The 143,290-nt window shown below is 40.5% G+C and overlaps 8 protein-coding genes across 11 annotated transcripts in view; 4 read left to right on the top strand and 4 right to left on the bottom strand.

Annotated features, from left to right (window-relative positions):
* The window catches only part of mmp16a (matrix metallopeptidase 16a (membrane-inserted)), a 42,639-nt gene extending 37,051 nt beyond the window's left edge, over positions 1-5,588 (top strand). The window contains exons 8-10 of the mRNA XM_030768510.1: positions 3,411-3,561; positions 3,742-3,857; positions 5,260-5,588. Of these exons, the coding sequence (XP_030624370.1) occupies positions 3,411-3,561; positions 3,742-3,857; positions 5,260-5,588 (596 nt within the window). The remainder of the gene's footprint in view (positions 1-3,410; positions 3,562-3,741; positions 3,858-5,259) is intronic.
* Positions 5,589-32,284: 26,696 nt separating this feature from the next.
* cnbd1 (cyclic nucleotide binding domain containing 1) lies at positions 32,285-56,205 on the bottom strand. The gene is made up of 11 exons (XM_030767598.1): positions 56,171-56,205; positions 55,585-55,713; positions 46,393-46,538; positions 43,426-43,514; positions 43,157-43,294; positions 42,838-42,970; positions 36,715-36,821; positions 36,259-36,409; positions 35,977-36,044; positions 35,758-35,817; positions 32,285-32,410 (listed from the first exon to the last, which is right to left on the bottom strand). Exons 1-11 carry the CDS (start codon positions 56,203-56,205, stop codon positions 32,285-32,287), a joined length of 1,182 nt encoding a protein of 393 aa, XP_030623458.1.
* Positions 56,206-58,586: 2,381 nt separating this feature from the next.
* On the top strand, positions 58,587-66,409 carry LOC115806732 (cyclic nucleotide-gated cation channel beta-3-like). Its single transcript, XM_030767597.1, has 18 exons — positions 58,587-58,754; positions 59,617-59,671; positions 60,016-60,139; positions 61,377-61,537; positions 61,893-62,225; positions 62,425-62,633; positions 62,926-62,976; positions 63,093-63,179; positions 63,384-63,448; positions 63,575-63,697; positions 63,956-64,097; positions 64,827-64,986; positions 65,147-65,244; positions 65,353-65,436; positions 65,594-65,712; positions 65,800-65,952; positions 66,095-66,248; positions 66,383-66,409. The coding sequence occupies exons 1-18, from the start codon at positions 58,587-58,589 to the stop codon at positions 66,407-66,409; spliced, it is 2,313 nt and encodes a 770-aa protein (XP_030623457.1).
* A 1,279-nt stretch (positions 66,410-67,688) lies between these two features.
* cngb3.1 (cyclic nucleotide gated channel subunit beta 3, tandem duplicate 1) lies at positions 67,689-75,901 on the top strand. Its single transcript, XM_030767596.1, has 18 exons — positions 67,689-67,913; positions 68,662-68,701; positions 69,806-69,905; positions 71,184-71,338; positions 71,647-71,943; positions 72,034-72,242; positions 72,357-72,407; positions 72,556-72,642; positions 72,857-72,921; positions 73,108-73,230; positions 73,357-73,498; positions 73,585-73,744; positions 74,138-74,235; positions 74,588-74,671; positions 74,778-74,896; positions 74,981-75,133; positions 75,272-75,422; positions 75,875-75,901. Exons 1-18 carry the CDS (start codon positions 67,689-67,691, stop codon positions 75,899-75,901), a joined length of 2,286 nt encoding a protein of 761 aa, XP_030623456.1.
* A 487-nt stretch (positions 75,902-76,388) lies between these two features.
* Positions 76,389-85,093, bottom strand: cpne3 (copine III). Of its 2 annotated transcripts, XM_030768176.1 has the most exons (18): positions 85,044-85,093; positions 84,590-84,720; positions 83,690-83,826; positions 82,986-83,165; positions 82,556-82,630; positions 82,246-82,317; positions 82,055-82,135; positions 81,606-81,695; positions 80,600-80,698; positions 80,393-80,479; positions 80,113-80,172; positions 79,880-80,013; positions 79,698-79,752; positions 79,506-79,557; positions 79,194-79,327; positions 78,790-79,026; positions 77,930-78,044; positions 77,309-77,433 (listed from the first exon to the last, which is right to left on the bottom strand). In XM_030768176.1, exons 3-17 carry the CDS (start codon positions 83,819-83,821, stop codon positions 77,934-77,936), a joined length of 1,599 nt encoding a protein of 532 aa, XP_030624036.1. In that variant the 5' UTR covers positions 83,822-83,826; positions 84,590-84,720; positions 85,044-85,093; the 3' UTR covers positions 77,309-77,433; positions 77,930-77,933. The 2 variants fall into 2 exon arrangements, with proteins under 2 accessions (XP_030624035.1, XP_030624036.1); XM_030768175.1 differs by lacking the exon at positions 77,930-78,044 and having other exon boundaries at positions 76,389-77,433.
* Positions 85,094-85,134: 41 nt separating this feature from the next.
* Positions 85,135-89,045, top strand: rmdn1 (regulator of microtubule dynamics 1). Its single transcript, XM_030768177.1, has 10 exons — positions 85,135-85,965; positions 86,457-86,562; positions 86,697-86,784; positions 87,213-87,372; positions 87,510-87,599; positions 87,682-87,737; positions 88,003-88,090; positions 88,277-88,307; positions 88,400-88,533; positions 88,700-89,045. The coding sequence occupies exons 1-10, from the start codon at positions 85,852-85,854 to the stop codon at positions 88,742-88,744; spliced, it is 912 nt and encodes a 303-aa protein (XP_030624037.1). The 5' UTR covers positions 85,135-85,851; the 3' UTR covers positions 88,745-89,045.
* Positions 89,046-89,896: 851 nt separating this feature from the next.
* wwp1 (WW domain containing E3 ubiquitin protein ligase 1) lies at positions 89,897-114,256 on the bottom strand. 3 transcript variants are annotated; one of them, XM_030768174.1, is made up of 26 exons: positions 114,151-114,256; positions 111,628-111,719; positions 107,047-107,106; positions 106,366-106,456; positions 106,020-106,158; positions 103,455-103,579; positions 102,868-103,008; positions 102,711-102,777; positions 100,731-100,912; positions 97,461-97,953; positions 97,135-97,230; positions 96,803-96,977; positions 96,159-96,213; positions 95,861-95,945; positions 95,564-95,692; positions 95,226-95,298; positions 95,018-95,089; positions 94,644-94,732; positions 94,204-94,363; positions 93,950-94,083; positions 93,665-93,805; positions 93,452-93,572; positions 93,246-93,350; positions 92,862-92,958; positions 92,613-92,685; positions 89,897-92,506 (listed from the first exon to the last, which is right to left on the bottom strand). In XM_030768174.1, the coding sequence occupies exons 4-26, from the start codon at positions 106,433-106,435 to the stop codon at positions 92,407-92,409; spliced, it is 2,922 nt and encodes a 973-aa protein (XP_030624034.1). In that variant the 5' UTR covers positions 106,436-106,456; positions 107,047-107,106; positions 111,628-111,719; positions 114,151-114,256; the 3' UTR covers positions 89,897-92,406. The 3 variants fall into 3 exon arrangements, with proteins under 3 accessions (XP_030624034.1, XP_030624032.1, XP_030624033.1); XM_030768172.1 differs by having other exon boundaries at positions 102,711-103,008; XM_030768173.1 differs by lacking the exon at positions 111,628-111,719 and having other exon boundaries at positions 102,711-103,008; positions 114,151-114,253.
* Positions 114,257-126,813: 12,557 nt separating this feature from the next.
* On the bottom strand, positions 126,814-141,066 carry snx16 (sorting nexin 16). Its single transcript, XM_030769783.1, has 8 exons — positions 140,957-141,066; positions 137,768-138,312; positions 134,899-134,985; positions 133,177-133,325; positions 132,374-132,443; positions 131,810-131,946; positions 131,352-131,480; positions 126,814-129,735 (listed from the first exon to the last, which is right to left on the bottom strand). Exons 2-8 carry the CDS (start codon positions 138,149-138,151, stop codon positions 129,642-129,644), a joined length of 1,050 nt encoding a protein of 349 aa, XP_030625643.1. The 5' UTR covers positions 138,152-138,312; positions 140,957-141,066; the 3' UTR covers positions 126,814-129,641.
* Positions 141,067-143,290: the final 2,224 nt, after the last annotated feature.

Genomic DNA, 143,290 nt, shown 5'->3' with positions numbered 1-143,290 from the left:
GAGAGAGAGAGAGAGAGTGAGAGAGAGAGAGAGAGAGAGAGAGAGAGAGGGAGCAAGAGAGGGATTAATACAGAAGAGCTTATCTATTGAGAATGTGTCTGACAGTAACTAAAGCAATTTGACGCTTAATCTGTGATGGTAAAGGGTCTCATCTACTCTGTGTGAGTGTGTGAGAGAGAGAGAGGGAGAGCGTGTTTGCTCAAAAGGCAAAACATCTAAGGCCACACATTTCATGGTATGTTCTCCTTTGTATGTTTATTTTGAGTCAGTCTCATCCTACAGAAGTATGTCTTAAATAGTCATATCGCTTGTGTGTTCATCTTTGATCTTTACCTTGGAGGTAGGAAAAGGTAACCCTGTATGTGTTTGCAAGAGAATACGGCAAATAAACAGTTTGCATTATTCATTTGTTTGTAGTGTATATCGGATGTGAATATATAGAGTTATTTCTTATTCATACTGTCCCTAGAGAGAGAGAGAGAGAGAGAGAGAGAGAGACAGAGAGAGACAAAGAGAGAGGGTAGGAGAGGGAGAGTATTCAGGGTAGAGGGAAAAAGAGAAAACAGTTAAGGTGGAGATACTCTGGGTCTTTTGAGATAATGACTACAAATAACACACACACACACTCAAATATACAAATACACACACATACCCACACACAAACACACACACACACACACACACAACAAATACCACACATGCACACGCATTCACACACGTGCACACTCACACACACACATAACTATTGTCTTCAGAGCAGCTCAGTTCCTAGAAAAGAGACTAATGGTCCCAAGTGAACGTAGAGCTTACAGAGTCCATTCTTTTTTCTCCCTCCATCATTTTCCTCTCCTCCTCTCCTCCTCTCCTCACATGTATTACATTTGACTGAGATGTCCTTGCCAGAACAAGGCTTGAAGATGCTCCAACATCAGATAGCGAGGAGAGCTCACTGAAACTGTGCAAATCTATCTTTTTTTTTTTTTAGTATCTGTATCTATATCTATCTATGTTTGTCTTAATGCACACCTTTCATCTTCAGCTCAGGACCCTCAATCCTGTCACCCATTCTGTGCTCTGTGTGTGCGTGTTTGTGTGTGTGTGTGTTCAGTTCCTGAACACACACAAAACCTGCACAGTGCATAATGAAGTACTCATGTGAATGCCTGAATGTACACACCTCCTACGAGGCTTGTTTGGATGCACGATGCATTTAGCAAAATAAATAGGTTTTTGGAAAGCGAGAGCGAAGAATTGAGTGTAGACTTAAATCACCCGTCTTCTCGGCACCAACACAGATGTTCTTTTTCATTCTGTCGATTTAATCTCTCTAATTTCTTAACAAGTAATTATTTCTCAAATGTCTTAAAGTTGCCTTAGTGACCTTAGATGAGAAAAATGTATGTTTCGAGAATAACACATATTCTCCGTAGAATGGTTTTAAGGCAGTTTTAGTTAGTGTTTTTGATAACATTCAACTCAGACAACACCCAGATCTATCAAGCATCAGCAAGTGAACCACTAATGATTCGTATCTCAGTAAAAATGAGCCTCACACTCTGTTTTGATTTACTCTGAACTAAAGTTTTCGCTTTTTATTCTGAGCTTTTTTTTTTTCATAGATTTTTTTTATTCATGTTTTATGAATGTGTATGTGCATACAGATGTTCTTATACTAAAATATGTATGTAAATGCACAGTCTTACAGTATGTGTGGTCCACATGGAAGATCTATGGATGGAAATGGTTGTTCTAGGCTCATTGCCCAAAGTAAAGAAGAGACATTGTATTTACAGTACAAAACGGTGAATACATTTTTATGGAGATAGCAACAGATTATCAACTCGCAGTGGGTGTTTCTCTCAGCTCTTTTACAGAATTCTTAAGTATGAGTAAAATTAATGCCTCTATGGATCTAGGACAAGTCTAGGCTGTATCAAAAACAGAAAAGAGAAAAAATATCCCTGTATCCCTCAGGGGTCCTAAAATGAAAACCCACACATATACACACGCATGCACACACACACACACACACACACACACACAAACACGCATACACACACACAAATACACACACTAACGCCCTCATGTAGATACACACAGAGAGAGAGCAAGAGAGAGCTCTCCATCAGCCCACATTCCTCTGAGCTCTCTCTCTCTCTTTGGGTGTGTGTGTGTGTGCATGAGCGTATGCGTGTGTGTGCGCGCGCAAGTGCGTGCGTGCGCATGTGCCAGGGTTCCTTGGCAGCAGTGAGCCTGACCCTGTAGAGTGGGTCATGAGAAAGAGGCAGGTGAAATGACAGGCATTTCCTGTCCTAGAGACACAGGGTAGACCCCATTCCCCACTTCCCCCAAATGTTTTCCCATAACAAAAACCTACATCACTCACAAAATAACATACTTACACCTCTACAGCATCCACATGCCAATCAAAACAGTCTCCTCATGCCACTGGGTCAATGCAATGACCTTCAGACTTTTAATGAGAAAAGCCCTTCAGCACTCTGCGAGAGGCCTGAGGCATTCTTGCATGCTTACTCTTTAATCAGTGTCTAACAAGGAACATTTAACACACAGCCTGCATAAGTACAGCTGACATTTACAAGTGAACACTGAGTTCTGATTGACTAGTCTGGTTAAGGCTCTGTCTGGTGTGGAAGTGCATCCTATACCTGGGCTTCATGATTTTCAGTCTAGAAATGCTGGATTTGAACTGCAGCTGAGAGGTCAAAGGAAAACAATTGGCCGTGTTCCTTTTGGGCAGCTGTGTGACCAGGGTGACTTGTACCCCCACTGTACAGTCAAGCTCATCTATGGTTGCAGGTGGAGCTAAGGGAATTGCTCTCTCTCTCCTCAAAGTAAAAGGAAATTTTTCCTACCCTTACACACTTCCACCAGAGGTATCCGCAGTGTGACAGGTAGATCTGTTAGATAATGAGTAATTGGCCATTCCAAATTGAGAGAAAAGGAGACAGAGTTGGAAGAAGCAAATATATTAACATGTCTGGACGCGCAGGCTCCATGAGGGGAAGCCGGCTAGGGCCCATTCAAATGATTAAACGCAAACAGAGAACCCAAGTGTGAAATTGAATGTTTGTTCTGCTGAAACAGAAATTTATCACTAAAAAATGTTAATATAAGAGATTTCATATCAATAACTATAACACTGGTCAGAGTGTCAGCAGCTTCAGAAAATTGCTTTTAATGCCATCTGACCTTACGAAACGGTTACTTTTTCTTTTTTCCGGTCTGAAATAGCACAAGTTTTGAGAACCAATGACTGTCATTAGTTCTCATTCATCCTGTATGGTCCTGATTGCCTCTCATGACCAATCATATGTATTCCCAGGGTTAAATACTGTACCGCTAGTGTTCTAAAAACCCCACTGAGCCTGTCCTTCTGCCGTTACCAGGGAAACAGTTCTGGGTGTTCAAGGACACCATGTTGCAGCCTGGATACCCACAGGACATTTCCATGTTTGGAAACGGCATGCCAGCACAGAGCATAGAGACCGCCGTCTGGTGGGAGGACGTGGCCAAGACCTACTTCTTCAAAGGGGACAGGTCTGTATACAGTATCTGTGTGTGTATGTTTGTGTGTATGCGTGTGTGTGTGTGTGTATGTGTGTGTGTGTGTGTGTGTGTGTGTGTGTGAGAGAGTGAGAGAAAGGGGAGGCAATAACTACAGAGGAATATTACACAAGCATGACTGTTGTTGTTTTTGTCTCTCTCCACCATGTTCAGGTATTGGAGGTATAATGAAGATATCCGTGCTATGGATCCTGGCTACCCAAAACCCATCACTGTATGGAAAGGCATTCCAGACTCTCCTCAGGGAGCCTTCGTTGACAAAGCCAATGGTACAGTGGCATCCCTACCATTTCTTCCCATCATAAAAATAAATACTGCATGACACACATTCGCTGAACAACAACCAGTCCTCTGTAGGCTCCAGCATTGGAATTTGGTGAGATTCTGAATTTTATTTACAAGCCAGTGAGAGAAACGTGAAGAATCCACTGGGCAAAAGCAACGCAGATTTAGCTCGTCCAATCAGAAGGCCAGGAGAATGTTTGCCAGATCTAAGACTTGTTCTGGTTGGTTAACCCAGACTAGTTTTGAGTGTCGTTCTCATTGGCTGAGGCCCCATAAGGTGGGTCTGCGCTGCACGGGCACAGACTGCACCTCGAGGCGTGCAGGTGGGGAGGAACGCGCGTGCCATCTGTTCCCCTCCGCCCGCCCGCCCGCCTGCCTGACTGCCAGGTCCACGCTCAGGCACGGGCGTTCATCAAAGCGTGAAGGGTGGATCGATATTCCGGGGGGAATCATTTGGCTGACCGCACTCTGAAAGCGATCGCTGGCTTTGATTCGCCCGCTGTCCTGCGTGTCACCCCGGATACCAGCGCGGGCAGAGGGAGAGGACAGAAAAATTGACCCCTAATTATAAGCCATTACTGCAAGTCAGTAATGGTCAAAGTAATAGGACCTTTTTTTTTTTTGTGCACGTCTGTTACCACAGTAACGTATGAATCAACATGACGCAGGTGCCAGGTTATGTATTGGACCATCCTATGCACTTTATGAATGTGTTGTTGACATTTAAGATCGAATATGATCCACGGTGCACTGAGCAGTTAAACCTTTTCATTTAGCCTGCAAAGTGGACACAGGCACATCCCTCCGCCGCTTATTTCTCACTCATGTTCATGGCCCAGCTCCAAACCAAGTTTCTCCTACCCAAGATGAATCTTTCTGGGCCCTTTCCTCCCTTCGCCTTTGACTGTAAACTGCTCCAATGCTCCAGTGATTTAGACTCTTCCCACAGCGAAAGCAAACTGAAGGGCTTCTCCACTCCAGCTTTGAAAACAGAGAGAGTGTCTCATCTATTTTTCTCTCTCTATTCCCCTGAAAAAAAAATTATGCATGAATAATGCACACAGAGAGAGAGGGAGAGGGAGAGAGAGAGAGAGAGGGGGGGGGGTTCAGCTGGATTGTCATGCTGAACATGTCACTCTTTCATGTTTGTTTTATTCACCAGGAAGCTGGAGCAGCATCTTTATATCTCTCTCTTAAACAAAGCAAAACAATACAAAAAAAAAAAAAAAAAACAGCAGCTGAAATGTAGGCCAGTGGAACAAGGATGTTTGTACCACTTTCAATCTAGAACAGAACTGAAAACAACGGGTGTTTTTGAGAGACTTATAAGAGAAAAGATTGTGACTGGATTTTCTTGAGTGTCTGAATGGTTTTTTTTTTCTGCAGGTTTCACATATTTCTACAAAGATAAAGAGTATTGGAAGTTTAACAACCTTCGGTTGCGGGTGGAGCCGGGCTACCCACGCTCCATCCTGAAGGACTTTATGGGCTGCGACATCATCCCGATCGACCCCGACAGGCAGCCGAATGAGGACGTGGACATAGTCATCAAGCTGGACAACGAGGCCAGCACCGTCAAAGCCATCGCCATTGTCATCCCGTGCATCCTGGCCCTGTGTCTGCTAGTGCTGATTTATACCGTCTTTCAGTTCAAGAGGAAGGGAACACCACGCCACATACTGTACTGCAAGCGCTCCATGCAGGAGTGGGTGTGAGCTAGAGCCTCTCTCCTAGGCTTTTCTCTCTTACTCTACCCCCCCCCCCCCCCCCCCCCCCCCCGCCAGACGCTATGGTGGTGTAGTCCACCTTTACTCGCAGACTATGGCCCCCCCGACCTCACTTTGGCTCCTCCTGTTTTTATGGGGAGCAAAGAGGGCCTTTGCCTAAATATTACCCTCCAGGAGAGGAGGGGTGCATCCCTCTTTCCCCCCCCTACCCTAAATCCCTTCCGTGGAGCCCAAACACACCCACTCTGAGCTTGGGGAGTTTTCGGATTGGACCCTTCCCACGGTGCACTGCATCGTCCCCGTTACATCAGGTCTTAACTGCATCAAGAGGAAAAAACGATGATCGTTACATTGAAGGTTTCAATCCCAACTGCACGCTCTAAAGAGAACAAAACAAAAAAAGCCCGTTTTTTTTAAACTTGCTGGAATTCAACAAGGTAACAGTTTGAAAGTTCACTTGGATTTTTTTTTGTTTGTTTGTTTTTTTTAACTTCAGTGCATTTTGGGGGTTTTTGTTTTGTTTTGTTTTTTTTCTTTTCTTTTTTTAATGGAGTTGTTCACTGTTCCCTTTAAGCACTCCTGAAAAAGAAAGCCCAAACCAAATAAAAGACACTCTCTCCAAAGAGGATCCTTTTTCTTTTTTTCTTTTTTTGATACTTTTGACTTTTTTTACATATAATTTTCTTTTTCTTTTTTCTTTTTTTTTTTCTATTTTCCTACTCTTAATCTTTTGCAATGATATAGAGTGGGGAATTCTGACTGTTGTGGCAGTCTGTCTCAAAAACAGGGGCCAAAATCTTTTGCAATATTTTTGACAGCCTTAATTACAGATCATATTCTTGTTTCTTTTTTTTTTCTCTCTCTCTCTCTCTTTCTCTCTCACTTTTTTTTTGAGCACTGCTTTGTTTGTTTGTCAGAGAACCAACGGGCCACGTTCCTTACTTTGCTCCTTTTGGCGTACCTTTGAGTGACAGGCCATGGTTAACCAAGTTTGCCAAGGGCAGCGTTACAGGTCTGCCAAGCTAGCAGAGCCGGGCCGAAAGGTCAGCCTACACTTAGGGAGAAATATATCGGCGGGAGCAGGGACAGAGAATGAGGTCCAAGCCACTATGTCCACCAGTATGTTATTGTGACTGTCTGACTCGCTATATTAGTTTTGTTGGTAGGAATGCAAAGTTCAGCAGAGTGCTTGAAATACTATAGTGCTTTAGAAAACGCTCATTATCCTGTTTACTAGCCCCTCCGCTAGAGGATCAAGATTTCTTTTTTTTTTGTTGTTTTTTTGTCTCTCTCTCTCTATCTCTCTCTTTTTTACCCTCCGAAAAGGGGCTCTCAAGGCTCATCTTCAAAACGGACCATGTCATTCTCTCCTGGACTGCCTTGTTTTGAGGGTTTCGTTAAAAAAAAAAAAAGAAAAAAAAAAAAAAACCGAGCCTTGACACACGTTGCACACAGACTAGAGCCCAAAACCCGGTAGAGTGACATCTCAGGACAGCGATCGCGTGGAAGCGCATGCAAGCCTCCACGTTCGCCCATGTGTCCTCCTCGGAGAGGGGAAAAAAAAGAGAACTCAATTTGCCCAGTGACTACTTGAACTGTGGCTCTGCCTATAGCATTGGAGGGACTATGTTCTCAAAGTCTTGAAAATGTCTTGCTTGCATTTCTATTTTTTGTGTTTGTTTTTTTTTTTTTTTTTGGTTTGTTTGTTTGTTTTATGTTTTTTTTTTATGTTTAAGGTGTTATTTTCCTGGTACAATGAACAAAAAAAATATATATACAAAAACTGCTATTTGAACCTCAAGATTCAAGTGGTACTCAAATGAGCTGAGCTGTAAACCCAGACATTGTTTTCTTGATATTTGACCAGTATTGATTGTGGTCAAGGAGGATCTTGTTTTGGGCAGTAATAATGTCTAATGAATAGGAATTGGCGAAATGTGTTGTTGCTGTATGGCGAGCATCGTTTGAATGTGTGTCTGTACTATGATGAGAATTTTTTCATTACTTCTGAGAGTAAATGGGATATCTCCAAAATTCCTTCATGTAAAATTCAGACTGGGACAATGGACGGTCCCTACATAATAAATTTATCACTATATGATTCATTTGCCTTGAAACTCTTTGCTCATATTTATAGATATACTGTAATGTCCGTGCTTAAATCCTGCCTCTCTCTCTCTCTCTCTCTCTCTCTCTCTCTCTCCCCCTCTCTCTCTCTCTCTTCCTCTACCTCTGTCTTTGTCTCTATTTCTCTGCAAGATATGTATGCAAACTCAGCACACTTAGGAGTTTGTTTCTAGCTCATTAGACCGATAAATAATTTCCCATAATCCACCCCCCCCCCCAAAAAAAACAAAAAATTAAACATTTAATTCAAGAAAGACCGTAATCATGTTTGTCTGGGAAATACCCAGACCAAAAACTCATTGTATTAAAGGTATTGTATGTCGTCGGGTTATTTTTAGGCTGCGTGATAAGAATCGGAGCATGAAATATGAGATATAGTGCAGCGCTGGCATTGAGATCAGTCCAAATCAAAATGTAAACACAGGCTGACAGGGTAATGTGGCGTCTGCTCGGGATGTCTTTAACCACTAATGCCATACGCAAAGAGGTCACTTGAGTTTAACGGAGTCAAACTGAGTTCAGTGGTTTTGATATGTAAAGAGGTGATAATATACTGTTAGTGGTTTCCAGTTCTCATTAACATGGTGACTAGAGTGAAACAAGAAAAAAAAGAAACAGAAACCTGTAAATATGTTATTCTTTACTGTATCCAAGGGCTTTATGTCAAAGGACTAAATTTCTTATCTCACCTAAAGCAGCAGAGTCGACAAGCATTGAAGGTTTAAGGTTTGTCACTGTGTGTGCGTGTGTGTGTTCTCTCAGAGGCGTTGCGTTGTTATTTTATGTGTGTGGCGTGCTGAGTTGGCCTAAATTGCCTGATGCTGTGTCTGTGTCTCGTATCCCAGAGACAGGTCTCTCTAGCAGTCAGAATCAGTGGTGCTAAACTGACCTACACTGGCAAGAGTAATCCTTTGGTGCTGTTTTTTTGTTTTTTTTTTCCCATCCCATTACGGATTTACACTTGAGTGATTATGGCCTGAACAGTAATAATATGTTTTCATTTATTATGCTGTATTGTTAAATGGCTTTCTGAAAATGAATATCATATATTTTCATCAGGTTTTTTTTTTTTGTGGTAATGGTAATCTAATGGCTTCAGTTCCATGTGTTAGCTTGTTTGCTGCATGTTTGAACAAAGCATCGGTGGTGAGGAGAATTTGTGTTTACAGTGAATTTGTGTTGTGATATGGGAACACAGAAGGCTGAGATATGTAAGTTTCATTTTGACTGTGGCATAGTCTCCTTCATTTTTCTTTTTTCTCAAAACAAAGTCACTACAGTCTTTGTCACTCGTTTTGTCTTTATTATGCTCATCTTTCCATAATCGACATCTTTTTAATGTCTTAATATCCATGTTTGCCTTGGTATACTGTACCATCGTGAGGAATTGTCCTGTTAAATGGATGAAACATTTTTACATTTTTCAAACATTTTTGTGTTCTTGGCATCACTGTGTCATTGTGCTGTATCTATAAAGGGTCCATCTTGTTGTTTAATAAACTCATTTTGAACATGTTCTCCTGACCCCTGTCCATGCCCACACATGTGTTACTCTTTTTATTCATCATCACACATTTTTTAACATCTCTTTTCCTTGAATTTTTCATCATCTGTGGTTTACTCATCTGTTGCCAAAAAACATTAGACATAAACTGATAGACTGACAGTCAGTCAACCCACCAAAATGTGTGTTTCTGTATGTGTTCGTGTGTGTGTGTGTGTGTGTGTGTTTGCGTGTGTGTGTGTTTTCATAAGATATAGTTATTTTTAATGTCAGTGTTTCTGCAAGAATGAGTTTAAACTGTCAAACTCAAAACTGTCACCTGTCACTGAAACCTTTACCACTGACAGCCTTTCTTAAGGGTAGAAGAGTGTGTTCAGCTTCTCATTACTTTTTTATGCACAGAATTTACTTTTTTTTTTTTCTTAATTATTCTTGAATTTGGATTTGCAGCAGTGCTCTAATGAGGAGACCTGTTAGAAACTGGCATTTGGAGGGAAGTTCTAATTAGGAGAACAGTGGGAATAACTGCATGGTCTGTCATTTCCATATTCAATGTCAGTGTGTAATCGTACGATATCGTCATAACGCGCAGTCCTAAAGCCCTAAAGCTGTGTAATAGTCTTCAGAGAGGCGGGTGAATGCTCTCTCTCTCTCAGCTGTGTGTGTGTGTGTGTGTGTGTGTGTGTGTATGTGTGTGTTTTCCACCAATGGATATGACATATCCCACTGCACCTTTGGGATTGGCAGGGCTTACGGTGATGAAATTATGCTTTTGAACAAATTCTGCCTACTCCCACAAGAGCGTGGTTCAAAATGCCTCAGTAAATATGTTTTCAACACCGCTGCTGAAGGGGTTTTTTTTCCCCTCTTTTCTTCTTCTTCTTTTTTTTTTCAACAAAGATTTGTTGGGTATTAAAACAATATAAAGGCAGTGAGTACAAAAGGTCATGCCCACAGACTATAGCATTGGATTTTTACTCTTAATTAGTGTCATGTCCATTCACCAATGCCCAGGCTGGGGTGAGTATGGTGGTAAGACATGCTAAAGCAGCATGGTGAACCTCATTAAATCAGGACTGACCGTCTCCTTATGGTTCTGGGGGAAAGGGGAGTGGACAGAAACCGAGTGGAATGATTTTACCTGCTTGGGGAAATTAGCTCCATTAATCACAGTATTGATTCAGCAGTACAATTCAGTAGTCACATACACTGACCATGGCTTTACTCACGACCTCTTAAGTCCAGCCATACATTTGCAACGCAGTTTATCTGAGCTAACCAGGTCAAGCAGAAAAACTGTTTATTCACAAAAACTTACTTCCAAATCTGAACATAATGAAAACAATTCACTAATTTTCACACCTTACCACAGTGGTTATCTTTGTTAAATTTACTTTTTATGGATACAAAATATAAATGTTTATATGAATAGGAGGCACCCAGGTATATGTGTGTGTGTGTGTGTGTCTGTGTGTGTGTAGGAATGGTAAGAAACTGAACATTGAATATTTCAGGTTTATTTGAGAACCTGAGTGCTTTTCGTAGCTGTGAGGAGCTAAGTGGGATCTTTTAGACATGTACTCTTTTGACTTGAGAGGAGTCACAGACATGGACCTCAGCCTGTGTTCCACTTAATGGAATTTTTCCTCAACCTTCTGCTTTACACACCACATTCTTCCCTGCCTGCTCCCCTGCGTAATTAAATCATTTCTGCTTAATTAAACCTGCCACTGAGAAAGGGGAAGCTGCTGACACAACTTATCCACACAGAATGGAGAGAGGAGAAAAAGAACGAGACCATGCGGGTCTCTTCTCTGAGGTTCTCTCCCTGCAGTAGAGGGAGGGAATGTGTATGGGGAATTTGAGAATGCCGCTGCTATAAACCGACAAACAACAAACTACACATTTTCAGCTAAAAAAAGAAGAAACGTGTTGGTGTTTGCTTGTTGGTTTGTCTGATCTGCTCTTTACCATATCAAAAACGATATGTAAAATTCATCAAAGCCTTTACTAGCTTGAAACATCTGACTGGTTTATCACCTTTCTGTTGTAAAAATCAAGTATTTTTATATATAAAACCAAGTATTACTGAATATAAATGACATAGATGAACCATTTGCACATGAAAATAGAAGCAAAAAAAAAAAGGACTTGATTTACATATAGTTTGAAATGTCTAAGGATCGCATACTGTATATGACCATTAACATTAAAAAATTTAAAACATAGATTACTGAATGGCACATAAAAAAGTCAACTCTAGCCTCCAGCCTGTTTCATTAAGACTGGGAACAACCAAGAGAAAGTCCATAACCCCATGAAAAGAAAACCAATCCTTATCATCGGAAATTACTGGAACTGATAAGACAACATTGCCAGACATGTGCCACACCATAAAAAGTTCTTATTTTAGAGAGGTCTACCAGAAATAAACGTTCATGTTTGTGAAATGATTTCATACTGATTCAATGTGGATATGGTTGTGCTACCAAAGGATTAACAACACCGTGCCTGAAATACAAAGATTTGAGCTACTGTATGACAAATATTTCACATTTTAACCTGTTAATGAAGTCATTTTAGAATGTGTTCAGACAAAAAGAACGAAAAATTGTTTTCTCAGCTGCAATGGCTGTCATAAGAATGTTAATTAAGAGAGCAATTTCATCAAGACTTTTTTTTTTTGTGACAAAGAGCTACAATACAATCTTTTGTGACCGCTGTGCTGAGTCAAAAGTAATTAATAGAACTAAATTAAGTCCGATTTTTCTTTTGTTCGTGGTCAAGTTAAATTAGGATGTGTTAAAATGAAGCACCGGTCATATCATTTGGAGACAGCTAAGTGACAAAATTGCTTTTCCCTTCAGCTGACAATGTCACCAGTGACTGTTGGTCTTCTCCCACAGATACCCTGTGTGAAGACAGTAGATCTTAAAGGTACATATGTATATTGAAAAGACCAAAATGATTTAAAATTACACATGGCTGAAAACGTTCTAAGTGGATGTTATCTGTCTCTATCTGGTTACCAACAGAGTTGCGTGATACATTCCTCTCAGGATCCTAAAATTCAACTGGGATGTCCATGTCTCCTTCAGACTCAGACAAAAACAAGTTATGGTGCATGTCACCTTCTGAGATCTCCAGCTGTCTGTCACCACCACTGACTTCATACTGGGACATATTGGACTGTCAGGGACCAGTGATGACAACCTCACGTCAGCTAAGTCACGTCAAGTCAAATTTTATTATCCCACTAGGGGGAAATTTGGTTGCAGCAAGGTAAAACCTCCATCATCCACATAACAGAGAGGTCTTCTGAGGACAGTACAGGGCTACAGAGATATTTAAAAAAAAAAAAAAAAGACTTTTTCTTTTAGTTATTCATTCATTTATTTGTTTGCTTCACTCTCTCTCTATATATATATGTGTGTGTGTGTGTGTGTGTATATATATATTAGCATTGGGCGGTATCAAGGTATTATAGTATACCGAGCTATTCAGAAATCCTGAAGCTAAGATTTTCAATACCGTCAAAAATACAGATGCTCCTCTTTCTATTAAATTGATATGGAGATGTTGTATTGAGGCAGGGTGACCAGGCGTCCCGCTTTTTACGTTGTACTGCACAGCATTTCGACCCTTTGTCCCGTATCCCACATACTGAGATAATGTCCCGCATTTTCATTGGTCATTTGGTTTTTAATCGTCAAAAATAAGAGCACATAGACGCGTGAACTCCTCTGCTATGTCACAAAAACCAAACTTAGACAAACTTTGCAGATTTTAAGGTAAAAGCCACCAGGTGACATCATGGCCACAAAGAAAGGAAAACGTTCTTTTAGTAAAGAATGGGCTGCAACATATTCCTGGGTGTCCCTACTTAACTTTTTCCAGTTAACGAATAGTAAAGTTATATTAGCCTACTCATCTTCACTTTTTATACGATATAACATATCATTGGTCGAACATTGCGCATTACTTAGGCTCACTGACAGTATGTAATATGCAATTAGCCTACTTACAATAAACACCTGTTCTTTGTGCCTCACTCAATTCCACAGCACACCAGTTAGGCCATCAACATTTCCTCCCTCATCCACAATTATATAGATCAATAGAAAACAAAAGTAACCTATACAACATGAAAAAACAAATGCGCATATGGAATGGATATTTATCAAGTAGTCATAAAATAACTAGGGCTTTTAGATAACCACTGACCGATTAAGCAACGGCTGATTTTCCTGACTTTTTTTTTTTTAACACAAATACTCTCATATACCACATACCATATACTCTCATATACCATGTATGTATGTATGTATGTATGTGTGTGTGTGTGCAGGGCTGGATTAACATGGTCAGGGGCCCCTAGGCTACAAGCTGCTGTGGGCCCCCAACCCCCCCCAACACCCCCGTTCCCGGTCCCCCGTCTGCCCGTCCCTCGTCCGCCCACCTTAGGCTACATCTATTTCATCTAGCTAGATAGATAGATAGATAGATAGATAGATAGATAGCCCTAGATAGATAGATAGGCCTAGATAGATAGATAGATAGATAGATAGATAGATAGATAGATAGATAGATAGATAGATATTTTTTGTTTTGTTTTTTGTTGTTTTTGTGTGTTTTTTTGTTGTTTTTATTTTATTTTATTTTTTTTTATATTATTATTTTTTTTTTTTCAAACTATTTTAAACTATTAAACTCTGGTCTTTTGGGCCAGTGAAACAGAACAGCTAAAACTCAAGGAACTGACAACTTATCACAACTAATGCAACTGAATATTTGAATGTACATGTATGATATATGTAGGCCAGATATAATGAAAGATATTGAAGACAGGGTAAAGAAAACTAATGATCAACAACAACCAGCTAAAGATGAGCATGGCTCCAGTGCATCCACGCTAGCTAGCGTGGATGCACTGGAGCCATGCTCTCTTGCCGACTGGCATTCACTCGGTTTAAAAAATCCGGTCAGTTTCGGCATATTGCTCAAGAGAGCTTGGCCTCGTTGGGCTTTTTGCCGCTGCGCTTTGCGCTTTTGGGCACCGCTTTCGTATTTTCTTTCGCTCATAAGTACTATCGCTGTTCAACTACAGACTGACACAGTACGTGACGCCTAACGTTTATATATGAAAGGCGGATTCCCCATAACCAATCAGTGTCCGGTTATTTAAATATTCATTTTGCGTCAATGAATAATACGTTTTTGTTTCTTTTGACCAATTGGGGGCCCCCTGTGCGGCGGGGGCGTGATTTTGAGCTAATGAATATGATATATATTTTTTTCTTTTGACCAATCGGGGGCCCCCTTCGAGGCGTGGGGGCGTGGGGGCCCCTAGGCTTAAGCCATATGAAGCCTGTGCGGTGATCCGGGCGTGTGTGTGTGTGTGTGTGTGTATATATATATATATATATGTGTGTGTGTGTGTGTGTGTGTGTGTATATATAAATATATATATATATATATATATATATATATATATACACACACATATGTTTTTTTTTTGTTTTTTTTTTACAAAAGTATCTATCTAAAATTTCTAAGCTTTTTTTTTTTTTTTTACATAATTATGGGCCAGTTTCAAAAGTTAAGGTGACGGTGTGATCTTTGTGTGATCCAAATTGCCAATGTGCAGTTCTCTGCTCTGCTGAAAACAGTATATGCTTTCCAGGAGTAGAGACAAATTGTGGTGCTGTACTTGAGGCTTAAATGGTAACACGTTACAGAAATAGCAGCTTAGAAGATTAATGATGCTCAGATGGTCAAGGACAGATTGCTTAAAGTAATTCCTAACAAATTCAAGAAGCCATTTTACAAATTTAGGAAATATCTTAGCAAATATCAGTTTTTATGTTTCCAAATTTGCTGACAAGATTTTGTTTTTCGTGGTAAACTGAGGATGACCCGTATTCACTTCAAAAACTGGCCTCCGGACATTCATTATCACTTGACCAACACTTTCTGACCGAGCTTTAATCCCCAGCCTCTCTCTGAGTTCACAGCCACTGCTAGACTTCCCAGCGACACGGCCCGCCTAACAGTAGCCACGACTTTCTACTTAAATGCTCCAGCCTACACCCCAAGGGTCAACAATAATCTAAATTTCAATTAAAGTGGGAAAAGGGGGGTTTAAAAACGTCAAATGAATGTTGATAATGTTCTGTCCTTGAGAGAAGTTTCAACAGTGCCGGAAAAGAGGGCTGCATTTACAGCAATTATTTCATTATCTGAAATCCGTTAACACTGGCCAAGGGTCGCAACAGAGTTAGAGATTATACCAAACCACAATTATTCTTACAAATAGAGCTGAGGAAACACATCTAGAAATTTGGCCTTGGGAGAGAGTCAATGTCAGGAATGCAATTAAACCAAAGGGAGGAAAAAGGAAATGTGAGAAGAGAAGAGAAGAGAAGAGAAGAGAAGAGAAGAGAAGAGAAGAGAAGAGAAGAGAATAAAGAGAGAGAGATTTGGGGTCTCTGACAGATGTTTTGACCGGAAAGCTATTGCTCCTGTGTCGGACATAAACATCAGAGCTTGTCAGATTAATTAGTAAACAACACAAGTCCGGCCATCTCTAAGTACTGTCAAATGCAGATGTAGACAGTAGATGGTGGCCAACAACAGGCAAACAAAACTATTAAAAATGAACAGGATAAAACATATCCGAACAAGGTAAAGAGCGATATTGAGTGTGACCATATCAGAGAATAGCATGCGGTTCTTTAAAGCCCCAGTTTTCAATACTACCGTGTTCCATCTGCTTGCATGCCATGCTGAGAACTGTAGCTGTGGAATTCTGAAGGTGGACATGTGACATAGATTTCAGGATCAGCAGTCTATCAGATCTTAATGGTTTTATATAAATCAAACATTATGGTGAAAGCCATTAAAAAGTGAAGAGAACAACATATCTTATTTAGAACTACTTTCAGCATCTCGTTTAAGAGTCTGTATTATACCCTTAAAAAGTACTATTCAAAAATCAGCGAGGATATATCATTAAGTGAATTGGTTTTAAAACAGGAGGAAATCAGAGGCAGATTGTGTCTTTAATGCTTTTACTGTTTGTGACATTTAAATTTAATGACTATGACAGCAACAGTGCTATGGCAACAGTGGTACAGTAATGAGTCTCTCTCTCTCCCTCTCTCTCTCTCACTCCTCACTCACTCACTCACTCTCTCTCTCTCTCTTTCTCTCTCTCTCAAGATAATTACTTCCAGCTAAGCTGGGGGCATGACCACATTGTGAGAGACTTCATGAAATGGAAACAAAATACATTTTAAAATATTTAACTCACATTGACTGTGTTTTAGTGAACACACTCCGAGTCTATATATGATATAGCAGTATGCTATGTTGACCTTGTCTTCTTCAGTTTCTTGGTAAAAATTAATTAAAAGTTATAAATAAATTTTATAAACATTTAATAATGCTTTTGTTTCTTGAAGTTGGCTATTTCACAAACAAAAATTCGACCTCAATTCCCTGCATTTGCCATATTTCATGAGATAACTCAAATGCAATTACAGTAGGTTGGTGGCTAAGTTCAACCAGCTTGGCAACAGTGGTGGAAATAATTGGAAATTTGAATAGGTCATTATCTGTCTAAATGACAGGTTCCTAGTTAGTGAGGACCAGAAATGTGGATTTCAGATACACAGTTAATGCATCAACATGAGCTGAGGCAGACATTCAGGCCGAGTAGGTTAATTCATTTCTGATTTGTTTCACACTGGGAAGAAAATGGACCACATCTTAGCCATTACACCTTTGACTGCAAATGCAAATCATACTGTAATCACAACATTTGCGAATGTATTACGGCTTTCAGAGCAGGGAAGTCGTTAATGTGAAGAAAATGAAGGCTAGTGGGTGGGGAAAAAGTTAGCAGAACAGAAAGTGTTATTTCGCACTCTCCACAGCTTGTGTCCTGAGTACGTGTATTTGGAAAGCAAATGAGATTTGACAGCTGCAGGAATATGGGGACTGCTAGGTGTGGGCCTTGGCTCAGTGGTCCTCCTTCATAACAGATCAATATAAATGTCCATTGCCAATTCAAGTCAGGCCTGACCTCTTTATCCAAATATTTTTGTTGTGAATAAAGATTAAATTGGTCTCCATGGACTATGTTCTCATTTTTATGTACTAACCCACTTTAGTTGCATTTGGTATTAATTTATACGCTAACATGTTGAAAGTGAACTGTGTCCATTGTTCAACTTCAGTCAGGCGTTTTTCTCCACACTCCACACGCGTTTCGTGCACATTTACCCTGTCATTGGACTCAACGCTGCAAGCACATGGCTAATGCTTCAGGGTGCATTGTGTGGCATTTGAAACTTTTACCACTGTAAAGGATATCGGTGGGTGTAGTATCAGCGGGGACACTGAAAAGAAGGGAGAGAATGATTGGTGGGTGGAGAGAAATAGGGTGTGAAGGACAAGTGAGCGTCATTTTAATAATCTAATCAGCTGCCTGAGACAATTACTCCATCGTGACTATGCTCGGATTCCGACTTTTTCTTTCTCTCTTCGCCTCCTCTTTCCGCCTTGAAAGCATGCAGTAAATGAAGCTGTTAACAGAAGGCCTTCATTAGATATGACAGACACAGGCTGCGCCCTGACGGAAATCAGCGCTAAGATAATCAAGCCACACGGGTCGGGAAGCGGTGTTTATCGGCCACAGAGGAGAGCCGCTCTGATTGGCTTCTGTCTCTTCGGACGCGTTCATCAGTGAGATTTATGCAGAAATAATTCTCCGAGTTGCCTCGTTAATCGGAAACCCGCTAATTGCAAATTTCAAAAGGGAAAAGGGATGATGAATGGAAGGTGTTGAAGAAGTTTCTTATCTTCCCATCCTTGGAATCATATGCAGCACATCTCACCATCTCAAAAGTGAGAGAAAAAAAAAGCGGGGGGGGGGGGGGGGGGGGTCCTTCTCAGAAAAGTAAAAAAAAAAAAAAAAAAAGTTTTCTTCATTTTGTGCAAACTGACCTTAAATTAACTTTTAACAAAAGCCTATGTTGACAAATGTTGGAAGACCGTGTGGGAGGGTTGATGTTTGTCATGCTCTCTGGACACGTCATTGATAAGTCAGAAATCACTCAGCATTGGTGAGTCATCGATAGAATTCATTAACACTGTAGCCTATTAATCATGCTTTGTTGTTTTGGGTTTTTTTTTTTTTTTCATGTTATCTAATACACCAACTTCTAAAATTACTCATTTAGGGTCATTAAAACTATAAACAGAGAACAAGCAAAACAAGCGAGATTTATAGCAGACAGAAGCAAAGAACCGGCAAAAGTCGTCATGGTAGACGAAAGCAAAAGACCATAAAAGCTTGTGGCAGACAGGTACATGTTAATGCCACAGGCTCTCAGATTTAGATTTTACATCTGGAAATTAGAGACATTCACAAAAATGAGTAAAATCAAACATCCAATCAAAAGGGGCATTTCTCTCAGAGAGTAGACTGAGCAGCTGTGTCTTTATATTAGCTATGTTGATATTACTGGCTCAGTGAGTACGCTTGAAAATACTGAACTTACATCAGTGTAATGTAAACAGCTAGCACTCGTCTTTGGATGGGCGTTTATGACAATTACAGTCACTCATTTTAATTGACACTTGTTGCCTCTATAGAAAGCATAAATTGCTTCCCCTGAGACGCTGATGCAAATGAAGGAAATCACTCTTCCCCGTTATTAATTTGGTTCGGTGGTTTTCCCCTGTTGCCTGTGCTGCAAGGTAATTAGCTTTAAGTCCTGGAGATGTGGATTTTAAATTGCAAATCCGACAGGATTTATTTATTTATTTAGCATAGTTTGTTAAACTGGTATTCTGTGGAATGGCAGGTCATCAAAATGCACAGTTGCCACCAATGAACTGAAAATCATCAACATGCTAGGAAGCATTTCTCACAACCCCTTACCGATTTTTTTTTTTTCTTGATTGTTCTACCATACCCAAGAATGGTCCATAAAGCCTGAGTATTTACTGGTACAATGATGAGGGGTATTTCCATGGAAGAGACACACACCAGCCCCTCCCTCCTCAGTGGAACATCGGTCCATTACAGGACTGTTGCCCTGGCTCATCACGCAATGTGCCATGAGCAGGAGATGAATGTGACTTTGTGGGCAGTCATGGGTGCCCAAGGCCATTACCAGAAAAATTTGTGATGACAGTAATGCACTGACTCAGCGCACACAAACACACACACATACACACTGTGTGCGGCACAGACACACGCGTATATACACACACACGCACAGACACATGTGCACACACACACGCGCGCACACACACAGACACACTTGTTGAATGTTTGACAACAGACCATTTCCGACCGATGATGTGTGGAATGTGAAGAGTTTGCTGTTCCACCAGCAAGTCACCCATTTCAGCGGAACAGTCCCTAAAAAGCCCACTTCCATCTGTCCAACATCTCCTCCCCTCCCAGTCCAAAGAAAATGTATTTTATAATGGGGTACAATCTGCTCTGCTAAAAGGTTTTACCTTTTACCTTGTTTTATGTTATATTGATTCTAAAGTTTTATTGTCTGTTACTTAGGGATACAAAATGTCCACAACCAGACATTTTTACAACAAAAATCTTCAAGTGAAGTTTAGCATTGTTGGGAGAAAAGCTCTCTTAACAACGCTAAAGTAACACATGGTAGACCTGCCAAAAATATGCCCAAACAAAGCCAGTTCTGATTCTAAGTGCAAGGGGATGTATCAACTTGACTGTAGTGAAAAGGTGCGCGAGCACAATTATAAAGTGCATTTCACAATATCATGCACTTCAGATATATACATGATGAGGCTTTTTGCTAGCTATGACGCTGAGTACTCTGACTCACCGCAAAATGTTCAGCTCATGCACACTTGAGCAACTGTAAAAAAATAAATAAATACAAAAAAAAAAGGGGAAAAAACTTTCTTATGAATCCAAAATTTAACAAACTGATATTACAAAAGAACATTAATATGCAAATATATCTCTAAAGGCATAATTATAAAACTCGACTTGATTTTGAACTAGGCTGAGGATGTTGAAACTCAGTACTTGAAATGCTCACCATGACTACTCCAATTCTCAACTCCATTACCAGTGAAAGCCAAATCAGCTTAAAACTAAATAACACATACCATGGGCTACAGGCACTCTGGGCTTATCAACTGCACTTCAGCTAACTAATAAATCATATTAAAGTAGTCTAGAGCAGTGTTCCTTTTAAACTGGGATGGATACTGGATGTAATGGAAGAGATAAATGGTCAGTAAAACTCCAGTGAACTTATGAGGGACGTCAAAGAAGTAGCACTGCTACATCTACCGTATGTCTCGCTAATGAAAACCAGAGTGAAGACAGACAGCGACCGTGTTTGCTTTTGTCATTGTGGGGCCTGCCACATCAACAATAATTGCCCCCAAGAGTGTCATAATGAGGAATCCTTTAATGACTCAATCTCAATCAACTTCACGACTAACTCCCCTTCTGGAGGGCGACTTCCCTCACCGCAAATCTCTCAGCTTTCCTTTTCCAAAATCCTCCTGATGTCATCTTCATTACTCTAACCCTCGCAACTTTTTTTTTTTTTTATGAGCTCTTCCACACAGTTATTTGATGTCAGCCGTCTGTGAACCAAACCCACGCCACTCCCCATCCCTCCCCTCCTTTTCAACCGTGGAAAACAGATGTCATAATTCAGACTACTGACACAGGAGAGGAGACAGTCCCAAATGACCCCTCTCTCTCTCTCTCTCTCTCTCTCTCTCTCCTTTTTGTGGGCCAGCGAGACAGTAAAAAGTCATCTGTGTTTGTGTATACTGCACAAGACAGCCCATGTGTACACATCAGCAGAGGCCCAATAATATTTTCCAAAGGAGACGAATCTGTTTTTTCTTCTGTGGTCCCCAAGCCTTTCGCTGAGCCAACAGAATGGGAGGATGTGCATTGTTGCTGCTGGCTTTGAAGGTCACTCCCAGTTTGGAAAGTGGAGATAGAGATAGAGCGAGGGGGAGAGAGAGAGAGAGAGAGAGAGAGAGAGAGAGAGAGAGAGAGAGAGCGCGGAACCTGAAGAGCCAGGCAAGGATGAGTCAGACTATGAAATGGGTTAGATTTCCATCCATTCTAAACCAAGAGCCTCTTCACAGGCTTATTCTCAGAAAACCATGCATGTCATGTGAGGTTAAGGTTCTCTGTCCTCATGGACTTGAGTTCTCTGCTTGCACGTTCACCTGTGTCTTTCTCTAATCTGTATTGATTTAAAAAAAGACTCCTGTCAAAGATCCAACCATGTTAATGTTACTCTCTGAAAGTGAAGCGAAGTGTAGTGACTGAAAAACCCACCCATCTTTAAAAAAAAAAAAAAAAAAAATCTAATTGATCAATTTTCCAACATAAAAAAGAATCCCTTTGAGTTCACAAACATGTTTAGGTGAATATCCAGCTCCTTGAATGGAAGTCTGGGTCAGCAAAGAAATTTGGTTTAGAGAGTCTTGAGCAGTCCATGCTTAATTAGTCTAACTGTTAGAGAGACATTACATATTAAATGGAGCCACTGAATGCCCAGAACGCTGACTGCATCATTTCTGATATAGCTGGAACAATATTAACTCAGAGAATAACAATCCTACGACCCACTAATACAGCTCAATGCTACTCCTGCATGCTTATAGTGTCCCCAAATGACTTACGAAATCTTCACACACTACAATTTCGAAAAAAAAAAAAAAAAACAGAAGGAGCAAGACGTCATGAGAAGCATGCAGGAGAATAAAACAATTGCTCTACCAAACAGCAGTACGATGATGCCACTCAACATTTGGAAGAACAATAGATTCTGATATCATTACCAGAGTTGTTTTCAGCCAGGTTTCCAGATTGTCACCATAGTAACAACACAGGCTTTAGCAAAATATAGGAAAGGAGTCGTGGACAATCACAAGACAATAACAGTAAATGGGCTTGAACCAAATAGCTTTAAATCAGACATCTGTCAGAGAACATTCTTAAGATTCCATAGAAGACGACGGAATACATTGCAGAGATATAACTGGAAGAACAGAACAGGTTTATTGTTCATAGTGTCCTTAGAGTGAGTTGAGAGATTGGATTCTGGGAGTTTGTTTCATTACTGTTAAAGTGAGAGATGTGTGATGATTCAGCAGTCAGAGTTTGAACAGGGCTGACTTATCCCATCACTTCCTCATGAATGGATTCTATTATAACGTTAATGTTTTTAAATGAGCAGGTGCTGAAGGGACTGGTGATTAGTGGATTATGCTGGTGAGAGAAAAATGAGCATTAAAAACAAAGTGTTTCATTACTTTAGTTCTTTAAAGCCAGCAAGACCAAGATCACCAAGCTCAGTCAGGCAAAGGCTGTCTGAGTGAAACAAAAGTGTCTATAAACTACAGAACAAGGGTGACATTTTGAGATATCCTGTTTAAAAGTGTTTAATTTTTGGTTTGCAAAAGAAAATTCAACACTCCAAATGGGACTGTCAAGCCCAGGGAGAATATGTGCTCTCTTTTTTTTTTTTGCCATTCTTCTCAGACTATGACATTTAGTTTTAGACAGAGGTGAAAACTATACATTCTATTTGTTTTTTTTTTCACCTTCTTCTTTACTGGTCAGCACATCTGGCTGGGGAGGGCTCCATCCCAGCAAAACCAGAGATTCAGAAGACACTGAGAAACCGGGCCAGATGTATCCCTTTATATGAACACGCTTCCAGAAGAATTGGCTTTCAACGCAGCCGTGGTCACACGACGCGCCTGCCGTGGTGGAGCACAAACACCAGCTGGTGCACATTTACCAATCCACTGCACCGCGATTCCGCGCTGCATTTCTCTCGCTGTTGGCCACCATGATGGAGCAATCGCCCTCAAAGTGGGAAATAACTTGCATCTCTGTCTGTCTGTTTGCATTAGAAAGCACAAAGGAGTGAGGTGCCTTGACCGTCTCCTGTTTATAGTCTGTGAAAAACTGATCCCTCTGTCTGCTGTCTATGAGAGTCATTTCTCATGTGTGAGGATGAAACAAAACCATTATTACATGGTTGTTATTTTGTTACAAACAGGTTGTAATACCTGTCATAAGTTGTCTTGGTTTTCCATGTCTCTTAGAACTACAATGTGATGCATGATGGGAGAAATAACACCAAGACCATCACAAAGGAATCTATGTCATTATGTTATAGTGACATGATCCTTAAAGATCCATCACTAATCCTAAAGCTGCTGTCGGTAACTTCACATATGAACAGCGTCAGATGAAAGCATAACTAATGAGACAACTGTAAACTCCCAAATGCACAGGATCTGAAGTATCATGGATTTCTTGGTAGTCTGTCATCTGTGAGGCTGATCTAAACTGCAGACTCCACACTGAGATGTCTCCATTAAAGCACTGCTGTGCTCATCAGATGAACAGAGTGACGGAGGGAGCTCAGGAGGACGAGACAGATGTGAATGATAAGCACCGCAGGGCAGAGTACACACCATTGTGCATTTCATCACAAATTTACCCTGTTTTGATAAATGTCCTACTTTCCTAGATGAATTTCCTTAAGCAACGGTGTAATGTTGTGGAACAAATCCCTCACACACAAACACACACACACACACACACACACACACACTGAGCCATATTGTCTGTTCAATCTAGCAGTTCAGAATGGCAGATGGATTGATGGCCAAAATAAAGCTGGCTATAGTTCCAAGATAATAAGGCGAAGTAAACAGAGCTGTGTCAGTTTTTTAGACTCCATTTAGCCGTTCAAACTTTCTTGCGCAAAGCTAACTAAGCAAACGGCTTGCAATGGATCTGCTTTGGGGTACACACCTGTTTTGCATCCAGAAAAAAACCGTAATGCGATAAGGCTGGGGCTGCAGATGCGTCGCATGAGTCCTGATACAGCACAGCGGCTCATAAAGAACTAGAAAAAGTTCTTCTTTTTTTTTGTGGTCTCATTTAAACTGATACAGTGTCTTATAAAAACCATTCTTTTCTTCCTGCGAGAGTGATAAAAGGAGGGTTTTATTTCTTGCCAGATGTGCATGGCTGTAGTGTAGTGGCCAGCACTCTATTGGGGCCAAACATGAGATCACTGACAGACACTCTGCAGAAAGCTGGGGCCAGGCAAGGATGTTCTGGCCCTCAGTAACCCACAGGGGAGATGAAGCTGGATCGGTAACAGGTGTTTAATGTTGTTTTATTTCACTGAGAAACAACAGGGTTTCCATCGGCACTCCCCTAGCATACTCAGAGTTTTCCTTTTTACTGAAAACCACATTGCCTTAATCTTAGCACGGTGAAAACTCTGAATCTTACAAATCTTGCTATTTTGCATTAATTACAAAGTTTTGGATTACTCTGTTGGCTGGGCTAGAAGATGAAAAACATTTCTGTCACTTCTGCATTTCTTTTGTTGTGACTCTGTACCTCTGTACATTGGAGAGTGTGTGTGTGTGTGTGTGTGTTCAGGCACTACTATTTATCTCACACTGATGGTTAACAGAGGGCCCTGGGAGTTGTAGTCTTGTCTGCCAGCTGTCAAACCAGCTGTGATGAGATTAAACAGGTGCCTAGACACATTTTGGAATTAAAGAGAGCTCTCCTGCACCTCACTGTGTCTCGAATGACTGCTGCCCAGGGAACAGAGGATGAGGGTAGAGAAAAATGAAACAGAAAAGTGAATGAAGTAAGATAGAAAAAAGAACATTTGAGGCTGACAGACAAGGATGCCCACAGCCTAAGGAAAAGTTATTGGTTCTAAGCTGTCAAATAAGAACAAAATAAGTCAGGAGGAGTAGCAGCTTGAATGTGTAAAAATGTTGCTGTCCTAAATTCAGCTGCAGTAAGGGAGATGCATCTAACCCCCCGCAGGTTCCACCTGCCACCTCAAATAACGCTGCCTCACAGTTTCTCATCATTGGGCAAACTTACAACTGGAGACAATTTGAAACAAATACATTTGCATAATGAAGCTATTTGTACCTGGTTGCCATGGGGACAGTGAATCGCTCCAGCTCTCGAGCAGCTTACTGCTCCTGGTGGAGAAGCAGAAATAGGTCAGGACAACTGAAAACACACTCTCGACTTGACAGAGTGTTTAAAGTTATCGAGGATCTAAGTCGAGGTCCTTTGATGTAATTCCCTCTAGGCTAATTACATCATGTATAATTAGAAGACAGACACATCATTTCAAATATCATTCATGACCGTCTGCAGAAAAGAAATAAGAAAGAGAAAAAAGGCCCATCATTCTGACAGGAAACAGTACCAGGGCGTCAGTATAAAAGATTCCATGTCAAAGCCACGGGGGAAGAGGGCATATAAATTGCTCAATTTCCTACATATTCGGAGAAGATAATTGTAAAGATGACAACGTACACAGTACTATGGCCTTTGTAAATTTAAGCTCTTCTGGCCATTAAGAATCTGACACTCCTCAATCCTTTCCCATAATCAGCTTATCTGTGCTGGTCTGACTACAAACTGAGTTTTCATTTGATCAGAATAGTGAAAAAAGCCATTAAGGAAGGGCTAGGTTAAGTCTGCAGCATGGCCTCTCAGAAAAGAACTTAAACAGAGTAAACACAACACTTCCTCAGTTGGTATGCACAGCAAAATGGCTTAAGATATCTTAACACGTGTAAATAGCTTGCATCTAATGTTCTTTCCCAATGAGATTAATTATCTTACCTAGCACTACACAGATAACAAAATTCAAGACTACTTTAAGATAATTGGTGTTGAGCTATATCATGTCGATGTTATGCTGTAATGGTACGAAAATTTCAGAGAAATTATATATATATATATATATACACACACACACCACGCACAAACAGTTTTTTTTTCTTCCTCACCTCCATGGCAGCTACTTTCATGTTTTATTTAGCATTTATTTCTTTGAAATACCCCCCCCCCCCCCCCCATTTTATGAGTGGTCCCTTCAGCCTCTCTCTGATAGTGTGGTTCCTGGTCCTTCTGTAAAAAGTGGCATGATAGCGACCCTTATAGACAGAGTGCCCCTCTATAATACAGCTTGCCTTTTCAAATCACCCCTTCACATTCTGGGAAGAGCAGATAACATCATCCCCCTGTCTATTCTTCAATAACTGAGATGGGCATTAGAAGAGGACTTGGAAGTATCCAACTATATCTCTCCACTCTAACAATGTTATCCAGCAGTTGTATTCCTGCTTGTGACTCTAATCAGAAACTGATTCACTTTGCAGGGCACCGGGGAGAAAAACAAAGGCGAGGTGCAGTCAGCTAGCGCATGCTCTCCACACCGTTGACAGAATGTAATTTGTTTTATTGCACTTTCATTTTGTCACCTAATCAAGGCACTCGCAAATGGGTTTTCTTTGTACTCTGACATTCAATCTGCAATGAATGCTTCTTGAAAATGAAGTGAAGAGATGTGCAGTATGGTATGAATTAAAAGGACAGCCCGAGTAACCACTTCATAACATCGAGGCAAAGTGACAAGACACTATAACAGAGCACACAATGGCTAGATTGTCTGATGAAAGTACCATAGTGAGACGGCATTTCTATTAAAGAAAATGAGTTTACAGCGCCCCCTGACTGGAATCTTCTCCTCTATTGGATCCTGCCTTCTCGAGCCAAACTGCTATTGAGGTGGCTGATGTCAACTTATGTCGACTTAAATCAACAGAATATGTTAAGTGCCTGGCAGTAGGAATTTGAAGGAGCCTATAAACAGTGTATGTGATACCGTGCAATCCATCATACAGAGCACCAGTTTTAATCACATTCCACTTGTGTTAATGGCAAAAGGTTGGCTATGGTGATGCCTTTCACTCTGCCCCACTCACTTCTCTCCGGTTTCAATCACTGCCAGCATTGACCTTTCTGCACCCAAATGGAGATTTATGTTGGAAGTGAGGCTGGGATGCAGATGAGGTTTTCCCTCTCCGACTCCATCTCTCATGTGCTTTGCTTGCTTACCCCAAAAGACTTCCATGCATCGCTCATCAACAGCAAGGAGGCAAAAACTAACCACAAAAGTGCCTGTCAACCAACTCTATCTAAAGTAAAAGTAAAGGGGTAAAAAAGGAAACTCTGGGAGAACTCTCGGCAGAAAGGTGATTGGGGATCCTTGCTGGCCTGAAGCCAACAGACTCTCTTGCCCAGATGAGGCCAATCATCAGGCCGCCACACTAAGAACCATGGTTAATGATGTTGCCTGGGCAAGTCTACAGACCACAATCATAACACCAACACTGGCAGAAACTTCAGAGTGAAAAAGGGCTGCAGTAACTACTTCATTATCACGCTTCTCTCATGAGAAATGGGTTCTAGAGAAATACTGATAAAGACAAACAATAGAATTCTGGCACCAAAAAAAGGACAATTAAAGAGGTAGCTAAGTCATATTTTAATCTCTTCTTTCATAAGTTCCAACGAGTTTTCCAGGCCCTTGACAAATCCAATCTGGTTGGACAAATATATTGACCTAAAACGAGAGGATGCATGCACCTCTGTCTCTCACTCATTCTGTGTGATTCTCCATTTTCCCTTTATTGGCTTTAGATAAACAAATAAATGTGTACGGAGGAAATTAACGAACAGGCTTGTTATTAAAATCTTTCTCTCTTTGTTTCTTCAACTTTTTAATTGTTTTCCCAAGGAGTTATTCAGAGTGACTGTTGGTAACTCAATAGTTTCTTTTCAGTCTCCCCTGCTCACCCCCAAAACCATTTGCAGATCTTAGTGGATTAAATCTACAAACAATTGCCTGGTCTAGGATTTTAATGAAGTCCCTCAATGTAGCATTGCATGTTGGAAGAACATTGGTTAATTGATGTGTTATTCACTACTGAACAATCTGAGAAGTACTATGAGTCAAAATAAGAAAAAAAAAGAAGTAAATGAAACATCAGTCTGCCCAAAAGGTTGCGCCAACTTTATCCTTTGCAAAGTGAAAAACAGAATTGCTGGGTAAACACATAAGCCAATAACACTGATCCCTTCAAATGCCATAACCATCAAGTTTTTTAAAATACTCTAAAACAGGAAAAGCACCGAAGCATTCAACCTCTGTCTGAAAAGAGCCTCCTAACCAAACAGTTGGACTTTCTCCGTTTGGACCACTGAACGGGAAGTTGCATGATTTGTTTGGGTCTCGCTTACACTGCAGATGGTTCCACTTTCCTGGAAAGCCAATGGCCTGAAGGCTGGTGACTTTTTCTGTTTCTGTTCTCCATTTAGAATAATAGTGACCAGACTTACATGACCTTACATCTGGTATGCACAAAGGCTAGACCTGTCATTGTTGACATGTCTGCATTGGTGTGTGTTTCTTTCTTTACTTAAAATAGGTTTCAATCTGCTGGGCTCCAAGCATGCTTTATTGACCAAGTACAATGAAATCTCTAACAAAGAATTTTTCAGTCTGCGTCTGCCCAAAATAAGACAAGCTTTAGCCTTGGTAAAGAGACAGGATTTCTGTCAATTCAAATCCATTTCACACAGGTCAGTAAAAAAAAAAACAAAAACTGAAAACTTTCAATAATCTAATAATGGAGAGCTACAGGTCAGTTAGGGCTTTTTAAAGTTAAAATGTGTTGGGTGACAAAAAACATTCATTAGACGGTTTCATTGTTTTCCATTCTCTCCAAATGCCATGCAACCGCATTTCTAACTACGATGCACAAGTGCTTTAGCATAGTCTCTTACATTCATAAGCACTGAACCATCAAATCATTTTTTTTCCCTTCTTAAATTTACATTTGTGGCCAGTGGAACCTTGCCGAGATGTATGCGGTATGTGCAATAAAGCAGATGTAACATTTGACATGGGCTGCGTGCTGTATCACAACTGCCAGTCTGGGCTGTGTGCAGGAAATGAGATTGGGATGTTTGAGAGAGACGGAGAGAGAGACAGAGAGAGGGAGAGAGAGAGAGAAACATGTCTCCCATATGGCACCCTATGCTATGCTGTAGGAACAAGAGACACATCTCCTTATTTCCCCAGAGAACAGCCATCAAGAGATAGCACTGTATGTAATCAATGCTTCACACAGGTCCACAGATGAGATACAGACATGTTCAAGATTCCACAGAAACGTGTCAGACACTCGATAATCAAAGCGGCCAAAAATTGGGAGCAGGCATATGGCCTCAGTATGACCCAGTTCTCCTAAAGTTACCTCCTGTCACGCAAGCCTCAGGCTATTTTTGAAAGCATAAGAAAGGAACAAGGCAAGTCACTTAAGGCTGGTTCTGGTCCTATGGTAACATTAAGAAGTCTGAGCTGTATGGAACATTGTAAACAAAAAAAAAAAAATGAAACAGAGAACGTCTAAGAAATGAAAACCCAGGCCCATGGCAAGTGGCAAATGACTGGAGACAATACTTTAAGTATTATTTTCTTGTCCTGGTTTACTTTAAATATATACATCCAGTGAACTTCTCCATATATGACAATGAACTCAAACATATGAGGCCACATTTTACAGCACAGAGAAGTGACATCAGAAAGGAAACACAGCATAGTCTAAACAATAGCTGACAATTCTTCGTGTAAATATTATGAAATGACTAAAATACTGCTGCTTTCTGATACAGGGGAATGAGAATAGGTCAAGTTTTTCTGTGTATTTAAACTCGGATGGAGGAGGGAAAAAAAGACTAGAAAATGATTCCCATATTCCGAATAACATGAAGATTTGTAGACATACTGTCTGATAACAATCTAATGGTAGAGACTGTGGGGCTTTAAAGTGTGAGCCAGCAGCTCAGTCAGGGACAAGTAAATTTGTTCTCTCTTTCCCATATATTAATGTGAAAGATTTGTCATACTCACAGGGGCATGTGGCAGGGAGAATATGATAGATGAAGTGCAGACTATAGAGGTTGCCGTTCATTGGGGAAGAAGACAGACACTGTAGCCAGCTAATTGCCCTGTTTATTCGTTACCGTTTCCGTTCACATCGCCTGCGCACAGAAACAATAGCCCATGTCAATGAGTGCGTGACGCAGACACGAAGGCCTCATACATCTTCAGTATTTCTGAACTTGCTCGTTGCCTTCTCCACTGTTTGCCTAACATCAATTATGAGGTCAGATACGGCAATGATAAACAAATCCAAACGCCAAAACACCCACACTGATTCCTGTTCCAATACATACAGTATTCATTATTAGACATGTAACCATTTGTCAAGTCCAGACATGACATGCTCCAAGCAACAACACAACATATTAGACAAATACAGGGGGAAGAAGATGACATTGTCCATAGCGTTTGATTTCATGGTCATATTGTTGATTAATAGAGGTGAGGCAGAGGAGTCAGCTGGAGCGCATGTTTTATTTCCAGCCTCATCGTCTATTTCCTTTCAAAACCTCCCCTGGTGATGGTGTCACCACACCTAATGACATCTCCAACCACACAGCAAACCTTCACAAGCCCTTCTCTAAACACAGGAAATGACTTTGGCTGTCTCCTTTGCACCTCTCTCTCATACACACAGACGTGCACAAACACCTCTTTTGTCACAAAATCAATGAGAAGAGCTCTCACTTGATAGAGGACATTTAAAAAGGCAGATCCATACATGAGTTACAATGAGACAATATCACTTTGATATAAACAGTTAAAGGGTGCGGATGTTACAATAATATGTACACAGCAAAGGACAAGCAAGGTAACATAAAACTCCAAAAAACCTAATGTATACAATCTGAATTTCAAATTAATTTCAGTTTAAATGAGTAAAACTGACCAAAAGCCACGTAGGTCATTTTAGCTTGAAACACACGTTTTACAACCAGGTTTTAGACAAAGAAAAGAATAGAGCCATTTCACTGACAGATTTCAAATGAGCCTCTCAGGAGGTCACTTAAGTTTTTCAGACCTAATGTATTTTTAAGTTCTGTCTTTTCATTCAGATTTGTTAATGCAAAACCTGTGAGTAACACCACATGTGGAAACAGAAGGAGGTCAAAAGGAAGTGACAGCTTGACAACCTAATCACTGAATTTTACAACACTCGGACAAGATATAGCCTTACAGCTGAGTATACGTCACACTATGTGATTTAAGTTAGTCCCCAATTCAAGCCCAATGACTTTTCATACATTAACATTACTTTTCTAAAAGCTGGATGCCAGACATTCACAAGACATCACAGACCTGAAGGGAAGGAGCAGAGGACTTTGTTCCCTGTCTCAAACAGAACAGCTAAGTGACTGACTAATGGACAAGAACTCATTCATTTCTCTCAATAGTGAATGACAAGAGGTGATTTGCCCTTTGTCAATGCCGGGAAGCCGATTTGCAAGAACTTGTGACTGTAATTGAAAGAGTTTCAAATGAATGGCAAGGAACAAAAGAGGAGAAACAAAAGAGACAAAAAAAAGCCCATTTATAGAGCCGGCTGACGAAGACAGTGTCGGTCGCCACGACTGGGTCAGTGTGTACTGGAGGACTGTCCTAAAACATAGGGTTTTTTTTCATTCAGGCATCAAACATATGAGTCTTGGGCACTGTTGAGTGGGAGCACATGGGACCTGTCCGGTTCTGTCAGTCTAAGTGGGTTAATTACAACATTATGTTTCCGTCCTCCTAGTCCCCCTGGCAAGGCTTACGGAAGCACTGTGGTGCAAGCGGCTGATTGAGAATAATTGCATCTTGTTTGAAAAACTTTAGAAAAAAGAGGGGGGGGGGGTTATTTATTTCATTATTCTTTGGAGTGCATAGCTAGAGTCTAGAAATAAAAAAAAAAGAAATAGAGGAAGAGAAAAAAAAGAGTATCACTCCAGCTCATTTTTGAGGGTGGTGTCAGGAGTGGGATTTAGGAAACAGAAACATTAAATTAGGTCTTGGCAACAAGGCTGCACAAGTTCTCTTGAGTTCAGATATCTGGTTTCTCCTCTCTGATCTAAAGGATAGGCTTGTGTCTTTGTGTAGATGTCCCTGTGTTTTTATGTCTGTGTGTGTGTGTGTGTGTGTGTGTGTGTGTGTGTTTGCCTTTGTGATTATGTAGAGGGATAGAAGGAGGGTTTGTAAGTATTAGCTGCTCTTTTAGATCCTCTTTTCTGTGTCCACTTGGCATATTCAGAAGTCTTCCCACTGTAAAACAGAGCATCAGCCAGCACCTTTTTCTGTACAGGGAGAGTAAAAACACAAGAGAAAACAGAATCATGTTAGCATATAAATGTCTCATTCTGTACTGCACAGTGGATCAAGTACATATATCATAAGCAGCTAGCTTCCATAAACTGTTTGCTATGACACATGAAACAAATTTTATGGGGAATAAATTGTTTCCAAATTTATTTAAAAATTATTTCATCCTGATAAACTGTGTCGGCTATGCTTGCGTATACATTTATCCATGTTTATCCTATCCAACAGTTATCATTTTCTAGCTTTACAGAAGAAATGTATTTTAGCAGCAATTCAACAAACATTCTCTGCCCACCTACTCTGTTTTTCTCTAAATCTTTCTCTCCTGTCTGCTCTCTCTCTTTCTCTCTCTCTCACAAACATGCCAAGTAAACAGAGTGTAAACTCTGGACTTTAAAAAGCTTTGTTAAAGCTTTACTTGACATAAATTGTGATAAATTTGAGAAATGAAAGTAAATGATGAAAGGCATATGGTAGAGTATAATGAAAACGGTAATGATAAATAGGAGGTACAGTTCAGTAAAGACATAGAAAAGAAATCCTTACTTATAAGAAATTACATGGATTCTGAAAGTATTACAAAATATATGATAACGCAGCGAGCTGCCTTCTTATTTAGGGAAAAAGATTTAGCTGCCATGGCGACAGCAGCTTTACATTCATGCGAGAGTCAAGCCTGACAAAGCTAGTTACAGACATACTCTATATTCAGGGTGTTTAGATATTGATTGGTTCAAGTCAGACTACTCTGTAGAATGAATCAATCTATGCTGATCAAAAAAAAAAAAAGATCCAAAAACAAACAATTCTGGGGAATCGATTCATCTCATACATTTCCTGGGAAAAATACTTCACATGATTACTTTTCAATTAGACATTTGTTCCTTTATTTGTGTATTTATTTTCCTACCATCAATGCACTGTATGTGTGAGCTAAACACAAACTTTCAATTCTATTACACTGGCAATTTGCAAGGGAAACGAGGACATTTGTTTACTGTAAGATGCAAACTATCTAAGTAATGAACATGCACTGTTCATGATAAATGCTTCTTGGGGAGGAAAGGCTTTTAAGACTGAAGATAGAGTACAGTATATAGCAACGCAGCACAAAGTATAAACAATAATTGCAGTACTGGAGGGGCCTGACCACAGCTGACTTCCAGAGTCAGTTCATCATATATCTTTTATTATAACTCACCAACACACCACTAGTGTTGCATGCAAGTTTGGAGATCCAAAAATCCCTGCCATTCTACCCTACTGAGCAATCAAGAGCTGTCTGAACATCCATCCTAGGGCTGCAGGTATGGTGTTTGGTCGTCAGGGCGTATGTGTGTGAGGCTTGTTACATCTCAGTGATCTCCCTCTGAGTTAGACTTTCCCTAAAAACCCATATTTATAACCAAAATGTCACAAACACGATAGCTTAAGTTAATAAGCTGCCAGCCTCTAAGCCCATGGTTCACACTGGCACATATGAATTAAAAGTAATTTACCGGGATTCATTTAAACCCAAAGGCAAAGCTAAACCAGAAATGTCAGTGACTAGTTTGAAAAGGGAAGACCTGAAAAAAAAAGAAAAAGAGAAAGAAAACAACACTGACATTTGCAAGAAGGAAACTAACGAAAACACCAGTGATCATAGTTACATTTATCATAGGCACACTGGTTTGCCAAAATGAGATCATTTGAACGCAAACAGATCCATCTAATTTTAGGCATGGAAAATACAGCAGGAAAAAGGACCGGGGTGACTTCTGTGTCATCCGTTAATCTGTCAGATTAGCCATTAAAGGCCCATAATCACCGTCTGATAAAGAACATGTCTCCATCAGTAAGTGATAACATAAGCATAAACTATTTATTTTTTCCAGTTTCAAGCTGAGAGAAAGAAATGGCATAAATGGTAGACGATAGCACTAATTCTGTCAGATGTATGGAAAACAAAGCCTTTTAATATACACAGATGCTTGTTTTTCTTTTTTTGGTCCAGTTCTCCATTTCTCAGACAGAGTAAATATCAGAGGCTGAAAAATGTCCCTCAGGCTCATATGAGATTGTGCCAGTGAGGAATGGTTAAGGTTAGGCCACTGAGAGCCTCATTAGGGACAGGATACAAAACATGGTTAAACTCAAAAAGAAATTACTCTGTTAATCACTTCATAAAACAATCAACCTATTTCTCTCTCTCCCTCTCTCTTTCCCGCTCCACTCTCTCTCTCTCTCTCTGTCTGTCTGTCTATCTATCTATCTATCTATCTATCTATCTATCTATCTATCTATCTATCTATCTATCTATCTATCTATCTATTTATCTATCTATCTATTTATCTATCTATCTACAAAAAAAATGTACAGCTCTTTTCAGGCAATAAGACACATGACAGTAAAACAATGTCCTACAGGAGGTGTGGCCACATTAGCAGTGCAGCCTTATATATCATAATGAGGCTATTGTGTGTTTCTGCTGAGGTGACTGTGCCCTTCACAGTGTGACTCTTAACATTCAGTGCAGAGCTGCAGAGGTTGAACTCCTCTGTGGTTAGTTCCCACAACATCTCTGCCTGTAACAGCATGAAGTGAGGTCTACACGGCCCAGGAGCTTGGCACAGTACTGCAGACCACACACACTAATATGACAAAAGGCCGACAGCTGCACTGAAGATCGCTGTAGCCTCCTGACAGACAAAGCGTATAGTATTGCTGGTGAATCACACAAAGAGAGCCTTCTCGCAAGGAGCCTCATAGGAAGCAAGCTGAAAAATTATATCCCTGTGAAATCTCCCCAAAGAGGGTAAGGTCTCATCCCTCCTCATTATTCAAGAGGTGGAAAGAGCCATGTTCCTTAGTAACACGAGGACTGTGCTGGACCAACTAGCATCGCTAATGAATTTCACTCTCACAGAGGTATTTACCATGGTGATGGAGTACCACAACACACTGGGGTGGAACAGTCTTTAGCAAACTGGGAAAAACAGAGAGAGAGAGAGAGAGAGAGAGAGAGAGAAGGAGAGTGGGAGAGAGAGAGGCAGAGAGAGAGAAAGAGAAGGAGAGTGGGAGAGAGAGAGGCAGAGAGAGAGAGAGAGAGAAAGAGAGAGAGAGACAGAAAAAGGAGGAAGTTTGAGATCTGTGAGAACAAAGCTAGAGATTGAGGAATGGCTGGGAATTAAGTAGGCTGATGTATCTCATAAAGAAACTGGCCAGATTTTCTAGGGTGAGGCTTGGCCATGCGAGGTCACACAAAGTTCCCTGTGACAGACTACACTCAATTCAGCATGGCGCAAAAGAAAAAAGAGAAAGAGAGGAACAATCAAAACACCTTCATATACTCCCATTCCTTTTGTCTTTCTTGTCTCGTGTACTCCTTGTTTATGTCTTCCTGAAAGCACAAGGACAGACAGACTCAAAATTCAACACATATGAGATGTAAAAATGCGTGTTCACGATGTGGAGCACGTAGGCTAGATCTGGGCTCCAGGCATGGCTTTAGCTGGCCATAGAGAGTGAATGTGCGTTGAGATTTCTCTGATGTGTTTACCTGACTAAGCTTCCCACACGTGGGCTGTGCTGTCTGTAGTGTCAAAGAGACTGTCACTGAATCCAGCTCTGCATGAAACGAGGAGAGAGAGGGAGAGAAAATGACCTAAATAAATCAATCTACATTCTTCATGATCAGGATGCAAATTACTTGCTAAAATACAAAAAGGTCTCTCTCTGCTTTCAGCATAAAATGAACAATATCATAATCAATTGATTACTAAGATCCCATAAGTCTGTTTAAAGTGAGCATATGACTATGCTGGAATATTTCATAGCTAACCTTTCAGAGCCTCTGGCTCAATGATTCCTCCCTTCACTTCAGTGGTAGTGAGAATGCTGCAGGGCGAAGGCTGGTTCAGCAAAACACTCACTTCACCAAACGATTCCATTGGCCCCAGTTTACCCATCACCACAAACTTCATCCTGCTGCCCTGTGAAGTGCCAGTTCCAAACACATAAATGGCAATTTAGTGGGACAAAGAATCCCCTCCTCTGCTAAATAAATAAACAAATAAACAAATACCAATGTTACACTATTATAGTTTGTATCTTTAAATTTCCGAGGAAAAATCAATAGGGTAAGAAAATAGATCCATTATCTTCTTTTTCCAAGCTATCTTATTTTTGTATTCCGCTTGGTTGGCTTAGCGATTTTAGATCAAACTGGAGGCAACGGCCTGGGGTGAAATGATTCAGCATTTTTTGCTTTTGTTTATTTTGTTTTTTTTAAACAAACCTTTTTTTCCAGTGGCCTCACCAGGGCTCCGCCATCCTTCAGGATGTTACACTCACCCTCACCAATGTAGCACACAAAGGGACAGATTTTGCCTTCTCTCACTAGCACTGCAGACACAGGCAAAGGAGATATTTATTCAGAGCAAATAAATCCTCATGACATTCTTTCTCTCTTTTTTTCTCCTTCAGTCTCTTTCTTTCTGTAGAAAGAGAGAGATGAGAGAGAGAGAGATTTTGTGACTTTATTACAGGTGGTGTGTAGGTGTATGTGAGCAAGCAAGTATACGTGTGTGTGTGTGTGCCAGTGTGTTTGTGTGTATGCATGTGTGTCTATATCCACATGTGAATGTTTTAATAGTCTCTCAGTCTGCTGTGTTGTAATACACCATACACAGTGGCAGTAGTTACAGACACTATAACCACAGCAATCTGGTACAATTCTTCTCCGTGTATAGCCAACATGTCTCAGAGGAAAGAAGCAGATGTAGAGGCGTGGAGGATGAGGCCAGAAAAAAGAGAGAGAGAGAGAGAGACAGAGAGAGAGAGAGAGAGTGAGTGAGAGAGAGAGAGAGAGAGAGAGAGTGAGAGAGAGAGGTACAGTGTAACCGACAGAAGTAATCTGTGTCTTGGCAGAAGCCCCAAAAGCAGTGGGTTATTTCTTCATGTGACAAAGTTGAGGTTGGTTTGTGGAGGTGAGCATTAAATTGATTTACAGCGAGCCTTTAACAGCGGGGGAAACACTGTATATCAGTTCTGACAGGTGTTTTTAAATCCCATCTCTGTGAAGCAGAAAGCTGGACAAACTGGGGCCATTCGTCTGTCCGCTGACAGGGACCCCGGCTCCTGCCGCAGAGCCCAGAACCGTGAGGGAATCTGGAGGAGTCACGCGCCGACACCACGTCTACTCTCATCCCAACTCCAACCTCCCATACCCCCACCCCCCTCTCGCTCGGCCTCTCCAAATCAAGCGCCGCTGTTGCTCTTCCTCCGTATCTCTCCTCTGACCATTAAAAAACGTTCACGTCTGAATCACTTGGGAAATTATACGAGTAGCCAACACAGGGCGTTCGTCTTCTCACATGAGAAAACCAGGGCCAAGATGATGTTAACCTTCAGAGAGACTGAGCTGTGTGTGTTTTTCCCAAATAAGCGATATTAGTTTAGGGACTGTTACATTCTCTCCTTTTTTTTCCCCTACACTATTGTGACAGGTGGACATGTTCTACTTAATCTCAAAACATAATCACCGACTCAAGACCTCATAAAATAAGCCTTTTGTCTCTTTTTGGCAGTCGTTTGAAATCCCTGCGGTGGTTTTGTGGTATTGATGTGGGACTCGGTTGTGCTCTGTCTGTGAAATTCCTATAGCAATTGCCAGGTCTCCAAATGAGTTTGGTGGACCCTCAGGCTGACTAAGGTCTAAAGGTCCATACTTAACGCGGTTGTTTTAGCTGGAGCAATTTGAGCTAGAGTCAGGCCATGACTCGAGTCTAGCGTCTGTGTATGAGATGGCTAAGCACTGTGGTAGATCTCATCCAAAGTGGAGGGAGCAAAGCCCAAACAACCAGTAAATTAGCCAGCCTAATAATCCCTTTCCTAATGTCCATTACTGCGTTTGAGCTCCTCATTTGCAGTAATGAGGGTTCTGAAATAATAATCACCACGTGATATATGGCCACATTTGGCTTTTATGAACACTGAGATGAAGATGGAAGAGACACACAAGCACACTGACAGATTGGAAATCTTTGGGAAGGGAATGCCAAGCATGGAAGGAATACAAAGGAACATATTTTTCCAAATATCACTCCCAGTGACCCATAAAGTAGGCTCAAACTCTCCAGGTTCCTGAAATAGCCTTTTTTTTCACTTTTTTTTTTTTTTTGTTATGCATTGGAGCATCCCAACAATACACTGCACAACTTAATGAACTGCTCTGCCAAGCTGACCCTCAGGCGTTTTGGGGTTTGGAAATGTGAAATCATCTGATTGAATTAAACGTAAAAGGACACCATGTGCAGACACTGGACTATTCGCTATGGTCAAAGTATAGCAAATCACTTGGCTCTTCAAAGCAGTCTCAAAAACACGTGTTACATTCATAGTTTGCTATGAAGATATCACCTAGTTCAAATACACACAAAACGTACACAGAGACACACAAATACACACACAGCACACATGCAAAAAGATGTAAATCTATCACTAGAGTGGACAGAAATGCTGTTGTGCATATTTGATCTCTTCATCAAAATGGTCTAGGATTACAGGCCCTGGAAGAAATGGAAAATGAAATTCCAGCTCAGATTGAGAGTTTCAGACAGTCATCTGGGACTTCTGGTGATACTGCTGTGCACCTGTGGCCCTGGCTGCCGGAGAGCAACAGTCACGTGGGAAATTGCTTGCATGGGAAACCAGTTCTGTTCAGAGACACGACCCCCAGGTCTTCCACAGCCAAAGAAATGACAAGTCTACAGGATGAAAACAGAACCAGCTGTTGGTGTGCATAGCCAACCAGTCCAGAAGGACCAGTGATACATTCCAACTCAGAAGACAATAGTGCTTTGTGCACTGTAACCCTATTATAGAACTGCACTATAGAATTGAGAATCATGTACACACACACACACACACACACACACACACATACACATGTACATGCTCTCTCTCTCTCACATACACACACACACACAGGTACGCGCACACGCACACACATATGCATGCACACACACACACACACACACACACACACACACACACACAATATTCTTGAGGACCCAAGTGGATTGGAGAAGTCATGGCCTTGTGCATTCATGGTGATGTTTATGAATTGCACGTTTCTTCACAAAGACATGGGCATGGAAAAAGCAAGCACATTGTATCAATGGCCTCAAATGGCTCAGCGACGAAATGCAGAGACGAAAGCCATAGAGTCTTGCCCCCAGGGCCTTCTCATTTCATCACACATAGAGTGACTGTTAAAGATTCACTCTCTGACCTTTTCAGGCTCTGCCTCAACACTACTGAATCATCACCCCTTCTCAGCCAGTTTCCATGAGACACAGGATTTCTCCATACACTCCACTGTCACAATCCACATGATTTAGTGGACAAGCAGAGCCAGCCGAATCCCTGCACAGCTGAGCGTGACAACAAAGTGGCAGCCATATAGCAGGAAAGAATGTCAAAGAGAAAGAATCCAAGGCACTTTACATTATAACAATGTAATAACGTATGTATGTATTAGAGCCCGACCGATAAATCAGTGTGCCAATATTATCAGCCGATATGAGCTAATTGCAGATAAATCGGTAATGTCACTTATAATGGCCAATAAATGACAATTAAAAAAGTGACAGAAGATGGATCCTTCAACCATGTTATGACATTCATGTCAACCATGACTGCTTTTGCTGCAGTAACATGAACACCAATACAGTTAGTCAAACATCAAAATTACGTTTAATGTTACGGTAGATGAGTGGTGTAGACAAACTTGACAAACTTGATTGTAGGTTTATTTATGAAAAAGCCTGGTAGTTCTAGCGAGTAAACAAACAATGGTCCTGTCATTTCTCCCTCGTCTCTTCTAAAAATTCTCCGGCATTATCGCTTACAGCAGCTTATAACGCTGTCCATTGCTAAATTAGACTACCGACAAAGTAAGCTAATGCCATGTTTATCAGTGGAAGACCACTAATGTTAATGAGCGATTAAACTGTAGCGTTTAACTTATGCTGCCTAAATGAAGCAATGGTAAATATATCTGCGACTCGCATGTCTGTAGTTGCAGTCGGTGCATTGGAAATTATACAAATAAATAAATAAACGTGAGCTGAAGAAGTAGCAAACATGACTTGGTAGCCAAACAAAGTTATCTAGTTTCTCTTTCAAACGTGTAGTGTAAAATCCCAGAGTCACAAGTACTCGATATGACATGACTACAGTCATTTGGTATTAGATGCATTCAACAGCAGCATTTACTCTAGCTCACTGTATCAGTTTACGGCATTATTTATGGAAACTTTAATATATTTTGTTGTACCTTTGTTCAAAGTACTACTTATGACAATAAAACAAGTTTATTTTTAAACTGCATTATGGCATGTTATCTTGGTGAGGACTCTTACATAACTACACATAACAAATAACAAATGTTAGGGAAAATCTTTGTTTATGTTATGTGTTTCTGATTAAAAAAAAAAAAGAATATCGGCCGCTATATCATTATCGGATTTTTAAGTCATCAAATATCGAAATTGGTATTGGTCTGAAAAATCCTATATCGGCTCTAGCATGTATTTATTACCACTAATGCACATCAGGCTGTGAACCGTAATTCACATCCACATCCATTATCAGGCATTTCTACAGTGAAGCATGGAGACGTTGTCAGCGCTCAACTGTGGTGTGTATCAGACACTGCCTATGTCAGATGACAGGGCACTCTGCTCTGATCAGGCACAGTGTGTGTAAATCAGATACTCATTTGAGGACAACACTGGATGCCCCTTCTGGCCACACATCTTTATCTTACAACACACAACAAGCCAGTAGCTAAATGGACATAAAAAGCTGCCCGGCAATCAGCAGCAGACAGCTCTGCTCTTTTCAGCCTCCAGTGTGGTTTTCACATCTGACAGGTTAAATCAAGTAGAGCATTATCCATCTCACACTTGCTGTTTCTCTTTTACTTTCTCTGTTTCTCTTTCTCTCTCTAACCAATAAGAGAGCACACCAGGCTGGCGATAGGGGAGGTGGGAAGAGCTGAAATACAAAGAGAGTGGGGGGAGATTTGAGCCCTGGCAGAAATCACATGGATCCAACTCCAGATCATCCTGGCCTCTGCCATTTCATATCATCTAGAGTCTTAGTTCTCTCGCCTGTCAATCAGCTGTCAGGTGCAAGCTCTGATAAGACGCAATCAATTCTGCCTGCCCCCCACCTCCCAGCCCCCCTTCCCCACCCTACCTGTCCTGCTAAGCTTTCTCTCTAATCATATCACGCTTCAGTGGCCTCTCTCCCTCTCCCGCTCTCTCTCTGATAAAACACAGCGCTGATCGTAGCCCACCCTCTCGTGAGCAAGACAAATCTTCATGTCACTACATAAACATTAAGCACTCCCATACAGCAGGCTGTTTCATTTTGCTGAGATAGAAACTTCAAACATAGACTATGATTTCTTTCGTATGGCATAGGGTACACTGCTCTAGAATCAAGCTGAATTACAAACCACACGGGTGGAGGACATTAATCAGACCTCAAACCAAATTCCATCCCTTTATCAAACTGAATGATATGAAGGAAGGCACGTATGGACAGAGGGAAAGAGATAATGAGATGCAGATGAAGAGGATGAATAAGCCAGGCCCTCAGGCTGAACCATAAGAAGAACTTAAAAGACATTAGAAAAAAAAGAAAGAAATGAAAAAAAAATAGAGAAAGCTCAGCGATGTGATCTGTGGTGGGAAGATGAAGCAGACTGAGAGAGGCATCTCAGCTAAAGAAAATCACGATGGCGCCTCTTTAACACAAAATGTCTTTTAATATCTTAATCCAACCAAACCATATGTTCTCTTGTCACCTCCAGGAGAAAAGCAAGAAGATGGGAAAAGAGACACTGAAAAGGAAGAGTGAGGATGGAACTAATTTGTTGGAGTTCTCTTTTAAGCTGTATAATATGATTCAAATCAGTCAATTGACATGTGTGCTTCTCATATGATGTTTTTTAATGTGCTGGTTTTATTAAACATCTGGATGTAATAGAACTATTTCTAAAGGTACACACAGACACACACATATGTCTAGGTTTCAGTCTCTTTCCAGTGAAGCAAAAAACTAACAAAAATCCAATGTGTAATTAATGGCAGCTGAGAGCTGTAATGGGGTACCACCCATTCTGGTGGGTGGTCATATTTCATATCTGAACCCTCCTCATTGATAAACACATTTACTCTGAGTCAAACTGAGTTAAACATATTGTAAAGGCTAGAAAATGATTACCATTTCAGGCAGATTCCATTAATCCTCAGCTAAATAAATGCTGCAAAACAAACATGTAAAACCGTGAAAAGTATCTGTATACAGTCAGATTGTTATGAATGAAAATGGGGGTGTGGTTTACTTTGATTGGCAGGGAAGCTCTTCAGTTGGATGATATTAGCTAATTTGTCAATGTAGAGTTTGGGCCAGTGGAGGTAGAACTGGCAACCCTTGATCAAAGACACCTTCTGGGCATATTTCTGGGCCAAAATCTCCTGCAAATATATGAACAAGACAAGATGTTCTTTCAGGGTTTGTGAACATTGGGATGTATTCAATAAAAACTTGGGCTTATGAGCAGGCCCTAAAGCCGCTAAATTTATAATAGATGTCTACAGTTTGAATGATGAGGAGTTTTAAAAGGATATGAGTCTCCCCTCTGAGCTCTGATTAACCCTTACCTTTTTAAATTTGCCATATACAGCATGAGAGATCCTGAGTATTTCACAGGGCTCGAGTGTCAGCACATACTGGAAATTGGTTCCACTGCCACTTGTATCAAGAGCTTCAAACGACCCAAAGTGTTCTCCCTCACCAATCTACAAAAATGAACAAATGTCAGTATTGCAGACGGTCATGTGTTTATATGTGAAGTTATAACATGGTAGAGTATAACGTTGAGCCATTGGGGTGATGTTTTTAAGGTAAGTGTGAATGTACTGGTTCTTACCTTTTGATCTGTTTTGTCTGTGGCACTCTCATGCAAGTAAGGTTTTACTGAGCCCTTTAAAACCAGGTAAAACCCATTATTTCCAAATACTGTAAAGGGAGAGATAACAAATGTGGTTAAAGAGATAGAAAGGATAATATTTTAAAGTTCAAAATCTGAGGTTGACTGCAGATATTTGATGAGAAAAGTCTAGGCAACTGCAAAATGAATGTTAATTGAATGCTATCTCCTGAATTGTGACTCCTACCTAGGCAAACATGACAAACTATCTCATTTCCATATCCCATGATACAGTGCCACTTAGAGAGGCTGAAGGCCACATGTTTGGTGCTCTTATCCTCTCCTGCTCCAGAGTGGCACAGCCATCCAAGCAGATGGCGTCTTCATAGGGTAAGAGGGTCTTACTCTCCTCCCTAACCACTCTGTAAATGATCAATCGCACCTCACCATTAGCCTAGCTCAGCTGCTCATGTCTGGAAATGGCTGACCTCATTTTGTGAGCTGCCGCAAAACTAATGACCATACCCCAAGACGCTTAGCCATAAACCGTTATCAGCAGCATAGGTCATCACCCAAATGGCCTGAGGTGGTTAGTCCCTTTACAGCCTCAACATTTTATTTCAATTCACAACTACAACCTGCATGAATAATTCCCCCAACATACTGAAATGGCAGGAAGACTATGAATTAAGGCACAGAAGGCCACATGAGGTTTAGCGCTGTCTAACTAAAACAATGTGGTTTTCTCTTGGTCTTCTGCCCATTTTGTCCAAAACAAAGAGACAACAAAATAATGGATGACTGCTGAAAGATTCTTAATCGCTTCAGGTAGAACATATACCAACTGCTGCCTTTAACTCTCATTATAATCATCTTGCAACATATTCCACTGGTTTGTGATGTACTGCTGTTCTACTAATTTCCACATTAAAAAGGAGTTCTGCTTAGGGAGACTGATGAACAAGGGAGCACTGATATCCAAATAAGTTATGATCTCAAAGAAGTCAACACACAATAGGAGGATAATACACTTCTCTGACTCTCAGTTTAATACAATCATCACTATGATGGCCCATTCATCAGTCGACACAGAGAAGGAAAGAAAGAAAGAAAGAAAGAAAGAAAGAAAGAAAGAAAGAAAGAAAGAAAGAAAGAAAGAAAGAACAACATTACTCTTACAAAAATCTCCTTTAATTGAAAGTGTGTAGCCCAAAACTCAGAAGATGATGAAAAATAGTCTGTAAAAGCAAAACTCCACTGGGTGACATAAACTCCATCAGACACCCTGAACACCTACATAAAAACTTCAAACTTTTCTCCCAAACTGGTCAACGACGGGCATCAAATCAAATGCTTTGTGATGTGCAGTGATCAGGATCCATCAATTCTAACACATAAACAAATGGCACTTCAAACTCATATTTCTCTGCAGATGTAATCTGTGTCATAAAACAGAACAACAATTTTTCAGACATTATTGACATTGTGTTCAAAACCAAAATCAATAGAGCTCTCCGATGAAAAAATACCTGTCATTTATAAAAGAAGCAACTAACTCTATCATCGCATCAGAGTTCAGGCTTTCAATAAATTGCCTCGCTTTTATGTTTTGTTCAGTGTTTAAAAGCAAGTCTTAGAAGAAAACCATTCCTCCACATTGCATCGACTCCTACAAATTGAAGCTCGTTACCCTGTGGATATTGGCCGATGTCTGTTTTGAAGCAGGCGGCATGAACACATCAATGGGAAATTATATACTGCTGTCTAGCCCTGTTACATCCTCCAAATGGCTCTGTAATGCTGAAACACAGTATTGGAGGGGCAGAATTTGGTAAATAGATTAAGATATATGATGGATTGCGAATTTAAAGCAAAATCAGGGTAGACACTGAAAATGTGACATTGCACATCTTTGAGTGACATTTGTGAATATGCCAGTTGACTGCATAGTTCTATCTGGTTTATTTGGCTAAACTACACTGCTCAAGTTCATCTTAATAAACCCTTAAGACTTATGCTTTCATCTCTCTCTCTCTCTCTCTCTCTCTCTATGCAGTAGCTTTAACAACAGCCACTGAAACATGACAGAAATGCAATATTGAAACAAACACTCTGAAAATAACGGGATGGGATTGAGATTTAAGCACCCAGCTGATGGTGTGGGCTCCTCAGAGGTGTGTAATTTCAAAGGCAAATCGCTCACAAGACTTGGCATAAGCAGCTGACATTTCCCTGTAGCTCCATGCATATTTCACCACCTCTGGATGTTCTCTCATTCAGCCGAGTGTTTCAATCTCCTAAAATCGGCATGTACACAGAGAGACAGGCTCTACGGCTCAGTCCTATACTCATAGACACACTGTGAATAATGAATGGCAGACAGTGAATAATTAAAAGAAACAGACACAGATAAAACTACTCTTGTGTAACCAGCCAGGGCTCTGTAGGCACAGGCCAAATATATTTACAGATACAAAGCCCTCAGAGGGTGAATGTGAGAGTGTGTGCATATCTGCGTGTGTATGTGTGTCAGTGTTTCTCTCAAACATCACTTGTTTAGGCTGCAAAGCAGTGCTGTGTTTCTAAAATGTGATTTTTTTTGTGAAAGAAAACACAACACTCAGTTTGATTTATTCAAATGAAATTTTTTGAATGGCATGAATAATAGATGTCAAATCTTGGATGATTGAGCAACTCAGCTCTAAATAGGACTGTCTGAGTCAATAACGTCAATCCAGACTCTTTTCTGTCCTTTTTTGGAGACTTTTTACAACAACAATACTGAATCTCTCTGACAGCCGTCATGTGGCCCCAATCAAAGGCCATTACTCATCAGTTCAATGTTAAATAGCCTCATAAATAACCATAAATAAATTCTCATACGAATAAATCAATTTATTCTTATTTAAAAACTTAACCAAAACAAAGGTCGAGTTCTTTGTGTGTGCACGCGTGTGTGTCACTCACTGATTTGTCCACGGTCATAGGTCTCCACGATGCTGACGAGGCTAATCCTCTGTAGTTCTTCTCTGGACAGGCAGGAGGTGAGACAAGGGAACGTCTTCAGTACTTTATGAATGGACCGGTGCTCTTGCTCCGTCCGCAGTACAGGACTAAACACAAATCAGAGTTCATTTCACCCACGCTTTGCTGAGGCTACATGCCACAGCTCAGCAATTACTGATTAAGGCAAAAAAATAAATAAATAAAATAATTAATTAAAAAAAAAAAAAAACCCTCTGCAAAACAAATTGATTTGGAAAACCATTTTCGTCCTTGTTATTCTGAAATTCAATCTCTCCCTAACCACTCAAAACAAAACAAAAATAACAATGAAAAATACCCAGGGGGATACAAAATGAAGACCTTTCCATGCTCTGTATAAACTATGCCATCTCTGTTTCAAACGGTAAAATATCTTATGATCAGCCTAATGTAAAAGTTGCTTTTAGAAGCCTCTTCTCTTATAAGCTGTTACGATATTTTGAAATTTCATCTTTAAGGTGAAATGCCCATGACTAATGTCTAATGCTAGTGTTAGAGATTGTTTTTTTTGTGTGTATGTGTGTGAGACTCAAATAGGGGGTAAAATCACGGGCTATAGCTGGAGGAGGGATCACCTTCAGGGAGCGGAGAGGAGATAGTTCCGTGGTAAGGATGATGTGGTAATTAGAATGCCGATACGGATGTGTGCACTGTGAGAAGGTCAAAGCTATCAATCAAACCTTGCGTGTGTGTGTGTTTGTGTGTGCTGTAGATGGACGTCAGTCTCCAACGAGATGCCTGTGTGCGCCAAATGAGAAATGACTTCTCAATCAATGCCTGAAAACATTCATACTTCGCTACGGAATATTCTATTGTGGACTGCAGAAATATGATTGATAGTGTTCACATCATCTTTTCAGAGTAATGAAACCATAAACACAATCTATTTTAAGTACGCTGAAATAGCATGGGAGAAAATGGAGGAAGATATAGAAAAGAAATTATTTCAAAAAAGTCACTTTTTTACTTATGTATTACCAAGATGAGAAATGTTTCACAGAAGATTTCGTTTTGCTCTTCAGCTTTTTAACATCTTTTTTATCTTTTAGAACAGTTTCATGAGTAATTTCAGTGGTCCAAGAAACTACTGTGCATCATATGACAATTATGAGACTAAAAAAAAAAGAATAAATGTAACAGCATTTAAATCACTAAAATGAGTTTCATTTAACAGACTAATCATGCATTTCTGCTGAGCTTTGGTAAACATGCCCTTCATTTTCAAGGCTCAAGACCATATTCTTTCATCGCCACTGTTTTTTTTTTTTTTCTGTTTTTTTTTTCCCCTCCTTTTGCCAATATTTACACAATCAGCACTTCATGCTGATAATGGAATATTGAACTTTAATTATGTGTCCTCCACAAAATGGCACCATTAGCGTTCTCCTAGAAGGACACAGTCAGCGTTAGCGTTATCTGTCATCACAGAAATGCCTTCTGCATGCTGATATCATGTCACACATTCAAACACTGCAAAAACCTCCATTTATCCTCCTTCACAGTCATACCACACCATAAACCACACACATACAGTACATGTTTCATAGCGTAGTGAATCGTGCGTCTTTTTGTGCAATTGCCATCTGATGGCAATTGGGCACTCTGTAATATTTTGGTCTTTGTGTCATACACAAAAGAGAAGGACAGAGAGAGACAGAGAGAGAACGAGAGAGAGAGCGAGAGAGAGAGAGAGAGAGAGAGAGAGAGAGAGCTGAAGAGACAGAAATGCTATTTGTGTAAGCAGAGAAGCAGATTATTTTGGGAGGTGAATGGGGTGCAGGGCTAGAGGGTACTGTGTTCTCCTCAGTACTGTTCTTCCACAGGACATGCTTCAGAGGACTTGGAGGCTGAAATCTGGCATGAGGTGCATAACACAGGTCTCCAGGTTCTTCTGGTATGGGCATACATTGCCCGAGTCACACTCTGTTTGTGCTTCTCTCTCTTTACTTCTATCCCTTCTCTATACATCCCTTCCTTTGTACCTTTAGCTCTCTAACACTCCCAGACTCTCTTGTTAGCCCCTCTCTCCTTATCATTTTCTTTCTGTGTCCCTGCCTTTTGAGCCATCAAAAAGGTCCAAATTCTAGCAGCAGACCTGAGTTGAATCAAATAAAATTCAATAAAAACTGAACAAAACAAGAGAAGCAACAAAGTGCTTGGGCCAAATAAAAGCCTGTAACTCTTGTGTACAGTTTTCATGCTCAGTTAAGAACAAGACTTTACTAGACATCCAGAGAGCCAGTAAAACCATCACAGATTGGTTTCAAAGTCATTGACTTTCCTTAAGCCATCGCCTCTGGTCCAGTGGCCAGGGGTTTGTCTTCTAACGTGTAACTGTAATGGGTCTTATCTTCAGCTTGCCCCAGTCCAACAGCCTTATCTTATCGTCCACCAAATACTTTCCTGCAGACTATCTCCAGAGGACGAAACAGAGAAAATTGGTACTAAACTAGGACCAGCCACTAACATAAATCACCAGGATAGAGGAGAATTGATAAGGCCTATCTCTCTGCAAGTTAAAGCCACAAAGCACTTTTTTGGTGAAAGCAGTAGCTAACTTAATTCAAATTCAAAGTGCCACTTTCTTTTGAAGATAACACAGAAACCTTCTACGGCTAATCAATTCAATCTGCAAGTTCAAATCACTGTGTCGATAGCCTCTACTGTCTTTTTTTTTTTCACCTTCAGCAGTACTATTTTTTTAAAGGAGAAATAAAATAGTTGGATAAATGTAAGGCTGGCTCTAAGAGCCAAGCACACCTCCAAAGCTACCAATCCCACCAACAATATCTTCACGCAAAGACTCTAAAAGACAGACGTGATAAGATTCTTCCTACAGCTGCTCAAAGCTTTATCTGAGATGTCCAGTCCTTCACAATCCAAAAAGAAGACTAGGCAGCCAATCCATCATGGAAAAGAGATGTGCTTATATTTCGGTCAAAGCATAATGTATTCTTTTAGGAGAAAACACATGCTCTCAGATGCATGCACACACACACACACACACACACACACAGATAGGGAGAGCATTGAGGAGCAGACAGTTGCAAGATTTTGTCCTGAAAAGACCTGCCATTTGATATGGTCTAAACTGCAATCCAATAAGAGTGTCTGGCTGCACTGAAAGATGAGCTTTGAACAGTCGACAACAACATCCTCATACACGTAAACATGTGAAGAGAAACATACAAATCAAATTAAACGAAAACATAACGCTACATTATGAGTAATCATTTAAATTACCATGTTTTCAGTTTCATGCATGATTTCATTTGCTTTGCAGCCAAAACCAGTGACATTGTCTTCATTCTGTTTCTTTCTCTCTCTGCATTTTACGCACTGCAGTAGAGTAGAGGCCTTGGCGATGGAGAGAGAGGTTAATTGTCTGTGATCACCTGGTTGGACAACACCACAAAACTGGGCCGGCGGCAGCAGACATGATTAATGGTCTTGCTGGTATTACTGTTTGCTGGAGAAAAGTGGTCCTGGTGAAAAATACAGAGGCGTTCACGTGTAATCCTTTTATATGCTTTCCCCTGGCAGCTGTCAGGAAACGGGAACTACAGCTTAGCAGCTGGTTCTGAGGTTATGGTGCTGTGTGCCAAAACGACTTGAGTCTTGACAAAATGCCCCTCAAAACACAGATTATAACTATAATAACTCAGTTTTAAATGAGACTCCACAGCCAACATGTGTGTCATCAAAAGTGAAAACATTTTTTTCTGAATTGGGCTGAGAGAGTGGAAACTTTTCTCTCCAACGCCACATGGGTGATTGTATATGATTTTGCTAAATGCACAAAACAAAAAATATAGACAAAAACTCATGAAAAACACTCCTTCTCTCTCTCTCTCTCTCTCTCTCTCTCTCACACACACATACACACACACATTTTAAACTTTTTCACTCTCTGATAACAGCTGCTTCCCAAGAACTGTTTACACTAACATTTGGTTCAATTTTATGTGCAAAGTAGAGGAAAGCATCAGGAAAGCATCTTCCAAAACAAACTGGAAAAAAAATTAAATCACCATAGTAAAACCATAGTTGAGTCTCCTCTATCACACCATTTCCCTAGTCAAGTGAACTAAACTTCAATTGCAATAATGTTATAGGGCAGGCTGAATAAATCAGGCATAAAAAGCACCTGAGACTGTCAAAGGCAGTGAGATCATTTGTCTGGCTAGGGGACAGTGAACTCCTCCAGATGTTTGTGTGCTCTGATGTTGGAGTTGAGTGAGACAAGCAGAGCAGGTTCCATTAAACCACTACAGCATGCCCAAACGTTGTCCTGAATTTGACTCTTATTTATTTATTTTTTTTCTTTCCAGCAAGCTTTAGGTACTGCTTCCAATGTGACGGTGAATTCTCCCAGACAGCTGCTGATCCAATGTTCAAAGATTCTCCTTTAATAAATGCTTCACCTCTAATGACCTTGAGAGTCTTGGAGTGGGGAGATTTACCACAGCATGGTTCCACAGGGTGAGTCATTCAGGACAAGGAATATTCTCTTTTTACCACTACTCGTGTTGCCGTGCTGAAATTTCCACAAGCAAGATGGACCACTGGGTTTATTTATGTCTGCTATTCATTTCCACAGTGGGAGAGGATTGAAAAAAAAAAAGAGTAATCCAAAAAAGTCTACATATTTCCATACTTTCTTATCTCCAAAGCAGTGAAATGTCTCATAAACCAGTTTGTAGGGTGTCTAGATCTAGCACCTGCCTGATTATCAGTGGGTGATGGATATGTAGAATTGACACTCTCCCTTTATCATCTTACCTCTACAGCGCACAGGGGTAAGATTTCAATAGTTCTACCTGAGATCTGGATCTGATGTGCCATACAGGAAGAAGATTCAGAGCTGCTTTCTCAGAACCTGTACTATAATAAGTCACATACTGTAGCTCTTTTCCCACACAGCACATCTAAACAAATCAGAAGGTAGATGTTTGACAGCAGTGATGATTCAGCCCCAGCAAGAACCTAGAGCCTGCAACTTTCAGACAGTTTTCCACTTTCAGTATTTCTTAGCCTTTTTTCCAGAGGGTTCTATTCCAGTCTGAGTAAGCATACAAGTTTCCCAAGTGGTAGACCTATATCATGGCAAAGATTCAAACAGTAACTACGTCACTGGTCTTGATGTTAAAGTGTGATAGGGAGCTGGGCCAAACTTTTTTCTCCACAGTTCTCTATCTTAAATACAGACTCCCAAGAGCCCTATAAATTCCATCCGCTTAAAAAAAAAAAAAAGTCTTGTTAAGAAGCAAACACCATAAAGACTAAACATACTGTGTGACATACAGATTTAAGATGTAGGATAAGATAATGCCGTCTGCTGGGTAGATTGATAATGATAAAAATGGCGGTTGTAAAGCCGGTCTATCGGCGTAGGGGAGTAAATCAGAGAATGAATGGCTGAAGTTACTCAGACTTTGAAATTCGTCTGTTTGTGGAGTGTATAACATAATGTTAGACAAGTCTGGCCCACTTCCCTTTATCATGTTTACTAGACTGATGAACTTGTGATCCACAAACACATTTGTAAAAGCTAACAGATGAGTAAACATTAGAAGAAGAGCTTTTGCCTTGCTATTCCTTCACCCTTTGCTTCAGTATTGGATGTCACATGAGGCTTTCTCAGTGTTTTTCATGTTTTACATCAGCACTGCTGCAGATGCACACATCCATCAGCCCGTTCGCATAAAAGTGCCTCTGGCACTTTTGTACTGCAGCTGCTTCACACACTATCAGCAAATGAGGAGCAAATACAGAGTTGTGCAGAGTTTAGCGTGAGCAGGCACACACACACACACACACACACACACACACACACACACACACACAGAGATACAAGATTGAAATACATGCTAATATGCAAGAGGAAATGTCATACCTTGCATTTCAGCTTACTACCATCAAACCGAGGCTATTGCCTGAATACAGATGATCTAACATGACTGAGATGTAGAACACAGTACTCTGTCACAGAGAATCTGTTAAGGGAAAAAGTAGGTAGTACCCTGAACTGAAGGAAAGGCAAAGGTAGGTTAAACAGGTTTTCCACATCCTTAAAGCATCCCTCGAACTATCACACGTGAATAGTCGGAAAAGGGAAATCATATCAGAATGGAAAGTTTGGAGGTGGGACAGGGCACTGATTTATAAAGAAAAAATAAATACGTGAAATACTAGTGAAAACAGTCGAGGGAAAGTGCAGACAAAGCAGGTTGTGCTCGCTGGTTTCCTTCATAAAACAAGCTGATGTCTTCCGCTGGATTGTGCATCAAGAGCTCTCTCCGCGGCCCATTACCATGTCCGCCTGGCCATCACTACGCAGGGGCGGGGCACTGGGGGAAGCCAAGCACTTCCTGCCCCAAGCACTGGCACAGAGACAGGCTCTCACGGGAACAAGGCGCAAAGGCAGGAAGTGTATGTGTGTCTGCAAGTGTGTGTATCTGCATGTGTGTGTATGTGTGTGTGTGTGTGTGTGTGCCAACACAGTTGGACCCCCACTCCCCATGGTCCTGGATGGGGAAATCTGGCTCTATGGCAGGAACAGATGTAAAAACACGCAAAGAAATACACTTACATGCATACACACACTCAAACACAAAAGCAGGCACAGTGACCAGTGGCTGTGGATCAAAAGTGAGATCACTTCATCACCAGATGACCTATTCAGTAAATGAATAGGCTTTGAAGAAGTACTATTTAGTGCCAGTGGGAGACACACACACGCACACACAAGCACACACGCACGCACAGACACACACACACACAGACACACGCACACAGCCCTTCCTCTCTCAAGAAACAAATCATGATGTCATCCACAACACCACATCAGTGATGGTCATTATCTAAATGTTTATAGTTTTACAGCATTTGGAGTCTGTACTCATCTTTTGATTAAGGGTGACTACATTTGACGATGATAATATTCTGTATCGTTACAATTGCCTGTCTGTGTGTAAGTTCATATTTACCTCTTTCACTAATGTCATCAGAGCTTCAAGAACAGACATGCTGTCATAATAATTCTTGGAGTAAAGCACACAACATAACAATACAGTCATAAAAAACCCTGTCTTTGCTCTTTAAACAATAACTATAGTTCCCTTTTATCCAAAGTACATCTTTCAAACACGCACTCAACCTGATAGATTGCAGTTGGCATCCGTAACCCAGATTTCCAGATATCAAGCACTAACATTCAGGGGGGTTGGAAAGAAAAAGAGAGAGGGGAAAAAAGAAGAAAGAGAGATGGCAGGAAATAGCCTGAGGTGGCCACAGAGCAGGAGAGCTGAGGGAAATGTGGAAAAGTGATTGTGCTATCTTTACTTCCATCTGCACAAGGTGGCAGAGATGTACAATCGAAAACTCCTTTCATTAACCTTCACCTTCCCTGTATTGTTTAGAGACCCCCACCCCCACTCCCAACATACGCACAGATAAGGTCTTTAGATGCCTCCCTGCTAGAGCGAAACAGTATGACCGTGCAGTAGAGGCATACGCACACATCTGTTGTACAGTTTAGGATTCAATTTTTAAGATCATTCCTGAAGCAGGTCACGCAAAATCTCAAAACCTAAAGACACAAGAATATAAAGTCATATTAGTTTTGTTTTAAGACAACTATCTTGACAAAGGGGCTATAGCTGAGATACAGGAGTTTATGTCTCTGAGACAACAAAACCTCTTACACTAGAAACCATCAAAATACCAAGTGCAATGTAGCATGCATTCCAGTACAGTGACACTGTACAATTCCTCGGTATCTTGATCAGTTATTGTGTAAAATGTCTCTTCTTTTCACGTTTTCCTAACACAGCATAGAAAGTACAGCCGTTATGGGCTGCAACTTCAAATAACTTAAAATGGGCCAACACCAAAAGTGTTAAGCAGTCTGCTGGACTCTACTGGCAACCAAGCCTAACTAATAAAACACCTGAACAATCAACCTATTACATGGACTGATCGATGTCAAGGCAGATGGAACGCTTTCATGATGCCAGAGTGCTTGCTGTTTCATACTCCTCTCGTAGCAGGGCGTCCCTCCAGCGCAGGTCTTTATTGAAAAGAACCCAGTGTGAGGCTTCTTTTGGAGCCAGTATTAGACACAGCTGTCACAGGAGGTTTATTCAGATTAATGTTCACACCTACGATGCATTATCCCCCACTGGCCTCTCAGTGCAATAGCTCAGCGGCCACTCTTTGAATCTCCGCAGTGCTCCTGTCTGACACAACCCAAGAAAAACCAATAAAACTACATATTGGAACCATGGGAACCTCGGCGGATGAAAAGGAGAGATTAAATAAAAACACTGTCGCGTCAAGGAGTAAAATTCACACGGTTGCAAACAGTCGTGTGTAAACACAGGCAAAGGCGTGTTTCTGTCGCTGGGGATGACAAGCCCATGAGCCACACATGGAAGCCAAATAACCTCACATCCCGTCCTCGCCCCCTAGTCACCGCCCTGGGACCATCTCATGATGATTAACAGTAAAAACAGAAAAAAAACAAACACAATCCATAAACAGTCCTTTCACAATGGAGCAGATAAAGCTTTTGATTATGAGAGGTTCTGGCAGATGATTATTCTCTCTTCTATTATATTTGAGAGCTTTTGGAGCTGTGGCACCAGATATTATTGTTTTGTATATTCTTCATTTTTCATGCTCATTTTTAAAACTCTGAAAATAAACTGTGCTACATCTGTCTAATACTAATGAAAACAGTGCTTTGTCATCTGTTTGACAAAGAAAACTGAAGGGAGTACATGAAACAACAATAATGACTGCCGTAAAGCAAGATTGGCACATTGAAAAGGTGATAGACTGCCCTCAACTGGAGAAAAGGAAAACTACATCTTTGAGTGCATCATTACAGTCTTATATTTATGCCTCACACGTATTCAAGAAGTATGAAATTATAGATGTCCACAAGTTTAGAGCTTAATAAGAATAACACTGAAAAAGAATCCATTACTAAATTTTAACTCTGTACAATCCTATACCAAACATGTAATTAATTTGTCTCTCTCTATCAATAAGAAGAATTAGTTAAATTATGTTGCCAGGATGCTGTTGCTACTTCCAGAATTTACTTACAATTTTTTCAGGACCTTTATTGTGTGGTTGATGAGCATCTTGCGAGTCTGTTTTCTATGGGCATGACTTTTGGTGACCTTCTCTGCCACTTGGATATCAATGGCTGGCAGTTTCTCTGGTGTATGAGGGCTGCAAGGCAACAGAATACAAAAATAAAACATTTTAATTCATAGGAAATGATTTCACACTATTACACAATTAGGCCAACATATTAATCACGAACAAACAATGGGGATAAAAAAAAAAATCAGGTTTTATTTAGTATTAGTTCTCCATCTCAAAATGTTTACACCTGTATAATGAGAAGCACCCTGCTGTACAAGTTACTTGAACCTTCTTTCATGGCTTTCTTTAACAGATAATCATTGTGGCATTTGCCATTTAAGCCAGCCCATGAATAACCTACCTTGGCAAGCCCTTTTCAAGATGCCCAATCTCTGACTGAGAGCAGATCTATATTCCAGCCAATTAGAGCAATGACTCATATGTCACTGCCCACAAGAACATTCATTTCTGCTGCATTGCCAGGCTGTTTCCGCACTGTAAACATTACTCAATACATATGTGAGTGGGATTGTTGTCTAACCGCTTTGATTGACAGGCGATGCCATTCTGCGTCATTCCACTCCGGGAGACGAAGCAGAAGTAGCCCACTTTGCCTTTTTTTGTGTGTGTGCCACTTCCTGTCTTAGACTTCAATATTGAACAATTCTAAGAAGGAGTGATTTTTCAATAGCCATGAGACATTCATGCCTCTCGCACTTCCTTTTGTCTAAGAAGGGTTCTTATCTAACAGTAATTTCAACAGTTTAAAAGACAATCCAAAAGAATAAAGCATATGTACGCAATAGGGCAAACAGTCTCTTGCTTTTAAAGTTCAGTTTATTAATCACCAGTGTGGAGGACCTCTTTGTACTACCATGTCAGGTGCTCTGTTTCTGACCTTTTTGTTGCTAAAAAAAGTTTTGTTTTTAAAAAAAGTTCTTCAAATATAAGTTTACATTTATAATATACACAGGTCTGCATTCTATCTGTTCAATAATCTATGTGTTGAATTCCCCCACCAAAATAACTAGGCCTAGGTTTAATAGATAAATACATAAAGTTCATTTCTTTAAAGTGCTCCTTAGGCACTGTGGTATTCTAGAGATCACTTATTTGGATTGCAGAACTCTTTGTTGGTGTGCACGGTAAACTGGGAACCATTACCGTGAAGAAAATGTATTGTGCTAAAATAACTATTAAATGGTTCCATATCCAATAAGCTAAGCATTACGTTTGCAATATTTTCAATGGATGTGATCAGTATTACTGTATATGAAACAGCAATATGATTATAATCAATAGCCTTCTCTCAATAGATATTTTTTGCACAAGAAAAAAAGATAGGCTTAAGTCTTTTAAGACAACTTAATTTAAGCCTTTTTAAGTGACAAACCAATCCACGTAATGGGTGACTGCTGGTCACATTCTAACATGTTTCTTTTGGTTTCGCTCATACTCACTTGTCTCTTAGTCCACCAGTTTGAGCCAGTTCTTCCAGCTGAGAGTAGTTTATGCCAGTAAATCTATTCTCATCTGAAAACCCGACAATGAAAGAACCTTTAACTTAACTCACCCTTAGCTTACGCCTTGAGGCATTAATAACATGTATGTATTTAATATCCCTAATATCCCAATCTACCTCTGGAACAATATGGCTACAAATATTTCGCATTTCGCTTTTTCTTTTTAAAACAGTAAGCATGTGCCGAAAAAGCTAGTTTTATGCTACCAGCAAGTCTTCGAGAAGTTTGTTGTGCCTAGCTAAATAGCTTAACTCTTTATTTAGCGCTGAACTGAGTCTGAGATGAGTGACATACCGAAGCGCCGAGAACTGAACAGAGTTGTACGAAGAGACATTTTTTTCCAAATGTAAAAGTAACCAAAACAAATAACGATATTATGAAATATGACCGAAACTCAAGGCCCAGTAAAGAACGGAGAAATTATATTAAGCTATTCCAAGCAATAACATACGACCGTTATATGTGTTGTCCCAACTGGTAGCCTCCACGCGGTGAACTGAGTTGTTTGGTGGACAGCTCCACTTCACTATGGAAACAAGCATGGTCCACAGCTGCTGATCTGAAACATAAAATTTTGTGACAGTTTTAACTACAGTGGCAGCCTGTCAAAAGTAATGAAGAGCCAGTCAATGGGAGACCGAAAATACTATCTGCACATAATGCCAAATGCTAGGTAACTCTAATACACTTCAACTCGTTCCCATTGTTTGGCGTATATTAAAACGCTGATATTAATTATTAATGCAGTGTGAGATTGAATTACATTTGGTGCAGTGTGCATGGCTCTGAAGTTTAGATATATGTGAATGCATAAATATAGCAAATGAATAGTATTGTAGAATATGTAAGATCAAAGCCTTTATTCTCCCTCATCCTTAAGAGACTGCCTTGCTAATCCTCTCAGTTAAAACAAGAAGCTTATTAATTTGATTGAGTAAAGAGCCTTTGCATATGTTCAGTGTAAACGTAGCAGGGCAACGTGATGTAAAAATTCTGGAACGGTTTTCTTAGGTTGCTTGAACAATGACAGCTTTACACTAAAAAGGAATATTTCACGGTGAACTAAATTCACAGCATATGTTTGATATTGCAGGACTATCACACATATTTTCAGTTACTTTAGTTACATCAACTAAAAGAGTAAACAAGTGTTCAACTGGACTGAAATAGTCAACAGACACGAAACCATCCCCTTAGCCTGGACTGGCTCCCAATGCTTAAGATTGCCAAAGCTTCTTGTTATGATAAGTGGCTGTGGACTTAACTCACTCTTAGAGGGGTGTTGCTGGTGAGTATTAGCAGTCTAAAAGCACTAATTGCATCAGGCCCTGATGTTATGAGGACAGTTACTTTAGGGAACCGTGAAGGAATAAGCATAACAGGGATCTGAGCACGTCCCTACTGAAGCAATCAGACACAATCTGGCATCCAGTCATGTTCAGCAAGATGAAAAAGCTGTTTGGGGGTCCACCTGTGGGACCAACCCCTGCTCCAGCTTCTTCCTCAGCCCCTGCTCAGGCCTCTACCTCATCTCCAGCCCCTGCCCCAACTCCAGCACCTGCCGCAGCTCCAGCTCCTGCTCCTGCCCCTGAACCTGCCAAGGTAAGACATGTCAACAAATTTATGTAAACCTATTTCTACATTTGTTGTATTCCTTCCAGTCCGGTAAAGCTTAGGGCTTACTCTGTGTTATGTTTTGTTTTGTTGTTGTTTTTTTTTACTTGTATGATTCAACTTTTCAGAACAGGTTACATTTTTACATTTCATTGCACTTTGCTGGAGTGTACTCTCTAGGGAGCTATAATATGTAGGGTGAAATGGTAATTTAAAAATGATAATGATGATAATGATAATCATTTGCTTTAAGTTTTATCTTTTTTGCTGTTGGAAGGCAACATATTTGTTTGTTTTTTTGCATGGGTCTTGGTTCATTTTCAGTTTGCCCATTTGTTTTAGCATAGTCTCTAAGGTTTTTATATTAAAAAATATATATATTAATATTAAAAATATCTGAAACCAGAATGTGGTTAACCTGAATGCACATCACAGTTTTAGTATTCATTGTCATGTGTATGGTTTGTATGTCAGAGATAGTACAGCTTGGCAACTACAAATCTGCCACTGAGTTTGCAGCTGTTTTGTATTTATTCTCTAGTTCTTACACTTGTTACATGAGTTTCAAAAAATGAAAAAATGACCATTTTATTAAAAAAAAATGTTATTTGTGTTTCAAAGCACCAGTTGTAAATTTCATATTCTTCAAATGTAATGAAGTCTGTTTATCTGTTTGCAGTGATTGCTTTGTATTTATTCAACACATTTGCTTTCGTTTTGTGTATTATGTTTTGGTGATGAATACTGTTTTGTTAAAATCTCAAGCACAGCTGTAACCATTTTAAACTTGATTACTATCATTACCAGGGAAAACACTAATGAATTTATAAATTTATACCTCTGTAACTAGGAGGAGAAGCCAGCAGAAAAAGAAAATGAACCTAATAAAGAGGAGAAAGCCCCTGGTGAGTTTTGCCTAGGTTAATGTAGTTTATTTCATTGGAATATTGCATTTTCTTTGTGTCATATTAAGATTTTGTACTTGTAAAAAATTATATTTTGTCAGCTTGAACATATTTAACGTTTTTTTTTTTTATCACGCTGGATTTCTGGTAGAGAACTGATAGAATACTGTCTCTGCACTAAATCCTGCTCACCTGTCAATGTATAGTGTTATAGAGGTATAAGCAGTACAGGTCACTGCTCCATCTGTGTGTCTGTTCCCTCAGTAGGAACACAGAGCAGTATAACAGTACTTAGAAAAGCTCCTCTAAGACCCCTGTCTTATCCCTTTGTACTCCTTTAACAGAACCAGCTCCTTCCCCAGCTCCTGCCCCTGCTGCCACCCCGGCTCCTGCTCCTGCAGCAGCTCCTGCTCCCAAACCGGAGGATAAACCTGCTGATCCAGCAAATGGTCAAGCTGCAGCTGAGGGGTAAGAGCAGCATGGCAGTGCAGTTCTACTCTAAAAATGTGTGCAAATATCCAGGAGTACCTCCACTCAGTATGAGCCTGAAAAAATATAACGAAAAAGTGCTTACACTTTTCATCACGGAAGACTTGGGCATAAGAAACAGATGCAGGGTGAATTATGTCATTTTCACTTTTGTCACATTGGCAGAGATATGACTGAAAGGGGAAAGTACCACAATGGAAAATGGTTTTCATGTTCTCTTCTGGAGTCCCTCTGGGCATGTTTGTCTGATTTCTCTTTTGTCTGACGTGCACTGGATTATATTCAATGAGATATTTACACTCTAGTTTTACCCAACAAGTGTAACACTATTCAAATCGGATCAACCGTGGATTAATATCAAGCAATCCAAGATCCTGATCTGCAATTGATTAATAAGTTAATCAAGCCAAATATATTAGACTAATATTGAGATAGGAGGAGATGTACTGGTGTATCAGATTCAGCAAACACAAACATTGGCTATAGGATCTGAGTGCATCTGTCAGGGCTGATTACCATGGAGAGGAGCTGAGAGGAGATTACAAGATTTGCAGCTCTTGTGATTTAAGCGGCTCTTTGGCGTTGCTTTAGCTGAAGCAATGAGATGAAGGAAAAATTAGAAATCAAAACAGGTTTCTAAATAGTCTCTAGTTTGGCGTCTGATGTAATGTTTATCCCTCGGTCCTCCAGTGTTGATTTGTCCAGCGGATTTAAATGTGCGTGTAACTGAGCATGTGTGTGTTCTTCTTGTATTTTTTTAGGACAAGGTTAAGAGTTCAGTGTCTGACCTGAAATGTCCTACGATATTGCAGTGGAGAGAGAATATGACATGTTTTCCAATAGTATATGGATAGGTCAAGTGCTTGTCACAGACAATTGACTTTCTTATTAAGAATGTTCTTGTACTGTATTCATAGTTCATTATGGATAATGGCAATAGTGCTGTCAAGAGGTAATTTACCTTCACACGGATCTCTAGCACGCTGTAATATAAGGAGTCCTCCAGCAGAGGTAGACATACCCATACATACACACTCCATTCTGGCTTTAATTTCAAGTTCAGTGTCATAGTGCCATGGATTAAGAGGATCAGTTTTATACGCCCCGATAATTTTTGTTAGACTTCGCTTGTGTGCAAGGTGTGTCACAATTGTGTCTGACACTATGATTTCAATTGTTTAATTGTTTGGTTTGTTTGTTTGTTTACATTTTTCAGGCAGGAGGAACTGCCCCCACCACCACCCCCAATTGTGATAAACAGGTACTCTGATCAGCTGCTTCGTGATGTTGTCAAACGGATGCGAGAGAGAACTCAGTTGTATAAGGATAAGGTCATAGATCCTTATGCATCTTCACCAGAGCGGAGTCCTCCCGTTAGTAAGTAGACTGTTGGAAAAGACAAGCCAACAAAGGAACCAACTGGCTATGCACATTCCGCTCCTTGTTTACCAATTAAAATTCTTGATAAAATTCATAATGGTTGTCTCAATGCAATACAATGACTGCAGAAGTGACACAGATTCAGTATTTGTTAAAATCAAGACAGTGTACACAGTTGTTCATACTAATTGTTGTAGTTCGTATGATACAGTATGCAAACATTAAACACACACTCGTGTGCGCGCACACAAACGCATGCACACACACACGCACACCCACGCATATACACACAACACAATATCTATACAATAACTTTATTCATCTCATATTTGTCTCTTTATGCTTAATCTAGCACCTGTTCTGAGAAAACGAGATTTCATAAAAAGAGAGGAGGAAGAAAAGAAGAGAAAAGAGGAGGAAGAAAAAAAGAAAAAAGAGGAAGAAGAGAGAAAGAAGAAAGAGGAGGAAGCTAAAAAGGCTGCAGAAAAAGCAGAGGAAAAGAAGGAAGAAAAAAAGGAAGAGAAGAAGGATGACAAAAAGAAAGACGAGAAAAAAGAGGAGCCGCCCAAAGAGAAAGATGATTCCATTTGTCCAAAAATAAATTGTAGCTGCATAGATACAGTGCTAAAACCCATCGAAGACAGGATGGATAAAGTCATCGGAAGCTCCATAGATCCATTCACAGGTTAAACACAGATGTTAAAACGTACAATTTACTATCACTTATTAGGCATGCCTCCTCAACACGCAACACTGGTCAAAATGATACAGAAAACTTAATATTGTCTTAAGTCTAGCTGCCTAATAAAGGCTGACTCATTCATTCATCGGTCATTCCATTTCTTCCTTTCTTACCTCTCTAACCCCCATAAATCTTCCTCTAGATCGGCGTTACATTTCTTGGCTTAGCTTGGTCACTATCGCCTTCAACTACAACCTTTGGTTCATACCAGTTCGAATGGCCTTCCGCTATCACACTCCAAAGACCATTCCCTACTGGATACTTTTTGACTACTCTGCTGATGTGATCTACATGATTGATATGATCATATTTCAGCCGCGACTACAGTTCTGCAAAGGTGGAGACATCGTTGTGAGTAAAAAAGAAAAGGATTGTGTTCATAACTTAACATCTGAAGTCCACTTCACCTGTAACACGTACTCAAAAGTCTATGTAAGGCTAAAGAAAACTATGTGGCTATTGTCATTTAATTTAAAAAAAGTCAAGTTATTAATTATGGAAAAGTTATGGATTCTATCCAGAACATTTACAAGGGTTTTCATAATCGAAACAACTCACAGACAGCACCAATTATCTGTAGCCTGTAAAATGTGATGATGTGGAATTGTACAGGTTGAATTAAAACACGGTTTATTTCTCTCAGCATGACAGGGCTGTAATAAAGAAGAACTACAGAGAGACCCAAAAATTTCAGGTATCTGACAGGAACCCCTTTGTCCTGCTCATTTGTTCTTGTTCCACATGGCTTCTGACTTCTGCCCATGTAGAAATCTCTAAGCTGAAACAGTGTATTCTTTCTTCCCTGTTAAGAATGCTTTGCTATCTATCCTGCCTTTGGATTTGCTCTACATCCCCTTTGGATTCAAATCCATCTTCAGAGTGAACCGCATCATGAGAGTAAGTGTTTTCTATTAGTACAGATTATATAGAGAAAACAGAGAGAAAATGCTGAGTTCTTTTTTTTCAGGTATCTCTTTAGATATACACCTTGGCTACAAACACAAAATTGCATTAGCTACATGAAACACAAAGTAATGTATAAAGAATATGTTAACTTGCTGTCTTTTCTTATTTACATTGGGGTTTTTTTTTGCTCTCCAGTATGAGGCATTTTTTGAGTTCAGTGATAGACTGGAGGGAATCATGACAAAGGCTTACATTTGGAGGTTTGTTTGCACACATTTTCCCATCCTCTATGTCCTACAATATGTAATCATGATATATTACTGTTATGACAACATAGTTTACACATTGGAATTATACTTCCATGATTCTTCCATGTTTTGTTTCAGAGTTATACGCACCATTGGATACCTTCTGTTCATTCTACACATCAATTCCTGCATTTACTATGTGGCCTCTGAATATGAGGGAATTGGAACAACGAAATGGGTGTACAGTGGCAACGGTACTGCGTACGTATGCTCACTGAGTTCTCCCCAGTGCCCTGTAACCTGCCCTTTAGGCTGTGGACATGTGCAATACATACTTAATATGAATTAATAATGAATGTTTTTAATATGAATGTCATTAATAGGAATGTCATTTCTTCAGGAATAAACCACAAATAGTACACCGCAGAATATTGTACAATTGGTTTATGGTTTTGTTTTGTTTTGGTTTGGTTTGGGTTTTTTTTTTTTTTGTTCATATCATTTTTTTATATCTCATAGCTACCTGAGATGTTTCTTCTATGCAGAAAAATCCCTGCTGATGATTGCAGAGCTGCCATTTCCAGAGACCTTATTTGGTCAAGTCTTTCAGATGACTAACTATTTTTTTGGGGCCCTATTTTTGTCCACCATCATGGGCCAGGTAGACCATTTATGTCCTGTGGCTTTTATTCAATGTTCTGTGTCAGCTTGTCAGCTTTTTATTGATTATTGGCTTTTTTCCTGCAATCTCGTTTTTGTTTTTTGTTTTTTGTTTTTTTTTGCATTCATTTAACTTTTTTCTTTTAATATTTTTTTTTTTTTTACAAATTGGACTAAGGCAGGCCACTCTGCTCATTCAGAGCAATGATTTGATTTTTCAGTGATGTATCTTGATCTGAATGATCATTAATTATCTTAATCTAAGACACTGACAGGTTTTCAAAAACATTGCTTATGTCACGCTAGAATGAAGCCTTTATGTCATCTCTTTCCTGCAGGTACCTACGATGTTACTACTTTGCTGTGCGTACACTGATCAATATTGGTGGTCTGCCAGAGCCCCACACAGTCTTTGAGATCATGTTTCAGGGGACAAACTTTTTTGTTGGTGTGTTTGTCTTCTCAAGTTTAATTGGACAGGTAAAAGATAAGCAGTAGATTTAGATGTGCCGTTGAGGTAGTCAAGACTTCAGTCCACCTACTAATCCAAAACCTGGTAGACTTTTGATTTAGCGCTAGTGTCCCACTGATTCTGCACTGTAAAGCCTGTAGCTTGTAAAGAGCATATCCAACTAAATATTTGATCCTGCGAATGGCATTTGCTTAAGATGACTGCCTGTTGAGAGTTTGAAGGTGAGTTGATGACTGAGAACTGCACGGTGTGTCACAGATGAGAGATGTCATTGGGGCAGCCACTGCAGGTCAGACCTATTTCCGTGCCTCCATGGATTCCTGCGTTGCCTACATGGTGACAAACCGTATCCCTAAGCTGGTGCAGTCCAGGGTGCGCACTTGGTACAACTACACCTGGGACTCCCAGGGGATGTTGGGTAAGCAAGTCCTTCCACAGACTTGATCCTCAGCTTGTAAGCCAGAAACTGACCAGTCAAATGATTATATTTGTAGTATGACAGTGTAATTTTACACTGTTTTATTAAGGACTCAGATACTCACTTATGTGAATATTCTGTTTTGCTAACCTCTCCTCAGATGAGTCGGAGCTACTGGAGCAGATGCCACTGGTCATGAGAACAGCCATTGCGGTGGACATCAACCTTGCTACCTTCCAGAAGATTGACCTCTTTAAAGTAAGACCCACTCACCTTCAAGATTTTTGTTCTACAGCATCTAAGTGAGGGAGTAAAAACTGGATTTAAAATGTTGTCACAGTGACTGTTCATGTTTTATTACAACAGGGATGTGATAACCAGATGCTCGTTGACATGTTGTTGAGGCTGAAATCCATTGTGTATTTGCCAGGAGACTTTGTGTGCAAAAAAGTAAGTTTGTGAACTTGAATAAGTTTTTTTAGAAAGTGTCATACTATTTTATGCAAGCATATTTTTTTATTTAAAATACATTATGAGTAAATATATTATACAAGATGGTACATTTCTATGTCCACATCAAATTTTGAATTTTTCCTCAATCCAACAGGGAGATATTGGCAAGGAGATGTACATCATCAAAGCTGGGGAAGTGCAGGTTATTGGTGGACCTGACAATAAGATTGTTTTTGTGACGTTAAAGGCAGGCTGTGTGTTTGGGGAGATCAGGTAAGACTGTTTTATCATTATAATCAATGTGGAGAGGTATAAAATCACACTGAACTGCATAGCTGTGATGAAGGAACTCTCTGTCAGCCTCCTGCAGTCCTCAGCCAATGGAGGCAACAGGAGAACGGCTAATGTGGCAGCTCATGGATTTGCTAACCTCTTTGTCTTGGATAAGAAAGACCTCCAGGACATTTTGGTCCACTACCCAGAGTCCCAGAAAGTCTTGGCCAGGAAAGGAAGGTGAATAAAGATGAGATATTTTGTTTCTTAAATCAGTTCGTTTAGATTAGCATAATTGTAGAATATTTCAGAGGACATGATTACAGAAACTGTTGATGTTTCTAGTGCTGTTAGATGAAAGGAAAATATCTCTAATTATCAGAAAACTGATGAAGGCCAAAGGCCCAGCTGCAGCCAAAGCTGAGGAGGAGAAACAAAAAGGATTGGCACTGTTTGGACCCAAACCGCCTACGCCCAAAATACTGCGTGCCTTTGGAGGTGGTTTCACTAAACAAGGCTTTTTGGAAAAACTAAAGGTAAGAAACTAAGTGGATTTTTTGTTTGTTTTTGTGGGAGCACTACAATAATTACGGTAAGAAAATACATTCATTAAATTCCTTATCTCACTGTGATTCATTTTTATGTTCTGTGTTATTCTGTTCTCTTCTAGAATGCTGCTGCTTCAGATGAGAAATAATTATTGTAACAGAAATACCAATCATTCCTTTTATCAGTTGGGGTTGGGGTACATTTTATTACCTTGCTCTTACCCTGATGCTGGTTCTGGATTTTTTTCTGTTTTCAAAAGAACATAATAGGCTACTGTATACAAAGTACATGTAGAAAATTCCTCCCTTTCTGCATGCATCTGAGCTCCTCAATTAATGCACTGTATTTCACAAAATGTAGTCAGTAACATTTCCGTCAGAACTCATGCCAACTGGGTAGAGAAAAATCATTTACTTGCCAATCACAATAATTGCCAATCAGTTTATGGTCTGTGTCATTAAAACTGGATGAGTTGGGAGTGCAGTGCCTGTGAGCAAAAGGGATAGTAAATTTATTTATCTCGCACCAGTTCCTTTATCCATGTAGTTGTATACGCCTCAAAGTTTTGTACCAGAAATAAAGAAAACTTTTTAATTAAGCTAATACATGGTCAGTCTTTTTGTAAATACATCTGCTCTTAATCTGTTCTGTAGAACTGTTCTGTAGAAGTATACATCTCTTAACCATGTTAAACTATGCAACATTGTTTAGTGTCCAGTTGTTTTTCTGCTGACTCTCAGGAAAGAACACGGATCTACTTTTCCTGCTATCTGTGCTTTTGCTGGAAATAGAGGGTTCTGTGAGAGGCTAAGCATCAGTGGGATCACAAAGGTAATCCCTTTAGCTAGACCAGCCCATTGCATGGTTTAATTAAGTAAGTGGCGCTGCTATATGTGTCTGTATAGTGGTGCAGTACCGAAATAGCAAACTGCAAAAAGCTACTGTCACCATCTCCTTGCCAAGGAAGGCATGGATGTGTATACAGGGAAGGGCACGTATATTTGTACTGCAGACCAATTTTCTGTAGCAAAATTAGCATAGATATAACAATATTGCAGACAAAAATCCAACAAGTCACTTAATTATCTGATTTAAACTGATTGAAATTAAATGATTTTGATAGCAACATAAAAATGGTTTAGGTGGTAGCCATATGAACACAACTGATCAAGTGAAATGTGAGGTTTCCTAGAAAGAATCTCATTGGTTCAAAGGGGCTGACCCCGTGACAGAAGAGCTGGGATAGGTTGCTGTGGATTGTGATAACCCTCAGAAGAGAGGCTGTTCCTCGGAGGAATTAATGCAGCTAAAAGAATTAATTGTATCAGGTTGTTGTTTTGGTGCCTTGCGGACAGTCGGTTGAAGAAAGTCACAGGATAAACCCGGATGGGATCTCACATTACCTGTAGCCATTACAGCCTCCAAACATGTTCAGCCAGCTGAAAAAGATTTTTTGGCCCAGTGCAGCTGTAACCCAGAGCTCTGAGGCAACTCCACCAGCTCCAGCTCCAGCTCCTGCCCCTACCCCAGCTCCTGCCCCTGCCCCTGCTCCTGCTTCTGTCCCCACTCCTGCTCCTGCTCCTTCCACTGCTCCTGCTTCTGCTCCTGCCCCTGCTCCTGCGCCAGCTTCAACACCTGCTCCTCCAGCCAAGGTAAGATTTCCTATGTTCAATACCAAAATATGCAAGAATCTGTTTTTCTGGTGAATTTTTGCATGATTCTGTATAGTAGTATTTACAGAGAAATAAAAGGCAAATGACAGAAATTTAATTTAATACAGTTAAAATAACATTTGATGTCAGAAATAGTGATAGTGATAGTATTAGGTCTTTGAATGTGAGATTTAAATCAAATTTCTTTGAGCAGTAAAACTGTCTTGTTTTGCTGGTAAAGCGCACCAGTTGTCAGGACGTTTTAGCAGTTCCAATTCCCCACAGAATGTCAGAGTTAGGTAACAGATAGCATGGACAGTGGGCAGAAGAACACATACAAGATAAACACTGAAAATGAGTGCAAAATAAAATCATATGAGCAGAAGGCTAAACCAGTACTGAAGCAAATAATTTTAACTTATTACAATTTTCAAGAGTGTTTGTGTGTAAGAGAGGAAATGAGCATTGCGAATGACTGGGGTGACTAGTAATATCAGTTTTTGTTTGATTAGCTGTTCTCCAAGGAAAGAAGCCAATGTGTGTGGAGCTTTAAAATAATAAACATCCGTCAGTAAATTTTATTAAAATTTTCCTGTTTCCTCAGACATGGTGGAACAGCAGAATTTTATCAGGCATGTTTATACAATGACAATGACTCCAATGAATAATTAAATAACTCCATATTTTAATTAAAATGCCCTTCCATCACATGCAGAAAAGGTTGTCTGAGGTTCTTTTGTGTTCATAGGAAGAAAAGGCCGAGGAGAAAAAAGAAGATAAACCGACTGGTGAGTCTTATTCGGGCTCTGTCCTTACCATGATCTCTGTAATTTGTCGCAGCTTTGTCTGTGCCTTTGATGTCTGTAACAGTGGCACCATGGAAATGGGATTCTTGAATACATTTAACGGCCGTGGCAGTAACATGATGTAAAAATCCAACTTCCACGCAGAGTACAAATAATTTCAAACATGTCACTTTTGTCGCTACACTTACATATACATATGCATACTGACATAGCTTGTTAAGATTCGATCAGCAGCTTTTGCCATGTGCAGTGTAGAATACTTAAAATAATGTAAGGGATTATGAAATACAATGTCATGTTAACAATACAACTGCTGACAAACAATTGAAATAGACTGTTCCTCAAGCTTATCTTTCCTTTCAAGCTTGTGCCGTCTTTCTCTCATTTTGTGATCTTACTTCAGTCACAAAATGGTCTTGTTCTCTCCATCTAACATTAAAGACGTCAAATTCTCCCAGCATCATGAAGATATTCCATGACCTTAGCCGATGTTTTATTAATGACAATGATTGTATTTGATCTGTGAGACTGAGGCAGGGACATGAGTTGGATGGAACAGTACAGTGGGGATCACTGCCCATTTGGCTGGCATTGATATGTGTGGCAAGGGTGAGAGTGGAAATAGACGCTGGGGAGTTATAGGGAGTTGACACTGTAGATCTCTGGTCCATCTGTGTCCAAGCTCCAAAGCAGATGCTTACGTGCCTGTAGATTCTAAGTGCATAATCTATGTTTACAAAGGGACAAGGTCATATTTTCCATTACAGGCTTCCTTCAAACCTCGGTCTGTTTATGCTGCCATTTTTTAACAAGTGAAAATTATAAATGACAGTGTATGGTTACAAATCCCCCAAATGAAGCATCTGAAGCATCTTCAGTGATTTTTTTTTTTTAATCTGTATAGAATTCAATCATCTGATCATCCAAAGCAGATGTACAAAGATTATGATTTTTGTTAACAAAAAATAAATCCTTGTGTTTGCATACGTCTTTTAGGTTGAGTCATTTTTCTCCATTATGTCAGCTTTGCTTGTCTCTAATGAAAATGAATATTTTTTTCATGGATCCAATCTCATGTTCTTTCAGAGCCAGCCGCTGCTCCAGCTCCTGCTCCAACTCCAGAGCCCCCTAAACCAGAGGCCAAGCCTGCAGAACCTGCCAACAATGATCAAGCAGCTACAGATGGGTAAGACTGCGGGGTCTTTCTACATACAGAAACTACTTGGGTGATCTCTTTGGTCTGATTTGCCAAGGGATAATTATATTTGGATTTAGTCATCAGTATCTCTGTGCACGATAGAATACTGTGTACAATTTGTTCACCGTCCTGCTTTACTAATAGGTTTGTAAACATGCTGGAGCTCTTTAGGTGAGTTCAGTTGTTTTGAAGTTGTTCTTTTGCCGCCATTTCCCCTTCTATGACTTGCAGCTTGTGACTCCAAAAGTAGCTGAAAGGAGATTACAGGATTTGTGGTCTTTGTGAGTTAAGATGGTCAGAAGGTTGTGTGGGGGATAGTTCACGTGCAAACAGGACCTTCTCTTCCTCTAGATAAATGTATCTCTTTCACCTTGGTTTAATTTATATAAAGCATTATTTGGTGAAATATTGTGATCATTTTATAAAATGTTGCATTAGTCAGCACAGACTGCTCTTAAACATAGATCACATACATAGTACACTGGGCTTTCTATATACAGAATAAGCTGCCTTGTGGCTGACCTTACTAGGTCTAATACGTGTTCACATAGAAAGTGCTACACTTGAATGTCCAGATTAAACACATAGAAAAGTGTGTATTTGACATGCCAGCAAAGTCATATAATATATTTTGCTATTATGTGCAACTGACAGTGCAGATATCATCTCCTGGGAGTCATTTAACCCCCTGGAGAATGTCAGCAGAGAGTCCTCTCAGCAGAGTGGTCAGGCAGAGGGAAAATTCATTTGCCAAACCTGTCTGACAGCCCTTCATGAGTTCAGACCATGGGAACCAAACTAATCTCAGAGCTATAGATGCCAGGATTACCTCTCATGCACTCAGTTCTGGCAGTCTAGCAGGGAGTGGTAAGGTAATGATACACCCTCATGCGCTCAGTTCTGGCAGTGTAGCAGGGAGTGGTGAGGGGATAACCCAATGCTGGTTCCTAATATCCCAAGCCAACCTTGTCAGGATTAATCTTCTCTCCCACCACATCAATGGCAACCACGATTGTGTTAAGGTGCATGTATGATCGATGGTTATTATCTGTCTAAAACAGAGCTCTAACACAAGATTTGTTGGGGAAATGTTCTCTTGGTAGATGAATATGTCAACAAAGCAGTGTAAGTTTTCTTTATCACAGAGGTATGTAACGTCTGCTCTGGCCTAGCAAAATCTATAACCTGCTATGACTCTGAGACTATAGAAAATGATGTTTTTTGCCATATTTCTACAGTGTCATGAATCTTCTGTTTTTCTTTCAGCCAAGAGGAAGCCCCTCCTCCACCCATCGTTATAAACAGATATTCTGATGACCAGCTGCGACACATCATTAAAAGGTTGAGAGATCGGACAGATGTCTACAAGGAAAAGGTCATAGACCCCTATGCATCCTCACCAGAGCGGAGCCCTCCAGTCAGTAAGTCTGACTAAAACAAATGTTTGGTGTAAAACTCTCCACTTCCATTATCAAGTGTCTTTCTTTTGCATCCCTCACTTTGTGAGCACTGAGACTGGATAGATTTTAGTAGTCTGAAAGGAGTTGTCCTTTCCACTAGTCTCTCTGAAGGCATGATTCATAAAGCAAAGGTGAAGAAGACAAGAGGCTGTTTAAACATTTTGACACTGGACCATAATAATACTTGCAATAGCAGTTATAATTGTAAATCAATCAAGAAATGAAGTTACTCTCTCCCTAACCGCTATTTGTCTGTATTGTATTACCAGCACCTGTCTTACGGAAGTGTGACTGGCTGAAAAAACAGGAAGAGGAGAGAATACGAAAAGAGGAGGAGGAGAAAAAGAAAAAAGAAGAGGAAGAGAGGAAAGCAGCAGAAAAAAAGGAGAAGGAAGCAGCAAAAAAGGAGGAGAAAAAAGATGACAAAAAGGAGGAGAAGAAAGCAGAGGAACCTGCCGATGACTCCATCTGTCCTAAAATTAAGTGTACCTGTATAGACACTTTGCTAAAACCCATTGAGGACAAGATGGATAACTATTTAGGGTCAACCATTGATCCATTTACAGGTAAGACACAGCAGTGTAGCTAAGTTAAGTTTTACCTGTTCGAGCTTAGAGAAGTTGATCGTTTTCTCTCCCTCTCTGTCTCTCTAACAGACCGGCGGTACATTAAATGGCTGAGTGTGGTCACGTTAGCTTTCAACTACAATGTCTGGCTCATTACAGCGAGACTGTGCTTTCCCTATCACACACCAGCAACCATTCCCTTCTGGATTGTCTTTGATATTCTCGCTGACATAGTGTATGTCTTAGACATTGTCCTCTTCCAGCCCCGTCTACAGTTTGTCAAAGGCGGGGACATTGTTGTGAGTGAAGAGAGAAAATATTTTATTATATCTGCATTAAGTGGTACAATTAATTGTTAGTGTAATTTTTTAAAAGAATTTTAAAAATTGTCCAACTCTTTTTTTTTTCTTTAGAAAGACAGAGTACAAACGAAGGAGAAATACAGACATTCTGCAAGATATCAGGTGATGATATCGTTCTTTGAAATTTCTGCTTCTTTCCTATTCATCCATCTTTAGAAACTAGATGAATGCCTTGAGAAAATACCAGGTCTAGAGGTTTACAGAATGAATGTAATTATTCCCTCTATTTTTGTTTTTTCCCTCCCAACAGTCAGACTTGATCAGCATCATACCCTTCGATTTGCTGTGTTTGCAGTTTGGATATACAGCAGCTTTCAGGATTAATAGATTCATAAGAGTAAGAACTCTTTAATAATTGATGTCCTAGTTTTTTTTTTTTATCATCGTCCTCTTATGAGCCTACTGATGCAAATCTCTAACAGCTATGGTGGTATGGCAATAAATACTGACTCTACAATCTTATAATCTATCTGTCATGTCGTATTGTTTTTGTTTCTCTGCGCTGCTTTTTTTTTTTTTTTTGCTTATTGTGTAACCTTTCTGTCTTTCAGTACGAGTCTTTTTTTGAGTTCAGTGATCGACTTGAAAGCATCATGGCCAAGGCATACATCTGGAGGTATGAAGGAAAACAGAGAAGAACAAACTATAATTAGGCTCACTATTTATTTTTTTAATCTGTTGTGCTGTCAGTACCTTAAGTGTTGTTCAGTACTTTACCTGCTATGACCATTCAGAAATTATTGGGGTTTTTTTACTACCTTTTCATAGTGATACTCATTCAGCCTACTTATTTCCTCCTCAGAGTTGGTCGTACCACAGGTTACCTCCTCTTTTGTCTCCATGTCAACGCGTGTCTCTACTACGTAGCCTCATCCTATGAAGGAATTGGCAGCACAAAATGGGTGTATGATGGCAAGGGTACTGCGTAAGTCATACATCTTTCCAGTCTGACTGTAATTGTCTTGCCATTGTTCCAAGTCTCTGAAGAGCTATCATAAAGAAGACTTCAGTCATATTCAACGCGATGCATTACAGATGATTTTTCCAACAGGTATCTTCGTTGTTATTACTTTGCCACTCGTACGCTGATCACTATTGGAGGCCTGCCTGAGCCGCACACTCTCTTTGAGATTGTGTTTCAAATGGTGAATTTCTTCACTGGTGTCTTTGTCTTCTCCAGTTTGATCGGACAGGTGAGCACACTACAGGTTTTTTTTTAAAACTGTTGCAATGATTTTACAAACCAACCCTAAAAGCTCATTACTTTGCATTATGACAGATGAGAGATGTCATCGGAGCAGCGACTGCTGGTCAGACGTACTTTCGTGCCTCTATGGATGCTTGTGTGGCTTATATGAATACATACAGAATTCCCAAGTTGGTACAAAACAGGGTACGCACATGGTACAACTACACGTGGGACTCCCAGGGCATGCTGGGTAAGATCCTACAGATTAAAAGAAATCTATTGGAGAAAATGTTTAATTTTATGTGGAGAATGTGAGCTTGCATTGGGACTCTGTTAACACCATAGGATTTGTGTTCTAGCTGTCTCTTGCATGGGTGAACAGATAAATAAATGCTTGAATGATTCCCCGTAACAGCTGAGCTATTTATGAAGAGACTAAGCCACCTTGTAGGTCTACACTTGAAAAGCATTACCTCCAGAATTAGTTCAGCGCTGAAACTGGCCCTACAAGCAACGTTATTTGTTCTTTTATATACATTTCATTCGGTGAAAATGAGCTGATCAGCTCTACTGGATTCCATTAAAGACTGAGTTACAGTGAGAATTAGGAAAAATGCATGAAACATCTCCACCCTCTCTTCAGATGAGTCAGAGCTACTGGAGCAGATGCCATTGGTCATGAGAACGGCCATCGCTGTGGACATCAACCTCGCTACCTTCCAGAAGATTGACCTCTTCAAAGTGAGACCCATACCACTGCACTGGTGGATAATGTGATCTGTTTTTTAAGCCTTTCTATATGCTTTCAGTTAACAAAAGTGGTCTGTATTAACTTCATATACGCTGCTTAGAGGTAGGCTGAGCACAGTGAGTGTTTTCGTATCGAGGCTTACCTCAGTTTACATCAAATATGATGCTGCCATCTGCTGGTGAAGCATACTGGATATCTCTAGCATATGCTTCAGCTGGTGAGAGGAAATCTTAAAACCTAAATCAACATCAGGACAATTATCAGCTTAGGAGAAGTGAAGATTCAGCTGTTCCTTTATGACATCAACAGATAACAGCTGGTATCTGTTCTGCTTCTTTTTAGGGATGTGATAACCAGATGCTTGTGGACATGTTGTTGAGGCTTAAGTCTATTGTATATTTACCAGGAGATTTTGTATGCAAGAAGGTAAGAATCAGACCAATGAATGTGTTGGGTGTTGGGTTTACTCTAGAATATGATCTTGCCTGTGTGCCTTATATAAATGTATTCTTTCACTGTATCTTATTCACAGGGTGACATTGGAAGAGAGATGTACATCATCAAAGCTGGGGCAGTGCAGGTTATAGGTGGACCTGACAATAAGATTGTGTTTGTGACGCTGAAGGCAGGCTGTGTATTTGGAGAGATCAGGTACAGTCTAAAAAATGCAGCCAAACAATTGGGGAACAGGCAAGAGGCTGAAAGCATCTTTCTCACTGTCTGCCTCTGTTTCAGCCTCTTACAGTCAGCAAAAGACGGAGGCAACAGGAGAACAGCTAATGTGGCGGCTCATGGATTTGCTAACCTCTTCGTCTTGGATAAGAAAGACCTCCAGGACATTTTGGTCCACTACCCAGAATCCCAGAAAGTCTTGGCTAGAAAAGGAAGGTAAGTTAGGAAAATATACAAGAGTGAAGAGAAGTGAAGAAAAGAATCATTAAACACGCAGACTTCATTTCAAATTTATCTTGAAACTCCAAAAATTTGATGGTGATCTAAAATGATCTTGTGCACTATGTCCTTCAGAAAACTGATGAAAGCGAAAGGTCCAGCGGCAGCCAAGGCCGAGGAGGACAAGAAGAAAGGACTGGCACTCTTTGGACCCAAGCCCCCGACTCCCAAAATGCTCCGAGCCTTTGGGGGCTTTGGGAAAGGAGGTCTGCTTGACAAACTCAAGGTACAACAAACCACTGCATTCTTGTTTTTCTCTCAAATATATATTATATAATCCATTTTCATCGGATATCGGGCATATATCATTCTAAATCAATAATCAGCTTACTGTCAGCCTAAAAGATGATCTACTAAAAATTATCAGCAGGGTATTATCCATCTATATCTGACCTCAATACCACAGTTAAGGTCAACATATATTTTCAACTCACATGAACAGTAAAGCATCTAAGCTGTGTAAAGCTTCCATGATATGAGATTGCACACGCAATTTTAATACTGTTGATTTACAAGTCTTGGAGTTTAGTGCCTTCACAGCTGTATATGTACTCTAGGCAGTATAGACTTATGTTAACACTGAAAACATTAATTTCATGTTAGTAAATGTCCTGTATGGATGCTTTTCTTATTATTTATCCCATTTCTAATGTTTTATTCCTGTCTCTGTCCACCCAGGCTCAGGCTGCTGCAGAGAAAAAATAAATATCAGAGAGACTTGTTTCATCACTGATCAAAGTGAGTGGATGAACCAGGCTACATATATGTGTGTGACCATTTCACTGCAGTACTCTCTTTGTTCTGTTTATTAGTAGTCTGTTTAGTGAGTCAAAATTCTGTTGCCTACTGAACAAATTCATTGTAAGGTTCTGCATTTGTCCATTTCATGATTTGGTTCATTGTATAACATTGTTTGTATCATGTACACAGATTTCGATTTTTAATAAAATGTAATAAATTTACTTATTACACACACTGTATGATGTTTTCATCCTTTTCACTGAAATCTAGGCCAAAACAAAACTGGTATAAGTGTTTATATGGAATAATATATTCTTAAGCAGATTATGGCACACTGCATATATATATATATATACACACACACACACACATACACACACACATATATATGTATATAGCCATTTACTTAAATGTACATACATTATATGTATATGTATACACACACACACACACACACACACTTATATATATGATTTTTAAACATAAAAAATAAGTGGAAGTTTATAGCATAAAGGTCTTCTATAACTGATTTAACATACACCTACACAGGACCACACATACCCTTCAAATAGGTATATAAAAATTATGTATTTTCTCTTAAGCAATTTTAGACTTAGCCAATAAATATATAATTTTTTCTTTCTAATACTGGCACTGATTAACACTGTTAGAATTTGAGAAAATGCATGAGTAGTAGTACTGTTACTTTTTGCATCAAATAATAACACAGAACTGAAGCACAAGACAGGATTATATACCTAAAGTAGCAAATCTTTAAGAGAGTTAAATTTTAGCACTGCATAAAATTAGTTAGTATTATTTAGTATTGGGATTTTCAGTTTCTCCATAACTGTAATGCACCATTTTACACCACATGCTTCTAAATACTAATGCCTATAGGTGCAAACACCTGAAAAGTTTCTGAAAAGCTAACTATGTTTCAGCGCACAATTCAGTAAAAAAAAAAGTAAATACAATGAATGAAACTATGAACAAACATAAATGGATTATTTTTGTAAAAAAAAAACGTATAAAAGTCAACAAAAGTGAGTGCCTACAGCACGATAAAAAAAATAACTAAAAACTCTCTTTAGAGCCAAGCAAGATTATACTCTAAATAAATGCTAAAAAGCCACGCGTGTATGTGTGTATTTGCTCTGACACGCTGTTGAAAACATTCACGTCCCTTGCACTGTAGGCTAAATATACGCGCAGTTGGGCCCACTTCAGATGTCTCTTCATGTGGTCTCTGATATACTTCACATTCCCTGGTCTGGGATGGGGTAAGACAGGAGTGTTTGACAAAGCTTTGAGTCATCAGCTGACGAATCTGAGGGGTGGAGTCTTTGCTCAGATCCTCAGCTCTGACTGGGTGTATCAGTTGCCTCTGGTGGAGTGTTTGTGTTAGGTGGGCTGAGCTTAAACATGTTGAAATAAGTCACCACCTGCCCAGGAACCTCAGCCAACACACACTGTGCCAATGCTTCTTTAGGAGACTGCATATGACACAAAGAGGGAGAGAAAGAGAAAGAGAAAGAGAGAGAGAGAGAGAGAGAGAGAGAGAGAGAGAGAGAGAGAGAGAGAGAGAGAGAGAGAGAGAGAGAGAGGAGAGGTTGGTGAGCAGGGTAATATTACATTGATATGAGCAAGTAGAGAAATATAGATTAGACATGAGATAAATGCCCTGATTAAAGACAGTTTTACAATATCTAATACGTACTTTAGTACATCCCAGTAAGTCACAAAATTATGACGGCCATCACCAATTCTGCTCTGTTTCCTCTACAGGAACATAAATGTCTATAATAAGCACTGTACATTTCAATAGATGACCATATTTGCATAAAACATGGGCAGTGTCAAGAAATATCAGCCTTGCATTCATGACAAGCGCCTGTGATCACTATAAGAAAGCTCTAGCACTGAGACATGCACAAAGCAAGGGGTGAGGAGAACTGGGAGAACATGAGAGAACATTCTGTATGGCCCTACATGTCTACGAGGGGTTTGGCTCATGAGGAGGCTGCAGATTGCGTGATCTGAAGTAGGACACAACTTGATCAGGCAACTCTGCCAGGACACACTGGGCTAGTAGTTCCCTTGGCCCCTGAAATGAGATGGACACACAGGGGAAGGTAACAGAGTTTACCACTATAGGATCTGGGGACAGGGGTGGACTGGTTGGAAACTTGAAGCAGAGCTGCTGTGAATGTGTGTGTGTGTGTGTTTGGTGGGGCAGAGTTGGGGGGGGGGGGGGGGGGGGGGGATAGCTGGAAACTGCACATTAAGGAAAACCACTCCATAAAAGCTTTAGTAGCTGTAAAAAAAAAAAAAGTATCTGCTTTGAGAGGTGATTGAAATCAATATGTTTTGAGTTATTAGAGCCCAGAATAGTCATAACACCAGAATCATGAACAAAGATTATTATTCATTCTGAGGATGTCAGAAAAATGAATATTAAATAAAGTAATATTCATTATAAATGAAGATCACTATCAGTCAGCTGCATTGGTACCCTTAGTTCAGAAACATAAATACAGACATAACTCCAATCAGCTCTCATCAACTGTGACCACACTCTCAAAGCAAATCCTAGATTATTCCACCATGCTGGCAGAACCAGTGACATAAATGAAGCTACAGTATGTAAAGCTCGAGTTGCAATATGTAGTAAGCATAAAACAATACTGGTTATAAGATATCATTTGAGTGGTATGAATATTCAATTCAGGCAGACAATCTTCTCCTATAAATCACTAAAATATTTATAGTCGAAGATCCTGTACTGAATTTGATAATATTTGATTACTATTTCTTATTAACTGCAGACAGTAGCAGAGAAGTGTACTTACATTCTGGAACTGTCTGTAAGGTACAAACTGCACAATGTCCCGCACCGCCGGCTCACCCGTGGGTGACCTCAAGCGCCCGTCGTCCCCGTCCAAAATCTCCATGTCAGTGAAGTCGGCTTTGCCCACACCAACAATGATGACGGACATCGGCAAACGGGAGGCTGCAACTATGGCTGCACGTGTCTGGTCCATGTCTGTGATCACGCCATCTGTGATGATGAGGAGGATGAAGTATTGCTGTGGGAAACATAGAAAAAGATGGGAAATCTCAGTTTAAAGAAGGGAGGATAAATTTAGGATTCTTCTGTATAGATTTCGATTCACAGGATAAGCAGTTTGTTAGCAATGGGTTGCCAGGTATTTTAGCTTGTCAAGCTGCGTGAGGTGGAGGTGGAGGTACTTACCGAGGCTGTGTTCTGCTGGGAGGCGTCTGCAGCAATGCGACTCACATGCCTGATGATAGGGGCAAAGTTTGTGGGGCCGTACAGCCTGACCTGTGGCAGACACATCCTGTAGGCCTCTATCACACCCTCAATTCCTTTAGGAGTGCAATAAAACAGTCAGTAAATGGTTTAAAATATGCTTCAGATGACAAAACGCTGTATTTTACATCTATACGTCTACATCTCTTTCAGTTGTGTATGATGCTATACCGCAGACTGATAACATATAAAAATGGTTCTGATGAGCACCGCAATTGCAGTTATGTAACGTACCAACACAGTATGGATTTGAGTGATTGAAGTTGAGAGGGAATTCATGAGACACCTATGAGTAACAGTACACACGTACACACATTAAAAACACAAATCAACCAGTCATGCTGCCATTTACATGACAGAAACAGAAAAGTTAGTATGACATCATTGCATCGTTCTTAAAGTTGCTTTATTTGGGTTTCTATGCACCTGCCACTGGGGAGGGATCTGGGCTCCAAAACCAAAAGCAGGAAACAGTTTGTCACTGCAGAGTTTGGAAAACAGAGCACATAAAACATACATATGTCAAAACAAAGGGCACACACAAAAAACAGTAACCAGTGACTCCTGAATGAGTAAAATGAAGTAGCATTTCACATAGTTTGCTCTACCTGTCATAGTCTTGAATGACCAAGCCAACAGACCAGATGGCATTGAGATACTCATTAACTCCCTGAGGACTGATATAGTGCAAAGAGTCAGGTGATTTCGGGTTACCATTAGATCCTGTGAAGTCCACCCCAACCTACAGAGGAGAAGAAAAATGATGAGTTTAACCACTGAACAAAAAAGCAGAAGGAAACAATACCAACTCTTGTTTCAGGCAGTCAAATATTTTACTTACAGTGAAATTAATCTGGCAACCCCCCATTATGTAGTCCAAAAATGAGTACTCCTTCACAACCTGTGATAAAACAGAACAGGACCAAACAAATTTAGGTCAGTCTGTCAATAACACATTAAAAGCTCATCCTCTGTGATCTACCAGGAGCTATATAAATCACAGTGAATATGATGAAATCAAAAACATAAAACCTTTCCATTCCAGGACACAGAGGGATTTCCACACAGTGTGAAATCAAAGGTGTGACTCATAAAGACATTAGAGGTCGTTGGCATAGTACCTGGCACAGTTTCACACTGACAACGCCTGAATTTTTATAGTTCTTCTTCTTCTGTTTCTTCTTGATGTTCACACAGTCAAACTCTGCCTGCAGGCAATATAACAGGTCATTCATATCAGCAGTGCCACAGCGTGGTAAGTACTCTGGGTAAACATGCTCCAATATGAAACTGTGTGAGAAAAACAGGCTGTTATATAATGGTCTCACTGGTGAAACTCGTGTAGCCTCTTGTAGTCTGGTCATAGTGGTCTCAAATATGCCAATAAGATCATGTGATCCATCGTTGTCATAATCATAGCATTCCACCTGTAGAAAAATCAAAAGACCTGCATCAAAAGGATGGAACTTAAAAACTTAAATCAGTCCTCTACAAAATGTCTCCAACCTTATGATCCAAAGACAAAAAAAGATGACATACAGGAAGACCATGCGATGAAAACCATCTCCACAACACAAGTCATAGATGGTATTAATATCTATGGCTCTATCCGTAACCCAATGTGATGCACAGTTAAGAGTGGAAAATGACATACCATGTACACCAGAACAGATTATAGGCTCTTTTCCAGATCAGAAAAAAATGAGAGAGGTTTTCAGCTCATACCACAAAGCTAGAGGTTGGTTATAAGGGGGCAAAACTTGGTTTCCCTGGAACAGTATGTTTGTGAATCTCTCATATTCCCATGGAGACCAGAATGAAAAGGGTTTTGGGTGTATGTACAATGCAAATGGTTTGAAAACTGAATACTGGGCACCATGTGTTCTTGGATTTGATCTAGTGAAGATGTATCACCCTTCATTGGAAGGCAAATGAGATTAGTTTAACACACACACACACACACTTTGGATATAATTCAACTCACTTGGTCATCCCTGTAAGAGTCAGCCCTTCCTTTTAAGAAGCTATTTCAAATAAAAGCTGAAAATCAGCAATTGATTAATCAACAATGTATGGTACCCAGAACTAAACAATGCTATGTCTGAGTCTTTCTGTTAATAGAACATTGTAAATGAATCCATTATTGTAAGGAAGATGGGGTCAGCCATTCCCTTCCCTTAGTTTCAAGACACAACATGCTGGGATTAATATTAATGCTACATGCTATTAAAATGCAAGCTGTGGCAGAAACAAAAATCACTTTACCGTAAGTTTGTCAAAAGCCCCACTTGAAGGCTCTAAACAATATTATAGTTAAGGTGTGAGTGACTGTACCTTAATGGGCTTCTCCATATTTCCTCCACAGAGTGACCGTAAGGAAATTCTAAAGGGCTTCCAGCAAGGGTTAAGGTTGTTCTTAACCACCTAAGAGTACAGACACAGACAAAAACAGAATCAAAGAAATGCTTGCAAACCAGCTGCAGCGGTTCACTGCTGAACACAGGAAACCCACAGGTCTACTTGAAATGCTGATGCTGTATCATAATGGACTGATGTCATGAAAAGTCTTCTTTTCTCACATTAATTTAAAGCAAACGTCTACTCAGTTTCTCAGGTTCTGGTTGTGAGTACATCTCCCATACAATTTCTAAACTAATTTCTAAATCCATTGATCTTACAGTGAACATTTCCAAGAGTGTCCGGTTTGATTCTGCCATGTGAGATCATTAAATAGTATATGTTTTATGGTACACTACACATACATTAAAAACGAAGAGTCATACCTCTGTTCTGTGGGCGAGCTCCCATCCTGTTTCTGTCTGTCTGTAGAACTCCAGGTATGGGTCTGACTTCCCAAAGAAATCCTGGAATCAGTCCATTCACCGTTAGCATTCAGTCATATCAGCACAATGCAGTTTCAGGCAATGAGTAAGCAACTGTACAGTGTTAATATGCAGATCATTCTCCATCTTACCTTGTTGTCCAGTTTCCTGGCCTCAACTTCGAAGTTCACGACCCTGTTGTCTTTTATTTCCTCTGCAATGATCTACCATAAACAGAATTAATCTCATGAGTACAAAACCAGTTAAAATAGTCCAACATTTTAAAATTCAGAGAACATGACTACTCTATGGTTATCTCTCTCATTCTCTATTTTTACACAGAATTATTTGACCTTGGTTAGTTTTGCAAAAGGACAGAACTTCAAACGTTTGAGTACATTTAATGGCATTTGTGGTTAATGTAATCTAACAGTTATTAAACAGATTTCAGGGTATGATCACCGTAATGGTTCCTCTTCCTGCAGGTTTCTTGTTCTTCAGAACCAGCGGCCGAGTTAGTTTCCTACTGGAAACAATCTGAGGAACATAACAAGTTCTGCTGAAATACTGGTCAAAGCTATACAGTCGTAGCTTTAGTGACCATTATCACAGCTCTAAAAATGGCATTGTTTTACAGCCTGTCTCACTACATCAAGCAAAGTAAGTGTTCATCAGAATAAACTGATTGAGTTTAAAAAGAAAAGAAAGATGAAATACAAGAATACACTCTGTAAAACCAACACAAGTATATGACAGGAATTTGTGGTATCAGGTGACAATCTTCCCTCATAAGTAAATAGGGGCACTGTACACAAAAGTCGCTACTTTGAGTGAGATATGTTCAACCAAGATAACGTTATAACTCATTGGAAAACATGACAAATGATCTCACCTGTCCCAGAGAGACCTCAAATTCTCCCAGGAAGTCATCATCACTCAGGTCTATGGTTTTGTTGTCAATATCATAAATACCAAATTTAAGCTTCTGAACCACTTCAAAGTAGTAATCAATAGCAAACTTCTTGGCAAACTTTGGATTCAGGCAGTTCTGAATTTTCTCTGTGCGGTCGACCTACAGGAACAGAGAGAAATTTTCACCCTAAGGCTGATTCATAGAGAGTGAAAGTGAACTACAACAATATTCCTCAACTCCAGTCTGGTTGACCCACATTCTGGTGAATACTTAGCACCAACACACCTAGCTCAAGGACTCACAGTTTCAGTATTGAGTGAATAACTTGAACCAGATGTGGTAGCATTGGGCTAAATGTGATGTCTCACAGGTGCTCCAGACTGGAACTTAGAAACACTGGGTTCGATAACTCAAAAGTATGCATGAAAATATGCATACACAAGCATGCATTACGTATGCATTGCACTTAAATCCAGTGAACCATTCAATACTCGAAATATCATTTGATCAGTCTTTAGTAAAATGCTTTTGTAAGGTGAGGTAGTAAGGTAGTGTTTTGAATGGTCCATGTTCTGTAGCGCCACACATTTGGAGCCGCCCCCCCCGAATATCAAATCTAAAGAGATGTGCTGTGGGTTTCTTGACGCAGGAGAAGAAGACATCGACTCACGGGAAAAACTAACCTCATGCCACTGGGCGCCAGATGTATTCATGAGCAGAACACACAAGGGGTCAGACTTGGAGGTGACATCCTTGTCCATTAGGTTTTCACAGGAGATCGTAAGCTCCACCTTGGTCACACACTGGTTCGCCATTGGTGCTAGCCGTCAACAAAACAAACAAAAGAAAATTGTGAAAGTATTCTCAGCTAGTAAATCTAAAATGCCGCGTTATTCAGTTGGTAATAAAAAATAGATTGTTAATGAGGATTTCCGGATCCTTAAAACTGAAAATCTTCGCACTCTTCTCACCGTCGCGCTTGGGATTGAGTGGGCGTATCTGAGATTAAATTCTTCTTCACGTAAATATGACTTAGTCATGGAAAATACTAGTTAAATATTTATCGTACTCGTCCGAAAAGTTTTACTACCACTGCATTACCCACTCAACGTAACCCTCCTTTACCAAAAAAAATCGGTTTTAAAAATAACCGACCAGAGTTGCGTAATGTAGACTAACAGATCAATGTAGCCTACAAGTTTGTTTCACAAGATTATATTTCTCACATCAACTGACACCTTTTTAAAGTAACCTTTAAATGTTTCACTTTCGTGACAAAGCTGTGCTAACTGTAGAAAAAACAATAGCGTTATCCGCAGTTTACGTATTTTTACCCACAAACCGAACCCTTTAACCACTCAAGTCTTTTAAATAATATCTCTTGTTCCACACTTAAACAATGAAGGTAAGATACATTAACAAACATAAAGCGAAAGGAGCAAGAAAACATACGGTACATCTACGTCAGTTACATGCTATTGGCCTGATATAGACATATACGTAAAAAATGAAAACGCTTAAGGGTCCATGCCTTCCTCGAATAGTCCTATGTTATGAACAAGATAAATCCATATTATACTCACCAAATTTGTACACTTTAATGAAGGGACAGACAAATTACAATTCTTCGTCCTAACAGCTGTGCAGTTGGTTTAAGCTGCCGCTTCGCTGTAGAGTTGTGGTCTAAAGAATCTCCAGCACCGTGCTCAGAAGTCTGACATAATTGAAGGGCGTGGGCAAGAAAACACCATAGAGAAAAGCAAAAGAAAGACACTGTCCAGAAACTTCATGGATTCACATGAAACTACTACTGCGGCTACTTGTGATACAAACAACAACAACAGCAATAACAATAATAATAACAATAATAAAAATATTAATAATAATATCGCGGTATTGGAGAGAGCTGCAATATTCCCAGCATGCCCCGCGGTTGTGTGTAAATAGTTGTACGTTGTCTGGCCAACGTCTATGTATTTCGTTAGCTCAGTTTTAGGTATCCTACTGTGTTCAAACAATAGTTCTCTATTCACTTACATTTGTTGGCAGGGTCGCTGTAACGACTGACGCTGCAATGACTACAAGACAGAGTGGCAGGAGTAGGAAGTACAAGAACTATTAAGCAGGGTGATGTAGATCTGTCAGTGTAGAGGTAGAAGTATAGCATTAGCATTGAAAATGAAATCACTACTCAAGCAGTGATTTTTTCTGGTCCGTATGTTGTCATGTGTCTTTCAATACTAAACGTATTCAGAGATATACGGTGGATTTGGGGAGAGACTGACAGCCGTCAAGTCAGGAAGGAGTGAAAATTTCAGATCTACTCTGCTCTTCAAATGGTAATCATAAAATAAGGCATTGCAGTTCTGTTGGGAGACGCAGTTTAAGTAGGGCAGTAAGACGAACCATGTAATATAAGCCTTCACTTTCTGTAACGGTAAATTACTGAAAATTGTCAACCGTTTGGATATATAGTTAAATGACGGAACTGTTGAAGAGTGTTTCATTGTTTCCTCTCGGATATTAAGTCAAAGGACACGAAATAAAACAGGGGAGCATTCAAGTTCCAAGGTCCCTCGGTATAAACAAGAACTTGTAACAAAGCAAATCACTTTAATTTATCTTTCTCCAGACTGAGAGAGGCCAATGTACTATCGTTCAAAAACATATATGGTTGCACTTATGCTGCGAAAAGAGGTAGGATTTGTCAAGCGTCCCGCTTACGCATAACAACGTTAACGTCCCAAACGTTTCCGATCGTTAACGCCCCCCAATCGAGAGCAACAATTTAACCTTTAATATACAAGCGAAAACGAGTGTGCTCGGATCTCTCGAATTTAGATCAATGGCAGGTTCAACTATGTTGCGATCAGTTACACGGTTCCTGTCCTCTCCTGCAAAGAATAATGTCAGGAACAAGGGAATAAGCTGGCCTTCCCGAAGCAGGAAAACCACAGTTGTAAGTGCGACAATTCTGCTGTATTTCAGTTAGTACTGTGAATGTAGGGCAAAGAGCACGTAGGTGTTTCTGTGTGGCACACTTCATTTTAATGTTCTTGGTATGTTTCTTTTCAGAACATGTTCAAGGACTGCCTTTCTTTGATAATCGGTTTACTAGGATTATTGTTGCTGTTCTCAGGAATGAATTGCTGCAAGTTTGCTTGCACTGGCTGTAGTTTTTTTCTTAAAATAAGAATAGCCGTCCATACGCCGTCAAACTATTCTGTTTTTAGTTTAACAATATCTGAAGCTGTTGACAGACTACACATTTTAAATTAATTAATTTATGTAGCATAACTATTTTCAGTGCAAGTGAGTTACCTTTAAACCTTGGCTTAATAGCAGAACTGAATGAATGAAATGAACTGTGAAGGGTCAGTATTCGTGAAGTAGGATTTTTTTTTTTGAGTTAATAAGTAGAGCGAGTTCTGTTTTATGGCCTCATGTCAGGGTGGAAAGGCTGCATTCCTGATTGCTTTGCCTCCCCTGTCTTATCTTGGATACAATGCATACAGGAGGGCGCATTGTCTAACTGTGGTCCATGCTCTTGATGAAGGTATGGATATTGAATGTAAACTTACATTTTTAAAATATGTCTTAAGAGTGGTTCCTCTCCATGCAGAGCCATTGCTCCTGTGATTTTCAGTGTATGCCCAACTTTCTGAATTTGTTTCTGTTTTCATTGTGCAGCTGAGGAGGTAGTGGAGAAAGCAGACTATCTGTACAGTTGTGGAGAAACAGAGAAACTTCACCAGCTTCTGGTACAGTATAAGAACAGGTACAATCTCATTCACAACTTTTGTGATTTAAAAAAACTGGATGTAAAGATGTGTATCCGTTGCCAGGTAATAGTTCACTTTCACAGTTTGAATGGCAGGAAGCTCTATTTAAATTGCTCTGTGTTGTGGAATCCAGAAGAAGAGCACTGTGGTTCTTTCTTCTGAGAGCAGTTGATCACTGTCAGCTGTGAAATTAGTCACTGGGACAGAGCTTTAAACCTGTGAAGCAAGGTTAGTTTGTTCTTCTGATGTCAGTCTCCTGATGTCAGCAGAGCATGCTGATGGAGGCGATTTCAAAGTATCCATTTCTGGCCCTGTAGCTTTGACCTTCACAGATATCATAGTACTTTCTGTTGTGATCTTACATAGTGAGAAGGCAAAAGGACTAAACCTGATGATATGAATCAAAGCCTGCCTCTCTCTTTAGTGATGATGCGGAGTTTCTGTGGAGACTGGCTCGTGCTTCCAGGGACCTGTCCCTGATGTCCCATATTAAACCTGAGGAGAAAAAGAAACTGGCATACGAAGCTTTGGAGTATGCCACAAAGGCACTGGAGAAAAATGAAGCCTGCTTTGCAGCACACAAAGTAAGTTTTGCAGAGTGAATTTGAACTTGACCACAGTATATTTGCATGTGATCAAACGTAAATAAGCTATTCATTATCCCACCAAACGCAAAACATACCTCTATTTTCATGTGATGCTTTTTATTTTCCTATTTCAGTGGTATGCAGTGTGCCTCAGTGATGTTGGAGACTATGAGGGGATAAAAGTTAAAATAGGAAATTCCTATATCATTAAGGATCATTTAGAGGTAAATAGTTTATCTATCAAATATGGATTGCAGGAATTCTGCATCAGTTATTTGCCATTCTTGTAACGTGTCAATTCCACAGCGAGCTATTGAGCTGAATCCAAAAGATGCAACATCTATCCACATTCTGGGTTATTGGTGAGTTGGTTTACAGATACAGATCTTTTGATCCTCAAAATATAGGAATATGATTAGAAGAAAAAAAAAAATCCTATAACCTGTATTCTATATTCTGTAATGTACAATTTTATTACCAGATTAAACTGAACCTCTGCATTCTCAAAATTATACATTTCTAGTCATTATTCATCAAAAATCCATTTATGTCTGAACCAGTATAATTTGTCTTGGTGAAATAGTTGTCCTGAATTTTAATTCTCCTCTTTCCCTTATTTTTCCTGAGGTGTTTTGCCTTTGCAGAGTTGCCATGGTACCAGCGTAAAGTTGCAGCAATGATCTTTGCTTCACCTCCTACAGCCACTTATGAAGAGGTAAAATGCAAACTTTCAAACAGAGGAATTATGCCAAATTTCTGCCCATTATTGTAATCCCATTGCTGTTGGATAAGCTTTACCACAATTGATACAGGATGGTTGTGTTTACCAATATGGATTGAGCATGTAGTGAGTGCTGGATTTAATTTATTTGTTACCGCTTCTTCACTCCATTCACATTAGGCTTTGGCGTTTTTCCTGAAAGCCGAGGAAGGTATGTTCAGATCATGTGACCAGGTTTTCATATTGTTCCATGTCTTAAACATCCATATGTGCTTTTATTTGTCTTGTTGATTCTTTATACAGTTGATCCAAACTTCTACAGCAAGAACTTGCTGATGTTGGGAAAGACCTACATGATGCTTAAGGACCAGGAGAAAGCAATTTTGTGGTTGAGAAAAGCAAAAGACTACCCTGCCCACACAGATGAAGACAAGCAGGTACTAGCACATGTTCACCTTACTTAAAATGCTCATTATATCCATTCCAGTCACTCTGGTTTATGTCTTCTCCAGAGAATGCTTATTTTCAATTTTGTCACACCCATATCAGAGTGACTTATTGTGGATAAATGACTTGATTTTTCTTGCTCATCAATGGTCACAGGTGCATAAAGAGGCAGCTGATCTTCTGAAGAAACTAAAAGGTTGAAGAACTGGACACAAGAATAACCAGGATAGAGAAGGGGTGCGAGTGTTTGCTGAAACTCCAGTGCCTTAACTAATGTTTATTTCTGGTGCCGTGTGTAAATTTAACCTTGAAAATGGGCACAATAAGTAACAGTCTATTCCAACTAATCCGTAATGGATTTCAGATATGCTATGTTTTACTTAATGTTTACAAATGCAATGAAGCGTAAATCATTTTAATTACTACTTAATGTCTGTATGGTGTGTTGGAATAAAAAGTAAGGTTGATATTTTGATGTTCCAAATATTGGCCGTGACAGAAATTCTTTTAAGATTATTACCTGTCCTAATTTCAAGTGAACAACTTGGAGTAACAAACTCAAGATCAATGTAAAGATGGTCAGATTCATTTATTAAATATGGTTCTTTCCACAGGCAAGATCCAACCAAAAAAAAAAAAAAAAGTTTAAGAACAGAATAAAAATAGCCAACAGGTTATGTGAATCCTGAGCAGGAGGCCCCACCCACCATTTGTCCTCCACAATAGGACAAAATAGAGGGCAGGTTGTAATTTTTTTCCATAAATCAATCTATGAAAACGGGTAAAGCAGATTAAAAATTAATTTTTTATACACATGGTCTCCAGCAGGGGGCGGTCTGTACAGTGTGGGAGTATACAGTGTCTATCTACACATGATATGTTACAGTTCATCTCTGATAGGAACAAGGCGTCATAGAGCCTGTTGATGCTGCAGCTCTGAATACAACCAATTAAATCCTTTTTTTTTTTTTTTTCAGAAGAATCTATTTCAAAACTTTTCATTTTCTTTAGTTGCTGATTTATTCAGACGGAAGCACAGTACCTTTGCAGTGTGGTCTGATTACTGAAAGTAACTTTCGTCTGTACCTGTTGGGTAATACAACTGCCATTTCCTCTCACTAAAGTCTTTCACCCTTATAACAGAGGAAGGAAAAAGCATAGTTAGTATTTACAAATCACAAGAGTCTGACCTGTCATTCTGAGGGCCAAAAGATAGTTAATTCAACCATAGGGTATGGTTAGGCTTTGGATAAGAGGTGGGATTAGGGCATCCTACTGGGTTTCAATCAGCTACTGTGGTCTCTGATTCGCTGAAGAGAGTACACCTGTTCCCAGGTTAAGTACACATATATATATATATAAAAATGAATTGTGATGTAAGGGCAAAAGCTATCAGGATTCCAGGATCAGGTTTGCCAAACCGTTAACAACATGCTACCTAATCTACAGCACAGCTCCTCTGGGCGGTGCACAAGCATGTTAAAAACTCGTCTGGCACAGAGGAGAGGACATTTTCTCATTTCATACAGCCAACAGAAAGCATGAGAGGCAGAATTTGGTAGAGTTTTCACATATCCCAACATAACAAAGAGAATGCAAGAAGCTACGAACACAAGTGAACACGGGGGAAGTAAATGAAGACTGGAGGAAAAAAAAAAAAACCTATAGCATTTCATCACCCAGTTTGGCATGTTACGGATTTGTTGGCAGCCAATCAGAGACCATGAACTAAGTAGGGTGACACCTTGTGAAATATTTGCACGGATTATGACATTTGGCCTGTGGCGCAGTAGTACGTGAAGTAATACCTATTTTATGGTAAACGGATTTTAAACAGAAAAGTACTGTCCCTTCTTGTATAGCTGTCTGAGTAATAAGACTTTAAGAAACTAAAAAAAAAAAAAAAAAAAAAGACAATGAAACATTTCCTCTGAAAAACTCTTCACGCTAAGAAGCACATAATTGAGTCCGCATGTGTTTTTAAAAGAAAAACACGTTTAGCTTTTGGTGTTATTCTCTGTTCAAGAGGAAAGGTAAAAAATATAGGGTGCTGGGTACTGCTGCTTTCCAAACGAATATTGACATTTTTTTTCATCTGATGAGTCATGGAGAACGGTTTCTGCTCTGTAGGCTATGTTTGCTCTCTATTAGAAATACCACTAAAATATCCATGAAAATCAATCCACAAAGACAGTTGATAGAGGTTGAAATCTCACATATTAGGTTACATATTCAACCTTTCTGCCATCTTTGATCACACAAATAGAGCTTTCATTCAATAGATCAAGACTAGTTAATGATTACAGACACACAGAAGGGAACTCTTAACAAAGAGGCCACACCGGGGGACACAGTCTCAACTCCATGTTCAGTAATGTGCATTTCCATACGTTTAAAACAGTTTGTCCCCAACAAGATTTTCATCTTATTTGAAACTTTTTCCTTCTGTTGAACAAAAACAACTAGTAAAACATTGTGAACTTTGGCGAATGAACAGGTAGCGGGGGGGGGGGGACCTAACACTGTAAATAAATTAAATTTGATGATTCAGGGAAAAAAAAAAAGAGGAAAAAAAGAGAACAGGCATGACAAGGTGCACTGCCATGGTTTGGGAGCACATTTTAAAGAGTGTCAGAGTAAAAGAAGTGAGAGTTCAAAACAGTTATGTCCCCCACCTCCTCACTCTCTCATTCACCCGTCATAAAGCACACAGCCTGAACATCCACACCGTAAAGCTTTCACCAGCATGCCTCATTCTCTGGGGGGGAGGGGGGGGGGCTGCCAGCACACACCTCTGCAATGTTCCATTTTCTTACAGCAATGAGGAAAAGAGAAGAGTCTTTTTCTTTTTTTCTTTTTTTTTGAGCCATATTTTAATATGAAATATCACATGGGACACAGTGTGCACTGGTTCACACTCTTGACGCTGTCTTTTTTTTTTTTTTTTTTTTAAAAGCACGTCCTCCCCTGTCTGTCTCTAACAGGGGCCCCTCCCATTGAAAAGGCCACAAACTGAAGACTTCAGAGCTGAATCTCTGATGCATCTCTGCTTGCTAAGAAGATGCTATACACACAGCGCTGCGATTTAAATATCTCATTCCACGAATTAACACATGCCAACCCCTGTTTTCTTTTTTTGTCAAAATCATAGTGTGACTGACATAACAACGGCACATAGATTAAGTTCTCCCCCCACCCCTCAGATGTGTGCAGTTGAGGAGCAAAGCTTTTTTTTTTTTTTTTTGGTTGAAGGGAGAAATACTGCTCTGTAAGCCTAAAGTGACAAACGGCAATACTGTCTAGAATATTCTGGGCCTTTCCATGATATGAGAGTGGATGACCGATTCGTTTGGTTGTTAGTAAGTGTTGGTTGGGGTGGGGTGGGGGAATCCTTGGGAGGTTCTGCCCCCATAGAGGCAGCCATGCAAGCGCTGCACAATCACAACTAAAAGGTCCGAAAAAAAAAAAAAAAGAAGAAAAAAAAAAACAAAACTCAGGCACTGGACCAAACACTACAATCATCCATTAAAAGCTCTATAAAACTAGAGCTGTATGTATGGTTCTACTATAAAATCCTCTCTAAGTAATTTTTTTTCAGTCTCCTTTTTAAAAACCAGCCAAAAAGGAAGGGAAAAAAGTATTGTATATTGATTTCGGCTTTTAAAAGAGAAGAAAAAGCTGAAATGCTTGCATATTTATGGGAATAATATAAGGGAGATTGCTAAATGAGGTGGTGGATTAAGATTTGGTTTAAAATGACAAAATAGCTTATGTACATTGGTGGTTATCTGTGCAATTTTTCCTTTTTTTTTCTTGTTTTTTTTTGTTTTACTTGGCTGGGTGCGCTGCAGAGGGAGTATGCTCTACTCTTGGCCAAATCCTTCCGTTTCCTCGATTGCGAAAAGCAGCTTCTCTTTCAGCTGCTCATAACTTTTGTAAGGGGGCAAGTCCAGCCGATTAAAGCTGCAAACAGGAAGAAGACACAGAAAATAAGCAATTCAGCCAAAGATTCCGGAGAAGGTCCAAAGAGTCTACGACCAAAGCTGACATGTAAATTCACAACTCTCACCAAGTGTGACTCCTGGGGAGCCATGTATCTTTGCCGACCTTTTCAATGCAGAACTTCTGGGGTCCATTACTCCCTAAGGAGGGGAAAGAAAAAAAAAAAAAAACATGTATGGCACTACTAGTCACAGCCCTGACCGGCACTGTCTTGGTCACTATCAAAATTCTAAGCAAGTCTTACTGTATAGCTGGTGGGGGGGGTAAGTAAAAATTTGGTGTTAGCCTTATGTGCTGAAGTGACTGACTGACTCACCCATGAGCTCAGCAAAGCCCCCCAGTGGCAGCCTGCAGGTCCCGGTGACAAACTGCATCAGCCGCAGTCTCACCTCGTTATCCACCTCCTTCACAAACTGCACACACACAAACACGTACACATGTCTCAATGGCATGATCACACTCAAGTCTACAACACAAAGCCAGCCAGTGCTACAAACGAACTCTTTAAGATTACACATGCAAAAAAAAGATAAGCCATAAAAGGCTTCCAAAGACCTCTAACTCACATTCATGTGTACACAAGATGGGTACAGAGTACACAATTAGGGTCGGAGTTCAAGCAATGGGGTTTTGTATTCTGTTTGTGTGTGTGTATCAGTAACGAGCAGAGAGAGGTTGTTCTGTTAGGGTTTGTGTGTACCTGCCAGAACCACATGATCTGTTTACTGTTCCTTGTGTAGTGCCGATACACAGTGTTCCTCTGCCAGTCCTGCAGATCAACCTCTTGCATACCACAAAGCATCACCTGGAAAACACACACACACACACACAGGTAGACAAAGACTTAATGGTGAAACATTCATCAAATCTGTGACTTCATACAAACACGCGGGGGTCGGCCCTCACCTCCAGCTCCTTCTCATCAAAGTACTGCAGCCACTGCAGGGGCACCACCTCATTAAAGCCATCCAAAAATGCTTTGGTCTGGCCCTCTACTCCACGCGAGAACCTCCATTCTGCCATAAGCCTGCATGGAGGACCAAAGATTGGTTAACATTAACTTAATGATAGACTGCTGCTTAAACAGTGTCTTCACCTTTCTACTCCTCATGTTCTCACCCAATATACTCCTCTTTGTTCTCCTCTGTCACCAGAATATTAGCACCATCAGGCTTTAAGTCATGGGAGGTAATTTTCCCCAAGATCTCCATGTCCACAGAAAAGTACATCTCCAGACCACACTCCTCAATGTTATTATCCCTACAGAGAGAGGGAAAGAGGGAAAAAAAGTGTGTGTGTAAAGGGGTCAAGGTCCTAGTTCATCTCACTGCCAGTATGAGGAATAGCGTGTAGTCCCGTTTGCTTTCTGTCCGCCGTACTGATAGAGCGGTCTATAGGGAATACCTGATCCAGATCAGAGAGTTGTAGAATTCAGGGTCAATGGACTCCAGATCTTTGAGTATGAGCTTCTTGTTCAGCATACGTTTGTAGAACGGAAGGGAGAAACCAGTGTCAATGAATTTGCCATGGAAGAGTGCCTATAATCACAGAAAAAAAACAGCATGTTAAAGCGTTTTCTGCAAGGGCATGTCAGCATCACATATGTGTGTCCCCTGTGGGTGGGTGGGTGACGAGTGTGTCTTCACGTGTGCATTTACCATGGCGATGAAGCGGCCGATAAAACAGAAGTAGGACAGGTGGTCTGGGTTGATGGTGGAGGCTGGGTTGATTTGGAGACAGTAGTTGCTCTTGCCAGCGTACTCAAACAGACAGTACATGGGGTTGAGCACCTCGTGAGAGAGCAAGAAAAACCACTCCCTGTTAAGAGAACGCACAGTCACATCACATATCATGACAAAATTGAAGAGCATCGATTAAAAACTTGGTATAAAGTAACTGATTAAAAAAAAAAAAAAATCAACTTACGAAACAATAATTAAGCAATTACAATGATGGGTGAATGAGGTATGACTCAGGGCATAAAATCAGTACATGTGAGATCTGATATAGCTATGTTAGTCAGGCCCCTTGTGTATAAACCTGTTTTGCAACACCATAACATGCAATATGAGTGTGAGTGAGATGCACTGTCACTGACCTTGCAAGCCCTCCATAGTCCAGGCCCTCTTCTCCTCTGAAGATGACATAGAGCCTTCTCCTCAGGTCATACGGCTTCAGAGCCATGATCTAAAAGAAAAAACAGGTCCGTGAGAACTCAAACATCAACGCGTGCAAGAGAAATCATTCCTACACAATGCCACAGGAATGCTCCACTGTGTATTCTTTGTTATACCAAAGCATTTATTACACTGCACAACAATAGCTGTACCAAAAAAAAAGTACTACGAGGGATCTACCATTTCAAGGGGATTTGTGCTCATATTTTGTAAGATATATCATTATATATTGTGCCTTTTTTTATATGTAAGCATGCAATTATCTTAAAGAGATAGTGAGGGGAATGTCTCTTACTTGTTGGAAGGAGTCTTCGAACAACGTCTGCCTAGACACGGTGATCTTAACATGGCTAGGTAGTGCATTTGACTACAGAAGAAAAGAAAAGAAAAGAAAGTAAAAAGTAAAAAGGTGCTGGTGAAAAAAAGGTGAAACATTTGTGCAGGTTACACCATTCAAACTTAAAACTCAAAGCCAAACACAAGTGAAGGAGTGTGTTTCTCACCTGGCACAGGTAGCGAAAGTGTGCTAATTTCCATCTGAAGCTGCGCTCGTATGCTATCTGTGGACCTTTGGTGCTGTAAATAAAAACAAGAACCACTTTAGATGAAAGCAAGTACTTATCAGGGTTCATAAACAGTCATGAAAGAGTCAGAGCCTTTATCAGCTGATCTGAAGATAAAACATTCTAAAATATCTCCCTTAAGATTCAGAATGTATTTGCTCAAAATCAGAAAATCAGCTCTTTGAAGATAAAAGTGTTTTGAATGTAACCGTGACAAGAGGTCAGTTAAAGGCAAACTGCACTGTAACCCTGTACAGTGTTGTTGTCTGTCCACTCACACAGAAGACTTCCCAGTCCGCGGGTCACTGAAGGTGGTGGTCCGGGTGTTATGATCCACAAAGTAGCGGACCCCCTCGCGGGTATACCGAATCTCCCAGCCCTCAGGCAGAGGGTCCTCGTTCTGCAGCCTAAACACGCAGTGACAGAGAAAGCATGACAAAGGTAGAAATAGAGAGAAAGAAAGATAAATGTACATCTGAAGAAAGGCACTGTCATGTTAAAGCTGACCACTAAAAGCTAGCCTCAACAACACAAACTTGTCTCATTTGGAGGATTGTCTGAGGATACGAACTCACCCTTGCGTACGTGGGTCCTCCCACTGCGTGGTCTTTGTGTTGTGATTCACAAAATACACTCTGTCGTTTGAGTCCACACGCCGTTCTGAGAAAATGAACAAAAAAAAAAACCTCATACATAAAACACTGTTTATACTCCACATATATCAAAAACATCCTGAAATCAAATTAAACAGTATACAGTATTACCAAATCTGAGGCTTCAGATATTTTGTCAACACAGTAAGCCACACACTTGGTTCAAACTATTAGCAGTGAGTGGCATGAGAGAAGGCACGTCAGTCAGATGAGAACTTACCCCAGCCGGGAGGTAATGGACCCAAAGGGTCGTTTTCTGCCGACATCATTGAAGCCTATATACGCAAAAGAGAAACAAACACATTCAGGGAGAAAGACAGAGGAAGATAATCTTCCAGTCTAACATGACAAATGAAGTGTCATGGACAGAGCTCTCAAAGTTGTCTCAACTGACAAAGTCACCACAGAAGACTGACTATAAAACAACAGCTCATCAACATCCACACAGGATCTGCCTGTGAGCTAATCATCAAGCTGAGACGAGATAGGTCTTTATTTCCAAGACCTGAAAAACTACATCAAAGAATAGCAGAAAAAAGGTGTTGATGAATCTGCATTTGACATGTGACCGACCAAAGACCAATACAGGGGACAGTCAGGCATATCAAAGAGACCAGTTGCATTCAGAATGTTTAACCTGGGTCAAGCAAGATTTACGGTCTAAACCAAAAAGTGGTGGGGCTAAACAGAGATGCATTAACCTAAAACAGTCTTTGAGGTAGGCTTACTGCAAGTGAAACATGCAACAGCCTAACATCTACTGAACTGTTCAATCATTCCCAGCTTTTAGCTGTATTATCTTATTAGACCTAAACCTTATACTTTATATATTATACTGTGCCTGACAGGTGAGTGTGTGTTTACCGAGTAGAGGTATCTCTGGTTGAACTGATGCATAGCTCCCTGCAGCTGGCTGCGCTGGGACTGCCACTGCTCAAAGTTTCTGACGGACTCCATGGTGGGTCGCTGCCACGTGGTGGTCCGTGTGTTGTGATCCACATAGTAGATCCTGCCCCGGTCATCCACCCTCCTCTCCCAACTGTTACACACAGACACACAGACACACACACACACACACACACACACACAGAGCCAAAATATATTCAGTGAGCACAGAAATCATAGAAGGTCTGAGAGACAAAACACGTGTCTTATTGTTCACTGTGCAATTCAGTATCGGCTCAGGAGTAAATTACCCTGGTGGCAAAGGCTGTGGTCTCTCCCATGTGGTGGTTCTCGTGTTGTGGTCGACATAGTAAGTCCTCCCATGTGGATCTTTCCTCTGCTCCCATCTGACAACACAAACGGCTTCTCAATCACATCACATCAACAAAAACATGCCCTCGCTGCTAAAAGCGCCAAACAGATTACAACATCAAAGTCAATGGTATTTTAACATTTTAAAGCTACGTCTGTGCTATGAAGATGAATCCTTTTTAATCAGGAGCTGCTGACTCTCAACCAGTATTGAAAAGCAATATCATTTCAGGAATTTTACTCTAATAAAGCAGTTTGTGTTTACCCAGGTGGCAGAGAGTCTGAAGTGCTAATGTTGGAGGTTTGCTGACGAGGTTTGGCTCCATCAGTAGCTGTGCTGTTGCTGTTGCTGCTGCTGCTGCTGCTGGCTGCAGCAGTCTCCGCCATGGAACTGGAGGCGGTAGCACCCTGGTTCTGGGCAGGCACAGACGAAGAAGAGGAGGAGGATGAAGAGGAGGAGGCAGCGGTGGTGGTGGTGTTGGTGTTGGTGGTTGTGACAGCGGCACTATCAGGCTCTGTGGTGGTGGTGATGGTGGTGGTGGTGGTGGAGGAGGAGGAGGAGGAGGAGGAGGCGGGGCCCTGGGAGGCCTGAGAGGAAGAGGGAGCAGAGGCTGAACACACTGTAGAACTGGTAGCGGCAGCCTGATTACTCTCCTCTGAGGCGTCAGCAGGGGGCAGCACCTCCTCTGTGGAGGAGGCTGGAGTAGCAGCAGCAACAGCAGCAGCAGCATTGGTTGAATTGGAGGCTTCCCCATTAACTGCAGAGGAAAGAAAAAAAACAGAAACAACAAAAAAAAAAAAGGAGATGACTAGACATCGCAGAGCAATACGACTCTCCCTAAAGACTGTGACAGACAATGTCTACATTCAAATGAATCACTGCAAGAGGCACACCAGACAAAAGTCATTTCGGAGGCTAAGTGCATTAAAGCAAATCCACCTTGGCTTGACCTGCCTCTCAGGCTGCTGTCTCGCTCTGCTGAGCAGAGGTGCTGACAGCAGCACGGATTAGCCAATGATCTTAATGAAAATGAACCAGCCTTGCTCTCACTCGCTGCAGCACTTCAGCTGGGACTCACGATAATAAAACAGAGCAAATCCTCCACTTGACTGTGAACACACACACACACACACACACACACACACACACACACGCTTACTGTAAGAGACCAATACAAAACCTGCAGGGAACAGTCTGCAGTAAAATCTCCTCTGCTGGCAGTGCTCACAGATTTAGACACCCACAGAGAACCTTACCAGCCAAGTAGCCACAAGTCATAAGTATCTGCTGTGCAGTTCATCGAATTCTTACAGTTAGAGATTCCTAAGTGAAAACCACTGTATGGTCAGTATGTTTCTGTATATGATCCATACAGCAGGGACTTTCATCTCCTGTGCTGTCCACTTTTTCACTTGTAAATGTAATAGTGAGCAAGTCTGGTGTGCCAATAAACTATTCGTAGATCGCCAAGATATCTGTCTATAGGGACCATAAGATACTTTGTAGCCATGCAACTTTCAGACTGACAAAATGAAAACAGACGTAGCGTTGATTAAGAATAAGGCTTATATGAAACTGTGAATCTGAAAATTAAAACGTAGATTACAGTCATATGGGATGCAATTATTTGTATAAGTATGACGGTCATGTAACTGTACAGGAGGTTCAGAGTGCACCTGTAGCAATCTATTGAGGACCCATGGCCGACACGGAAAGCCAGAAATTGGGGGGAAAAAAAACTGAGTTGAACTAAACTCTAATTGTTCTCATTCTTAGTCAACAAACTAACCTTTCATACAGTGTGACATGAGAGACAGACTCTGGCGCGTAACAAATGAACTTTGCTTTTGCACATGGCTATGAGATGGGCTGTATCTAAACCTAAACCTGACAACTCGACAGGCAGCACCTGTTAGCAGCAAGTGCTCTGAAACTGGGTTCAGACGATGTTTTATTAAAGGTCAGTGCCATATTCAAGTGTGAAACGTCCGTACAGGCAAGATGAATTACTTTGTGTGTCGGCTATTGAAAACCAGTGCCATACAGTGTGTATATATCAAATACAGCAAATACAGGTGTCAAAATAAAGGACACCCTTCAGTAAATGAGGGATTCAACATATATTAAAAACTGGCTATTCCCCACAGGTGTGGTTCCACAGTTAATCAACCAATTAACATCTCACCATGTCCAATGTCAAATATCAGGTGGAACAAATATAAGAGGAGGAGATATAAGATATAATTTTTTGTTATTGTTTGTTTTTTCTGTTGTTGTTTTTGCTTTCTTAAGGACGACTTGGAGGACATGTTTGACAGGAGTTTGGTAGGAAAGATGAAGACTCTTCAACTTGCAGATATTTCACAAAGAGGTGAGGGTGATCTCAGCATGGAAGTCTGAGAGAAAAAACACTATCAGTTAGGCCAGGGAGGTGTTCCAGAAAGCAGGTTTAGTAAAAAATTAGAGTTAGTTAACTCAGAGTAAGTAGCAAACCTCCTAATAGAAGAGCACTTTGGTCTCATTCTCCTAGCAAAACAAAGCCACAGGACTCTTCTACTAGAAGGTTTACTACTTGCTCTGAGTTAACTAACTCTAAGTTTTCACTAGGCCCGCTTTCTGGAATACCCCCAGGCTGCGGTCAAAGGAGTTTACAGTCCTGGACCATGAACTTCCTGCACTGCTTTGAGATGCAAGGCAAAACAGATGAATAACTCAAGAAGTTGACTGTAAATAAGTATCTATGGCCATTAGTAGGCATGATTAGTTTCATGGTGAACAGTTTGTCATGAACTTGGGAGAGCGGCATGCTGCGGTCAAGCTGTAGCGCATAAACACTGTAGTACACAGCTGTCTGTAAAGTGGCACACAGTAAACAGACAGTGGCACAGGCTCCAAATGCTTCTCTGCCACAGGGAAGAGCTGTGAGGACTCTGGCACTGCTTAGCTCCACTCAACCCTTTTGTGGGTAAAATAAATGCCAATCAATATCCAGTCACTTTGTGATCACTTTCATCCCATGGTAAAGCATTTCTATCCTGATGGAAGTGGTTTCCTGTAGGATGACAATGTCCTTCCACAGAACTCACTGAATGGATTGACAGGCGTGAAAATAATATAAAGAGCTGGCTTTGACCGTCTCAGTTACCAGATCTCAACCAACGCGATCGTTAAGAGGAGATTCTAGATTCTAGGGTGGCACTTAACAGCGTTTTCTCACTACCACCAGAACACCAAATGACGGACTTTCTTATGACAGAACGGTGTAGGATAACTGCAGATGAGCTTCCACATGCTTGTACATTCTATGCCAAGGCACAATAAAACTTTTCTGTATGGCCGTACTTCTCCAACGCCCTATTAAAACACTTAATGTTTGTGTTTCCGTTATTTTGACAATTACCTGCATATTATTAGGTTTCTAACAATATTTTTAACATCAACACTGGTGACCTTCAAGATATTTGAAAACTGTGGCACAGGTCTTATATTTTGTCCAAATAGATAGGATACACCCAGGTGTCCAGTGTTCCTCACCAGTCCTGTTGGCTCGATCGCTGTCGGCAGGGTTAGGAGCAGGCGTGACCTTCGGGCTGGCGGTCTGGTGCGTCGGGGAGGATTCTCCAACTCCATTGACCACGGGGACATTGCTAGACTCGCTGTTGGCGGAGGAGGTGGAGGGTGCTTCGCTCTCCACTCCATTTGACCCATTCACAGAGCTGTAGGGCACACAGAGACCAAGGTTGGGTGTTTTCATTATGAAAGACAGCGCTCAAAAAATACATCAAAAAAGACTTGGATCTCTTGATTGTGAGGACAAATGTGACTGTCACAAGCCTGTCTAAAATGAAAGCACCTCATTCAGAGGGCACAACATAACCACGTCTTCAAACAGCATCAAGAACTGATTTACAACTTCAGACAACCTAGCAGCTATTACAAAACCCTTTACATAATATTTCTCTGTTTCCTGTGCTTTCACTGAAGCTCCATATAACGACATGTGGAACTTTAATGACACCTCAAGACATTTACGGTCAAAAACACTTCAGTGACTCTTTTCATTTACATTGTGTGTCTGTCCCTAGGCTGCAAGCACTCGCAGCCCCAAGCACCGCCCCTTTAAAACCTTTAGAGTTATAATTCCATTGCACAATGCGCACACAGATCTCCAGATAGCCAGCCCCAGATTGTAAAGAGCATGCAAGGTCATAAAGTATGCAAAGCAAAAGCGTGGTTATCAAACATTTCATATGATGGCTAAAAATCACACCCGAGGAGTGGGAGGGTTAGGTGGTTTCATTTCAGCTTTGGAAAGAGAACATCAGCATTTTAAGTTCTCGGCATTGGGTGGCCTGGGTGAGGCTTGTGTCTTTTGTGCCATGCAGTGTTTGCAGGAAAAGGGGAAATGACGACATGTGTTTTGTGTGTGAGAGAGTGGGCACTTGTGACGCAGCCAGAGAGGAGCCTCTCCTGTCTGACATTGAGCCCATTGTTACAGGGTTCAGAGAGAAAGGAGGGGGCCGGCATCATGATGAGAGAGCAGGATGAAGGAGACTCTTTGTGTCTCCGAAAAGATCAGCACAGCACGGGGGTCAATGGCCACAGTCTTTTACATTCATGTAAAATTTAAAACGGCCAAAGGGGATGGCTCAGACACACTGTGACTGTGTGTATGCCATGTATGCGCGTTTGTGTGTGTGTGTTTTGAGTGTCTATGTTTGTGTGTGTACGCGTGTGCATGTAACACCTGTGGGAAGCCTGGTGGGGCTCTGAAACAGCTGAAATGTTTTTGCAGCTGGGAGGCAGAAGCTCCAAAGGGGTCGTAACTGCTGACTAACACTCAGTAGGGAAATGAGAGAGAGGGCCAGGAAGTCATGACTACTACATCAACCTCGGCTCGGCTTTTTTCACACCCGTCCGCAGCTAAAAAAAATTCATTTCTATGCAGCACAGTGTTGGGTTTCGACACAAACGGTCTGGCAAAAACGGTGCCTAGCCTTCAAACAGCTGCGGGTCATACGCGTTTGAAACTAAACTATTTCATTCAGTGACAGTTTGGAGAGGGAGGATTTGTGAAGTTTAAAATAAGAGTTGGCTGATTTATAGGCTGTTTGCATTAGCAGTCAGACTAGCAGGAGAGCCGAGGACACCAATGAATCACCTTGTTTGGATCGGTTTATAAGCACAAGAGGGCAAAGCGGACCTTGTAGCCATCAAAGCTAAAATATGACGAGCGGATCTCTGCCTTATGTGAAGGAGGTCAAATTTAGTTGTGCCACACCACAAAACCGTGAAGGAGGAAGCTAGAAACAAATGTGTGTTCCACCGGCATGTGAACGCGTTTATGGAAACACGGCTGTGGTCTGGCAAAGTAACTTCCATTTAACCACTGTGAACAATACTCAGTAAGATCTGATGAACTGATTCAGGATGTACGCGGATCCCCCATTGATCACATGCTGATCTCCCAGCCTTGTTTATGCACTACCTCCAGCTTCCTCATAGCCCTCTTACCTGGTCTGAGCCTTTGTGGAAGCCTCTTCTCCATTTTCATGAATGGTATCTCCATTTTGTTGGACTTCTACAGGAGGAGAAAAAGACAAGAAATATTCAGACTGAATCGCTTGACGCACAGAGAGAGAGAGAGCGAGAGAGAGAGAGAGAAACTCACTGGCTGTAGTGGAGGCGTTCCCATTGTGCAGCTGCTCTTGGTCAACGGTGAGGCCATCAAGGACCACAGTGAGCTCTCCTGATGTCACCACTCCATTCTTATTCTCCAGAGTCAGCTTCAGCACCTCCTTCACATTCTCCACTGCGGAGCCACACCACACGCATACAGCATGCACATGACCACCAAGCTCAGATTAATCACAGAATATGTGGGGAAGCTGCTATAACACATTTGCATAATCAGCTAAATAAACTCAAAGGCTAAATCCACCAGTTGGCACCATACAATAAACTGAGGGTACTAGAGTAATAACGGACTGAACATAAAGTCATAAAATTAACAGAATTCCTCACTTGCCAAGCCTCCGCAAAGTCTCAGTGAATCAAACACGTAAGAATAAGTAGCAAAGCAGGAAGTAAACTCTTGTCTTACATGATCATATGATCAGTCATGACATTTCAAGCAATAAATTGCTATAATAAACTGTTAGCTTTACTGCTCTGCATACTTTAAATCACACAGAGATGAAATGACTGGTGATTGAGTTTTTAGGGAGGGAGTGAATAAGATGGGTGTAGATGGCATACATTTCCTGTTGTGCTGCTCCAGGACCTGGTGCAGGTCCAGAGTGGCTTTCCCCATCAGCGCATCCGCCTTTAGAGTGTGGTGACTCCAAACTTTAAAGTCCAAGCGTGTGCGTGGTGTTACATTCCTGCCGCAGACACAAAAAAGAAACCCATTACACGCACGTACTTAGATTATACAGCGGGTACAGTCACACTGATAAATATCTGCCGTTACAACTTTTATAATTACATCCAGAGCAGACAGTGGACTGTTTACATGTCCGGGCGCTAAGATTGAATGGGCAGATGTGACCAGCAGATACGACCAGCAGATACGGCCTGTGATGTGAATTATAACTGCGTCATGAATCTTGCATTGAGCTCTATGGTTGATTGTGCCTTGGAGGTTATTCTAGATTCTCTGGGTACGCGCCACATTAGAAGACGAGAGGGACAGTCCGTACTGCTGTGCTGTGTGTCTGTGTATTTGCTGATAATGATTACATCACCATTTCTCAGTACTCCTGAAGCAGTCTCCCTCATCGATCTGCACACCAGGGTCTCCACACAAACTAATCAGATTTCACGCTCTGCCTCTGATAGGCTCTCAGCACAAGGCGCTGACTGCGACTATCAGCAGGCTCAGATCAGAGAGGCAAAGAGAGAGAAAAGGGCTAGAATTTTTAACTTGCTTTCACAGCAAACAACCTTCCGTTTTATTCGCTCCTGTTCTGTCCACCCTGTGGACTGCTCAAACAGTGCGACAGTGGTTTGACACCCTTATGTCTGGCCAAACTCCTCCAAGTCCGTCGGAAGGACAAGCTCCCCCTTTCACTTTTTTTTCCTCCTCTCTTTCTCTCTCCACCCCTCCCCGCTCTCTCTGCAGCGGAGTCAGGTGGTTAGTATTCAGCACGCAGGGCTTGCAGAGAGAGTAGCCGGTGGTCCGGACGTGGTGCCGTTCGCTCTCAACTCGACTCAATCATCTCCCTCTCATTCTCTCTTATATTCCTCAATCAATGGTCACAAAAGCCCTGGAATTACATCTGAAGGGGCTCCGCACAATCAAATGCTCCCCAATGCACCACACTATGGCATGAGCCCAAGACACAAACGGCAGATAGAACCACTGAGAGACGGGATGATTCAGGTTTCTGCTGCAGGTTTATCAGAAAGCACTCCCTAAACCAGGAGCATTAGCTGATCCTTATGGGGATTTGGTATTGATTTCTGTTAAGACAAATGTGATGCAAATCTTGGGTTAATTTTTGAAGAACAAGTCTTGCCTGTTTGATTCAAATAACCATTAATAATATGAGTAGTGTGTACTCATTTCATTTTCTGAGTTTTTCATTAATAAATAAATAAATAAATAAATAACTAAATAACTAAATAAATAAATAAAATCGATCAAGGGCTGACATTTAACATTTTAATAATAAACCAATTCAGGGCCAGTTCATCAAACATTTATAACCACTGAAAGGCCCAAATGTACAATCATCGTTCTAGCTATGCTATTTGCTTCCGCTGAACAATGGCTGACTCCTTTAAACCAAGGACAATCCTCTGAAGCCAACCACACGGCTAAACAGGATAAAGAACAAAACACAGATGACTAACAGGTATTTTCATCTCTCCACCCTTCTCTCACTCATTCTGCGTCTGCTAACAAACAGAGCCCAGCATGCCAACAGCAGTGAGGCACTCACATCTATGAGGACTGGGTAGTGAGGTTTAGAAAGCAGACACTGGACCTCCAACTTTATTACTTTCTCTAAAAAAAAAACACACAGCATTCCTTCACTCTTTATTTCAGAAAAAGTTTGGTCATTCTCCTTATAAGCATTAACTGCAAGATATCATTATTCACCGATCAGTTTACTGGTATGTCAAACATTTGGTCTCTTCATGGATAAGCCATGATCTGGGAACCTGGTTGGATAACTAATAACAAGAACATTGTCATTTAGGAGAGGATGATGTCTAAACCTGCCCACATGTTACTCAACTTTGGAAACATTGCACTGAAGTCAACAGTAAAACAGATGTACTGTATGACTGGTACCTCAGTCACCTTAATTCAAACGCAGTTTCTCAGTCTGGTTAGAAGTTCAGATTTTCAAAGTTTGTTCCACAGCCACTGACTAAAATGGACATAAACAAATGCACTCTCCCAGGCTCACACTTGTAAAACCCTTCCAAAAAAAAATAAATAAATAAAAGGCTTGGTCAATCTTCCCTGTGGAGCATGGGAAAACAATTACCCCTACAAATTTCACGCAGATAGCTCTCTTCTCCAGAAAAATACTACGGAGACTCAGAAACTTTGGAACAAAACCCTGCTGGCAACAAGCAGTGCATTTCCTGACAATAGTGAGCCATTACAAAAGTCAGAGCTTCAAAGAAACCAAATTCCCCCAGGGGCCAGCATAAGGTTGGTTCCATTTGACCAATTTTAATCTGCAACAAATGACTCATGCCGAGTATTATCCCTCAAGGACTACGGCTGAATGTGACTGCGGCTTGGCTTTGGGCTGGAGAGTGGGCTTGTCTACACTTTGTGGGGAGTAGTGGAGATGCTCTTACAGTGTGAGGTGCTCCTCCCATTTTGGGCTAGAGGAGCTGTGGGACTTGGTCGTCCTCTTGGTCTCTCCCTCGGCTGTCACCTCCACATAGATGGCTGTCCCGAACCAGTTTTTCTTCCTTTTGAGTTTGGCACAAGAAACTGGAGGACAGAGGCAGGGAATCGATCCAGTATTAATGAGAGAGCTCCCATTCTTTAACATTCTGTACATGCAGTGTTAAGACACCTCATTCACATATTGAAGCAATTGAAAAGTCATAGGCTTTTACCAAAAAAATAAACAAACAAAAAACAAAGATAATATAACGAGGCAGTTTTCTTAATATCCCATGATACCTCTGTGCTTACCAATGGCATGTAGCTGTGACGTCCCTCCGTGGTTATTGCTACAATCTGTTCTGGATGAGGCTGTGGCCATGTCATACACCGGAGTGGAAACCTACCATGACCACAAAGCGCAGACATTCACTCAACTGATAAATTCATACTTCCCCACTCACTCAATAGGACAGTTTCATCTACAGGATCTGTGAATGATGACACAAATAATCTGTACCTCCACCCTACAATTAAGATCATGTATCAGAATGATATTTTCCCCTCTGATAACAGCAGCAGCTGCCATTTATAGTAACATTCTCAGACAGGCAGGTACAGAAGAATGACTCGCCTTGCTGCAACCTGGTATGTTACGTGCTGCAACCTGGTTTGTGTTGCATGCAGTACCTCAACTCAAGATACTGAGAACACCTACAGGCTCAGCTGGGCTTTTATTTTGCTCAATTTCAAGGTTCAATTTCCATTTTAATAGAGAGGGAGGTCACATGATGGCAGGCCTTTTGCCTCATAGAGGCTGGTTTGGAAGCTATGAGATAATGATATAACACTGGCTTTTACTTCCATCCATATGCATGGATAACCCATTCCTGCAAGCAACGAATGGTTCTTGCAAGCAGCCTCTTATTGAAGACCGGCTTTTAATTGGAGGCTGTGTGAAACAGAAGCTGTCTGGGCCTGTGGAATACTTACGTTTGGAGCGTGTGTTAAGCCCTCCGGATCCTCAGCCGACACCGTGGCCCATGATTACCACTGAAAGAGGAGCAACAAGACGTTTACTTAGGGGAAAGCATCATCGCTCATTAGGCCCCTACCGCAAAACACTGTTTAAAAAGCAAAGGTCATAAACACAAGAAAAACAGCTGTTTCACGAACGGGGACATTGCCGTGCAGCAGCCGACAGCCAGGAGCAGCCAGAGCTGCGGCTTTGTGAGAATTTCTTGAGATAAGGATTGCCAGCTTAGGAGTGATGTGCTTGGAGGTTGGCACTAAGATCGGGGCCCAAATTTGAGCAGGCTTTAAGCAGCTTAAGAAGAACCCAATTAGGATGCGAGTGAGCCGAGTACTGATTGTACAGCAGATGGAGACAGGGCTCAGAGATGTACTCATGTCAGCACCCTCTGGCACTCTGTACTGAACACACGTGGGCAGAAAGGTAGAGCAAAGGAAACTGTTTTGTGGTGCATTTGACGCAGAGCTCTAGCAGACAAACCACAAGAATATCTGAGGACTAAGTAATTACAAACAAATAACAGCATAAACCTGAGCACAATATTTCGATTCTGAGTCATCTGTCAGAATTTCTCTTGAGAAGGCCTGAACAGAATATGCAGAACAGAAAAGATCTATCTATCCCTGTTTCAGGAGCTGGATGCACAGCTTTGTGAGTCTGAAGCTACACCATATGTCAATATAGGTGCCCTGTATGTTGGTATTCTCTCAACTGCCTCTCTACCTACGGTGGTTTTGTCAGCCTAAGTCACTGCAAGACACCCATATTATCTCTCTCTCTTTTTTTTTTTTTTTTTTTTTTTAACCTAAGCCTAGTACAGCTCATTCAGTAATCCAAAAGGGTCTACCCATAACAAAACACGCTTGCGTACACATGCCACCTATGGCGCATGGCTTGAGGGTTTTTTTTTTTAATCGACTCTTCCAGTATCTGTTTACACCTACTGTGATAGACAGCTATGCATTAAGCAGGCATGGCAGTAATGCAGTAGGAAATGCATACAGCCAGGTTTGTGGTTTTCATTTTGCAGAGCTGATAGCAGCAATCACCATTTCAGCCAAGTCTCTGCCCTTCATCTCGACCTCACTAACCGACTACACCTCAAAACCGTGCCCTCCAACTCCTCCCTCTGTGTGTGAGTATTTAAGGCTGAGTATGTACAGAGACTCCTCGGCACAGAACCCTGTCCTACTGAGCTAAACAACAGATCAACCAGTAGCGCTTGACTAATGGCTCAACAAGAAACAGAACAAACTGATCCTCACAGACAAATACCTCAGAGGGCTGTCACGCTAATCTATGTAGACTGTTCAGAAAACCAATCACAGACACAGAGCAAAACCCAGCTACCAGGTTATGGCTGACTGGTATGGGAATGCCAATGTGAGAAGACCTCTTCTTTGCTCAGCTCACCAAACTGCTCTGATTCCCCTCTTTCTCCTGCGCTGAAACAGTTGGAACATTTCATGATAACTGTAAAGGACAAATAGAGGAGAAAAGCAGGGCTGATCTAAGAACAGGGCTGATAGTAGGAGTGCCCTGTGCTAGTGTTTGGTTATGTGTGAGGACATGCCAGACTGCCTACTGGAGCTCCACAGAGTGGTACACTGACTGCTGGCAGGAGATAACGAATCCTACTCCTATCCAACTGCAGTGAGGAGATGGTGGGGAGGGAAGGAAGGGGAGAGGGAGGGAGAGAAGGAAAGGAGAAGACTTTGGCAGCAAGACCAATGACACAGCACCACAAAGTGGATAAGGCACGATGTGACTGCAATTAACAGCCCCCCCCCCCCCCCCCCCACCCTTCCCTGTCTCATTGTGTCTGCAGTCTGGAACTGATGACAACATCTCCATCAACAGCACATTTAGCACTCAAGGTGAATGTGAGGCCACACTACTATCAACACAAAATGACGCTGATACAAAGATGCCTCTATACACTTCATTCTGACACTGACTTCTGGCTCCAAATACATTTTTCACACCACTGCCTTACTCCAGCATACCCTTACAAACTGCTGCATTTTGAATTATGTTAATTACTGGGTGGCGTCGGCATCAAAAAGACCACTAAAAGCATGGTAAAAAGGCTAACATGCTAAAACTGTTTCAAAAAGGTAGGACTTGCAATAAGCACACTCAGCAGAGGAAATCACATTTATGTCACTGTAGATAAAAAGAGCTGTGCTAACACAGCACAGTAACACCCCCCCCCCCCCAAAAAAAAAACTCACTGAGCTACACTACATAGTCCTACACCACAGCAGTGTCACTAAATATCGGTCACGACCGTGCATGAAAGCTGAGAAGTCAGGCCACAGGCCCTGCCCCTCAAAATGCCATACAGTCTCACACAGTTGAGAGCTAAACATACAAACAGACAAACAAGGGTAGGGGTGGGGAGGAGAGGAGGTAAGCAAAATACCTTGACTCTAAGCAAAATCAAGTCAAAGCACCAAACCATAAAAATAACTGGACCATTTCTGTGACATGTTGAGTTAAAAAAAAAAAAAGGTTTCAGCCAAATTCAAAACTAAGGACAAGCCCTCGGGCCGTGTTTTTTATTTGCACAATCAGGCCTTGTGTTTTGCAAGAATGCAGCTGTGAACCGAGCAAGTTATGTGTGCCTCCCATTCGAAATGATGCTGACTAAACAGATTTATTTAGCATCTGACGTAAGTTTCTGCTGGGCTTTTTTGGTACTTCTGCAAATTTAACACAACTGCGAGAAAAGCTGGATGTATCCCTCTGTATGTATGTATGAATGCCTGGCACAGACGGCCTGCCATTAACAAGCATGTGACAGGGAAAGCAAATCCCGTAACTAAGACATGGGAAAACCTGAAGGAGGTGACAGTTGTCATGGTATCACTGGGCTATAGGCTACATTATAGAGCATGTGATGCTGGGCTATATTTTTCCACATGAGTAAATAAGAGCACTCCAACTTCCCTTAGCCACTTACTGTTATATTAAAGGATTACATACTGTAATATGGCATCACATTAAAATACAGCAAACATTCCTTTAAATAACTGACCTTCACTTTCTGAAAAGTATGATGCTACAGTCTGTAAACTCTTGTACATGGTCAAATAGGCCTACAAATAATAAGATAATCCTGTATGAAACCTCACCACTGTCAAGAAGGGACAATGAATTCATTCAATGTTTAATGTCATTTCCAGACCTTTCTAGAACATGGTTATAGGCCAGGCTTGACGTCCTGGATGTCAAAACATACATCAGGACGTTGATATTGCACCTTTCCACACAACTTACTGAGCAAACAGCCAGTTCATTCATATTACTTCATTGTTTGAAGGTGAAATGCACATACTAGGTTATCCCCACTGTAAGACAAATGAAAACCTCAATTAGACATCAACTGTAAGGAAGCTTAAGCAGTTGACCAAATAACTGGGATTTGAGCTCCTACCATACCACATGAAGAAGGGCACTTGAATTACAATAAAAAATCTGGGTATGGTGAGTGGTAGCTGCACATTTCAGCTATAGAGGATCTAGCAATCAGAACACTGCACTTGATAGGATTCCTCCATACAGTTTAGAACAAATCTTCACAATTATGATATTCCTTGCAATTTCAGTGCAATCACACTGGGGGGTTGGGGGCCATGGGGTTGGGGTTGACAAGAGCAGTGGACTGATTGTCTTTTCCACTCTAATCACCACAAAAGGGCCTGCTCTGCAGAGAGGGCAGTTCGTAGCACAGCACACACACTCTCACTGCTCTGTGACTGCGTGGATGGTCTGTGAGGACCACACTGAGCTGGGCTAGAAACATGACAGACTGCGAGAAACCCCAGGTAGTGCTGTCATGTTGGATTCCTGACCGTCAGAGACACAAGCAGAGGAGCAAGCAGGCTGCCTGGGGGTGTCAGGGAAAGCATGAGTGGGAAAGGACCTCAGACAATCACTCGAGTGATCAAGCGCTTTAACTGTAGGCCTCTAGGTCAGCGGCAAATCATAAGACTCATTTATAGCTTGTACCGTGCTTTAGGGGCTTTGCTACTGAGAGTAATTCTTTTCATACTCCACAATGTCCCTTAAGTCAGGACATCCAAACATTTTTTTTTTCAGTGGGACTTCTCACAGGATTATGTTGCTTGTAGGGTGAAGAAAAACTTGATACCGTTTGACAAATACATGAAAGAATGTGGAAAAGACGACAGCATCGCTACAGGCTAGGAATATGTCTGCACGGGGACAGAAAAAAAAAAACAGCGTGGCGATAACAATAAACAGGTACAGCCGGGTGACAATGACATATGAAGCTTAGCTTTAATTCTACCATTTAAAACCCATAAAGGCTGCACTTGATCAGTGAGAAGCATTTTGAGCCAACCCCTCCCAGCAGACCTTGCAATGAGTCATGATAAAAGTGTGGTCATAAAGCAAACTGCAGCTATGCTTTGGCTCTGTTTTTGCCATCGTATATTCACAATCCAGCCTGAGGTGTGTGACAAACTGCTTTCTGTATCTTGTGTAGTATTGTTCTGGGATAAAGTCCACTCTACCTTTCTGGTGAGATCGGGCTGACCTTGCGTCTCTATGGTAGGTTAATTAAAAGCGAGGCATGTCCCTCAGTTACCAGCAGCTCCAAACAAAACTGAAACAGGAGCAGAGCACAAGAGGTCAGTGTAAGGGGTTGACTGGAGCCTAGAGCAGCTTGAAACATATGTTTTTCCTGGCACATGCCACTTTTCTAGTCTAAATTTGGATATGATGTTAATATGTGATCTATTTGCTCTCAGATACATTACTTTTTGTCAAAAATAAAGCACATTTTAACAACAATTTCAACTGAGCAGCTCTTGAAAGAAAATCAAAACATAGCAAAAAGCACAATACAGGGAACTAGGTTGTCTGTTTATCTGCTTAAAGTTAAACACAGTTACAATGGAACCAACAAACAAGAGTGAATGTTTGTCTCTCTGGATGTGTGCAGTTTGCATTTGTCAAATGAAATACAAGAGACAGGAACAATATTACATACATTTTACACTTCAACTGTCATGATGAGCATTCAAGTTTCACATGCACAGCACATGCTGGGATGTCAAAATAAAAAGGGAGGGGGGGGTCTCTCAGTGTCTGCTGAAAGAGAAACTTTCTCTTCTGTCTCATTCAATATCAAAGAGGTCAGGATGGCCATTATTCGCCTTAGTTGATTTTTCATTTTAATCAAACAAATTTTTAAACGCCGTTTTAGTTCTTCAAATTCATAAAGAGAGTGTGCTCAAGCTAAAAAGCAATCACCATAAATGAGCACAATATTCTCATATGCTGTGGAAAAATACTTGCCCTGTTTTTCTTTCATAGATAAAGGTTAAGGGAGCGGTGAAGCCCTTGGAACACCATAAAAGAAAAAAAAATACTGTCAGGGACATACAATTCTTTCATTTAGTTACCTTTCATTGTACTCTCTACATTACAAGCTGAGAGACCTGACTGACATGACATTAATGTAAACAGCAAAAGGCAGTTCAGTTTTTCTTTATCTTGGCAACAGCTCCCAGCTCACAGCACGGCTCGCAAGCGCACATATCCAGCATTCTCAACAGCTGTTTCCTTGCAAAAGGTCAACAAGGAGGACAGAGAAACAACAAAGCAAAACAAGCATTTCAGTAGACCCAAAGGCGCTCCTCAAGTGACAGCTTCCTGTAACTAATTCTCCTCACAGTGTGACAGCCAAAGCCGTCAGGCCTGTGGTCAATAGGAGACTAGTGAGATCTGCTACCGTAGGATCTACAACAGAATAGGTCAATTACCGAGAAAAAGCACATGAATCACAAAATCACTTGTTTTACCTATAAGCCAAAATCGGACTCAAAGAAGTGAAGAACTATTAGCTGGCAAATGGTGCGGTTTGGGTGACATTCCTAAGAAGCTCTGAATGTGTAACCACATCAGCTTGTTTTTAAACATTTCACAATCGCCTATATCGTTGGACATAGGGTTATCTAGCGAACATTATGTGGTCAGTGCGTCTCCAGAAGAATGCTGTCTGAACACATTATACTGATTTATATCAGTTTTAGAGTGGAATGGTACTCTGACACCATCTGTAATGCTATTTTCTGGCTCGTTTGTGAACGAAAAAGTCCAAAAAGTCGTTTTTACCTCGGGTTCGTCGCTTGATTTCAACTGATTAAGAAAGACGAGTAGGAATGCTTTCTTACAGAAGCTAACATTATTAAGAATTTGACGACGGCAGTTAGATAACATAGTGCATTTAGATTATGTCCAATATTAACATATCCATTTCCATCTATAAAGTTTAAGACTCTAAATAAACAGCAACTAAATGAACCAAACTTAGGTTCGTCAAAATTTCCAAATAACGTCAGAATAGCTAACAAACTCGTTAGATTAAACGAACACAGTAATCACACCAGCGGTTTATAAGCTTTTGAAACATAAGTATGTAAGCTACATATAATCGTGTTGGAGCCCACCTAGTTTCAACCGCCTGGCCACAGTTGTGATAGTTATACCGGTAGCTAAAAACTGAGATGTTGCTGGCTAAGCAAGCAGGCACAGTTCGCCAGCTAATGTTAGCTCGCAATAGCTAAACAACAAGCAAGAAGTGTTTGCTCACTGCTAGTGCAAGCCAATGTACCCAGCTAGCACTTAACCATTAGCTATGTCAGTTGAGATAATGAGACTGATGACATGAGGCGTATTTTTATTTAACGCAGTGTCGTAGTCATGTGTGTGTTTCGTTTAAGTTGAAATTGTTAACACAAAACACCGACATGAAAACATTTGCCAGGCCCGCAGTGTAGTAGCCGCCATTTTTATTTATAGTGGCATAGTTGGCTAAATGGTTAGCCAACAGTTGGCTAAGGACAGCTAACGCAAACAAATCTTAGAGTTAGCTCGAAGCTAAAACCACAAATAAACCAAAGATGAAGTCTCCTTTGCAACTTGGATGAACAACAATGTTATTCAGTTAGCTTATTTGCCCTCCAAAAATGCTGGCGAGAAGCAAAGAAAATTTACAAAACTTGTTCAAAGCAGGGCTTCGCATAGCATACCGTGTCTGTAGCCCCTGGCCGGAGTTTGCAGTGCCTTTCCGCTGCTCGGCGAGCTGGTGTATTGCTTTGCCCGCTGAAGACTAGGTTGGGCGGACGGCGGCTACGACTGCCATCCTTTACTCCCCTGACAGGTTCACACCGCAGCACACAGCGTCTGACGTCATATTGAAAACGTCCCTACGCTTTCAGAATGTTTGCTTATCACATCATATCCAAAACTATTTTAAATAAACAAGTTCCCACAGTAAAAATATAAACAGGTTGAACAGACTAAGTAAACCACTCGTTGCTTACTTCCCTTTTAAGTCTTCCAAGTACAAAGTAATTAATGTCTATGAGTTTCACTTTGGCTTAGCGTTTTCTGAAGATCAGCGTGATAGTCTGTGAGGAGCGTTTAAGGAAATAAAACATCATTTACCAAAAGTATGCTCTTAGAGTAAGAAAGTAGGATATACATAAGGATATCAAGCCCAATTTTCTCAGTGGACACAGTCAGGTGTAATTTCCTGAAGCCTGTATGTCCTTTCCTTAAAATCGTACTATGTAGTAAAAATCGGTAAATGTGACTGGCATCCAGTAGGGGACGCCACACGGCCTTATTTAATTAATCGGTATCCTCAAATATATTCATACAAGTACATCCGTAATTCTGGGCTGTATCAAGTTACCAGCGTTTTCTTTCATTATTGGTCAATATTATTCCCTCCGCCCCCAACAAAAGCTTGAATTTCGGTCTGGTTAACAGACTGGTCTCATTTTCATCAGCATCAGTGCACAAGTGTCTGAAATAACATTATGCCACTAAAGCACCTCGAATATTACAATATGTTTATATGTGTAACATTCACACATGGTCAACATACAGGTGAGGCCAGTCTTTTCACACAGCTTCTTAGTTCATAAAGTGATTAAAATTCTACAATTTGTGGGCTAATGTATAAAATGCTGGAAAACCCAAGTCCTCCTGTGTACTGACTAAGATTAGAGGGGGAGATACCATGAACTTTGTGCAATGTGTTTGTTAGAACACACTTGTCAGTGCTTGACCATCTATTTGTTGGAAACACTTGGCAAAAGAGTTAAGCACCTCTGAATTAGTTAATATAGGGTGATAAAAGGCAGTTTCATCAAGAGCGGCCGGTCATAAACTTCACAGGGAGGAATACTGTGGTCAGGTTAAAGTGTGTAACCCCATTATTACACGTACAATGGCACACTTGTGAGTAAAGTGATGGAAAGAATGGTCTACTGTGCAGTGGAAAAAGCCATACAGTCAGGTGAGCCATCCTTCGACTAGTCCATAATGTCCCCCATCCACAGGGTACAAATGATCACTGAATGGTTTGATGATGATGAAAACCATATGACATGGCTGTGTAAAGCACCATAACTCAACATATTTGAATGTTAGAGCAGCCTTAAGCTGCATTTTCCACATTCTTCAGCAAAACCACCAATCATGATATTTCTCATGGTACAATAGTATAGCACCTCAATGAAGAGTTTTAGACAGTTTCAAAATCTTTGCCAAGGCACACTGAAGAAGCCCTGTGGGGTCTTTGTGCCCCAATGCCACATTTTGGCAATTTTAGTTTCTTTTAAACTGATATGGAGACAAAGAAAGAGCGATCAACCTTCTTTGACCGAACTAATAGGTCTAATAAAATTACAGAACTGTCTGGAGGGAATCTGTAACTAGTTTTTGCTGTGACACAAAAGTGCTTAAATCTGCTGACAAGAACTGAGATCCAGAAGAAATATGCACGTGCGCGCATGCACACACAAACACACAAACACACACACACACACACACACACACACACACACACACACACACACACACAAACACAAACAAAACCAATTCAAGAGATATTCTGTTTATGTATATTGGAATTAAATCAAAGCCAAATCAAGGCATGGAATGTGATACTTTGAAGTAAATTCAAAGACACCAAACAGCCAATTTGACTTGAACGATCCAAAACATTTAGACCTAAAGCATATGCCATTGTAAATTAAAACAATCACTCTCTCACTTCTAAATTACTCTGTTCTTCACCTTTTAAAACATGTCTTTGCTAAAGAACATTTGAATCATGGATTAAGATTGTAATGGAAGCTAATTCCTGCTATCCAAAGTTTTTTCCCCCTGATCAATTCAAACCATATGAAACATTTCTGACTGCTCTTTTTGTTCCTCAGATACAGAATTTTTTAATATCATGTTGAGCTTTGAATTGACGCTTTGATAGATTTGATAGATAGCGTTTGGGTGAGAAAGGGGGGTTAGATGACCTTAAAAGTAAAAGTAAAAGATTTAGGGGCCACTACAGGTTTCTAGGAATACCTGTGCCTGATGTACCCCTTTTCCTCAGTGTATTTAAACAGCGTCCATGAATTCAATGCATGTTTTCTACAGTGTAGAACTTTCCAAATATATATTATTTATGGTGAAAAGATTTAGAGATTTAATAAGTTCAAGAGGTGCTACTCCCTCATGCATTTTCAGGGCACTCTCCTCCTTCAGACATATGGGGTTCATTCTTCTGTTAGCACTGGAGAATGCCATTCTTTTCCCTCTTATGTAACGATGCAACACGGTTTGAACTGACATGATAACTTGGATGGCTTCCTATTAATGGTAGTTACTCTATATCCACACAATTCTTACATAACCATTAACTGCGAATGGTACGCATCGGTCCCAGTTGAAATGAACCAGGGGTACTAAGATGGCACTCCCTGGTATTCTATTTATTTATTAATTATATTATTAAATGTTTAAATAATAACTGGATGTTTAAATAAGCACATTCTTAATTAGAAGTAATTACCCTGCCTTCTCTTCAAGAAGTGATCTTCAAATGTGTTGTTTTTATCATGGTTTAAACTTTTGATTATGAGATTAGATCACGCAATTTCCTTTTTTGAAATAATTATAAATAGTAAAGATTATATTACATGCTCAAAGTCAAAGAGATAAACCATACTTCTGTCTTGAGTAATTTGGCATCCAGGCTGTGGTGAAAATGAATCCATCTGTCAGGAATGAGAAATTCAGTTCAGTGGGGGATCTGCATGCTCAGTGGGCTATCATAATGACTCTGCATGGTTTTGGAGTAGTTTGGGAAGCCAAAAGTAAATTTTCACAAAAAATAAGAAAAGTCTTCAATGTACAAGCTATTGACTCATGTGGGGAAAAGTCACAGAGGGATGCAGAACAGCATTCAGTTTATTATTTAGCTACATGAACTGATTAAAATCTGTCTATACAAACCAATATTTCCTAAAAATCACTGGTATTGGCATACACATACTAATAACATCATCAGGATGCTTCATTTCAGTATATAATTGATGATCATTTACTATAATACATGATAGCAATATAGCAATTCGTTTTTTTTCATTTTCATCAATTTAAATAGCAATTTAATCTTTTTCATTGTCGACTAGATCATGACTCCATGAAATGAGAAAATGAAAAATCTACAATGGTTCTTCTTGGATATCATTAAGGTTTTTGACCGGGGGTTATAAAATATGCACAATGTTGCTTCACAGTTATTATCTAATTCCATTAGTCATTTTCACCAAATGTTCTATGCTATTCTCAGAACAACTCACACAATTAGCAGAAGAAAATATAGGTGAAAAAACACATAGTAAATGCCCCCCAACTGGACAAAATCTTTTGTACAATTCCACTACTGTTTTTGATAAAAACACACAATACATATTTTAGAACTGAAGAAATGCAACAGCAATGTTACACTGTGTGATCCTTTCTGATATTTTTTTAAATAAAGTTTCAGTATTTGATAAATCAAATATAGCAAAGTGTTCTTACTGTCTGAATAAACATTTTGGTAAGGTTGAGAAACTAAAACTGAAAATATTTTGCTGTTGTAAACATTGAGTGTTGTAACTGAAACAACCAGTTACACCATGTGCATTTAGTTTCCACAAAAACAATAATCTTAGCTGATGTTTGACGTAACAAAACCCTAAGTGTTCAGTCTAATGAGTTAATTGATTAGATTACCATTTCAGTGTTTCCTATTTTGCGAAGGGATTTGTTTTAGTGCTCTTTCCACCAAATATGTACATATTTTGACCATTTATTCATATTGTTTTAAATTAAAAACTTAAACACATAACCCTATATTCCCTATATCTGCCAGTAAAATTTGCTGAAATGTTTAGAAAGAAAGAAAGAAAGAAAGACAGTCATGACCAAGTGACAACATAAAGACAGTGGAAAATTTAGTTAGAAATGTAGCCATGCTTTGTGGAATGTGTATCTCTAAAAATTAAAGCAAAAATTCTTTTTAAAGCTGATAGATTATGTTACAACTATATACATGCTTACACTGAATTAATTTAATTAACATTTCATTTGTTAATGCACAGTTGATTTACTTGTGAATTAACTATACTTTAAACTTATACACACATGGCACTCTGAATTGACTAAACTAAATTAAAATACTATTCGGTAACACGATTATAATAAATGTAGTTACTTTTTAATACAAAAATACATATATGACAGAAAGGCCAGCTGTCACACAGAGGACCAACAGCTCCTTGTGACTGGAGTAAACAGCATTAATACAAATGAGCATATCAGTGCACAAAAATACAATCTATCCTCATGTATCCTTTTAGAAATGCATTGACGTACACTGAAAGGAGAACAGTGTGAAAGCAAATAGATAAGTATACTTATAAAAGAAAATAAACTTAATATTAGGTATACTTAGGCAGTTATAAGTCACTCTGAAGGAATATATGAATAGTACATGGACAGTATTTTGTCACTGAATGTCTTCATTGTAAATAAAAGCCTTTTTTTCATAGATTTAAGACAGACTGCTACTGGGAGATTTGCACAGTCCAGGATCAATATGACCCAAGAAAAGTGATGTGCTGATAACATTTATGCACTCTTTTGACAAACTGAATATAAGCATTATGCTGAGATCCTGGCTGAGTCTATAATGAACATAAAGACATGGAAAAAAATATGTTATGTAACAAACAGTCCCCAATTCCTCACCTCACCCTCTCATACTTTCACTGCTAGACCTCTGAGCAGTGGTACTGTTTACGTTCAAAATACAGCTGTGAGTTGGAACATTATTAACTGCTTTTCTAAGGGACATGGGACAATCTCCTGCCTGTCTGTCACATGAAAAAAAAAAGTCATAATAATAACAATGCCACAGAATGCAGTTGAAAATACAAACTGAGTTCAACTTTGTCCCCCACAAATTGATGCATTTTCGTTTTAATGACTTATATTATTAAGGCCTGTAATGTAGTGAGTGTTTATTCTGTCAAAGCATTTAAAACAATAGAACACTAAGCACAGATGAGAGACTGATTTTGTGTCTGAAAGTGGAGGTAGATGGGCTCATCTGGGATAGTGTTGCTCTGTTGTCACTAGTTTTGCAGAGCATTACGTGCTGTGTATAAGCAAATGTGTGTGTGTGTGTGTGTGTGTCAAGGTGAGTGTTTAAATCTTTTTTGGGCAGTGGCGACTGAGTCTCCAGCAGTAGCAGATGGCATTGAAGAAACGGCAGTGGCAGGAGGCACAGGGGTCACAGCAGCGAGAGTTAGGAGCACAGCTCTCCATCGCCCTGAGGCAACGAGGGGCCGCTGGAACTGGCTCTACCTTGAGTCTCTAAGATACACATGCACACACACACACACACACACACACACACACACACACAGCACACAGCACACAGAGAAAAAAAACAGAGCGAGAGAGAAAGAGAGAGACATCAGCCATTAAATAATACATTGAAAACTGCTGAATTCACTTCAGTAGATTAAAGTCTACAAAGATTATCATTCAGACTACTGTACTGTATAGATCAGGCATAAATAGACATAAATACAGGTCTTTTCTGGGAAAGACAGCATTCCTTTTTTGGAGGCTTTGGCCTAGGATCAATCCCTAGTGGTCTAATTAATACATGATTTGAGCACACAAGTTAGCTGTTATGTTATAAAATGTCATTACATAAGACCCAAGTGAAAACCATCTGCGTGCCAACAATCATAAATATCCGCTGGCACACCATTTCCTCCAGTCCAACATAAGCTTAAACTGTGTCTCGGGAATACACCATTGCAGGTGACGCTGAAATTGAATTAAGAAATCTATTCAATTCATAAGTCTGACCCTTACATAACATAAATAACGTAGTAAATGTATAATTTCCCTCAGTCAGTCTTTTCATACTGGATTTGTGCACTTCCTGATGCATGCTGATTAAAGTGTGTGATCAAGCTATTCAAAGTTTGTACTGAGAAACAGTGGTACTGTAACTAAAATAGTTTACAGAGATCATAGAGGGTTTCGAGTAAACCTAAGAAGCTGTTCTTAAGTGAACTTAGCCATGGCATGTAATATCTACCTTACCTAACTGCTAATTTTAAAATGGTATCCAAATCCTCACTGAACATCACATAACATGAATTAACTGATGACGGACTTCTAGTGAGCATTTGATTTTACTTATCTCTCTGGCAAGTGACCATATGGGGAGCTTTCATTTCTTCCATTTTTCATATTCACATATTCATGTACAGTAACTACTGAGTGAAACTTCCATGACGATGAGCCTATATAAAGGATTTGATAGAGGATTAGATAACGTACCGCTGTTCGTAATTTCTGGTACTCCACCACTCCTCTTCTAGCAAACAGTGTTTTTGGTTTGCCGTGATTCCAGAGCACTGTTAGGAAAATATTAGACATGTTGGATTTACTCTCAGTGACTGGGACAGGAAACATTTAATCTATGAATGAAATCATTCATGCTTATCTGAAATGATGTTAGTCAATTACACTATTACACTGACTAAGCACAAATAAGACCCACAATTCAAAACCTTCTGTCAAGTACAGTGGGTTGCGTTATCTCAGACAATCATGTTCAATCATGTGTGGGACTGACTATAGCATGCTTCCGTCACGTGTTCAAAGCACAGATCATGTCTGTCTTTCATAAAGAGGCATTTGGAAACCATTGTGTCATGCAGCGCTAGGACTTAAAAGACAACCAGTTACAAGACAACTAGACAAGAGAGAGAGACAGAGAGAGAGAGAGTAATACTGCAAGGCAACTGTTTAAACTAGAGAAAGATTACATGACACATAACCAAAAAAAAAAAAAAAAAAAAACTTTCCAAAGCAATATAAATACCGATGCATGAAACAGACACGGACTTACCAGTTTCCCTACGTTCCTTTGGCTCATGGTCATCATGTAAAGATACAACTGACAGCACCAAAATTGGCTGGAGAAGACATACCCAAAGCAAAGAAAGCCGCATTTTAAGACAAATAAAAACAAGCTGTCCCCGTTTGTTGGATAAAAAAGAATGTACTGACCAAGAGTACACAGGTCTATTACAACTTGATAGCCTAAATGGTTCACGTTCTGAGGAGAATTCTTCCGCGCCACATGGACTAAAACTCTGCAGCATCATCGTATATTCGCCTATAAGCGTGCCATCTCGACCCCGCCCCTTCTCCGTACCTCCTTCATCCTCTACAATTGACCAAAACAAAAAAAAACCCTAAAAGCCTCACGTGTAACATCTAACAATGTCATAACCGTTCCGCAATAATTCATAGTAATTAATTTCAGCATGAGAATTTGCCATATTCAAATTTAGTTGAAGGGATCCAGCTGATTGATCAGAGGTGTGCAGTTGAGCAAGAGTTTTAAACCCACATCTGCTGATGGCTCAGGTCCAATATACCGCGACAAACTACAACGATGTTTAACGCTTTTTTGGACAATTCCATGTTAAACCATCAGCGAATCGATTGCCTTCATAATGATGTACGTGTGCCTGAGAATTAAAGATAGTGTAAGTGTTAGTCAGCCAATTAGACATAAGCGTGCTAAAGACATGATGTTGAAGTTAGAGACTAGAGCCAATTACGTAATTTAAGAGCATACATGTCGTCTAGTTTATGTACACTTTTAGACAGTAATAAGTTCTGACTTGTTTGAAGGATGTGCTGCGTAACAGAATTTGATTTATCGTTAGAAAGAGGGGCAAAGACTGATGCTCTGCATGCTTTGATATATAGTTCTGACGAGTCGTAAATATAAAATGCACAGAAACTGCTCTACTCCGCGGGTTAACATGTGTGTGTTTTATCAGTAATTATTGCTCCTTTGAGAGCTTTTGGCAATAATAGCAACATGTTTACTACCAGAATGTTGATAACATAAGAAGAACAAAATAAGTCTATGTCGTATGTGCACAGCATAGAGCCCAGCAAATGAGATGATATTCCTAACTCAATGAGAGGTATGCAGTGTAAAAACATTGTCCTAAGGAAATGATATGTTAAAACGTTCACCCTGCAAGAAATTGGGCCTCAACCCAACAGGCCCCAACTTAAGCTGCTGGATACTAATTTCAAAGCAACAACTACAGTATCTGGTATATTCTTCTGGTTCATTTGCAAAGAACAAGGAAAGGAGCTAGACGATCAGATTACCCTCTAAGGTTCTCATCACTTTTAATAAGTTTTTGGCTCATATACTCATAAATGAACCAGTGGTGACAGGTTTTTCTGGATGTATTTTTGTGGAATTTTTCTTCACTGCCTGAGTACTTCATTCCTTTACACAGAGAACTGTGACTGATAAAGGTTAGACTGATTTTGCAAAGGAACCACAAAGACGTGACTCCTTGTGACTTAGTGAGTTGTGTGCACTGAGTAATTTTTGCAATTTTGGGCTGATCACCAGTTTATGGTCGATGCTCTGTCTTGCAAATTCCAAAGTGTTTCCACACACAAATATCACACAATTCATCCCATTCGTATTTGACGAGGGAAAAAAAAAAACTGGATCACACTTTAATATTCTACAAACAGTCTTTGTAAACAACATTTTGACATGAATGGTTATTTGTGTATGTTCCTTAATTCATGTTTTTGCTTTTCTCGGTTCCGCAAACGCCTCCTGCTGTTTATCCATCTGAATCCATTTTACATGGTTCAGATATCAAAATTTGAAAGCTAAACATGATTATGTAATAGTGTGGAAGGATTCAGTATGGATGGTTTTATACAGCTAAAATGATCTGGTATAGTGAAACAGATTTGACTTGGATAAGAGAGGATTTTGCTACTTGTTTTGGAGGTTCTCTTCAAATTATTAGTAAGAGTTCTCTTCTGGATTTTCGATATTTATTCACAGAAATCTTTGTATACGTGCATCAGCCATGACTAAGAGACTCAAGGGGAATGTAATATAATTAATATCTACCCTTTTCTCTTTAGATTTCTCCTTAAGAAGTAAAATAAAATGAAAGCAACTCCTGGCATTGAGTGTCCTCTGATTTTCCCCAGAGATGGCCTCTGACCTCATGCATTTCATGCATTGCTTTTTGGCAGCATCACGGTATCTGTGTATACCCTGGCCTTCTGACAAAATGTCATCGTTGGATTTCTATTTGTCTTGCTGATGTCTGTGGAGGAATGCTTGACTTTCATGCTTCTGTTAGTTTTTTACACCTATCGCGTCCTGGCAAAGTTATTAGACTTTTTCCCATGATGAATCAAATGGATCTGGGTGATCTTCAGTCATTTTTTGTAACAAGTCAGTGAAATCTAGCCCACAGGTGTTTCTGTCTGCATTTACCACCTTTGCTAATGGGTAATGGACATGGACATGGTAAATGATATTGATGATTGTTCACAATATGCCCATGTGTATATTACTTTAAACCATTGGCTGTGAATCACACATGTAATCAATTAAAAGTCCAGATAATAACAAAAGCAAGAGAAGAAATTAGGAATTCACTCAAAGTGTTTGGATCCATCATGATGGTATGTGCTTTGCTTAAAAGGGAAACACTATTTTTTCATGAAAAAAAAGAGACACAGGAAAGTAAAACAACAGAGATAATTCCCAAATGTTTTGTTTGGGACTGGTTACCTCTGCTGGGGATCCATGTATTTTACAGAGAAAAGCCGAAATTATGATTCATAAAGGTGTAATAATGAAAACTGAACAATACCATGGTTTGGAATGTTAATTGGGAATTTGTCTATTAGGAGTCTTCCGAAAATTGTTCCCGAATCAACAAATTATATGTAGGAATTCATGAACTGTACTAATCTATATAACACTGGCCTGACATGTCTATTAGAAGTAACTGAAATATAGAAATGTTGACCTGTCACAACAATTACAAAAGCCAGGTCAGACATCAGATGTATTGGCTAGAACACTGTACTCTGTCATAAACATTATGGTATAATGTGAGCCAGAATGAGCTGAGTAATGAATGGCTCTCAGGCCCTTTTCATCACTTCACACATGATCGCATTCTGTGTCACCTTATTATGACAAATGAAAGAGAACGAATTCAAATATTTCCTGCCTTTGGAAGAGACCAGTAGATCTTTGCAGACACTTGGTGTGGTGAATGGAGGCATTCCCACCTAATTCATCTATAACTAACCCTAGATGCCTTCTGTTTTCCATTAAACCTGGTAGATTTGAATGTTATTTGCTGTAGTTCTCATATTTGAGTATTGTTATGAAAGCTGCATTCCTCTAAGTTTGTTGGCGCCAGTGCAAACTGGCATTTTATCCTCTCTGTTGTTTTTGTACAGTTGGAGAGTGTGCCTCAGGTTGTTGATAGAATAGACTGGATGAAGATTAAACTCTCTCACTAATGCAGGCATCAGAGAAATAATCAAGTGGGAAATGCAGCAATATCCTCCTTCATAACAGTAAAATGAACACATTACATGTGTGAATTTTAATATAGAGACATTAAACAAGTTGTTTCATTTATTATGTTGGAACGGACAGAACTCTGCGGGTTCTTTCTGGAAACAACAACAACAACAACAAAAATGCTTTCCCATTTTAATTCTCGGCCTGTTTACATTCGCATCATCAATATGGATTATGTCTCGCACAGGGAAGAGCAGAACACACAGGACTTTAACAACGTGCTGAAAGAAAGCTGTTACTCTGCCAACACGACTGATCCTGTTTAAAGCTCCAAAATTCGATGGTCAGAGCGTGTGCCAAAGACCTGTAAATCAGGGTGAACGGTCATTCTTATTTATAACACCCTGCCCAGTCTTTTAACTGTTGTGCCAACAGTTATAGTGTTTTCACTTTACCAGTGGTCTTTTCACAGACTCCCTGCATAACACGCATATTAGAAAAGGTGGGAGTATGTGCTTTTTGTGGGTCGCCGTTGGCACTGGATTAACTTTTGGCAATACAAGTAGCATTTATGAATAGCTTCTGGGCAGCTGTGAACCCAGGATGTATAAACAGAATGATGAATGGCAACATTTTATTGGTTATACGATAGGATTTTGTTTTTCTTTGCTCTACCCTTTTTCTGGTGAACACTGAAATAGCTCCTTGACAGCAAAGATTTGCCACTCCTCTTCCAAACACGTTGAAAGCGAACATTGTACATTGTTTCCCTACTGCAAAGATGATACTAACCAGAGAGGCTGCAGAGAGGGTGAATTCAGAGAAATGATCCTTCTCTGAAAATGGACAAGGGTTAACATAATGTTAGTTATTTGTCTTTGTTCCTTTTTGTTTTGTTCCTCTGAGATAACTGAATATAATGTTTTGATGTTGAAGATATTAACATGGACAGGATTGGCACGCTTCTAGCGATACATCATTTTGTTATTTTGCTATTATGCATAAATGACTCAATTCTCCTCACATCAAGGAAGGTTAGGTTTGGGTTAGCACATCTCGCTCTAGCTCACACACACACTTACACATTTACTCACCATTTGTCACATATCTCTCTGCTATGCCTTGTCCTCTGTACAAACCTATCTCTTCTGTCATACTCAGTTGAGGTCGAGAAAGATTGAGTCTCTCTGTTGCCATCGTGTGGGAAACTATGGTTATACAGAGATTACGCTTCCTCTGTGACTCTATTCCTCAGGAGTATAGTACAGGTCACATCTATTGTTCTGGATACTGACCCTGTGTAGATTCTTGAACATACCAAACGATGAGCATTTTTTCCTCTCTTTTTTTGTGGTGGTGGTGGGAGGGGTATGTGTTCCATAATTATTGACGTAATGTTTAGCTTGCAGAGTTGGCCAAGAGGCATGAAAATGTTTCTAAAGCACACGAGTGCACATATGGAATTGGAACACATATGGAATTGGTTTGTATGGATATTACAAATAAAAGGAATATCCAAAGAACAGCTTACTAAAACAAATCTATTGTAATTGATATGCTGTAACGTTAGTATGTGGATCGAGTCAAGAGGCAGTTATGCTCCAATTGTGAATGAGCACAAATGAGCATATGGAACTGGGAAAAATTCATTAAAAAATCACATATTTTGCTATAGTGATTTGGAGTCACGGAATGACATTACGCCTAGATTTTCACTGAAAATATTTATTGTTTTTCAAAAGAAAATACAATCTACCGTGAACTTTTGCATAATGACATTAAGTCAGGACTTACATACCTGTGGTGTTTCTTTATTTCAAAGAAAATCCGAGGTGAAGTCAAAAATCAGAGAATGCATCCACAAGAAAATGAACTTATTGAACTGAATATATGGTGAAAACATGGAGAGTTAAGATAAGGAACTGCTAGATGTGTGAACAGCCACCTGTAGTCAGTCATGGAGAGAGGTTAACATATATGTTCAGAGACAAGACCATAAGTCTGAACATGAGTATTACAATGCATCCCAAACACACACGGCCTCCCTGATCTCCTCCACAAAAAGAGCCAGCATTGGGCTAATCCTCTGTTTATCCATTCAACAATGCTAAGCCTCCTTCGCTGGCTGAAGGAAATTAATCGGACATTTCTTTTATGCCATTTTTGAGTGCCAAGACATCTATGCAAATGTTTATTTCAACCTCTGAGAGTGGTGCTCTCATATCACACAGATGCAGTCATACACAGGCATAGAAGGTCTTCCATTATTATGGTGCTTGAGTACTTGAGTATTTAATGGATTACAACTTAGAATCAAGCTTTTCTATCCAAAGGACACCTTCCTCTCGGTAAACAATGAGAATCTCTCTTTCCTTTTTTTGAATGAGTTTGAAATAGCATCATTTATAGTCACCTGAAAACTCACTCTGCGGGGTGATAAGCCTATTCAGACTAAAATAAGTCCAGAAAAAACACACACTGATAAACATGATATACAAGCAATTAAAATTACACAAAAAAAGGGAAATAGAAGGCACTCTAGATGCGGGGAACCTAACTATACACACACAAAACCAAAGCTGTGAAGAGTGAGTGTATGAAGACAAAGAGGAAGGCACTGTGTTTCAGCTGAAGCTGAAAGTTTAATTTTAAAAATAACGAGGCTTTGCTTGCTCGGTCAGAAGCATCCTTTCATACAAATCCTCAGGAACATAAAGTGCATCACGTGACCTGCTGTGCCACCCCCCCCCCTCGCCCCCGAACAATGACTCGGCCATCTCCTGTTAGGAGCTAAAACCAAAAAAGGAGAGCAGGCTTTAGGCCTACAACTAGGCATCTGCATTAAGCATTAGTTTTGATAATGCTATTCTGCGAATGGATAAACACATTAATACAACTGTATTGTTCTACCCAGTATGGCTTATAGTGAAACTCTGACAGCCTGACCTAACAAAAACAGCCAGTCTGGTGAGCATGGCTTAAAGTGGTGTATGAGTCACTGTGTCTGGAAGTGTTTCAGTTGCATTTAAAACGCGCACCTGTATGTGCAGACAAACACATAAATATACATGAAAATGAGATGACTCACTGTGACCATAAAACACAGAGAAGATCATCACTTCTCAGATTCATTCTACACAGAACTTCAGGGTTTCCCTCAGGGCCAACATATAGTATAACGTGTGTCCAAAAAATCTTTGCGTAGTTCCTAACATTATGTACACCATTCAATGAGAGCACACGGTATTTAAGGTATTGTGCATAGTCTTAACTATGCCATTTCACAGGTTACGTGAGGACACTTAACATCACCATCAGTGGTTGAAATAGTGTAGGAATAAGGCCAGAGGAGATGCAGAGCCAAGACATGAGCTGTCACACGTGGCTCTGAAACATTTCTTGAAGGCCATCATGCAGTGCCTGTCAACTCACAGGAACCGGTGCGCTTGACACAAAATGAAATACGCCGACTTCATATTGCATGTGCAGACTATACATCTATGACAAAAGTGGGTCAGATGTGGGATGACCCCCACAGAGACAAAAATGATCACATTACTACAACACATCAGGCCCCTGTAAGTACCTCATTATTTTTCTTAAAAGCCCATTAATTATGATATGTTAAGGTTCACTTAGTGTTTAGACCTTCACGAAGATTACAGTGCAAACAGTGCATGATATCAAAACGAGGGTGACATTCAAAAACAAGATTAAAAACATGTGTAGTTCACAAGTGTCTCACATTCAGCACAGTCAAACGTGACACAGTCCACAAACACAGAACAAACTTATCCAAGAGTGTCATCTGTACATCTGTCAGAGAATTCTTCTCCCCTCCTTTTTCATGGCGAGAAAAGAACAGATGGAGTGCCAGCACATGACGGGAGACTGGTAGCATAGCATAGACAAAAAGGGCATTAGCCAACAGTGTTTAAACTGCCTTGACATCTGGGGAAAAGAAACATACACCAATTGACTGAAACAACAGTCTGATCATGGTACTCAAACAGAGTGGATTCGTTCATTAGCACATTGATCTTCCTGAGTCAATGTTGGTATAAGTGCCTGTGTCAGCCACCAGAGGGTGCTACTCTGCTGATGCGTACACAGACAAAGAGTAGGGCTTCAGCGCTGAAGAGCACATAGGCCTCTCTCTGCCTGTGGATTGTCACACAGTAATAAGAGGGATTTTCAGCCTCTCAATCATTTTATAGAGATTCACCTTCTATCTAATGTTTTTGGTTGAGAAGCACTCTTTGGCTATAAGACCACACCAGTAAAGATCTAGCAACTAATGGCTAGACACAAGCTCAGAACTGAAGAAAAATGATATCAAAATTGTCATTTTTTTTAACATCCCTCAAAAGGCAAATGGTCATTCAGTTGATGACATGAGAAAGCTGAGCATAGAGCAAGCTCAAGGTTGGAAGACACCTTCTCACCTAGGAGAGCCTGTGCATTCATTGCTTCAAAAAGAAGTCTTTTTGGACGCCCCTATGAAAGTCATTATTCAGTTGCCTCTGGCACGAGGTTTAGATTCATATTCCCAGTACCAGCCTCTGACAGGGACCTGTTTCGGTCACAGTGAGTCTATAGAGAAGTGAGCGATCCATCCACTGTGTATTCTCTGGGAGGCTGTGGCCCAAATCTGAGTTCTCAGCAGGCAAGGAATGCTCCGGGGGGTGGGGGACAGGCTCTCTGCTGTGAGCGGGAGAGGCAGAAAGGGAGAGGGAGAAGCTCAGCGCTGGATCACTGCTCCAGCTGGGTCACCTGAATGACAGGAGGAGAGCTGCTAATGGCTGGCCCACACCAACACGCAGAGTTCCTGGGAGACTGAAGCTCACTGTTTCGATGAAGAAATAGGGGAAAAACACAAAAGAGAGAAAAAATGAAAATCACCCTTTTCGACTCAACTATACGGTAAAACCTGTACTGAAGGCTCATAGCGAAAACAGGGTGATAAAGTGAGTTAGAAGGGACTGTGGACCAACACACAGTGGGTTTAGAACACATAAGATGGTGACACTGTGAGCTTTATAGACACTGTAGATAGACACAGATGACAAAGGAAGGAGAAGTCAACAACTCCATGCAATAATGCTGAGATACACTGACTACATGTGTAACTACATTTCATGAGAAGAGTTATAGTAGTGCTGTTCAATCCCACAGTTTCATAAACATGAAGAGTTTCATAACAGATCAGACGGACAGGTGTACGAGGACAAAATGAGTCTAAGGGAGAAAACACACAGTCTTTTTCAGTCAGTACCTCAGACTACTGCACTGTATGTCAGATAGGCACAGCACAGCTAAAGAAAAGCAAAGATAAATGAGGTGAGGGATCGTGTGTCAACAATTCAGAAATTCATCAGTTATACTCCATCAGTCATTCACTAAAGTTAGCTACAGCTCACCTATGTGACATTTTGAGGTGTGCAGATATTTACATCAACTTTCGTGCACATCTGCAAAAAATCAGCTGGAAAACAATATTTCACAGTGCAAAGGAGGATGTGAGGAGTTGTCTTAGAGCCTATACGGTCACGCAAATGTCAAAGAAATCTTTCTGACTAAATCTGAAATGGTGCCAAATTTACATCACTTTGCCAACTGGATGGATGAGAGTGTACATGAGAACAGCCATATGCATCGGTTCATGGCAGGATCCCTTTGGCAGCTAAAGCATGAAATATAAACAGAATGTACTGCTTTACATTCTAGAATGTCTCGCCATACATTCTAAGGCTGCATGGAACTCTGGCCTTATAACTCATAATGCAATGTCAGTCCAGCGCAACAACTCCAATAGCATTAGCTAAATTGAGTTAGGAGAAGGGTTGGTATGCTTACTGAAGCTTTTAACTTGATTTGTAAGGGTTACTCTAAAGAGGCCTGACCCTAAATAGGAGTGTCTGAAGGCTTTGTGGCTCCTCGGGAACGAGCAACGACAAGCATAATTCAACCAAACAATATGATCAATAGGGCCGAGTGGTAATGGAGCCAGAGTGGGAATGTGTGTGAGAGCAGCCAGAGTGGGAATGTGTGTGCTAGGGTTTAGCTAGGCTGAGAAATGGGCCTAACGCCAGACACCGTTCAGTAAATTTAGCATATAAAACGTCTGCAGAGAACACACTGGAGGGCTTCAGAAACACTCAGATGCCCTGAATAAGGCTTGTGTCTAAGTTATTCTCAGAAAATGATTATTACTAATTCCAGGTGCTGTAGCTAATAATATAATGGGCTTTCAATTGACAGAATTCACGCAGGGAGCACAGGTTCTTATAAGAACATTAAAGAAGGAAAAGGCATGATTGAGTTAGCCCTGGAGCTTCTCTGGGTTTCATTAGGTTTTGTGAGAGCCTGAATCCTACTAAGAAGAAAGACTGGATGGATGGTGTACAGGGATCAGTGAATATTGAAAGGCATACTGTAAATGGAGGAGAAGATTTCCCTTACCCGTTCTCCTCAGGCATGTCCTGGTCAGCCTCGGCCGTGGAGGACTCCACGTCTCCATCTGCCTCCACACTACTCTCACTCCCCTGAGCCGACAGAGTATGCAAACTCTCCGGAGTCAGAGATTCTCCACTGCAGACACATTAACACACAAACAGAGTTTTACATCTGCAGCCCCTGACACTGACATCACTCATACTGCGCCTGTTTGAATATGTTAACAATTTTCAACAGGATGACATATGCACTTACTTACGGAGCACTAGCCATAACTAGCTAACCACAATGAGAAAATCAGCATTCAAATCACAACAGGGTGCACAACCAGTTCTCCTAAAGCATTCACAACAAGTTAAGAGTCTTGTGGGAAGACTTGAGGATACAACAGTCCATACGAATACCACTCTGCCTCTGTGAATGAGCAATGGACGATAAAATGATTCTGGCAATGGGGTAATTACTTGACTCTCTTCTCCAATAGATGAATATGGAGTTCCTTTTCCTCAAGTATCTTCTTTAGGGCATTGATTTCCTTCTGCTTCTCCAGCAGCTCCTTCTGCAGCCGGTAGTTGCTCTCTTCCAGCGTCTCACAGAACGCCTGACAGAGGAGCGGATGGAGCCAGAAAGAGGAGGAGTGTGAGAGGAAGAGAAAGGAACAGGAGTTGGACACTCAAAGCTACACGCTGTGCTGCATGCCAAAGACGCAGAGCATTGAGAGGATGTGAGAGAGGTCTGGGAGAGCCAGCTATGTTAATGAGCAACTGTGCAGCTCTGAGTCATTGCTCAGTCTCTCACTCATGCCGGTCAGGCCACAGGGTGTTCCAATCTGCTCGTGTAATTATGGTTGACAAATATAGGGTGTGCTGAAACAGTGAGGTAAACAGCTTTTCATTTGTGTCACAGTGATTTCGCAGGCATGATGTGAGAACTCTGCCTTATGATCGCTGTGGCAAGACAACCTAACTACTTTTTGTCCACTACGAACCTGAGCTACTTTAGCCCGGTTGGCTTACAGAACCTCTTACCCGACTCTCCTCCAGGCTATCGAAGGGTCCCGGAGGGTCATCCAGACACAGAAACTCTCTCACTGCAATACTGAAAAACATACAGGTGCGCATGTAAGCATAAATGAAAGCTTACAATTGAATTTGTCAAAAGATTAGACTAAGATTAACTGATTAACTGGGTTAGGAGGGCATGTTGTACAAACACAATCAGCGGGCGACATGTTAAGCTTTCCATATCAGGTATCAAGCTCCTGATATTGCACAATGAGTTCCTGCAGCTCAGAGAGATCAGCATGACACTTCAACAACACCTGTAATAAACTTTAGATCTGTGAGAACCGCTTTATCTTGCGGGTCAGCTGGTGTGAGGACGTAGTCAAGCACCTGTGAGTATCATGTGATGAATATCATGATGTGATGAAGAGTTTTACAGCAGTGATCTGATTAAACGTGAAGCAGGAAGACTGAAGCATGTTTCTGCTCCACATAATAACTGCTTACGGGACTCTCATTAAGGCAGCATAAGAGACCAGAGCATGTCCCTGATTAACCTCAGGGCCTTGTGGAGGAACCAGCAACCTCAGGTACGTACTATTCACATATACATACATGCATGTCCATGTGTCCTCACTGAGTGATAAATGTTACTGATAAATTTTCAGAGTGGGTGAGTTCTCAAAGCACTGATGTTTCAGTTATTTTTACAGCATGCCAAGAACAACTATAATAAATTACAATCGGAGGTGTTGTTAAAAGAGACTCATATTTTTCACGGCTAGCCGAGAGTGAAGGAATGCTTAGTGTGGAGCCCATCTGCTCACCAGTTGGCAACATCTTTATGGGCAACCAGATTTTGCAGGAAGGCCTGAAGACCCAGCTGTCTGTCCTCAAGAAAGTCTGTGTCATAATTGTCTTTAAACCAGCGTTTCGGCGGCAAGGAAAGCCTGAACCCAGGGAACATTTCCTTCAGCTAAAAAACAAACAGACAAACACAGAGACAGAGTCAAGGAGAGAAAGAGAGAGCAACAAAAACAAACACAGAGACAGAGAGGTTCTTTACATTATCTGTATCTGTGTGAAATCTCATTACTACCTGGTAAACACAAAATCATCTGCTTTGTTCATTGCTGTCTGGAGAGAGAAAAGTAAACAATGTGTGCATGCATAGGCTGACAGAGGAGCACAGGCCGAGAGAGCTACACCACACCCATAGATATGGATTAGCTTCAGGCTAGAGTGGATATGCTGAAACTTAGTCAAACCATAATTATACCATTTCTGACCCAATTCACATTGCCCACAGATCGGTTAGCCTCTGCACTGAAGCTGCTAACGAGAGGTGTGAAATCCATTGTGAATACACACCCTTCAACACACATGTAATCTGATATACAAGTTTTCCTCCCACTCCTAAAGTTACGGGGTTAAAAGCATTGATATCTCTTTGGCAGGACTACCATGCCTTAACGTCCCCCTACTGGTTTATGGTGCCTGAATGGAGTCAGGCTAGCCTGCAGGAGCTGTAGTACGAGATGGATTTTTGGAGAACAGAAGGGCGTTGTGTGCAGGGGACGTGGTTGAGCCTAATCACTTCCACAATCCACCCTAAGACAAAAGCAACTGCCACAGCCAGGGATGCAACACAACAGACCTCATGCTGAGGGGAACACACAAAGTTCTACATCTGGCAAAAGATCAACCAGCCTAGATTGCAACAAGTCAATAATGGTCATTTTTCTTTAAAAAGATTATTTTGGGTTGTTCATCCATATTGACAGAAACATTCATTGCTGTGTATCTTTAAAGCTTCACAGTACAATAAAATTTAAACTTTTTTTTTTTCCCCTTTTCTTTTCTTTGTGACCATCCAATGTGCAAAATCATTCTGTGAAAATTTCTTGAACTCCTTTCCCAACAGACCTGTGAACTACTGCCTTCCAGGTGAATACCTCTGCAACAGGAGCCGTGCGGCTCTAGCGCCGGAGGCTACATGAGGGTAATTAGGTCCTGGGAGATTGTATGCTTTGCAGCACTCTACTGACTAATGAAAGGACCCCCCCCCCCCCCCGTCTCCACATATGCTCGCTGGGCCAAACAGAAATCCACTGAGCTCAAAACACATTCACATATGTGCCATGCAAACGTTTTATCGCACACAAAAACACTTTTGATTCTTAATCCTGTGAGAGATAAGTCTGAATTTCTCATGCTGGGTTAGAAATGTGTTTAGAGTTACATGACTCAATCCTCAGTCTCTGTTAAGCAGGAAGGCCTTTTGCTTTTCCTGACAATGTGGAGAGAGGGGTGACGGAAAAACTCTTTGTTATAGCACAGTGCCGACCCTGTCCACTTGTGATGGCTTAAGCTCATGTGGGGCAAATGTGGCCATTTTTCTTCCAGGAAGGGAGCACTTCCTTTGAGTTCTGCACTGTGGGTCAAACAGTGTGATGAGTGGGATGATGTCGCTGGGCTTGGATCACTATGACCTCAGGTCCTAGTCAGCAGAGAAGAGGTAGAGAGAACGGGTAGCCGTGTGGACTGACCTTGTCATTGAGTCTGGAGAAGTCTGTGTAGCGTCTGAAAACCACCCAGCTCTCATCCTGGCTCTTCCTCACCAACACTTTATACACCTGTGATGTGATTGAGAGAAAAAAAGATTAAGCAGGCAGCTTTTATGAGTGTCATAATTTACATAATCTAATAGTCCTTTGAAGTGATACAGATAACATGCGTTATGGAAAACCTCTGAGTGATAATGGAATGACAATAGCCCTTTGTAACGACTGTGCAGGTCTTCTTCACACTGAGATGATCCTAAGGCCCTAGATGTCAAATCCTTGCAGGTGTTTCTACACCCCGGAGGTGTGCCAGGGGTCCTGTCAATCATCCCAAACATTCTGTGTCAGTTGTTCTGTTGTGTGGAAAACCTCTAATTCTAAAACGTGTTGAACCTCACAGTGATGTGGGACAGCCTGAGATTTGGTAACTAGTAGGGGGAGGTGAGATTGATGTGAAGGCTCTCTTCCATATCTCACCCTTGTCCACATATCAAACATATTTTTCCAACAAGCTCAGAGCATGCTGTCCCCGGAAAAATTAGAGCATGTGCACAGACACACACACTAGGGGCTGCACGGGTACATAATTTTACAACTCGAGTACTCGTTTCCTGAAAAACTCGATTACTCGAGTACTTGGTGCGCGCGGTGGGGTTGGGTACTGCTGCATCAGTCAAAAGACTATGCAACTATGATGCGGTTGGTCCCAGTGCATAGGGAAAAGCATAAAACTAACGATATGATATGAAGTTAACACTGGTCCACAACTCACAAATGCTGCACGTTTATTTCATCACAACAACAGTTGGGAAAGAAAATTTGCACAATGAAATACAACAATAAAGCAAACAAACAATCGATTCACCCTTTTATGCTGTCGCCATCATTACTCTTGTTTACCAAGGGTTCTCACTGGAATCTGAGTGCACGATCTAGCACTGAACGACCTAGCATCATGCGATTAGCGGGTACTCGACGATAATGCAGAAAGTCGAGAATTGATGTAACTGCTTGAGTACTCGAATGCTTGAGCACTCTGTGCAACCCCTAACACACACACACACACACACACACAGACATGCATGCGAACATACACACACATTTGCATTGAGCATTTATAATACTTGCTGAAAAACAAACAAACAAACAAAAATTGCAACACCATCACTCTAACATCAAATGCTATTACTAATCTCAACTAATCAACAGCATTGACGAACAATCGCTTTAACTGAATTAGAGTCTTTAAAGAGGGAGGATACAGTTTACTGAGCTATGAAATAGGACATCTCCCTTTCCTAGACCATCAGATCCTTTGACTGTACACACAGTCACGAGGATGATGAGTTGAGGCTGAAGCTCAGTGAGGTGGCTGGTATTTATTCTATTGGACTGTGGAAGTACAGTACATGGAAGATGTGACATGCAAGCAGTGTAAACAGACCGACAGCTATTTTTGGCCTATTATGGGGAAAATAAGAGGTGCTGAGAGAATGAGAAACAATGAAATGACTTATTCTTTATGGCTGCAGCGACAGATGCATAACTGGGGACATACTTAAGGCCTAAATAGGCAGCTATGTTGAAGACAGGGACAGAATGGCAGCAGACTGTTACATTCCACAGATCGTTATTTCTATTATACATAAGCATGTGTGGGTGTGTATTCACATGCACATACTCTATTTTCTGTTTCGATTTTGTCCTCTTTGGAAAGCACAGTGTGTTCTTCGTGAATAACACACCCACTTCACACACACACACACACACACACACACACACACACATATATGTATGCTATATATACAGAGAGAGAGAGAGAGAGAGAGAGAGAGAGAGAGAGAGAGAGAGAGATAACAGCTCATGAAAATAAAAAACTCACTCAATACCCACTAACCAGTATTCACACCCAGCTAAACACACACGTGAGGCAGGAATAACATTAAGGCCTGTGTTTTTACAGACATATTTTTTTTCCTTAGAGACAGGAATATCCACAAAACCACAGTGTCAATGAACAGGAAGAGAGTTTGAAAGCATTTAGACTACCCAGTCCTAATACTAAAGCACGGCGATTTTAACATTCATGTCAGACAGCAGAGCCAAGCTCATCAGCATGCTCCTATACGTCTCCTCACATCTTAGACTTCTTCCACTGCATTCCTCTATGCTTCCCTAAAGTAACCATAAAACAGAGCCTGTCAGGCCATATGTCTCCCCCTCTCTCTCCCCCTAACAAGCCCTCCAGCCCTAACAACAAACAGAGCTACAAAGACAAGGCAAACGCAGATTTGATCAATGATTAAAAGCCCATGAGTGAAAGGTTGCTTTTATGGGATGAGACACTGACCTTGTGACCTTGGGTCAATGCCTTAACATAGGCAATGACTTTATCTAGAGTAACTCGGTTACTGGGATGTGGCTGTTGCTATAAGCAAATGACTAGAAGGAGAGACTTTAATTGACCTGATTGAGCAGCACACTGATTAAAAGCTTAGGGTGGGGTTGAAAGTGGAGTGCTAGGGCAGCAAGACAAATGGAAACATTGACGAATCACTTAGGGATCTGGTCACAGTGGCTAAAGCAATTTACTACACAAACAGTTATCAATTAATTTCATCAATAATTAATGTCTTATCCAGCAAGAACTCAAGAGTATTGTCAACTTCCAGCACTTCCCTACAACCAAATTTAAATAAAAACAACATAACAAATAACAGCGACTAAGAAAACAAGACAGCAAGAATGGTTCTTATATGAACTGACTACTCACACTGAACAGACACAGACAGAAAGAGCTTTTCTGGATTTTCTAGATAAACTGCTGAACAATGCCCAGGATGTTGACCCTCACCGTAAACTTGGCTCTCTCCTCCATAACCTCGTAGCCCAGCACGGTGGGGGTGATTGGCCTTTCCTCCCAGTCGGAGTTGTCGGGTGGGCTTTCAGGCCGTGGGCAGTTGGAGTACTCCACCGAGGGATCCATCCCGTTCATCCTGGCGCGAGTCACGGGGCTCTGACACTGAAGCGGTGGGGTAAAGCTCCCCTGCTCTGAGCTAAGGATCCCAGTACCTCTCTTCAGCTGTCCTGTGTCATCCCCAGCACCTTTGGTGGAGGATGACTCCGAGCTACTGGAGACACTGCCCAGAGAGGAGGCTCTCTGTGTGCGTCTGGGTTTACCTGTCCCAAGAACACCCCTGTCCATGGGGACAGGCACAGGCACAAAAGGTGTGGCCATCTGTTTGGACGACTTCTCTGCACTGGCTCCCAACCAGCACCCTAAAATCTCCTGCTCTCTGTCTACAAAGCCTGGATATTCAGTCTGTCACCATATGAGGATCCTGGGGATGAAGGTGTAACACCATGCACTGCCTCACTGGTCTCCTCCCTCCAAACACCCTACAGAAGAAATAGGTTATGATTACTATTGTAGGAGATGCAGCAGTACCCTGACTTAATCTGTGTCTTTGCAGCAATATCAAGTAACTGAGTACTGCAATAAGTGTAGTTAAATCAGTGCTTAAGTATGTCTTTTTTCATCACTGACACAAGAGGTTTTTGTATCATTATACTTTCCTGAAATGGAGGCTAAATACACAGTCCAGCCACGCAGAATTTGTTCCAAAGGAGTAATGTCCTTCACATACTGGAAAAATTTATACTATTCCTTCTGAGATGCCAGAAGACAGAGATTGTAACTTTAACAATCCTATTAATGGTGAATTTAGTCAGTTTCTGCTAAGAACAGAACAGAACACACCAGCATGTGACATGTCAGCATTCACATGAAAAGCATGTATAAAGAAAAGCAAATAACCCCATGATCAATAAGCTAAAGGCCTATTTACTCACATAACCATTGTTACAGAAACACATAATTAATACACTACTTGGTCATCCAAATAGAAATATTCAAAGATACTATGACATCCATAAACAAAGACATTGCTGGAGCTAAGTCTAATGAGAAACATGGAACAATGTTTGTCATTAGATTATTAGCCCTCTCTCTGTTGCTTTAAAACAAAACAAAACAAAACAAACAAAAACAAGAAAAAAATAAAAACAATTTTTGTAGTGCTACACTGGTCCCTAAATCTGACCCATGGAAGTCCGCCAAAAAAAGAAGGAACATTCACAAAATGAAATCGAATGTGGATTCATATTAGGGGTGTTCCATCTCATTAGGTGTGACTGAATTATACTGGAAACAATAGAACATGTTCATAAAAGAACTACTACTAATGATTGTTTGTCTCTAAAAATGCAACCCAACCAGATGCAGCACTGTTGAGACTGCTTTGTCCCTGCCTCTGTTCTTTTGTAGGGCAGTGGATTTATAAGATTAAACCATTCAGCTACAGTGGAATAAAAATGGTAGGCTATTTTTAACTTCCCTGGGTTGTATTTTGCACTCTCATGCTGTACTGATCAATGCTTCATGTCTGACAGAATTTTCTGCCCACCACTAACTGATCAGATGACCACTGGAACTTCATTTAAGGGGACAGGACAAAGCCTGAAGTATATCTGTTTTAAATAAACTTCCTGAGTAAAATTTATTTCTGTAACAATGGATGGCCACAGAAGTCACTCTGAGCTAATCAGCAGTGGGTGAGTCCATTACCACTAAACAGTAAATTCTCACAGACATAAACAGAACACAGGCCTAGGTCTAGGTTGCTACTACCCATTGGCTACTTGCTGAGTAAGTCACATCTACTCTCAGTTTAACTGCTCCAATGTTAGCTCTGCTCTGCCACTTAACGTTATATTTTAATCACACACTCAGGCTACATTGCATGCCTCATTAGCATTAAAAAATGAACAGATCACCCAGCCTCAAGTACTTGCTGTTTTCTCAGTGATCCAAGTGCCTCACAACATTTTTGCAAGCGGTCTCAAGAATCTCTCATTTTGGAGATATGACTCTGTAATATCACCATCAGACATATGAGTCATCAGACATATGAGTTCCTCTGCTTCTGTGTAGATGTTACACGACTGTTCAAAATCTAAGGCAAATTAGGGTCAGTGAGAATGGGGTGTGTGTGTGTGTGTGCTTCTATTTGTACAGGCCTGTGGGTTGCTGTTTTTTGTGGGAGGATGTGTAATGTGTTCTATTCATTTTGATGTAGAAAATGAAGAGTTGATCAGACAGTTGATCAGCCTGTTTAACTGTTACAGCAGTATAATTTTGATTTAATTTGAGCAGAATTGTTTTCAGAAAGATGAGAAGAGTACCAAGTCATACCCTGTGACCGTTACCTAATTATTTCATGTCTAAGCATGCAGTGGAATTCAGGCATGACAAGTTTCCCTAGCAAAATTAACTTGAGTGTCAGTCGTACACATTGCGAACTAGCACTATTTTGCCCCTTACATTTTGAGGTGAATCTGATCGACTTAATACTTCTGGTGCCGGCTCATGCACACTGCCAAATAGCCTACTTTTCCAGTTACACTTCTCACAGTTTGACTGTTTAATATATTTTCACATTAAATGATCTAAACAAACCGGTACTGTCTGATGCTAACGAACAGTGGTTAACAAAATATTTGTCAACCAGTTAACTGCGTAAAATCTATACTTTTTTATCTATGCGCCGTGCCACAATGGTTGTACTAAGGTTGAAAAAGTTATCTTATTAAATTAACGAACAGACCTAAAGTGAATAGGCTGAACCTACTAAGTATCCAGGCAACTGCTTTATCATGCTCACATTAGCTTTGCTAATAAATTCAAAAGGATTCGTCTTCTTGACCAGTTGTGAAAACTGAGCTGTTAGAAGAGAGCCAATAACTATTCTCTCTGTTAAACTGGTCGTCGAGCAAACTGCATAAATTGGTGACTTAGCGATGAACGAACGATAACCGAAACAAAAACACAACATCTGTTATGGTACAGCCAACCAGGAAAGCTATGCTACCTGAAAAACTAAGTGGGAATAATTTAGCTTGCTAGCAATCTAGCCTGCTAACGTATACACGACTGTTTATTTCAGCTAACAGGAAAGCAGGTTGTAGGGCAGTTTTCACTCACCCGGCATTCTTGTGTTGTCCACTTTTCTGTAGTTTATGCGTGCAAAACACTTATCAGGACACGCTTTCATTAAAAAAGGGATAAAGTCACCACATTCACTCAGCTGTCCCCTTGCCATATGACGGTTTCACTGCGCTTGGAGAGGACGGTATTCATCTGTCCAGCAAAATACAGCAACGTCAACACGTACGACGTAGAAGTGCACACAATGTAGTCAGCACGTCTAGGCACCCGCTCACGCACATCTATGGTTTTTAGTATACTGTTAGTCTTGCAATGGTTGGGGTTAAATGTGATAGATGTAAGAATTATGTATTTATTGCACCCAAAGTCATCAACTCCGCTCACTAATTTACAAGACGGATGAAGGAGAACCAGCTGAGGAAAGCATTAAGGCCACCGTGTGAAAATTAGCGTCTGAAATGCGATATAGATTGAAATCCTTCTCATAGTTACTATATTCATGAAGAATAGACGTTGTAATGGAATCTACGTAGTCGCTATATTCTCATAGACTCGGCCGGCTAAAATCGCGCTGTGATATACAAGTTCTTGTTTACAATTCACATCATTATCTGATAGGAAAACAATGGTAATGTAGAGTAATTTTATTTGTTCGTTGGACTTACACCTTGTAAGAACTTTCTTTCTTTCTCCTCCTAGTTAATCCCGGAGGTGGTTAACTGTAAATCCGTTAAAAAATATGGTTATGCTAAATTTGCTGTATGGGAACCATCTATTAAAGTGGGCTTTGTTCAATCCAGTCATTCAGTCAGTCAGTCTATTCAGTGACACTGTAGTCAACTGATACACATAAATTGGCTCTTAAATGAGAAAATGCATAACAGTAGCTCAGACTCTTTAATGTGAGGTTAATTGTCAAGTAGGCATTTTTTCAGTTGTCTTGTTTTACACAGCAAACGTTTTTCAAACATGGACCCACATATCTGCATCAATAGGGAACTGGCGTGTTGAAGACTTGACTTAGCCAGCATTGACTAATCAAGGGCACGGTGATCCAAGCCCACTGTCATAAAGCAGCAATGTTACATTATTTTTATAAAAGCACAAAAGTAAACTGACTATCCTATGTAATGACTATCACAATAATCACAGTTGTGCTCTGAGTATTAAACTAATTAATGGTGAGCATGTAGAACTTACCAGCCTATCATAGGAATGGTCATGGAGATGAGCTTGCATATCCACCACAGAAGAAATAATTAAAGCCAGTATACAGTGAATCACCTTCTGTTCTTTCTCACAGTAAAAACAATTTCACTGTTCTTTGTTACAGTAGAATAATTTCACTGGCCATGGAACTGATGTATTATTACTGTGAACTGTAGAACACTGTCATTGTTTGAAATTCTGACTTGGCCCTCTCTATCCCTCAAAGCCCATAGGGATACTGGGTGAAAGAAACAGCACTGTCCTTATCTATTGGTTATTCACTGCTAATAAGTTCAATCACTGTCTCACCGCAGACTCATCTTGATCTCAAGCTATGAAACAGTTAGTTAGAGGTCTGTGTCAGTAAAGATGAATGTTGGATATTTATGACATGAAACGTGGATAATGCACTGCTCCATTTTTACGATGTGTTGAAAAACTACTTACCTAATGAAGCAGACCATACAGACTACTGATTGATTGAGTATGTCTATCAGAAACTGCCTCATGCGAAGTCAAAGGTGACTGTGTGACTCATTTCTATAGGCTAATGGAGTCTCTCAGGTGTGTAGAGAAACTGTGTACCAGCCAGTATCTGCCCAGTGGGCTGCTATATGTACAGCTGGCCCTGCATTATTCATTGCCTTGTCTCCAACGTCAAATTTCACAAAGAGTGTGGACCTGCTTCCTGCATGTGACCCATTTTATTGGCCTGTCTTTCTTTCTTTCTTTTCTTTTTTTTTTTTTAGTTCAACACTCTATCTTTATCGTGACTGCAGTAATAAAAGAGCCCCAGAGCATTGTTGAAGAGATCCAGATAGGCTACATGTTGTTTTGTTTTTTAGAGAGTTATGAGTACATAGCACATCCTATTGACTCCATGTGTGTTTTGTGACAGAGTTCATGTTCTACCTGACCAGTCAAATCCCTGACTATGAGCTTTTGGCCTGAACCATTGAGGAGATGGTCTACTCCCTCAGAAGACTAAGTTTAATTCTCAATAGCTGTGTTAGTCTCACTTAATATTTGCTGTTAACTGATGGACATCTCCATGTGTTGTGCTTGTGTAGCCACTCAGTTATACTGATTCTGGCCCATGAGTGTTGATCCTAAATTATCATGGTGTGTTTTTTTGTGGATGTCCATCACTGTTTATGCATG

This window comes from Chanos chanos, chromosome 3, assembly GCF_902362185.1.
Source record: "Chanos chanos chromosome 3, fChaCha1.1, whole genome shotgun sequence".
Classification (NCBI taxonomy): domain Eukaryota; kingdom Metazoa; phylum Chordata; class Actinopteri; order Gonorynchiformes; family Chanidae; genus Chanos; species Chanos chanos.
The sequence above is the reverse complement of the archived record's forward strand: the minus strand, read 5'-3'. Positions and strand labels throughout refer to the sequence as shown.

What these genes read in the sequence shown, in the direction of transcription:
- rmdn1 (XM_030768177.1), top strand. Translation starts at nt 85,852, where the DNA reads ATGGCAGGTTCAACTATGTTGCGATCAGTTACACGGTTCCTGTCCTCT. An exon ending in ATCCACATTCTGGGTTATTG is followed by an intron (nt 87,738 to 88,002) that starts GTGAGTTGGTTT and finishes ATTTTTCCTGAG; the next exon opens with GTGTTTTGCCTTTGCAGAGT. An exon ending in CTACAGCCACTTATGAAGAG is followed by an intron (nt 88,091 to 88,276) that starts GTAAAATGCAAA and finishes CATTCACATTAG; the next exon opens with GCTTTGGCGTTTTTCCTGAA.
- cnbd1 (XM_030767598.1), bottom strand. Translation starts at nt 56,205, where the DNA reads ATGACGCAGAATGGCATCGCCTGTCAATCAAAGCG. An exon ending in ATCGCCTGTCAATCAAAGCG is followed by an intron (nt 55,714 to 56,170) that starts GTTAGACAACAA and finishes GTTGCCTTGCAG; the next exon opens with CCCTCATACACCAGAGAAAC. An exon ending in CAGACAAAACAGATCAAAAG is followed by an intron (nt 43,295 to 43,425) that starts GTAAGAACCAGT and finishes TCATTTTTGTAG; the next exon opens with ATTGGTGAGGGAGAACACTT.
- cpne3 (XM_030768175.1), bottom strand. Translation starts at nt 83,821, where the DNA reads ATGGCGAACCAGTGTGTGACCAAGGTGGAGCTTACGATCTCCTGTGAA. An exon ending in ATATGGAGAAGCCCATTAAG is followed by an intron (nt 80,699 to 81,605) that starts GTACAGTCACTC and finishes ATTTTTCTACAG; the next exon opens with GTGGAATGCTATGATTATGA. An exon ending in AGATCCCTCCCCAGTGGCAG is followed by an intron (nt 79,558 to 79,697) that starts GTGCATAGAAAC and finishes TGTTACTCATAG; the next exon opens with GTGTCTCATGAATTCCCTCT.
- cngb3.1 (XM_030767596.1), top strand. Translation starts at nt 67,689, where the DNA reads ATGTTCAGCCAGCTGAAAAAGATTTTTTGGCCCAGTGCAGCTGTAACC. An exon ending in AAAAGAAGATAAACCGACTG is followed by an intron (nt 68,702 to 69,805) that starts GTGAGTCTTATT and finishes ATGTTCTTTCAG; the next exon opens with AGCCAGCCGCTGCTCCAGCT. An exon ending in AGAGCGGAGCCCTCCAGTCA is followed by an intron (nt 71,339 to 71,646) that starts GTAAGTCTGACT and finishes TTGTATTACCAG; the next exon opens with CACCTGTCTTACGGAAGTGT.
- snx16 (XM_030769783.1), bottom strand. Translation starts at nt 138,151, where the DNA reads ATGGCCACACCTTTTGTGCCTGTGCCTGTCCCCATGGACAGGGGTGTT. An exon ending in AGGAGAGAGCCAAGTTTACG is followed by an intron (nt 134,986 to 137,767) that starts GTGAGGGTCAAC and finishes ATCACATCACAG; the next exon opens with GTGTATAAAGTGTTGGTGAG. An exon ending in CTATTGGAGAAGAGAGTCAA is followed by an intron (nt 131,481 to 131,809) that starts GTAATTACCCCA and finishes ATGTGTCTGCAG; the next exon opens with TGGAGAATCTCTGACTCCGG.
- wwp1 (XM_030768172.1), bottom strand. Translation starts at nt 106,435, where the DNA reads ATGGCCACAGCCTCATCCAGAACAGATTGTAGCAATAACCACGGAGGG. An exon ending in GAGGACCCACGTACGCAAGG is followed by an intron (nt 95,693 to 95,860) that starts GTGAGTTCGTAT and finishes CTGCGTGTTTAG; the next exon opens with GCTGCAGAACGAGGACCCTC. An exon ending in TCGAAGACTCCTTCCAACAA is followed by an intron (nt 94,733 to 95,017) that starts GTAAGAGACATT and finishes TTTTTCTTTTAG; the next exon opens with ATCATGGCTCTGAAGCCGTA.
- LOC115806732 (XM_030767597.1), top strand. Translation starts at nt 58,587, where the DNA reads ATGTTCAGCAAGATGAAAAAGCTGTTTGGGGGTCCACCTGTGGGACCA. An exon ending in CTGCCCCTGAACCTGCCAAG is followed by an intron (nt 58,755 to 59,616) that starts GTAAGACATGTC and finishes CTCTGTAACTAG; the next exon opens with GAGGAGAAGCCAGCAGAAAA. An exon ending in GCTTTTTGGAAAAACTAAAG is followed by an intron (nt 66,249 to 66,382) that starts GTAAGAAACTAA and finishes GTTCTCTTCTAG; the next exon opens with AATGCTGCTGCTTCAGATGA.